Genomic DNA, 142,861 nt, shown 5'->3' with positions numbered 1-142,861 from the left:
TTTTTATGGGTGAGTGCCCAAATGCCTCCTACTTGTATATTTTATGAAATAATTCTTCATTGTAAATGCCTCTATAATCTAAAATTCAATATGAAGTGTGCATCCCTTCTGGCTATAGCTGAAACAAACCTCCACTGCAAAATAAATTCCCTGGATGTCTGTTTTTCTAAACTTATTTTTTCCAGCTCATGAAACAAGCTTCACTTTCGTTGTTCATTAGTAGGTAGGGCAATTGTTTTATAGTCTGTAGTGTTCAAATGCATTTATTTTCTTGTATAATATTTTAAAATGAGGTCACATATATTGTATTTTGCCTGTAAAACAAATGTTGCTTTGCAACATTTAAATGACCCATGCAGAATCGTACATAGCATCAGTAGTGTCAAACACCCTAGGCAAATTGCACTCCAGCAATGATTAATAAAGGCAATTATCTGACACCTCTATTTTGTGTAACATATTGAAAGACCCAGCAAAATCAACAGAAAGACACATTTTTACTTCAGCGATGCCGCGTTTCTCTATATGGGTCCCACTGTTGTGAGATCAAGTGCCTTGCAGTCTCCTTATACTTCTATCCCCAAGTACTTTTTTGAGTTGGGTGGTGCCGTTATCTTCATTTCACCGACAATACTTGGATGCATGGTGGGGTTAAGCTGGCTTGGAGCTGCTCTCTGCCAGCAAGGACTCAAACTCCAGCAGCTTCCAGAGAGGGAAAAGGAGCAACATTAGCCCCTCCTGCCAAAACTGCTCCACTTGGCAAGGAGTCATTAAAGATCATTTGGACCACAGGGAGAGAGTGAGCAAGAGCGCTCTCAACCTCGGAACCCAATCACTCACACAGAGGACATCAGGGGTCTCATTCTTGCTCCAACATCTATTTGTACAGTTCCTGAAATGACTATTTAACATACAACAATTAACTGGTCATCAGAACACCACTGTGATCCTCCTTCTCTGGCCAAACTCCTGCAGAGCACAACATCAGGCAGAGATAGAGCTGGCTCAACCTCCCCGGGCAGCGTAGCTGGAACAACACCCAGTTTAGGAGAGATGCTGAGCTGTTGTGGGCTGCCAAAATAGAGATGCTCCTCAACACAGGCAGATGCAGAGTTTCAGGCACCTCAGGGCAAGGCAGCAGCCAAACAGAGGGGTCACAATTTTGGACTTAGGCCAAGAGGTCCTTTCACAACATTAATGATGCTCTGAACATCTCAGCCCAAGGAAGTGACTTAGAGAGACAATGGTGCTCTCCTGGCATAGCTGAACACTACACCAGCCACTGGTGTGTGAGCACCTCTATATAGCAACACCAGCACTGCTGTCTTCTCCCAAGGCTCTGCCTGACCTTGGTTTCTCAAGTCAAGCTCAGTTCCTCAACCCCATGTCCCTCACCATTATCATGCCCTGTTTGAAGATTTTGCAGAGCAATGACATCTCTGGAGGAAGCCCCACCCTAAGCAAGGCCCTCTGGCCTCATGTCCTACCTCTCCCCACATCTGAAGGACCTCTATAAGCAGATTGTTGGTCACACTCTTACTGCCCGAGTCCATCGTGACAGCCAAGGAGGGTTCTCCCACCTCTTCCAGCACATGCTGAAGTTCAAGGGCCTCACTAGAAGAGGTCAGAGACTGTACGGGTGCCTCTGATAGCAATGGATGGACTTCCTACCCCCAGATGACAAATTTCACTGCATGCGGTCAGTACCACAGTGCTAGTGCTATGGAAATCAAGACAAAGCATGCCTGCTAGGGCTGCCTGGTCACTAGCACCAGAGTCGGTGACACATTGGTCTGAGGAGGCTGATACATGACATGATTCAAGCAAGAGTTAAACACTTTATTAAATCTTCTCTGTCAATATAATGACTCTTTAAGGGTGTTTGTGCCTCTGCAGAAAAGTAGGTCTGAAAAATAACCAGAGCTTAAATGCGTATTGTCTGCCAAATTTTGGCCAGTCCGTTCTGATAGGACCTTTCCAGCAGTGACAGCGGATGGACAGAGGGGTGACACCAGTGGCTTCCAGTGCCCCGGCCAGGCTAAAACCCATCTCTGTGCTCACCAGGGCTCACTTTGGCCAGGTACCACTCCCCAGCACACTGCTGTCCTCCTCTCCAGCCTCCCTTCTCCCTGCTGCCTCCTTCCCTTCACAATCAGCCCCTGCCTCTCTGTCCTGTCCTTGGGCAGCAGAGATTCAGCTGCTGAACAAGAGTCGGTGAAACCTCTATCCCAGGTCCCCTTACTGTCTTGTCACCCCTTGTTTGTTATCACCTTCAGCTCCTGCTGGCCTTTAAACATGGGGCTCTCAGGGCTGCTGTGATCCCAGCTTGGAGGAAATATATTTTTTCAGAGGATTTTTTGCTCAAGCATATATGGTGGCATTGCTGTTTTGGAAGACAGGATGCAGAAGAGTCCATGTTTGGCTGTGCGCTCTCTAGTCTGCTTTGTGAGCCTGAGAGAAGAAATATCTAAAGGGGACAGCAGAAACCAGGCATGAGAAGTAGAAGAAGACTCCAGTACACCAGCAGGACAACTGTGAGGAGTGCTGGAAGGATATGTAAGATGTAGATACCAAAAAGACAGGTTTTTTGGTGCAAGCAAGATGTCCCCCATCGTGGAATCACCAATGAATATGTACAAGTCGTTCAATGTGACACACACAACTCTGGGAGTATATTCACTCCTCTGTCTCCTCTGGAGACAAAACAGGCAGATACATAATACTCGAGAGTGGGCAACAATGTGACACCTCCTCCTTGGGATTTGGGCAGGGAGAACATGCTGTGGGTGCTGGGTGGTGGCATGCAGCAGGCTGGACTTCAAGGGCAGCCGGACGTGTCTGTGGCCCGGACTAGAGCAAGGAGTTGCTTCCTGCTGTTCAGGTTTTATTCTGGTAAGGAAGTCAATGGGTGCGTTCCTGCTGGCACGTTGTGGTTGCATTTTTGGCATATGCTAAGGGCCCTGCATAGCCCTGCTCTCTTTTCTACTTATGTTGGGTTTTCTCCTTCTTCTTCTTCTTCTTCTTCTTTTTGTTTGTTTTGTTTTGTTTTGTTTTGTTTTGTTTTGTTTTGTGTTGGGGAGGGTGTCAGGGGTTTTTTTTCCCCTTTCTTTGCTTTGCCCTTCTTTTCTGCCTTTCTCTTCTCTTCTCTTCTCTTCTCTTCTCTTCTCTTCTCTTCTCTTCTCTTCTCTTCTCTTCTCTTCTCTTCTCTTCTCTTCTCTTCTCTTCTCTTCTCTTCTCTTCTCTCCTCTCCTCTCCTCTCCTCTCCTCTCCTCTCCTCTCCTCTTCTCTTCTCTTCTCTTCTCTTCTCTTCTCTTCTCTTCTCTTCTCTTCTCTTCTCTTCTCTTCTCTTCTCTTCTCTTCTCTTCTCTTCTCTTCTCTTCTCTTCTCTTCTCTTCTCTTCTCTTCTCTTCTCCTCTTTTTCATGTTGCTAAGTACAGGAAAAAAATTTAATCTTTTAAAAGAGGCTTAAAACCATGACTGAGTAAAGGACTTTATACCTGGGTTACACCCGAGTTTCACACCAGGGTTACCTTCACAGCTGCAGAGGTTTATCTCAGGGCAGGGGGAAGCATGGTTTCCCCAGCGAGGAGATAGCAGCAGCGTGGCTGGGGGTGATTCCCCGGCAGCTGCGGTTGCAGCAGCGGCAGAGCTACATCTCCTGGTCCCCAGGGCGCAGCCCGTCCCCCAGCAGCACCTCGGGAAGACTGGTGAGGCCAAGAGGTGCCTTTCCCAGGAGCAGAAATACCAGACCCACCCCCCAGGAGAGTGGCAAAAGGGCAGAGGAGAAAGGCTTGTCCGTGACTAGGAAGAAACGGGTCACTTTTCCTTATGTTTCTGCTGCTGCAGGAGTATCTAGTGAAAAATACTGGGTTACTCTAAGCATTCACATTTTCTGTAATTAATAACCACAGAAAAAGCAAATTCTTGTGGTTTGCTTGTAAACCAAAGTGTGTTCCTTTACACTGTACATTTTTGACAAGTCAGGAAAATGTAGCTTTTATCTAATGAACACCCACTGCCCCCCTCGCCCCATGAGCCGTACATACTTTCTGAATCCCAGACAACTGGCAGATATCTGTACAAAGATGAAGGTAAAATAGTCATTACCTACATGGCTAGAGGGCATCTGATGTAAAGTGCATTCCCTGGCTTTTGGCTTATGGTTTGTAAAGGAGTGCAGAACACTTTCATCTCCCCTTTCAGCCCATCTGTGGCTTCAGCTGACAGGACAAAATGTAGCACAACAGAGCCAGACAATAAACTATTGTACAGTGGAACAGGAAGCAACAGGTAATGTTTAGAGGAATTAAATTATTTTTGGATCTGATACTGATAATCAGTTTAGGCAAGGGGTATCCAATGCAAATTTATCCAACATTTTTAAAAGACTGGGAGCACTCAAGAAGCAGATAAGTTAAAGTGCAGTATAAATGAACCATTCATGAACTCCAAGACTTCCTTGCCTGCATACAAAGCACATGAGAGCAGACCTTGTCGCCTGTCACTCTGGACTTTTTTTAATTAACAGTTGTGAGCCATTCTTGTGCAGTATGTCTGATACTCGGGAGAGAGCTTTATGCCTTTTGCAGAGGAACAGAGAACATATTAACATGAAATTTCCGGAAATACAGAAAAGTGTTGGATGTCATTCCATCTTCAAATAACTGAATTTCATCCAAATGATAATGTGAAACCTTCACATGATATTCATCTATTAAAAACTGAGGCACTAGAAGTCAGGCTGATGTACAGCTATTTAAAACAGCTGCTAGAGCAATGCTTATTTAATTAATCTAAGCTTTGTGACATCCTAGATGTCTGTGGACTGATTCCCATCCAAAGCCATGCCACTTTTCAAGAGTGGCCACTGTAGTGATTCAAACAAATATGGACCAGAGCCTCCATCACCTGTTCTAGGCAAAAAATGCTGGAACAACAGTGGTGTCAGTTGGTGTAGCTCTCTGCTCTCATGGCATATGTTTATTTAGGAAATACCTGGGTCTGCAGCCCTCTTTGCAGGTCTGCTTGGCTGGACCCCTGCTCTGCAAGGCCGTGCCGGGTGCTGTCACTGGCCAGGCAGCGGGAGGGGAAGCAGCATTGATGCTTCCTTTCCAAGAGGGCAGAGGAGAAGAAAGAAAGCAGGCTCCCCCGGTTATCTGGTAGAAGCAATAAAGTGCTTTCTACAGCTGTCAGGACAACCCAGGGAGATCTACCAGACGGCATCAGCTCGACCCTGTTTTCTGTCCCAAAGCCAAACAGTTGACACGTCAAAACCCTGCTGCCAATGCCTGCACCAGTTCAGGTCTCCTTAGGAGCTGATCCTGCAAGGTGCTGAGCACCCCTGAGCAAACACCTAGAAACCTTTTTGTCCTGACAGCAAAATGCATTAGAAAGTATTATTTGCAGTCAACAGGACACAAAATGAACTGTTATTTCCATCGTCCCTGTTTTCACTGTCACTCTGCAGTGTTTGCATGTCATGTATGTGCATTTTCTATGGGAGGAGCTTATCTGAGGTGCCCTGTCATCTGCTCACGGCAAAGCATTGACCTGGAACCATGTAACCAGACATTTGCTGAGCGAGGAGCAGCTCCAGCATCTATTCCTCAGATAGCTCCAAACAGCTATTGCAAATAAGGGGAATATTTGTTTGTGTGCGTTGTTTTCAGCTGGCCCGGCTCTAAGATAGTATCAACACACGTGTGTGGAGGAAGTTTGTTAGGACTGAGCTTGTGTTGTTGGGGAACCTGAGAAACGTGAGGGGAAATCATGGAAAATTCTTAACAGATGCAGCCTGAAAACAAAGAGCATTTTTTTAAAAGAATGCAGAGAAAAAAAAATCAATTATTTTCTCAGGATCTGTTGTGCCATATCTAGAGATGTCAAAGTGTAAAACAAAGATTTTTAATTCTGCTGCAAGTGAAAATCTTGACTCAAACTTTAACATGGAGCTGCCACCAACATCTTCATTTTATAACATGTAAAGCACACATGCAACCACAGAGCTATTAATTTCTATGCACAGAAACTTTTGAAGGCACAACACCAGCTGCTTAAATATGTCTATAATTATTCACGCATTAACACCTACTGAATTAGCAGCATTAGCACCTACTGAATCATCTTGTACGCATTTAAATAAATTAAGGCTGGGATTCAGTGGCGCTGGCCCAGGCGGCTCTTGTTGCTGGAGTTACGGATGCAGTGCTGCTTGACCTGTCAGGCCTGCAAAGTGGGTGAAAGATGTTACAAATGCCTTTTTAAAAAAGCTGGCCCTCTAATCAGTGGCAGTGGTGTAACCCCTCAGATGACAGCAGCTGGCACTGGAATTTGTTCCCTCCAATTCCTTGTTCTTGTTTCAACTGAGGAAGATTCTTGTTAGCTTTTTTTTTTCCCCTATCCTACACTCTTTTTACTAGGCCCCATTAGGAAACTCACATTTCTCCATCTGTCTCAGAGCTTATTTTATGTGGAAATATTTCAAAACTCACGCAGCTCTTGTTCAGCCCCATGCAATTGAAAGAAGTTCAAAGTTGGGCAGGGCACCAAGTCAGCAGACATTAATAACATTACCTTGCAACCATTCAAAACCTGTCATTTGTTAAGTCTGTCCCTCTCTCATTCCAGCAAGCATAAATCATGTGTATAAATGAGCTCCTACCCACAAAGGAGAGCTGATTTTAACATCTAAGGCTGCGCTGTCACCATCAGGAATTCTTTTTGTTTTCACTGCTTTTATTTTTGAGTCCCAAAGCAGAAGAGAGGCAACTCAATGCAAATACACCCCAGGAACATTTCAGGAAAGGGAGACAAGCAACTTCTGCATGAAAACCTCAGTCCTCCCCAGCTCTTTCTGCTCAAATCCCACATACACCTCCCACATGGCAGAAGCATCCTCCACATCCCACCGTCAGCACCTGCGTCAGCTGGGTGCGGAGAGGTGCTGCCCAAGGGAGGGCAGCGGGTGTCCCCACTGCCTGAGCAATGACGGGGACTCTGGAGGGACCGTTCTCCCCCATGACTTCTCCTGCTCTTGGCAACTGCTCTTCTAGCACTGGAATGTGTGTGTCCCGTGGTGTCCTTCTGCAAAAGCCTTGCTGAATCTGAAGAGAAAGTAAATCTGCACATCACCACACCAAATTGTCATGGGGTTGAGGGTTGTGTGTCACAGGAGAGGTTCCCATCTGCCAGGTAGCCCCTTGTCCCTTCTCTCACCCCTGCAGGCACCAACCTGCTTTTCCTATGAGATAGCCTCCCAGGCACTGTAGACCGAGCCCACAAATTGAAACACAAGAAATTCCGCTTAAAAGATAAAATAAAAAAAATTTTATGGTGAGGGTGGTCAAGCACTGGCACAGGCTGACCAGAGAGGTTGTGGGGTCTCCATCCTTGAAGATAGTCAAAGGCTGACTGGGCATGGGTCTGGGCAACCTGCTGCAGCTGACCCTGCCCGAGCAGGGGGTGGGACCAGACAATCCCCAGAGGTGCCTGCCAGCCTCAGTTAATTTGTCATACCATGACCACTGTGCCTTCCAGCTACCCTCAGACACCATATTCCTGCTGCCTGCCTCCCACTTCAAATGCAACATTTCATCTCCAGTCCAAACCATCCTGCTGTGGCCCGAAAAAGTCCTCTACTGTACTGTGAAGCAACAGCCCTGAGAGAGCATTCCCCATGGGCAGGGGTGCCTGCTGTCCTGCAGGTAACGGGAAGAGAGGAGGCATCCTTCCCTTTTTATACATTTGTGTATACACCAACTCCTTGATCACCTCTGGTGCCCACAATTAGAACCTGGAGATTGGCGCTGTTTAACATCTTTGTCAGCAACATGGACAGTGAGATTGAGTGCACCCTCAGCAAGTTTGCCAATGACACCAAGCTGTGTGGTGTAGTTGACACGCTGGAGGGAAGGGATGCCAACCAAAGGCACCTTGACAGGCTGGAGAGGTGGGCCCGTGCGAACTGCATGAAGTTCAACAAGGCCAAGTGCAAGGTCCTGCATGTGCCGATCCCAAGCACAACTACAGGCTGGGCGGAGAATGGATTGAGAGCAGCCCTGAGGAGAAGAACTTGGGGGTGTTGGTGGACAAGAAGCTCAACATGAGCCAACAGTGTGCACTTGCAGCCCAGAAAGCCAACCACGTCCTGGGCTGCATCAAAAGAGGTGTGACCAGCAGGTCGAGGGAGGTGATCCTGCCCCTCTACTCTGCTCTCGTGAGACCCCACCTGGAGTAGTGTATCCAGCTCTGGGGTCCCCAGTACAGGAGAGACATGGAGCTGTTGGAGCGAGTCCAGAGGAGGGTCACAAAGACGATCAGAGGGCTGGAGCACCTCTCCTATGAGGACAGGCTGAGAGAGTTGGGCTTGTTCAGCCTGGAGAAGAGAAGGCTCCGGGGAGACCTTACAGCAGCCTTCCAGTACCTGAAGGGGCCTACAGGAAAACTGGAGAGGGACTGTTTATGAGGGCATGGAGTGATAGGACAAGGGGCAATGGCTTTAAGCTGAAGGAGGGGAGATTTAGACTAGATATAAGGAAGAAATTCTTCACGATGAGGATGGTGAGACACTGGCACAGGTTGCCCATAGAAGCTGTGGATGCCCCCTCCCTGGAAGTGTTCAAGGCCAGGTTGGATGGGGCTCTGGGCAACCTGGTCTAGTGGAGGGTGTCCCTGCCCATGGCAGGGGGGTTGGAACTAGATGACCTTTAAGGTGCCTGCCAACTCAAACCATTCTGTGATTCTGTGATTCTATGACCAGGCACTGGAATGACCTGGTGCCCAGGGCAGTGCACAGCTACAACCCTACAACACTGCCATTTTCCCACACAACCTCTGAGCAGCACATATGGTTGCAGATGATCATGGCGAGTGCTGTCCTAACCGCAGGCTTCTTGACATGAGAAATTGTAGTGAATGGGAAATTGTAGCTTTCTGGGACAAACCATTACAAAGCAGCTCTTTAGAACCTACTCGAGTCTTTTAGACACTGGTAGGTCTGAATCACTCTGGCTGGCCACTTGAAAGCCACTTCAAACTGTCTTTTTTGTTCATACTCTCAACCATGAATTTGGGGATTTGAATCTGATCTAATCAGCAAAAACACCTAAGGATGATTTTTGCTTCAGCAAGCATTGCGAAATCTCCCTCCTTAGAGATACTCTTTTTTATATGACTGGGGCTAGGCAAGCCGACTCCTCGGGGCTCTAGGATGTAAGTTAAGAAAGTGCTAAAAAAAATCCTAGTTATCACAGTAAAATCCAGGTTCTATATGCCCACTGTCACTTCCAGTGTCCTTTTCAGAGCCATAATGCACCATCTGGAGTCCTCACTTCAGTCTGTTTCTACTGACAAGTTTCAAACCAGTTACAAGCTTCATTTAGTTACAAGTTGCTTGGGCTCCTTCCTTTTAGTGGGAAATCTCCTGTGGACTATGACAATCAGGTTATCAAGAACCTCTGCAAAGTCTTTGCAGACTAAAAATGATGCAAACTGGGTGACTTCCCAAAGGGAGGCAATGCTTTGGAGATGTTGCCTTCAGCAATTTCTTATCTAAGTCTTGTCCCTTTGACTTTTCGGGAAACTTCCAGAGACTGCTCTCATTTTTTTCTAAAGTCTCCAGCTCACTGCTCTCATTTTTTTGTAAAGTCTCCAGCTCATATTTTGTGCCCTCTTTTACTTCCTTCTCTGAAGTCTCCAACTGCTTCAAGTCTTAATTCCTACTGCAAAGTACACGTGTCTTGTTTTAAACCTTGTCTGTGATTTCTTCAGGTCTTTTCCTAAGTCCAGTCAAGCCATTTTGATACCTCCATCATTTGGTTCTTCTCAGTTCAATGAGACCATCAGCTCACAAGCCCTTTGCCAGGACTGCTTCCAGACCCATGCAGAACTCCTGCTCATTTCTGTTAAGAAAACTAGATGGCAGAATCAGGGATTTCACTGATGTGATCCCGCTCAGTTACAAAAATAAAAAGAGAAAACATGTTCTACAAACACCTTTGGACCCAAAGTAGCAAGATACGATTTCTTAGCTGCTTCTATCTCCCATTCCCAGGCAGCACTCTACTCCTGTCTCTCTCAGGATCACATTACAAATGCTTCCCTCTGGCTGTCTTTAGCTGAATGCTGCCCTTTTTGCCTGTTTTTCTTGTGATCTGGCTTTGTTTTTCATGTCATGGTTGTACCACAGGTAACACCCAGTCACTGGTTACCTGTCCCCAGTGAAACCTCTCTGCCCCCACCAGCCCTGTCTGCTGTCCACTGTTGCATCAGTGGATTTTCTTGTTTTGCTTGTCATATACCTACAATGAGCATCACCATTTCTTAGAAATAATCTATAGGATGATTCACGTTGTTTTGTGTTATGAGTCAGCCTAAGAAATGTCCCTGGGTGAGTAGCACCTTTGCCATCAAACAGCTGTACCCAACACACCCTCTTTCCTACCACAGCAAAAAGGGAGAACTGGGGGGTACTCTTACCCAAAGTGGTCTCATTGTATTTTCTCAGCCATCCTGGCAGAGTTTCTACTGCCGCTTCCATTCTGAAATTGTCAGGTCCCCAAAATGGAAATAATCTGTGGCCAGAAGTAACTGAGATGAGGGCTGGAGATACAGAGGAAAGGAGGTGTGAGGGTGAATTCACCAATCATTGTTTGTGGTGCCCATGTCAGCTTTCAAGGAAATCTTGCATCCCAGCCTTTGCGGTCACAGGCTGTGTTTGGACAGTCTGGGTCCAGCCAGTCCTGGAGCATGGCTCAGGGGGAGTGCAATGGGGATAACACTCACTTCTCAGGGGCAGGCTGTCAGGCAATGGGATAACAGGGGTACTTTCCACAGCAAGCCACTTCTTCTGGGTCACTCTGTGCCCACCACCCTCAAGGGCTGCTTAATGCTTCCCCTCCTTCCAACCTGCAGCACAGGCTGGGCTTGCTTGGGTCTGTCTTAGGCAGCAGCATCATCTTCCAGTTCTTCACCCAGGCTGTTTGCATGCACTCCTGGTGCCTCAAACCAGTCACCATCCTCACCATCCTCCTACTGCCTCCCACCAAGGTGGGACCCCAAAGCTATGTCCTACACTTGTCCCCTTCACCACCCCTAAAAGCTAGGAGCACATCTCCTCATGCCATCCTCACCTCTTAGCTCCTTACCACTATACTTCTTCTTGCTTTAGCTCCTGAAGTCAACATGTCCTTCTCCTCAGCCTGATATATTAATACCTGCAAAGGTCCAGGCAGCAGCACCACCTCTGGACTCTGCTGAGGCACTGCCTTTCACTGGACGTGAAAGACACCTGCCTCACAGCATCTGTAAGCGCCCGTATCAGAGCTAACGGCATCCATTGCCACTGGCTTTAGATATGCTGCTTTGAAGTGCTTTGAGGTCAGTTAGGGACCAGTTTGGGACCCTCTGCTTCCCAACAACCTATTTACAAGTCTTTCAAAGACAAATATATTCCCATAGCCCAATATTCACGGTTTTTACAATATCTGCCTTTTTGCTTTATGCTATGCCCCGTTCCTACTATCCCAAAAGATTAAAAAAGTTGACTGCTACTGTCCTGAGAAACCAGAAGCTGACTTCAGATCAGTTAGAACCCAATTTTTCTTTTCTTCTGAGCCATCACTAGCAAAGCACTGAGTTTTGCATGGCTACAAGAATACCAGAAAAACAGTATCAGATGCATACAGATCTTAAACACCCCTCTTCCACCCACACAGGCACACACACGCGCGCCCATGAGACCAGCAGGAACAATAAAAAGCTCTGTAGGAATATTTATTTTAAAATAGAAGCCATAGCTCAGCTCTGCACTTACAGGACAGTTGCCTGTGTTACTTCTCTGCAGGGGCCTGTGAAACGTTGCTTGTAGCGGCCGAGCAGGCTGATAAAACCCTGGCAGTTCCTGCAGGGTTGGAAGGACTCAGCACAGTGCTTCTCACAGCCAGCCAGCACCACCACTCCGTATTGACATTGGCAGCGCTGCATGGGTCCGTCAGAGGGACGGAGGGAAGCTGGTGACATCATGCAGCCTTCATCCTTCCACGGTGACCCACATCAAAGGCGATTTAATCGCTGCCCAGAGGAATGGACATTCTGTAACACACAATGAATCACGTTTTGAAGTCCTTGGAGGTCAGACACAGCTCCTGGCAAACCCAGAGGAGGAAGATGATGTGGATGACAAGCCTTTACAGTAGACCCCAGAGAGCCCGTAACTCTGATGATGAACTATCCCCCTCAAAGGGTTAGCCCTCGCACACTGTAATGACTGGCTAATGTGGGGTTATCAGTAGCTCTGCAGGGACACTGATACACATCGCATGGTTATTCCACGTGTTAACACAGCTCAAGAAAGAAAATCCTACTGTAATTATACTTGGTCAGAAATTATTAGGAGAGGTAATTCAGTTGAAGATCCAAGTTGTCTGATTTAGCTGAGCATGACTTGGTACCACAACAATACTCTAGGCTGCCTTTCCAGTCCTATAAACACAGGGCTGCTGGGTAAAAGCATGATCCTTTAGCCATGCTTTCCACAAAAAACAAGCTGCCCTTGCTCTTCTTGCTTCAGCAGTGTATCTGCACCAGCATGGGTGTGGTCATAGAATCATTTAGGTTGGAAAAGACCCTTAAGATCATCAAGTCCAACAATGATGGAGGACCATTACTTCCCCAGCCCCATCACACTGCACAGATGAGACCTTGGAGGTTGTATGCTGCAACCTACTGAGTATCTACACCATTATCAGCATCTTGTAGTGAGCCCACTTGGCAAGGTCAGAAGATTTCACCTAACAAACAGCTTTAGAAGGGGTAAGGAAACCAAAGACTATGGCCAGATACAGCCACAGAAGCTCATGACTTCTTCATGTTTTTTGTTAATATAGAACATGTGTCTGAAAGGTTATCTAGCACTGATCAAGTTAAAGGTTTCCCTACTCCTGTGCTAGAACTGTAAAATGTCTAATTGTATCTCAAGGCTAACTTGAAATTAGACATGACCATTTAAATATTATTTGCCGTTGACCACTTTTGCATATATCAATTTTTACTTAAATGCTTGCACTACCATACACATACACACTTGTATTTCTATATATATATATACAGAGAGAGATACACACACAAATAACGTATTCTTTATGGTTGGATAGCAAAAAAATATAAATTGTCATAAGACTCCCTTGTATTTCTAGACCTGTGAAATAACAATAAAAAAATTGCAAAATATCAAAAATATCCAGGGGAATGTAGTATCCCTAAAGTTCAATCTTATTAGTCACTGCTAGCTAGGCCTGTTCAGAACACCAGGACTCTATTTCATGGGAAACATGAAGGTTATCATATTTCATTTCTCTGTAGAATGAAATCAAAATACAACCTTCTCCATGAATTTTTTCATGAAAAAAACAGACTCAAAAGACACTTGGTGGCCCCAGAGCGTGACCTGGACTCTCTAGTTGGGCTGAGGGACTTGAATCTCAGTCTCTGATATCCTAGGCTCTCTCCAACAAAAGGTGAAATTCCTTCTGGATGTGAGAAACTTACTCAGCAGCTTCATCTAGGTACTGCTGTGTTTTAGCAAAATGTTCCACAATAATATTTTTTCATGAATCGTGATTCTGTGAAGCATTTCACATTACAAGCCTTGTTCAGCTAGACAGCAAATGCTTTATTCTGGTTAGTTCTGTAGATTGAAGACACACCTTTTCCATCCATGGGTACCACATCCACCTTCACTCTTCCCCTCTGGGAGGAAAGATCATAAACACAAGAGAGATGCAATGGGAATTTCTGGATGTCTGAAATCAATTGAATGTGTGTGGGAACCTGTTGGGATCGAAGTGGATTTGCCTGCCGGTGCAGCTCCCCCTCTCAAGTCCAAGTTCTGCAAGGCCAGAGAGATGGTTCCCAGGGACATGGTTCATTGGCCATGCACTGCCACCATGGGCTGTCAAGCCCCACCAGCTGAAGGAACTCTGGATTCTCAGCAGCTGACAAAATGTTAATTTGCAGGTACTTCAATATATTGAGCATGGTAAAGAGCAGGACATTTGTGAACAGCTGCTTGGGGGACAGAGGTGAGTGGAGACCTTTGCTTTTTTTTTACGAGTGTATTGCAGCTGCTGGCAGGTCTCTGTTCACAGTTGACAAAGAAGCAGAGGAAAACAGAGGTTGTTGCTTACAGAGGGGAGGAGGCCTGTGTCTGCATCTGCAAGGGATTGGGAATCCAGAAATTATTCACCACAGCTGCAAGCTTCATCATGGGCAACTTCATCAGGAAGAGTTTTCCTACTTGCCAAAAAGATCATCTCAGAGTGTTTAGTTGTCCCTAGCTGTACTGAGCAAAGCAGAAATGTCATGATTGCTTTGATCCGCAGTTCAAAGGAGTACTCGAAATGCTGAGGTTGTTTGCAGACTCATTTTCAGCTGAACCTAAAGAAGGTAAGGGCAGAGCTTGTTCAGAACTGATAGTTACCATGTGGTGATCTGCTTTCCTAAGAAGCTTCCAGACAGAAAAGTGAGTATTTTCTCTAAAAACCTGCAAAGTCACAGGTGCCCTAAATCAAGCAAAAGAGCTGCCATTTGCATAAACCTCTTTGGAAGTCCTTCTATGTGTGAAGAGGTGCTTTTTTCTGGTCTGAATCTGACCAAATCAGAGCATCGCAACTGCTCAGCAGACTCTCTCAAATTCCTCTGGCCATCTCAAAGGCAAAACTGTTGGTTTGAGAGGAGCTAGGGACACATTTCCCATTGACATCACTTTCCCGGCTGTGACAGGAAACTACGATGTCTTTATTGTTCAGGTGTTTAATGCAGTCAGAGCAGTCGGTAATAAAAAATAATGACTCCGTGTATGTACTGCAGACCAAAATCCAGTGATATGTAATTCTGTGCAGTCCTCAGGCTCCCTTCATGTGCTGCTGTCAAAGTCGCGCACCTCTGCTGTGCAATTCTAAAATACGTCTTTTTTTTCTATGAAATATAATTGCCCGTGGCTTTTCCTGAAGATGGTGAGAAGATTTCTCCTATTTACTGCAGGGTTCACCTCTATAAGGACCTCCACGGAAAGTGAACATTGCAAAACAAGAATCCAGGATTATACATCCTCCAGGGACTCCAAATCACACCCACCTGCTGCCTTCACTGAAACACCTTCTGAGCTCATGTCTTTTACTACCGCTTCTAGTGGAAATCCTCCAAACCTTTCTTTGCTGTGTTATTTAGTCAGCATTTTTTAGAAAAGCAGGTTTGCAAAAAGCTGTCCTTCTGAGGGCATGCCTGGTTAGAACTAGACCCAGTCCTAAGGCCTGCAGACAGTACTATCCATATTGCAAGACTGGGTCTGCTCTGGGACTGACCACACAGTACGTCTATCACTAATCCCCTGGGCCGTGCCCGAGGCAATGATCAGCAGTGCGCCAGGAAGCTCTCTGCAGTCCTGGAAAACCACCTTAGCTCCCTTTTGGAGAGATACTGAGTAGGATGTATGTTCACTTTTTGACACATTAAGTAGGATTTAATCGCCTCAGTATTGGTGTTGAGGGCTATTGGAGATGCATCAGCTAGTCTCACCTGGCCCCAAGGAGCTGGAGAGCACGGTCTCCCATAAACCCTCTCCCCATCAACCATCAGCAGATGTCTTGGTGTGTCAGGACCTCTCAAATGGCACTAGGCACCTATGGCTGGGAAACTGCACTAAGCTGGTTGGTGCCTTCACTAGGAAACTCCCAAGGAGGGGTTAGATCACACATCTAAATGCTTAAATAGAGACTCATGGTTTAAAGCTGAACTACCCATTTTCTAAAATGGTTTGGAAGCGATTTTGTTGTCTGACTTAATTTGTAAATACAGATAGTAGTGAGTGCATTGGCTTATGTATGTGAATGTATATTTTGTTCTCTGTATGTGTGTCTGTCCGTGAGTGTGTGCATACCAGTCCCAGCACAGAGATGACACTCAAAAAGCACCAAAAGCAGGTGGAGATAGTGCAGGTCTGGCCTGGCTCTAGATCTAGATTTTAATCTTAATTCCTTCAAAGTCAGGAGGTGTTGGGATCTGAGGTTTTGCAGCAGACAGAGCTCTGCAAACCTCAGCTTCACCTGCTCCCTCTTGCTGCCTCCCACCGTGGAGCAGTGGAGGAAAGCAGGGAAAGCTGACTTTGCCAACTGGGCACAACCATGCATGAGGGGAAAATTCCTCCCTGGTCCCTGCAGGGGAGTTCATGTGTACACTGGTGCAAGAGGTCTACTTACCTCAGTCTTTCCTTGCCCAGCTTCAAGTGTAATTAATTGACATAAAATTATCTAGCCATTTTTCAAATCCTGACTTATTGTTTGAATCGGTGACCTCCTGTAGTACCAAATTCCACAGGTTGACTACATACTGTGTGAAGTAATATTTCTATCCATTTACTAGCCATTAATTTCTGGCCTTTGGGAACTCTGAAATATGTATGATCATGTGAAGGATCTTGAGCCGTTCATAGTTGCATGTTGTGCAAAACACATTTGCTCGTTTAACTAACTCCCAAGCTCATCTGGCCCTGACGTGAGCACGAGGCAAGACAAATCAGCCCAGAAAGCAAGAGGAATAGCAAGAAGTAAGCTGCCAGCTGTTAGATGAGCAAATGGGGAGCTACGGAGATTCCCAGAGCCAAATTCTTATCTTATTTATGCTAGCATAAATCTAAAGTAACTGCATTGAATTATTCTGGATTTACCCTTCTGTAAAAGAGATCAGAATCTGACACTTGCTTTGGAAACTTCCTTCCTCCAATTTCCATTCTTCCTAGAAACAGAATGAGACGCCGTTGTGCCACAGCTTTTTCAAGTGTTTCTTTACTGAAAAGGATCAAATAACCAACAGTTCTGGGGAAAAGAAATCCCATGCAAAACCTTCAATAATCAAAAGAAATCTCAAGGTTTTAAAAATCCAGAGGTTGAAATGCCAGGAGAACTAGCCAGATTTAAAGTTTTAAGTGTCCTTTGTCTCTTTGTCTGGCCCATACAAGTATCTGCTGTAAAGTCCCGTTGTGAGTCTCAGCTGTGGAGCTGAATTTGATGAGCGGGAAATGCAGACACCAGGAATGGAGATGTGGCAGATGAAAGAGAACGAGGTGCAGGCAGGTTTGAGTGTGCACTAGAAATGCAAATGCTCATGCATTCTTTGCTTTTTTCCCATCTTGTCTTTGTCCCTTACGATTGTATCACAAGGCTGCCGCGAGAGAGAAGCAAAACGCGAATGTTGCAAAAGAAATATGGGGCAGGCTGTAATGCTGACTTATGTAATAACATGTTGTTACAAACCAGACTGTCCTGAAAAGAATATTACTGCTTCCCTAATTTCTAGTAAAGCTCCTAGCCTCATTTTACTAACACATACTATTTTATTGCCAGGGTGTTTTATGCAAGACATGCCTGATTTGCAAAAGTAGTTCTGAAAAGTTTCTTAAATGATTACCTTGCAAAACAATCATCTGGGACATTTAATTGAAACGGCATCACCCTGTTTTAAAACATTGTAGTGTTAAATAAACTTGACCTGTAGCACCAAAGCACTCATTTTTCTCCAGCTACGTCATACCCTTGAAATGCATATGTACGTATATAACACCCTGACTTCTCCAGCTGAAAGACAAATGCAAGCCCCCATTTCTAAATAATGACGCTCTCACCTTTCCTCTTGTCACGGAGACTAATGGAGGAAGAGGCTCTAAGAAAGAAGTGGCTTGATCTTAATTACCGATGGAAAATGAGATTGAATGAGACAGGTATTTTAAGCACACAGTCGTGCCGAGTCCAGCTCCCACCTGTACAGTTACAGAGCTCTGCCGCAGCCCCCCAGCCAGCAGTCAGCTCTGCCTGTGTGTGTGCACCGCGGAGAGGGGGGGCAGGAGCGGGGCAGGGGGGTCACACCGGGGACACGGGGGTCAGAGCATCCCCGTGTGACAGGGCTGGGGGTGGCGAAGGGAGAAAGCTCCCGGCAAGGCACGGGGCTCACCACGGCACAGCCCACATGTGTGTGGCCTCCACCTCACCTTGCCCCTAACCAGGGCTGCGGAGGTCTCGAGCTGCCTGCCCGGAGCCATCTTACAGCCCTCGCAAAGCTCGGTAGGGCAGAGTCCCCCGTCCCCTCCCCTACACCAGACCCTGCCGGCCATCCCTCCTTCAGTGTGCTTTTTTGGGTCAGAATTAACGAAGAGGGAGGCGCAGCTCCGCACAGTTACCCAAATCGCATAGCTGTGCCGTGAGGACCAATAAAACTATTAGCTGCTGGCATCGAGCCAAGAATCCATTAATGACAGACTGGTATCTCTCCAGGAATGTAAAATGTTTTACTAAATAAACATTAAAAGCAGGAAGCATTCAACTTCTGTCACTAGGTAAAACTCCAGTGTGATTCTACCCCAAGGAGGGATAGCCAGGAGGTGAGCAAGAAAACTTTGTTTCACTGATAAAAAAACTATTTAGTACCAGGAGGAGCCAGTGAGATGTGGTTTATAGTGCTTTACAAAGCCTGATGAATGAGGCTCAACGCTTTCGTGGGATCAAGTCGCTGACTATACAGAAGGGAAAAGAAGGCAGCAGTCTGTGCAGGCAGAAGGCTTCATCATGCAGGATGATACTCAGAAACCAGCTCACCATATTTTGTACCTTCTTCTGGCCATAGAAGCAGAACTGAGAACGAATGAAAGTAGAAAGTTTGCTAAAGCACTGCTAGACTTTTTTTTTTTTTTCATCTGGGGATCATTGCAGTGTGCTTGCACTGTTACACATGGGAAACATGATGGGAAAAATATACAAGTTAACTTTCCCTTCCCCCAGCACGTGAAATGTCCAATACCGGATGCCCCGTACCAGGGTCCTCCCAGTGTGAGATCTCCATTTAGGGGCAGAAATTACTGTTGTTTAAGCCAGCTGTCTGCTCTGGACCCCAAAGAAGGTCCATGCCAAAGGCAGAGCACTGTGGCATCACTGTGCTCTTAGCTGAGCTTTTCCAGTGAGAGAGACCTGAAAGTTGAAAGTAAGGACTTTCAAGTTCCTACCGTCCACAAGGAGGCAATACACATATCTGGGCTACCCCCACATAGCTGAGACATGGAAGGAATCCATCTCTCACGTTTCAGGAGGAAAAGAGGAAGCATGGTTGGATGGCTACAGGTTATGCCATTGGAAGGACTATGTTGTACAGCAGGTGGAATGCATGATAGGTATTAATAAGGCTAAGGGGAGACTTAAATGGTGGGCACCTAAAGAGAAAAACACACAGCAAGAAATTTTGAAGACTATCAGTGGCAAGACACTTGTAAAAAAACATGTGGCTCCTCCAAATTCATGCAGAGCCAAAGTCATCGCAGGGAAGTAAAAAAAATGTATATGCTGCCAGCTACAGCATAGGACAGAGATAAGAGAGCCCAAACTGTATTGTGATGGCCAGTGTAAGCTAATATCACCCTCCTTGGACAGAGGATGAGATTTCCCACAGAAACTGAAGTCTGGGGTGGTAATACTGGGTACAGTCTCAGTGCTGGCCAGGGGAGACCCAGCTCCAGGAATCCCACCAGGTGCTTTGTACCCTGTGGAGCTCTGTCTCCAAAGAGCCCACAGAGCAGAGTTTCTCTTGCCCTGCAGCCTGGGAGATAAGCTGTCCATTTGACAGCCGGTGCCCCAAATGCACGCAGTCTTTTCCATCCAGGTCTGCCCCACAGAAGTGACCTCTTTGGTGAGTTCAGAGCCTCAAACTCTTAGATTCTCAGCCCAGATCTGAAACTACTCCTGCAGCCTTGACAAATCTTCTCATTTCTCTTGTTCCCATTCTCTGTAGAAGAAAAGTCTTCTAAATCATTTTTTTACACCAGCTAGGGTCTTCCCATGCAAACCTGAAATTAGAAACTGCACAGAAACTGGTCTGAGGTTGAAGCAGGTGGATGTGGTCTTACCAGCAGTCTGTGTGTGAAAGCCACCTGAAGGACACTTCCATCCAGCCTCCAAGCCAGCACAAGAGTCTGAGGAGCATACTCAAGGCACAGGAAGGCAGAAGGAGCTGCTTTGCAGTGCTTTGGTGCACTTCGGGCTAGAGGCAGAGGTTAGCTGAACACTGACATTCACTGCTGAAAATTTTACTCCCCTGTTTGCTGTCTGTTGGCTTTTGCACAGGATGCTCATCTGCACAGACATGCACCAATGGGCTTGACTACGGCTACATCTACGCGGGAAGAAAAGAGTTTAGAGCCAGATCCTCAGCTGCAGTAAATCAAGCAGCTGTGGACTCAAGCCAACAGAGACCATGCGTGAGATCTCCCAGTTTCTCCTCTCAAACTGCTATATTAAACTAAACATAAGATTCAGTAGCTCCCTATCTTTGACTTGTTTTTGCACTCTGACATTTTGTCCGACTTCACGTGCCAGGGTAAATACAAGAAAGATGATCACATCAGAATTGCATCCAAATTGTCAATGACTCACCCGCTCAAACAACTACCTCTCTAAGGAAATATGGGGATAGTTTTCACCTCTTGCTGTTTTAGGAAAGCAGAAGCATAACCCATGTGGTCTTGCAGAGATATCACCCCTGGAAGAAGTTCTTTATAATTCTACACCCCAGCGTGAGGGATCTCAGAGCCAGCCCCGCAGGTACAAGGGAGTCTGGGCAGCCCTGCCCAGGGACCATCTGTCTTGAAGCTCAGCACTGAAGGGGTGGTATCACCCCACATGGCACTGCCCGCATGGCCTGATGCTGGGACAGGAAAACCAAGGCCCAGCACCCCTCTTCTTTCTGGGGCTTCTGCAGGACACCACCACTCTTGGTGTCACCTCAAGCCACCTGAAGGCTGCTGTCACTCGTTGGGTAATTTTTGCAGAGCTCGGTGAGCTCTGTGAGGCGTTGGCAGGAGGTGTGTTGCCGCTGCCCTTTCCATGAGCGCACCAGGGCAGAAGGGGCTGTTGTACAGCTTGTTCCAGCAACACAAAAGGATCCCCTGGCACCAGGAGCACCTTCCACAGGTGAGGCAAACCAAATAGCAAAGTGCTTTGCATAAGTAGGCACAAGCATAGAGCAGCCTTTACAGCATTGGAGGTCTCATACCTGGGAAACAGAGGAGCTGTGAGTGCTCCAGCACACCATGACCTTGGGCCAAACACAGCCACCCCGTGAGGGCACCTCCATTGCCTGCTGCACCCAGGAAGGCACCCTGCACCCCAGCCCATTCCTCTAGGACTGGTTAAATTGGGTTTTATGCCCTTTTGACAATTTCTCAGGTGCATTGCATGAAAAACACCACCTTTATATAAGGCTCGTAGCCAGCATCACGCCCCTTGACCCAGATTCCTTCTGGACCTCTCTTTCAGTGAGGAAGGGGTTGGAGATGAAAAAGAAAAATATCCTGGGATTTTTTCCCCCAACAGCTTACAAATGGTACGGAAGCATGTATTGGCCCAGACTTCCTAACTCCATAGAGATAATTCCTGCGTACAGCCCTTCTAACAAACAGATGAGCAATGGCTGTGGCATCCGAAGGTGACCGGTGGCTTGCTGCTCCACAGCACTCAGGGGAGGCTCTCTGGTTTTCACATCTGGGCCGAGCTGTTACATTCGTGTGACCTTTCAAAATCAGGGGAACTTTCTGTGAAATACACAGGCAGCCAAATATTTAGGTCTGCAGAGTTACTGTGGGCCATTATTTACTTATCACAAACACAAGACTCAGGAGAGACAGAGTTCTCCAAAGTTTGGCTTGAATGTCAACTCTTCACACTGATGTACTTTGTCTATCACTAAGGAGCAATACTATTTTCCTCCAAGAGCTTAGTCAAAGCCCATTTTTGGTAGGAATAGATATCCAGGTCCATCATCCTAAGGTATTGACCAGGGCTTCCCTATAGCATCTACGTGCCCTAATTCCAGACAGTCCTCCCCCTATAAAAGCGGCTCTTCTCCCTGTCACACCACCACTGAGCACTATTCCACCATATGGGTTAGGGAAATGAAAGCTCATGTTTCCTCACTGGGTCAATAACAGCACATTTTCTCCATGCACCACACTTACTTCCCTGCCCATGCAGGTGACCATGACCTACCCTGCAGTGGGGTCACAAGAAGACTTGCCACCAATTGAGCCTTGCACAGACCTTCAGACAAAATTTCCTGCTGGGTCTCACCACAACCATGTGTTTCACCTCCCAGGAACCCTCCTCCAGGTGAAAGGTTTCATGCTTGGTGCTACAAGGTTAAAATAGTTTAAGATGTCTTAACTTTATTAACACCAACGAACAAATCCAATGCCAGTTGTTGCTGGTTGATTTTTGGGACACCCTTTAAGGGAACATGACACACAAGATGTTTTGAGCATCAGAGCTGCTAAAAAAATCAAGGATTTTTTTGAAGTGTATTTTGGGCTGGGGACACAGAAGCAGAAGAACGTAATATCACTTTTGTGCATAGCATCAGTTGCTCAGGGGTGTGGATAGCTGCCAGCACTCAGAGTTAACCCTCTGCTGTGTCATGCCTTTGGACAGCTTCCAGCAGCCATTTTAACCCCATGGTCACTTCAGTGCCACACGAGGGTAGATGCACACACCACTCTTTTAAACCAGCATCGCTCTTCCTCATCAGTTGTTTTCCTCAGTTTCAAGCAGATACTGTTTGCAGAGCTGCTTGGACCTGCTTTGTTAGTCTGGCACACAAGCCATCATCCTCACACATCTGCCATCTCAGAGAAGTGACACGCTCGCATCCTTCCAGCTTCTCCTCATCCTGGATGAGCAGCAGAGATTTCCTCTGCAGGGTCAGAGGACCGGGGAGGGCCAGGAAAGGGACATGGCAACGAGCTCTTTGAACAACCTCCACCAGAGCAAGAGCTGCTCGCAGTGACTGGACACACTGGAAAGCCATGACTACCTCCACCAGCTACCCCAGGGCCCCTGCAGAGACCCCACAGGCATTGCTCAGGGGCACGTCTGAGCCAAAACCCAAACCAGAGTGTTCATTACACTTAAATGACAAATGCTGTGCCTTCTCTGCTCACTTAGCATTTATTAGCTGCTCAGTCCCTCACACACCTCTGAGCACTACCACTGTTTTTGCATTTTGACTTGATTTGATCGCAAATACCCAGAACTGGGGCTGTGCTGCTGAGCCACTGCTGGTGTCACGTAAGCGACATGATATCCTCGCTCCTTCCAGCACAAAAATACAAATCCAAAGCAGAACTCTGCAATTTCCTTTCTACCTGTTCTTTTTCATATTTTTTAATTTTTTTTATTGCTAATACAATTAACATTTAAAATCTAATGTTTTTGTTGCCTGTGGAACCCAAACTTTGCAATACTTGTGCATGAAGGAATGTAACTACATTGGATGTGTTGCAAATTGCAACGTGTAATGACAGAAAGAATGTTGTAATTTCCACACTCTCCACGCTGGACAATGTCTGTTTTTATGTTACTCATTTTCAGTCTTCATTGCAGCGTGAAAAACCTTTTAGAAATATTCAGTGTAATTATAGTATTTGCTGCATCAAGATACATTGGAGACTATCTGCAAGAGGGAAGTACTGAGCTGCTCCAGAAGTCTCCGGCACAGGAGCCACCTATGCCTGCCCTCAGGTCATGTACATATTTCTCTGCTTCCCTCCGCCTTCTAGGAGGAATCTCTTTGAATTTGTGAAAACAGGGGATGGGTTGCACCGTGCAAGTCGTGTCAGGTTAGGTCAAGCAGGAGCCATCAGCACGCTTGGGAGAAGCCAGCGTGGCCGAGCGTGGAGCCTGGGTTTATCGCTCAGCACTGCCAGGAAGGTGTGCTCAGCGCAGGAAGGTGCAGTCCCTGCTCCCAGGGCCACCATCGCTTCCCAGGGAGCCCACAGTGCACCAGGGACTGGCACATTTGCCTACATGTTGTTCCTGTAGCACTGAGACCACCGAGTCGTGGAACATCCCAGCTGACCCAGCAGCTTCTGCTGTGGAGGGGAACAGTTGCTGATTTTGGGGAAGAAAAAAAAAAAAAAAATCACACTAGGATGAGAAGGGTTGCTAAGTGGCTGAGTTTTTAATGAAATGAAAATGCTCACTTTGTTTATAAAAAATAACTTCAAGTCTTTAGGGCTTTGTCTTTTCTTATTTTGCTTGGCGCCTGGTATTGAAAAAATAGAGAAGGCAGAGATGAAAAGTCACAGAAAGTGGGATTTTACCTCCATCCTTGCAAAAGCTTCTTTAATACCAACAGTCAAAGTTTTTCAGTGACACTTTTTCCACATAAAAATCCCTTTTATTCTTCTTATAAGTCTTTTCCAGTGGGATGGAAGAGCTTTGCATCATAAAAATTGTAGCCATTTTTAGGTAAAAATGAGAAAGCAAAAAACTGCACTGGGAAAACAGGTTTTTTGCACACCAGAGGCAGCCTCCATCTTCACTATCAGCATTTTGCCAGGCCAGTGCTAGCGGTGTGTGAATTGAACTAGCAAGATTTCAAGGGTACAGTGCTCCTGAAGAAAATGTAGTTTTTGTAGCCATAAGAGTGATGAGAGCTTTAGATTCTGGGAGTAGGAAGGGGTGACTAACATAGAAAAAGCCACAAATGGGAGAGGGAGAGGCTGGAGGAACGAGCAGATGCCATCATCTCTGAGGGGGCTGAGGGACTGTTCCCCGAGAAACCAAAACATCCAGTCTGCTAAGGAGCTGCACAAGGTCTTGAAAGCAAAGCTAAGTGCAAAAGGAACAGAGTCTGCAAAAGAAAAAGCAGAAGGAAGGGTGTGAGAGGGGAGCGTTGTTAGCCTGAGCAGAGAGGGATGGTTATTTACTAGCTGTGCTTGGCTGGGATGGAGCGGAGCAATGTTAGAGCCTGGACGGGTGCAAGGGAGCAGAGCGGGTGATCTGCAGGCAGGGAACGGCAGCGTTGAAAAGGATGGATCACTCGAGGGCAACGGTTTATACTTGCTTCATTATTTAAAAGTAGGCTGAGGCAGGTAATTACTCATGAGTCTGACCACGAGGTATTTAGCAGTTGAACCACAGAAGAAACTGCACGCACAGCCTACCTCTGCCTGGCAGGAGGCATAAGTTGATGATTAATACAGCTTAAGTAAGTCACTTAGAGCTCACGTCTCCATGGGCCCATTTTCCTTGAGGAATAGGTCTGCCATGTACATCCTGCCAGCCTAGGGATGTGGCAAAATGATGCCCGCACCTCGCGAGGCCACAGGGGAGCCAGGCAGAACCGCAGCCCCTCCACCCAAGGACACTCATCGCTCCCGTCCGGCTGCTCACTGCAGCATCCCGGCGAGGCTGAGCAAGACATGGGCTGAGGGTGGGTGCTGCACCCTAGGGATCCCCGAAGCCCATGAGACAGGGGCTGGTGCCTGGAAGAAGTGCTGCGCCCTGAGGCAGCATGGGCTTTGCTTCCGTGGGGACAGGAAAGGAGAAGGCATGGCCACACCAGCCCAAAGCCACAGCCACGCAAAGCAGTGCAGCCTGTTCACACGCATTGGCTTCTCAACACGTACTTGGGGGTGCAGAGCTCAGCAATAACTTTTTTTTCAGTTGTACTTTGCCTGTTGTGACAACAGGAGGCTTAATTTTGAACAGCACTATGAAACCAGTGAGATAGATGTAAGTATTAGCTGATACTCAATACCAGGAATGACCTGTCTTTTATGTCCTCTCACTGTTCTGGTAGAAGCCTACCAGAATGCAGGACACATGTTTTCCAACTCAATAGCAGGTATCCAGCTGGAGAAATGTGTTTCCCTGAATTATGGCCATATGCTATATATCCCACTTCAACATATCATATCATGTTCCATCTGCACAGAATTTGACACTGTATAAAACAATCTGCTTTGAATTTGAATGCATATACTTCCTTGCACAAAACAAAACCCTCCTGCTAGTCTAAATGCCCTGGAGTTTCTTGTGAAGCTTGTGTCGCAAGCAGAAAAGTCCAGAACCAAAGCTGTAGGGAAGAGAAGGCACTACCACTGGGCTGTGCCATCTGAAACAAATTCCACGCTTGCACCGAGGAGCTTGTCCTGATGGTTGCTGAGAGCAGACAGTACCCAGTGCAAGAAATATTAGCAGACGTGCTAGGACTACCAAGCTGTTTACAGCATGATACATAGGACTGCATCGTTTGGGCTTTCTCTAAGCTGCTCTAGCCCTTTCACATCTGTAACAGTGCAAGACTTAAAAGGCAGCTAGAGAGTAGATGCCTCAGCAATTTCTAATATAGCACTCAGAAACACAGAAAAACTCAGAAAATTTTCATGCATGTTGAAGACAGCTTCTCCTCACACAAACTAACTGCTATGACAAGTCAATTGGGCAACACAGAGTGCTTTTTGTTGTTTTTCAAGAAAATGCGAATGCTTTCAAATTGTTTGCCACACTCCTAATGGCCCCAGGGTGATCCCATCTGCTTCACCCCCTCAGGCATTCAACCTCTCCTAAGGAGGCCCATTCCTCCTTAGGAAAAAATGTGAAGTCAGAAATACTTAAGAAGTCCTTAAATGATGACCACCTCTTCTTATATATTTCCTCTTTCTCTCCCAAAACCCTTCAGCCAGACTTGCTGTAGCTGCTCTATGTTTGACGGCTCTGCTGCCTGTTTTGTCAGTGATGAATTTGTTTGCATTGCCTCCCAGCAGACCAGCCTTTGGCAGAGGCACATCTCAGGTTAAATAGGTTTTTAGAGTCTAGTCTAAAAGAACAAAAAGAAACAGCAACTGAATGCTAGAGAAGGGTCAGCACAACTTCAGCACTGTTAATGAAAAGAGTCTGCTCACAGGGCTTGGTGTTAGGTATTGACAAAAAGGGACAGAAGTATGTTTTACAGAATTCCAGTTCTGGATGATGATAGTAATTTATTTCACTCTAAAATAACAGAACAAAGCAACTAACATTTGGGAGACTGTGGCATGCTGGATGCTGATCTTCTTCGCTAGTGAGAGACATATGTCAAGGGGCTGATGAGCAGGTACACTGTATTCAGTCCACAGCTGTGCCGAGGGCCTGCAGATACATCCAAGAACTGCTTCTTCTCAGGTCTGAAGGATTTCTGGTTCAAGAGGGCCAGAGCTTTCTGTCGCTTATACCTGGCTGATCACAGTAAGATCCAAAACTCCTCTCCAGAGATCTTCACCTGAACCAATATGAATAGTAAATGACAAACAGAATGGCAATGCCAAATTAAAACTCTTGAAGGCAGAAAGCCAAGTCTCTGAAAAGTATTTGGGAGCCAGCTGCAGGACACAACAGTACTGGGTGCAGAATATCTGCTGGAAAGTGGAGATAACTGGTTTTAGGCAGATTGAGGTTTGGGACTTTTTTGGACAGCAAAAGCATCAACAGCAGATCATGCCTGGTGAATCCACAGAAGCCCATCAAAACAGCACATTGTTGTCATGCCATGAGCCATTGTCTGGTTTATGATGGCAACAAGAGACTCTTGCCCAGCACAGGACTCCACTGGAGTGGGAGCGAACAAAGGGTCTCTCTCATTCTGAAGCATTCAGCTGGCTGTGTTAGACAGAATGCCTTATATAAAGTTATGGGAGACATTTATTCCACTCTGTTCAGTACTAATGACATCCCAGCAGGAGTACTGTCCAGTTTAGGTGCCACAATAGGCATCGCAATAAATCCCCTTTTTCCCATTTTAAGAGCAAAATTCGGGCCTGTAATTTCTCAAGGGAGTTAATTGCAGATGAGTGCATAACAGTGGTTTTAGGAGTACCATGGCATCCAATTCTCCTTTGTCTCAGGCAGTTTATGATGAAAAGACATTATGGTACTACAGAGAGTGCTCCATGCCCTGAGCCCCTGGGAGCTCCACTCCTTCCTCTTCCAATGGTGAGGATCAAGCAAGGCCCATCCTGATAGACATATTTTAAAATTTTTTTCAGAGCATATAAAGAAGGCAAAGAATGCCTGGTCTGTGCACCACAAGCTGCCCAGTCTTACATACGTATCTGTTGTGCCCAGATATATTTAGGTGTCAGGCCCTGTTATTCAGTCTGTGGTCAGCAGACCACCAATGGCCCAGAACACATAAAAAAATGATCTACCAGGGCACGATCCCTGAAACTGGACACAGAACTTTACCTGAACCCTCATCAGTCCAAAGCACTATGGAGCATTTCTCACATCTAACATCCCAGTTATTATATCCTGGAATATCCTGGGCAGCAGCATCATTTATTATCTCATATTCAGAATTCATTCCACTATAAAGTCCAGATTCTTTCTTGCAGAACCATTCTCTAGCCAGATTTTGCATCTTATGCTTGAGGTTATCCTTCCTTAAGTGTAATATTTTGCACTTGTTGCTATTACATTTCACTGTATTTATCTCAAGCCACTCCTTTAATGTAGCAAGATCATTTGGAAACCCATTTCTTAAGTGCTTGAGTTATATTTCACTTGTACTAAAGAAAAAAATTAGACTAGTTGGATATGATTTGTTCTGGATAAATTCATGTTGGATGTTTTCATCACATTATCATTCTGCAGTTGCTATTATATGAAGCACTTGAACTTTTTGCAGTATCATTCAAAGTATTTGAGATATCTGAGACAGGTTGGCTGATCTGTAATTTTTGGTACCTCTTAATTCTTCTGTGTATTCTTAAATACACTAGTTAATATTTCAGAAATGACTGTGGTTAGTTCTTTAATTATACCAGAGAAAACATCCGCAGGACTTCCTGTTCTGACTACATGCACTTTACTCAAATGTTCTTTCACTTCTTTTCTGCGGCCTGCGTTTCAATTCCCTTGCTAGCTCTAAGCGTCTTCAGCCTCTTGTATCAGGTGTCCCCTACTTGAAAAGAAGCTGTTTCACAGATCAGCCTGCTCTGTCATCTTTCCTTTGTTCACCATGCCATGAAGTGATAATCCTTTTCCTTCTTCTCATTTATTTTTCTGGTCCCTTTTGAATTATTTATACTTCAGCCCTTCTCTTTTTACTTTTCCTAGCACCGTGTCTTTGCTCACTTTTTGTATGATGGGTTTTTGTTGTCTGATAACCAAGCAGCTCCTGACCCAGCCCCCTTGATTTCTTCCAGTGCTGTCCTCCTTACCAGCAGGATAGCTTCTTATGGGATGTTTGAATAAGGACTTTTTCCAAACTGCCTGTTTCCTTAAGCTCCTTTCTCCCTTTGGCTCCTCCCTGCATAACCTTCCTTATCAATTCCCCAATGCGAGGAAACCTGCCTTACAGGAGTCATTTGGTCTTGCTCTCCTCCTCTCAATCCTCCTTTTCCACAGACACATAAGCTCCCATTGCCTTCTAGAGAGTTCTTTTTTATTAGTTGTATCTATCACAGCCTTATCTGGCCATGTCTCCCATAACTGTCTCCACTCTTTGACTCTTTCAAACAAAAAGTTGTCACAACACATTCCAAAAACTTGAGGAACTGTCTGTGCTGTGCTGTTGGGCTGGGGTGTTTTTGGGTTGTTTTTTTTTTCCCTTACAGCAGATATCTGGTTAGATAAAGTCCTTAATTACCACTACCTCATATCCTCAGGACACTGCCAGTAGTTGCTCAAAAAACAAGACATCGACCTCCTCCTCCTAAGTATGGTTAGTAGAGCTTTACAGTTCCCCTCTATTTTATCTCCAACAGCTCTGTCTCTCCCCTTTTCCCAGCCTTCTACACGTTCTTAATATACCAGACAATACTCTTCCCTTTTTTTCCTGCCTGTCCTTCCTACACAAATTATACTCTCTCTGCTAATATCGAAGTGCTGCAATTTATTCCACTGAGCCTGTGTGATGCTGTTTAAACTGTAGCCTTTGTTGTGTCCCAAGACTTCCAGTTCTTCCTGTTTATTCTCCATACTCTTAGCATTAGTGTAAAGACATCTCAGATGTTTGGCAGTTTGCCCTTACGTTATCCCTTTTGTTCTTCTACGGCCCTCCTGCAATTTCCCACTTCCACTGCAGAAATGAGTTGTCAAACAGACCTCCAGTTTTCTTATTCACCTGAGGTCTTTCCTGCCCACTCAGTTGAAAACTGATGTCCTAGGAGCCTTCTCACTCGTTCTTCTCTAGTAATAAAATTCCCACGTTCTGAAAAACAACGGGTTTTTTTCACTGATTAAACAATGCTCCATAGGATGGAAATTCTCCTAAGAGCCTCCCTGAAAAAGGAAAGTGGCCTTATGGGATAGAAGTCCCCAGCCCAATTCCAGACTTCTCAGTTCCAGAGAGAGGGTTGACGGTGTACATAGTTTAAATGAATGCTAGTTTTGTCAAAATGCTAGCACGTGGACAAATATAGGGTCCAATACTCTGCATCAGGCTGATGTCGTGCAAAATTAGCTCCAGCTACAACCTTGAGAGAACCCTTTCTAATTCCCAGCAGTACAATACACTAAACAGTAATGTGTATTAACTAAGACAGTGGTACTTTTCAAGGCTGCAGATGATGAGCATAGCAGGGATAGCATGTTGACTCCCCTCCCTCACAATTATGAACAGCCAGAACATTCTCAGTTTACAATGGGTCTGACACTGCAAAGAAAGAAGAACAAATATTTGGAAGTCTAATCGTACAATGTAGCTGAACGCTGACAAGAGGACCCCGCTCTAGGGGACTATACTCCTTTATAGCACATGGCCGCTCTTCAAAAGAACAAATTACATGCTATTGAAATCTGCTGTCCTGCTGCCCAGCCTCTGAATGATTGATAAGGGTGAAGTTCAGTCACTCAACTCCCTCAAAGCTTCAGATATGCTTCTGAAGCAAAGACTAAGAGGTTACGAAGGAAGATGTTTCATACAACGTGATCAACTCTGTCCCTCAGCTAATATTTGAGGATAAACATTGAGGTGTAAAGAATAAACATACTTATTTTATACATTTCAGTAAACAGACTGACCTCTCATCTACATGGAGATAATGAAGAGGAAGACTGGATCTCCTCTTTGGGGGGGGGGGGGTTCCAGCATTTTCCCACAAAAGTCATTTGCAAAAATACACCCCTCCCATAAATCAATGTAAGAGAGAGTCTGTGGTCCAAAACAGAGGAGCAGCCCCAAAGTAAGGGCTTAAGCCTGAGCTATTTTTTTCATTCAAATACTCAGAATGTAATTGTTCCAATGCATATCTATACTTCAAAGATGAGCCAGTGGTTTTCTTGTGTTTGAGCAACACAGCCAGTGCGATGGATGAATTGTGTAACATCTGCTGATACATATCACACCATCAGCCAGACTGACTTCAGCTGTCTTCTGTCCGCTGGTGTCTATTCCCACTACTTCATAGATTCTGCTCCCTCTTCTGGCCAGCAACATAATAAAAGAAATTATTTCCCCTTTTTAAACATGATTTTGAGCATGGGGAGTTGAGAAATGGAAAAGAAAATTCATACTACTTTGGCAGGACAAAGAGATCTGAGCTGCACATCCGCTGAATATCCATATTTGGATTTCTCTGTAACAAAGGCTTTCAGTATTTGTGGTAAAAGCTGAAAAAAATAATTACTGGTATTTTTTGTTCAGTTCACTGGTTAGTTCTTGGGAGGATGGGGGGGGTGGGAGAGAGGAAGGGATGTGCAAGGAAGGAAAGACCATCGATCAGCTTTCCTGTATCTTTTCACTTCTTCTCAGCACTGTACTGCTCCTTCGCAGTTTTGTGCAGAAGAATACTGCAGACCTAAAAAAGGAAATGAGCAGAGATCCCATCTTTAGGAATAGCAGACTTGCCAAAATGGGCTCAGATAATAGTATATTAGCTGTAGCATCCAGAGCACATGCTCAGAAAAGCCAGTGTTTCCTCTCTTTTAGTGAGTAAAATCCAAAAGGTTTGTCTCCAAAGCAGATACTGCAGATTCTGACTATTTCTGCCCTTTTTTCAGGTCCTCTTACTTCCCTTGGAGGTTAACAAGCACAGACCAGACATTTGAGACAATGGGTTTTCAAACCTTTTCTAGTCATTAAAGATGTCACCAAGAATTCAGCTAATGTAGGAGAAGGTACAAACTGCTCTACACTGTACATCCAAGACAGCAAAATCTTCTTTGTTGCTTCTTTGAGGACCTCCTTTAAGAAGAGATTTCTTAGGCCTCCCACAGTTGAACTTTATCTGATGAAGCTTCCCAAAGCCACGCCTGAGGAGGAGCAGAAAAGACAGCTCAGTGACAGTACAGCTTGCTACCAAGCGTGCGATGTACGGGCTTGCAACAGAAGCAATATTGGTTTGTGACACGGAAAGGAAATTGCATTGAAGATCTCAGTGTATGGTTTTAGCCAAAGCATTGTCTGTACGCACGACAATTCATTTGCTCACTGAACATCCAAATAAAGAGATGATTCACTCAGCCTTCGCTATCTGTGAATTTTGTAAAATTTCAGATTTTTACATTGTGTTCATTTCCAGTTGATGGCGTCTTATGTATCTTGATTAGCTTTCCTCAGAAAGCATATTCCAGCCTTTTCAGACATCATCTTTCCATTGCTTTCCTTCATAAAGAGAGCAGGAGCTTGATCCATAGCAGAAGACTGAACCGGTGCAGTCGGAGCAGCAATCGAAGTTCACACCAGTCAGAACACCACTAGCTGCAAACAGTGAACTCTGCTTTGAAATTAAAGCTCTTTTTAAGCTGCTATTTCCGATTCTAACATTAGTCATGAACTTGAAACAAGTACTAAAAAAGAAATATTCCTTTGGCAGTTGTACCAACTCCAAGACTGGACTCTTCTACGGGTCTCTCAGCTGCTGCTACTCAAACACTCGGGCCCAATTCTGCAATCCTTTGTTCAAGCACCAGTCCGAGGGGGTAAAAGTTGGCCAGAGAAAAACGTGTGAGATCAGATCTTGTGATACGGTAAAAAAATTCCACTTTCCATGAAAAGAACCTTGTTTTCAAACACATTCCACAAGGTGAGCAGCTCTTTCAGCCCTTCTGCATATAAGATGAGGCTTTTTTTTTTTTTTTCCCCGAGAGTAGGGCTCGTAGCCCCCACACTGCCTGCACCACCTTCTCTGCACGCATCGCTGCGAGAGAGGAGGGGACCCCTTCCCTTACTGAAACAGCTACTCATTGAATAGTTCTTCATTATCTAAGAGAGAACCAGGAAATATTTAATAAATACATTACCCATTGCATCAAAATAAATATCATTCACAAAACATTCATTGTCTTTTGCTCGTCATCATCATACAGTGTATATAAATGTGCCCAGTACAGATGAGATTTACAAATGTTTGCCTGAATTTTTCCCCTTAATGCATTCTCCCACTTAGAGTAATCATCACATAAAATGCATAAAAACATAATGCAGCTTCATGCCACCAGCATAAACCAAAGACAAAACTAAAGATCTTGCGAGAGTACAAACAGTCTTCGGACAGGAAGAATGGCTTTAGGTACGTCTTAAAGGGGCACTTGCTCCAACTCAACTCTGCAGCATTTTAGAACTGGAGCCAATGTTTACTTGAGAACTCAGAATTACTTAACCAAATAATAGAACATATAAAAGCAAGTTTACTTTTTGGAAAAAAAAAAGTTTAATAATACAGTAATAGTTGTAGTATCGTCCAGTAAAGGTGTATTGTAAAAATGTTCTGAATATTAATTTACCTCAGATAACTTTAGAGTTGTAAATACTTGCATTATAGTGAGGTAGACAGTAAAAAAAAAAAAAAAAAGTTCTTTTCTCCATTATTAGCACAGAATTTAAATCTTGTAATAATATCTTAAGGAAATGATAATGTTAAGTAAGGATGAAATATTTGATTAATGCTTAATTCTGTACAACTCAAATATAAACTTTTAAAAATATTAGAAATTATAACATTTCGAGTGCATATAATGTTTTGTACATTAAAAAAAGAAATGCATGTTGTTCATCTCCATTTTGCACTTTTCAGTCTGTTTAAATAAACAAATATTTACAACTTTTATATGAACAACAGTGCATCCAAAGCAAAATGTGCATTTTAAATTATTGCTCCTGGTCGAGTCTTTTTATTAGCATTTTATATTATTATTCTCTTCTCTCTTTTTTTTTCTTCCACCAGTTTGTAGATCTGCGAAACCAGATAAGCCAACAATTCTAGAAATCAGTGGGGAAAAGCCTGAAACTATAAACATAATAGTTACATTAAGAAAGGGCTAGGCATGCTTCGAAGTGCACTTTCCTCAGGTGAAGCCACAGCTGAGACCAAAGGTTGGAAAATAACAGAAATCTTACATAAAACACCTTTTCCAGCCCAACATTTGCGTATAATACTGCTGCAGGTTGCGAGGGCTGCCGAGCAAGAGCTACCTAGAGATCTGGCAATGGCATCCTTGCACCGTTCGTGAAATCCGAAGGAGTTTCCTTTCCAATCCACCCAGGTTGTGCTTTCTGTAACACTTCGCTCTTCACAGTTTTTAATTGCCGTCTTCAAAAAAAAATTAAAAAAAATCTATCTGGTAATTACAATCTTGAGCAATTCTTTCTTTTTTTTTTTCCTTTTCTCATTCTTTTTTTTTTTTTCCTTTGGGGGGGGTGGGGGGCCGTAGGCTATTTCTGGCTGGTAATCTTGCAGGAATGTGAAAGAGGGCAAAAATGAAACAGCCCTCTTCAGAGCAACTTCAGAGAGAGGGATCAGTCTGCTCCCTCTCCCTCCCCCGACTCTTTTTGTACTTGGTAAATTGCCTTCACCTTCGGAGGGAGGAGGACAGATCGCCAGATAAACCCCGGGGGAGGGAAGGGAAGCAGGGAAGGGACCCGGCGGGGGCCTCGCCGCCTGCCCTGCCCGCTCGCCCTTCCCCGCACGGCAGCCGCGGGCAGGCGCTGCCCGAGCCCCCGCTGCCGCCGCGGGCAGCTGCCGCGGAAAACAGGCGCCGGGGCCGCCGGCACAGGCCCCCTCCGCGCCGCCCGCCGGTCCCCTTCGCCCCGGCCACGCTCCGGGCGGGCGGGGGCCGTCCCCGCTCGCCGCCGCCGGCGCATCTCCGCCAAGACGCAGCCCCGGCTGCTGCCGAGGGGCGTCCCGCCCGCTACCTGCAGCCGCAGGACTCCACCACCATGTCCTCGTACTGCTTGTACACCACGTTGTTGCCCGCGTCGATGTAGAGGATGCTGATGGGAGTCAATTTGGTGGGGACGCAGCAGCTGGGCGGCGTGGAGCCGGGGTCCATGGAGTTCATGAGGGTCTGGATGATGGCGTGGTTCGTGGGCTCCAGGTGGGAGCGCAGCGGGAAGTCGCAGACCCCCTCGCAGTGGTGGGCCTCGTACTCCAGCGGGGCGATAATCCAGTCGTCCCAGCCCAGTTCCTTGAAGTTGACGTGCAGCGGCTTCTTGCTGCAGCGCAGGCGGGACTTCTTGCCGTGCCGCTTGCCGTGCCGGCTGGCGAAGGCGGTGCGCCGCTGGCGCCGGGGCGGCGGGCGGCGGGCAGCGGGCGGCGGCGGCGCGCCCACCTCGGCGCGCAGCTCCCCGAGGAGGCTCCGCCGCCGGGCGCGGGTGAAGACCACCAGCAGCGCCCGCTCCTGCGGCGGCCGCGTCCGGCGCCCGAAGCCCAGGCCCCGCAGGTCCAGCCAGCGCGGCGGCCCGCGGCCCGCCGAGGCCCGCAGCTCCAGGCACAGCCGCTTCCAGGGCCGCTGCTCCCGCAGGCCCTGCCGCACGTCGAAGACCTCCCAGCCGGCGGCCGGGGCCGCCCGCAGGTCCAGGGCGCGGGAGTCCAGCGGCCGCGGCGAGAGGCAGGGGAAGAGCTGCATGTGCAGCGGGGCGGCCGGCGGCGGGCGGCCGCGGGGGGCCCGGCGGAAGAGCCGCAGCTCGGCCCCCACCAGCTCCTCCGTCTCGGAGAGGGTCGATACATCAAACACATACTGCTGCCGCCTCAAGGGAGCGGGCGAGAGATCGTCTGCGAGATAAAAAATAATTACAGTCAGTTGCGCTCAAGGGGATCTGCCGAGAGGTCTCCGAGGAGGAGAAGGGCGGGCAGGGACGCCGGCTGCCCGGCCGGGGCCGCTCCTGCCCCCCTCACCCCCTGCCCTCAGCCGGGGCCGCCCGCGGACCGGGACCAGGCGCTGCACCGGGAGCCGGGCCCGAGCCGGGCCCGGGGGAAGGGCGGGAAGAGAAGGAGAAGGAGAAGGAGAAGGAAGAAGATATGGAAGGACCCGTACTAGACAGGAGATCGCTCTCCCGCACCAGAGGCGGCCCCTGCTCCACGCACACCCTCTGCCCATCAGCAGCGCCAGCGACGTGGGACTGGTAATATTCGTGTGTTCACGTACATTACGCGCACACACACACACACATATATATATGTCCTTCAAGAGAAAAACCTGGACTTCTTTTTTGACACATTGGTGCACGAAGTGCAGCGCAGAAAGCAAACCAGATTCCCCTGAGCTGCTTTCCAATAAAATGTTTACAACCCAGCAAATACAAAAATTCCCAAAGCCCCTGGGTTTCCCCAGAAGCTAGTAAAGCTTGTGTAGATTTCAATAGTAAAAGTGTCACTGGAGCCTCTGTTCAGCAGCCCCTCGCCGCTTTTCCAAGCTCAGCCCGTTCTAGAGCTAGAAACGGAGACTAAGGCAATATACAGCCCCCAGTTATTTATTGATATCAAAGGTCATTGCGAGTCCTAATCAGTGTATTTCACAACCTCGGCTCTACCTGACAGGTCTGGGAGAACCTCCTGGGGGGCAGGAGGGACAACGGGATGATTTATGCGAACCAAGACCTTCAGCCGCGCCACGGCAATGTAAAAATCAGTGCGGATTAACATGCAGTTAATCAGTGCCAATTAGCATACTCGAAAGTCGCCCTGCGCTGCCGCGAGTTCCCCCTGACGCCAACAGGGAGATGGAGCGTGGACAGGCAGTCCACTCCATGCCACGGGAGCCCACGGAGTAGCTTGCTTGCCGGCCGAGCGCATCCCTCCCGCTCCGCGGGGAAGCCGCCGTGGGAGGCCCCGCCGCCCGCCCGCGCCGCGCACCCACGCGGGATCCCCGGCCGCGGAGCCCGGTGCCAGCGGGGCACCGCACACCTGCCCTGCCCCTGCGGCGAGGAGGCCGGAGCGCGGCCGCGGCCCCCCGCCTCGCCCTCTGCGCAGCACGGCGGGTCGGTCGGGGAGAGGCAGTTCACGGGCCGGGGCCGCCGCCGCCGCCGCCGCCGCCGCCGCCCTGTCCGCGCTGCGCTCCGCGGGGGCTGCGCGCCGGGCGAAGCGGTGCGAAAATAGGTCAGGCCCTTCAGGCATCCCGGGGAATTTGGACCCAGGCCTGCCGCATCCCTGCCCCCACTTCCCGCTTCAGGCCCGGCGGTTTTCCCGCGGCGAGGCTGCTCCTGCCCCAGCGAGGAGCGCACAGCCGGGAGCAGGCAGCCCGGCCGGCCGCGCACCTCTCTCAGGAGGGACGTGGAGCGAATCTACAAAAAACACACACACAGCCCGAAAAATGTCGTCACAGCCCCAGGTGACGACAACAGCTGCTCTGTCGAGTTGCTGAAAAGTGAAATCCAGCGGGAGTTGCCTACAGGCGCTGGACGGTCTCGGCAGCGCTGCAAGGACTGAGCAGGATTTGGCCCATGGGTCGCTTGTGGATTTGGGGGTGTTTTTCCCCCCTTCACACGCTTGGGCCGGCGGGGCCGCGGGCCGAGGTGCACCTGGGTTGCGGGAGGAGGGTCCGGCAGCTCAGGAGAGCTCTCAGGCCATTGCTCCCTTCTTCAAGGGGGTCCCGGGCAGGACTGGGGGCTTCAGGCAGAAGGGAAGAACGGCAAGAACGCGCCGGTCCCCTTCCTCCTTCTCCTCCTCGCCTTTGGCTTTCCCTGCGCCCAGCATCTGTCAGATGCCCGGGCATCTGACACGGCGCTGACGGGTCTCCTGGCCCCGCCGAGCTGCCTCCCACCTTCCTCCAGCGGCTCCAGCGACCCCCGAGGAACTAGATCAGCTCCTGCCCCCGGCTTTAGGGTGTGGGCAGAGCCGGGCCTGGGCACAGCTCCGCTTTTAAGCCATCTCTCTGCTTGGGGTGGTGGTGGTGAGGGCGTCAGGCTTGGTTTCAAAGGGAGATGCTCTCCCTGTTTGGTACTCCCTTGTCGGGATGGGGTGGAGGCGGGGGGACCGCTGCCTCCAGCCCGCTGTCCCACCGGAGCAGACACCCCCTCTCTCTTCCCCGTCCCACTCCTGGACGGTGCCCCCTCCCTGAGAACCCCCGCATCCCTGCCGGGGTGCAAGAGCAAGGTAGCACTGCCCGGCCTCCCGGGCTTTCGGGGACGGAGAGGGCAGCCCTTTCCCGCGAGATGGAGGTCACAGAGGTGACAACGCTCTCCCCCCTTCCCTCACCCGGAGCCCCCACGCAGGCGGGCGGCTGCGGCGCGGGAAATCGGCCCCTTCGGGGGTGACATCCAGGCGTGCGGTTTAGATGGGAGGGAAGCGGGGAGAGGCTGAATTCCCCGCGAGTCTCCGCTGCTGAAAGCGGTTTATAAAGGGTCTGCAGGCCCCTGCCATGCGGAGGGGCGGGGGGAAGCCAGCTCCGGTCCTTGCGGGTTGCCAGAGGCTTGCTCGGGGGGTGCGCCTACAAGGCGCTCCCCAGCAGCATCCTTTGAAGCTCCAGCCTGGCGGAGGTTGAAGGCGCTGCACGGCCGCTCCGGCTGGCTCGCTGGCATGGTGCGCTGGGGACACGGCCGAATGGCAGAGAAACGTGCCCCCGGAGAAGCGGGTCTCCGAGCCGGGTTTAGGCAGCACCGGCTCAACGCTGGAAAACTCCCACTGGTTCACGCAGCTGCCGGCTCCCGCTCCTCTCCCCGAAAGGGGCAGGGCTGCCGGTTGTTTCAAGTAAGCAGCTTTGAATCCGATCAGATAAACGCTATTTATTCACTCTTGTAACCTAATAATTCCAGATGAATACATAATCCTAAACCAGTACTGGCTGGCTCCCAGCGCGGTCGAGAGGGTGGGAAAAGCAGCGGAGGGCGGGGAGGGAGAGCGGTACCTCCGGAGCCTCCACAAACCGGGGAGAGACGGGTCTAGTTTGGGGACCCTTTGTTCCAGCGAAGCTGCCGCCTTCCCAGCACACAAAGAGCGGCAGCAGCGACGGCGTGAGGACACCCTGGCTGTCCCTCTCCCTCCGTGTGAGGAGCACACACGTCTTGGGGCTTGTCCTCTTCAGTTTTCCTTCAAACCCAAGGAGCGGCTGGGGTGAAATCCAGGGTTTCTAACAGCCAGCTCGAGATCTGCCTTTTTCTCAGGCCAGTTGAGGCTGTCATTATCGTTATTCCCGTTACCGAAATATTTGGAGAGAGCAGCAAAGTCATCTCACATCCAGCCGGGCTGGGGAAAGCCACATTGCAGAAAATGCACCGGAGAGGTGTGTTTATATTTGTAACGTTAATTTAGATGAATGTTAGTTACGCAGTAAGTATTAGTTTTATCTCGACTCTCCGTTGTTTATTGTTTCGGGCGAAGATAAAATATTGGGGGGCCGGGGGTGGGGTGGGGGGCGGAAGAAAAGAAAGGAGTAGGTCTATCTGGAATTTAAGTATGTGTCAGCCGTGGGGGGACGAGAGCAGCCCTGCTCCGCTCTGCCCTTCCCAAAATGCCCGGGCAGCCGGCGTGCCCCTGTGCTCCCGTGGGGCGGGCAGGGGTCGCGCCGGGCCGGGGGGGCTGCGCCGGGCCCCCGCCCGCCTCCTCCCCTGCTTTCCTCCGCTTTGCGGTGGCGGCGGTTTTATCATCTCCAAGGTTAAATGAATGGCTGGGTTGGGACGTTTCCTTTAACTCGCTGTGTGAACCCTCTCCCGCTTCCCGGGTTCGCTTTCTCGCCGGCAGCCTGGGCTTTGAGGCGAGCCGGGGGTTAACGAAGGCTACACAAAGTTTCCCTTTTCATGGCAGATCAGGTACTGGGCTCCCAGCCAATTCATCAGGGCTCAGATCTTAACTTTACATCACTGCAAATTATACCCAAACCACATTCAAGAAGAATTTTCCCATTCCCAAATTCTCTTTCAAGCATATTTAACTCGCAAACCAAAAGCACATTTGCAGTTTAAAGACCCTTTGCAGGCGCTCGCTCAACAATAATCTGGAAATTAAAACATATATCCCCCGTAATTGCGAGGGGCTGCCCACACGTTGTCTGCAGAGTCGCAAGGCTGACAGGTATTTCTTTCGGAGCATTACCCGAGCTGTGGAAACAAGGGGCTGACTCTCCATGTGTGGTATTTCTCCGGGTTTCAATTCCGCATCTCCCAGCGCCTGCCTCTTCGTGGTTTTTTATTACACCGAATGATTAGATTTAAATGTTTCGTTCGCTTCGCTATCGAGTAACCGGGAAAGACCACACCTTCCTCGGACGAGTTCCCAATCCTGCCAAAACCCCAGCGAGCTGATGGACGGCTGTTTCCATTTTTTTAAATTTTTTTTTCCTCCCGTGGCGGGGAGGCACCTGCGATATACCTTTGATCACCGCTTTCCCATACCTGCGCCGGGAAGGCTGCCTGCCCTCGCCCCGCTCCCTGGCTCGCCGCTGCCTCCCGCCGCCTCCCCGGTTCCCACGAACAACGCTCGGTCCACGGGCGCGGAGGGACAGCCGTAACACCCGCGGGGCATCCCGCGGGGCCCCGGGCCCCTCGTCTGTCGGCATCACCCCGGGAGATGCGCTGAGGTGGAGAGGGGTTTCCTTGGGGGGTTTCTACCTGCTGTAACAGACACTAACCGAGTCCCCTTCCCTTTCCCCGTTTGCGGTCGTTTCGCTACCCGAAATACTTCGATCGAGGAGGAATCATTCCTCCAAAATTATTCTTGTTGAGAAGATCAGAATAAATATTCCCAGCGCTCGGAGCTAAGAAATGGAGCGAGGGGACGCTTTGGAGGGTATTTCTGAGTGATGTATGTGGAAGCGCCGGGATACAGCAACACAACATACAGATCTGGCCACAACTAGCAAGGACTAAAACGTCCCCTTTCGCTCAGAAACCAGACTTCAGGCACGCAAGGACGACCAACCTCAGTTCCAGCCTGCCCCGAAATCGCAAGGAAACGAGCATTTCTCCGATCGGCTGCCTTTTTTTTCTATAGGACTACGAAGCGAGGAGGAGCATGAGGAGGGCGAGGCGCACGGCTGCCGTGGCCAACGCCGGGCAGCCCGGCCGTGCTGCGGGCACCCGAGCCGGGCTGGCCCCGGGCTGCGCCGGGTTTTCTCCCCTCGGGCCGTTCGGCTCCCGGTTGTGACCAGCCCAGGCTACGGCACGGCATCGCCCCGCGGGTGGCGGTAACTAAACAGCCCCGAAGCGGAGAGCTCGGTCCTACCGTCCACAAAAACAAAACAAAACAAAACAAAACAAAACAAAACAAAACAAAACAAAACATTAAACGCGGCCTCTTAGCAAGCCCCGCAGGGGAGCGTCGGAATTTAAAAATTAAAAATAAAAAATCAGTATGGGGTCCGAAACGAGCGACCGGAACGGCTTGATAGGCTCTACTCCTTCTCGTTAGCAGAGCGGCTCCGCGGCCGCGCATCGCCCCGCCGAGGTACCTGTGCCGCGGAACGGCCGCGGGGCTGCGCCTCCCGGCGCTTGCGGGCTCTGCTTTCCCCAGACCGCCCTCCCCGTCCCGCTGCGCTTCTGTGCGCAAACCCCCGCGCCTTCGCAAAAGAAAACAAACAAACAAACAAAAAAACCCCTCCCTTTCGAACCCCCCGATTTTCAGGAGGGAGAGAGGAGCGGTGCGGCCGCTGCTTCCGAGGGGACGCGCCGCTGCCCGCTCCGCCCGCGCCCCAGCACCGCGCTCCGCTCCTTTCCGCAGCTCCCGCAGCGCGGGGGACAAAACCCCCAAACCCCTAAATATCCCCCAGGTGCAGGCAGCGCAGAGTCGCAGCCCGCTCCCCGCCTGCCCCCACGCTGCCGGCTCCGCGGGCGCGGAGGCCCCGCCGCCGGGCCGTGCCGGGCCGTGCCGGGCCGTGCCGGGCCGCTCGCTCCTTCCCCGGGTGCACGGCGGGGATGGGAAGCGGCTGCTCGCTGCCGCGCTCCGGCCGTCTGGTCTGCATTAGTGTTTTTATAAGGGGCTCAAACAAATCGAATACAAGGTCACCAAATAATTAACAGTTGTGAATTCCCTCCTTCCCCATTAAAATACTTCCCTGCTTATATTTCATTTTCCTTCTGCCAACGACAACACTGCCTGGGCAAAGGCGCTGCACAGATTACACTATATAGCAGCTTTCGGTCCACCCAGAAACCCGCTGTTTGGCATAAACATGTTGCACTAGATGAACTTCAAGTGGGATTTACGCTCTTTTCTTCTGCCACATGCACAGCCGGGCCATTTCCAGCTCCTGCACGCAGGTTCTCCCCTTCCTCCTGCCCCCTCTCCTCAACCCTCTCCCGACCCTAACGGTAAGACCAAAACAACGATGGTCGAACCCCTGCCCATTCCGTATAAGCTGCCTCTCAAGTGGAACACGAAACTGCACAAAGAAAACGGGGAGGGAAGAAGGAGACGATCCCAGCCCATTTCGGTTTCTCCTTCCCTTAGGCGCGGAACTCGGCATTTCGTACGCCAGAGCCCGGCCGCGGTACCGTGGCTGCGGGCAACTCTGCAGATACGAAAGGGAAAGGCGAGGTGCACCCACGGCAGCCAGCCCTTGTAGTACTCCCTTCCCACGGGACATCCCTTTGAAAATCGCGCTCCCTCGCACCCCGGCTATTTCTTTTTTGTTTTCGGTTTGTTCCGAGCCGTGCCACGTTTCTTGCTAGCTGTGGATTTGCTTGTTTATAGCTCCCTTCTCCAGCTCCCTCCCGCTTTTTTTTTTTTTTTTTTTTTTTTTTTTTTTTTTTTTTTTCCCCTGCCTGGTGGAGTCCTTGCAGCTCCTAATTGTCCTGCCTTACTGTGGAGCTCCAATGCTGGGGGTCCTGAGGCCAGCGAGAGCACCATCTGCGTTTTAATGAGTTACTTCATGTGCCAACAGTAATTTTCCTACATTCAGCTAGGTCCTGTCTGATCTTGCGACCGTAACAAGGGGGAGCGAGTGGGGGGCGGGAGGGGGTGGAGAAGTGGGAATCGCAAACCCTTTCCCCCCTTTCTGCGCTCTTTTTCTACCGCTGGGGGAATAATAATAATAATAATAATAATAATAATAATAATAATAATGGTGTATATATATAAGGCGGTAGTGTGGCTTTCCTTCCTCTCGAGCTAGCCTGAAAGCGATCTTATTAGCTTCAAGCGGAAAGGAAAGAAAGAAGAGGCGCAGGGGAGCGGTTGTTGGTGTCCGCACCGAAGCGCTCTGCCCCTCTCTCTCAGCGGCGGGGGGACGGGCTGGCTTCGGGGCTGGCTGCGGCCGGGAGCCGGCAACCGAGCTGCCTTTCCCGCGGGACCCTCCGCTCTCACGGATACCCAGGCACAGCAGCCCACGCCGTGTGGGAAGGGCATTTCTCGCAGGACTAAAAGCTGTTTCGCGTTCCTTTCTGGTCCCCGCAAAATCCTGCGATGAAGGATGCCGTGCGGGCAGGAGGGATGGCCACCGCCGTCTCCCCCGGAGCTGCCGCTTAGGTAAAGAGCAGCCCATCTAATTGGGTCAATTTGGACGGCTATATTGTCTGCAAATGAATTGTCAGAAACTCCCCCCCCCCCCCCCCCCCGCCTCCCTTCTTCCCCGCTTTCCCTAAGCAAAGACTGTTCATCATCAGCACAACTCCAGCTCGCCAATTAACTGGGCTAGGAGCCCACGGGGAGGTGGGCAGTAAAATAGCTACCACTTCAGAGGAACGGAAGCTCTCTTGAAGTTTTTTGGTGATGTGCCATTGGCTGGTCCGCTTCATTATGGGAGACTAGACAATATTTGATATGTTATGACATGAACACTCAATTAGATCACTGAGTTGAAATACTCCAATCAGTGGCTTGATGCTAAGCAACCCTCAGAAGGTCCAGCAGAAGGTCACAGCCTGTGACACATCAAATCAAAATCAATGGGGAAAAGTGAGGCTTTTCCTTAATCAAACCAGGACTTCTGTTAGCAAATCACTTCCCCCGGAGTAGAATCTCCCATGCAGCGAGATGAGCTAAATTTGTTAAATTAACTGTCTTTCTTCTGGTTATCAAGAATAAGATGATCTGGAGCGCGGCTCTATTTCCCCGCGGCTCGGAGAATTAGCACCCCGTTTCCTCTCCGGCGGGGAAAGCGGGCCAGCTCGGTTTTGACGGCTCAACTTTCGAAACCGCATTTCTAGAAAGCGAGTCCTCTTCCCCCCACCCCCTCTTTTAACAGCGACGAAGAAAACAACTCCCATAAGTCGAAGGCGGAAAGCAAAACCCCGGGTCCCCTCTCCTCTCGGAAACGGCTGGGCGCTTCCGACCGCGGGGGACACCCACCGTGGGCGCTTCCACGCACCCACCCGAGCCCAGAGGGGCGCGACGGGCACCGAGGCGGGATGGGAAGAGCCTCGCCGAGCTCTCTCCGCGGAGGAGTACCCCCAGAGACGGGGGTGGCGATGGGGAAAGGGGCTGAGCCGGGGGTGCCGTGGGGGAGGAGAGGCTGCCGGCTCGGGGAGGCGGCGGAGGGGGTCGGTTTGGGGTCGGTTTGGTTTGGGGAACGAGCGGTTCCTGTAGCCCCAGGGAGCCGTGCGACTTTTCCCGGCGCTGCGTTTTGCCCTAAACCGGCTGGGAAGCGGGGAGGTCGGCGTGCTTCCCCGGGTCCCGGCAGCTGCGGGACGCCCGCTGCCAGCCGCCGGCAGGTACACGGGCAGGGTCCCGCGGGGGGGGGGGGGGGGGGGGGGGCGGAAGGGAGGGTCTTCAAATAGGGGAGGGGGGGACGGACAAGGAAAGAATGCACAACCTTCATTAAGAACCTGTTAATTAGTTTGTCCTTAATGGCTCACAAACCAGGGTAACGAAGGAAAAAAAAAAAAAAAGAAAAAAAAAGAAAAAAGAAGGAAAAAAAAAGGGGGCGTTTTGAAGGAAGGGAATTTTTCCTCTGGATCGCCGAGAAACCTCCACCCGCTGCCCCTGGTACGAGCGATAAAACAACGAGAGAAAAGCAAAGCAGGGCCCCGGCCGGGGCTGCCGGTCGCAGAGGGGTCCCAGGAGCCCAGCGGCACCGGTGTTGCTCGGAGAGAGAGGGGGTAAGGCCTGGGGCCCGGCTGGCCCCGGGCTCCGCCGCCCGCCCCCTCCTCTCCTCTCCTCTGCGCTCCCGGCCGCGGGGCCAGCCGAGGCCCCGGGGGAGCGGCCCCCGCTGCCGGCCCGGGCATGGGTGAGGACCATCCCCGCACACACCAGGCTGAAAGGACGTAGGCCCCGAAGCAGACGGCGAGTCCGGGCCGCCCCTCGCTGAGCCCCGGGGCCGGGAGTTACCTGGGCTCCGGCTGCCTCCCCGCCAGCAGCGCCGGTTGCGTCCCAGCCCCAGCGCTTTCCAGCGGGGCTGGTGCTCCTCCAGGTAACCCCGATAAAGCCACCCTACGTGAGACCAGCTTGAGGCAGCAAATGTTTGCCCTCCTTCAGTTTGAACTTTCTATTTGCCTTACAGCCGCAGAGATAAGAGCGATCCTTTCTCCGGCAGACGGGAAGAAGCCAGAAGAGCTTTTGGGTTTTTTTCCCCCCTCCCAAGGTTGCGTTTACACCCAAAGTGCGCCTGCAAAGCTGGGGGGGGGGGGGGGATGTGTGTGTTTCCCACCATCCCGTGATGATTCGGAGGCGAAAACGCGTGTTTCTCGCCCGCAGCACGTACGGCTGCCGCGGTCCGGGTTTAGCGCCGCGGGGCAGTTTGCTTTAAAATAAAACAACGCGATCCACGATTTACCGAAAGATCCATTTTTCTGCAATACCCGGAGGAGGTGGGGGAAACACGAGTGAGCGATGAAGCCTGCTCCCCGCCTCCCATGCGCCGGGCTCGGCGGGACGGCAGCTTCGCACCGCGGAGCGCCACGGGAAGGGGCGCCCACAGCCCCGGGGGGACGGTGAGGGGGGGCAAAACTTACCTCGTCCCCTGTCTACAAAACTAGTGATGGTGTTGGCGGACTTGGACGACTGAAAAAAGCTGGCGTTGATGCCCAGTTTCTCCGCGATGGAGTAAGTCCTGAACAGAGAGAGCATGTACTCGTGGGGTTCCACCCGTGGGAGCGCCCGGCCCACGGCGTGTCCCCCTTGCCGCGGGCGGTTCTCCCGTGGGGACCGCGGCACCCTGCGGCCCCGTCCGCCCTTGGAGGAGGCGGCGAGCTCCGAGGCGGCGGGGAGGGAAGCCGGGAGGCAGCAAGGTAAATCCCAGAGGAGGCTGGCGAGCAAGGCGGCGGAGAGCAGCGCCCGGCGTGCATTCATAGCGAGAGGCGGCGGCGGTGGGGAGGAAGAGGAGGGCGGCCCGACGTGCGGCTCCGGCGGCCCACGGAGCGGCGCGGGGACTGCGCGGCGGCGTGGCGCGGAGCGGGGACTGCACCCGGGCGGGCTCGGCCCGGAGCAGGCCGCCCCGCCCCGTGGGTACCGCCCCGCCGCGGACCGCCCCGTGGGGGCACCCAGCCCGCCCCCGCGGGGCGGTCCGCGGCGGGGCGGGACACCCGCGGTCGGGTGCTTGGGGGTCCCTTTGCTCCCTCCTCGCTGTGGACTCCACGCGGGAAGCGGACACGAGGGCCGAGGAGAGATGCTGCGCGTCTCACTGCCACCCTCCGGGTACCGCTTCTCATCAACCGGCCAACGCTTTGGTGTGTTTAGGTGCTGCGGGTGCTGTGATTTCAGGTGTGAGCAGACTCCAGGGATGCTGATGATCTTGTTTAAGGCTCTCCGTATTCCCACGGCTGCGTGACTGCTGAGAGCTTGGCGCAAAGCAGGGGTCTCTCAAGAAGAAGAATTTGGCAGAAAGTGGGGGTCTTGCCATGGGATGTGCCAGGGCCCAGCTGGTGGGCAGCCTTGGGACGGGCCCTGCCACTCATCAGAAGGGAAAGCACAGGAGCAAAGAGCCAGAGACTGTTCTCCCAAAATCTGCAGAGCCGCCAAGAGGTGACCACTCTGAGAGGAGCATGGTGCCAGGTAGGGGCCTGGAAAAATGCAGCAATGGGCAGGCAGCACCAGCAACATAAATGGGGCAGCCGGGGCAGGCAGAAAAGCCTCCCCTAAGCGGGGCACGGATCCTCCTTGTGCTGGTCCTGCAGAAGACAGCAGTGGAGCTGTATTCTGCAAGAGGATTTGCCCAGCCCTTTTCATTTGCCTTTTCAGAGGTGCATCACCCAATGAAAGACTGGTGTCAGCTCTCTAAATGGTTTCATCCAACCACCCATCTAGGGTTCACAGCCATTGACAAAGTATGGCAACAAGTTTGCATCACCCTACCTATCCTGTTCCCTTCTTGCTTCTTTCTGACCTCATTCTTGTCTTCCTGCCTGAACCATGGCACTGCTGCTGCTGGCAGCCACAAGCCACCCTCCTCTGCTTCCTTTGCATGTTGCTTTCCTTTGCCCTGTGTTGAGCTTCCCCTGCTTTCCTCTCCTGATCTTCCTTTGCTGCCCCCCCATTCTCCACTTCTTCCTACCTCTCCTGTCTGCCCCAGCTCTGCCACTGGTGGATTTTCCTCATTCCAGCAAGACGTGCTGCAGTCTGAGGGTCGTGTGTGTTTAGCAGTGAAAGCTCAGTCAATAGCAAATAAAGGGAATCTGGCTTTCACCGCAGATTGAATCTCTGACCGCTCTCCTTCCTCAGCAGTTGTTCTTCATGGACCATGCAGTCATACACTGGACTTCCTTGTCTTTTTCTTCCCCCTTCTCATTTTCCACCAAGAGAGGGCAACTCATGCCTGGGCTTTTGCCACTGCTTCCAGTGCAACACGCAGTCAGTGGGATGAGGCAGATCCAGCCAGGGCATATAGACCAGGCATCTATCCTGGCAGGTCCCAGTTTGTCTGTGGCAAGCTCAGTCCCTCCGCACTCCCCAGCTCTTGGGGAGAGATGTTAGGGGAGATTGGGACCGTGAAGGAGACATTCAGATCAAAGGAGGGACTCAGGTTCCAAGTGACCCAGGCTGCATCTCCACTAGGGAAGAAGATAACTCCAAGGCAGGGGCTCACGCCCTGCAATCCTCCACACATGGCTTAGCAAGTTGCCTGGCATGGTTTTGACCCATGCCAGCTAGCACTTTCCCAGCCAGTGTGCAGGTCTGCTACAAGTTATGGCTTGTGCCAGGGGCTGTCCTCAGACGGCCATTGGGATGTGACCATGTGGATGTGGGACACATCATATAGCTTGGATTAGAGTACGGGGCCTGTCATTGCCTTGGCTTCTTTTTAGTAGGATAGATGTACTGCGAGGTGCTGGCAGATGAACTGTGAAGAAACAGGGCTACAAAAGAGTATCAGTGACAGTGCAGAAATGAGGCAAGTGTTCTGCAAAACCAGTTCCCACATCGCTCCGTCCCATTTTTTTCACCCCTTTTTATTTATTGTGCTTTCACTCCTGCTGCCTATCCCCTGGCTTCATGGCTGCCCTCCTGACCATTCCCCTCCCTTTTAATCAGCTGCTTTCTGCTCTGGGACCTTCCCCCCTCCTCCTGTCCCTTTGGCTTCACTTTTCCAATGCCTCACTTTTGTTCCTTCTGGACCCCTTTGCTGCTCCCATTCTTTCTGCTCTGTACTTAGCATTTCGACTATTTTTTTTGTATGCCATGACCCAGTTCCTTCTGGAGCCTTATCATCACTTTTTTGTTTCCTTCTGCCCCTTTCGTGCCCTCTTCGCTTATTCCACGCTCCTGCCTGCTATCTCCAATCAGCTGCCCGGCTCTGGTTTCTTCTCCGCCAACTTCTGCCCAACCCTAGTCCCTCAGGCTCTTTCCTTTCTCTCCTGCTGCATTGCATTGTCCTATTTTCATTTTCTGATATTGTTTCCACTTCCCACATCCCCTCCTTGCGGTCCCCAGTGCTGCTGCTGCACGGCTGCCCTTTCCCACTCCCACCCTGCTGGTTTCCAGGGTCCCCTCGCTGCTCCTGGAGTGTCTGTTCCCTTCCTGCCTTTGTCTCTCGGTCTGTCTCTCCTCTTCCCTCTTTGTTCTCAGATTTTTCCTCCCTTGGCCTCCTCCTATCCCGAGGGAAGGTGGTTTCATACTAATGCGAAGCTGCAAGGGTCGAGTGGTCTCAAGAGCAACTTCCATCAGCCCGATTTCATTTCTACCTGCTGCTTCTGCATGTTTTAACGTATTCTCTAAAATTGACTTGGTTGGCTGCTTTCCACCCTCGCTTCTTTATCGGGGGCCTGATTCGAGGCCCTGTGCAGCCAACGGGGGCCATTCCCCTGGCTCCGGGGACCTTTCTGGCAGCACAGAGCTTGGGAGAAGCTCACACCCTGTTATCAGCTCAAGACAGTGATGCTCACCAGATGAGAGCATACAGAGGTAGTAGTAACAGCCATAAAGTAGGCAGCGCTGCTCTCCTGCCTGTTTCTCACAGTGTTAGGCCCTGTTGCCCAGGGTGTCCCCTTGCCATTTCGGAAGACAATGCCATTGTTCAATACAGCTAATTGCCAGGACAGTCACTTGAGGGAATGACAGAGCGTAGGGAATCGAGAAGATGTAGCAATTGTGGTGCCTTTTGCAGCTACACAGTCAGATCGCTGTGAGGGACTTGAATATATCAAACCATCTTAAGAAGTTTTGAGTTTGATTGGCATTGAAAAAACCATGTGGAACCAGACCTGGGAACCGCAGGCAGCTTGTGGGACGGCGTGTGAATGCATCAGCACCTGTGAAACACTCGGGATCCTGGCTTTGGAGCTCGGCAAAGGGTGTAATAACGGCAGCAACAACAAGAAGAGTAAAATAAAGGCAGCTAGAAGAATAAAATTTTTTACAATGATTTCCTTTCTGTTTTTTCTCAACAATAAAAGTTGGTTGCATTTTACTTTATAATTGTATTATAAATATTTTGTAACTTTTTTTAATTTCAGATGTTTCTCCAAACTAAAGCAATTTGAGGAAGCTTTCTAAACTGCAGTCTTAGAAATGATTGCATGAATTTCCTTGCACTACAACACACAGATTTCACATCTTTCAAACTTATTTCTTTCTATGAATTTGCTATTCTGGGGGAAAAAAAATCACCAGAGGCAAAATTTGAAAGCCAGGAGAGAGCAAAAATCAAATGTAATTTTTTCCCCTGGAAGTTTAATGGAAATTTGTCTTGTTATAACCATAAAATGAGCAGCAATTTTGAGGACTAGTGTCATACATTAAAATTCATCCCTGCACAAGCTGTGAAGCGAAGGCCTAAGCAACCCTCGCTTGATGTCTAGTTTGTGGCCTTTCGAAGACTTACTGCGGTGTGTAAGTGGCATTAGTACAGAGCTGATCAGTCTGTAGACGGTCCCTCTTAATCTCTTTTATTTTTTTACAGCTAGATTGTGGCTTATTTTAACATGAATGATCCATTGTAGTGTTTTTATTTCTGTGAATCAAAATCACGCTCTATGAGGATGACTAGAAAATGTACCCACTCAAACTATGGGCTTCTTCCCCCTTCACCGCAAAAAGCTCCGAAAAAGCTGTGGTCACACCACATAATCAGGGGGTAGGGATTCCTACTGGCACAGCAGTTAGCACAACATTTTCTGAAATGCCTGTGTAGTCCACATGTGCTGGTTTTCAGCAAAATACCACCCTCCAGAAACCTCAGCTTTGAAAATGGGACTTGTGTTTCAAAGGTCCCAAATCTGAGGCATTAAACTCCCATTACTTTTAGCTTCAACTTTTTTAGCACCTTGCTGCAGTGCTCCATACTAACAGGAATATTTGTTTTCAGAACGTAGATTTTGACCCAGAAGTTGCTTCCCCTTCCCCAGATGGACCTTCCCTTGGGGGTAACGTGCTAAGTCCTCTCCCTGCTTCCCTCCCAGCTGGGCTGCCCTGCTCTCAGCTGAGAGCATCCTTGGGGAGGAGCACCAAGCTCCCTTCTCTGCTGCCTGCATCCTGGACCATCACATTAGTCAAATATATTTTTTTTTTTTGCTTAATACAGCAAACCAATTTTTTCTCAGCATATTTGTTTCAGCCTGCCCACTTTCCAAACTGTTAACATAAACCTCGAAGGTCTAAGAGGACCATGAATTTTAACTGTCAAAACTACGGCATGTGAACTAACAGGAGGTGAAGGAGCGTACCCAAATAAATAGGCTTGCTTTAGGAGAGTCTGAACCAGCTCCCGCATTGTGGTCCTCCAAGGAGAGTTCTGTTCCGCTTTCCAAGCATCCCGCAAGGGATCTGCGCCTCTCCCGGTGCCCCATGGCCCACGGGGCTCTTCCAGGCGAGTCCCCCCGCGCTCCGGCTCGGCGGAGGCTTGTGCAGCCCCACAGCGCAGGGATGGGCTTTCCCATTTCTCTGCCTTTTGCTCCTGCTTTTGGTAGTTAGTCTTTTCACAAGAAAAGTCGGGAGAAGTAGCCGGGCTAACCCTACGCGACACTGTTGCTTTTCACAGTGTTTTATTTTGCCACGAACCAGTGGCAACGTTGCTTCTCTGCAAGCTCTCTGCATTTTTGTCACTGTCTCAGATTAGAACCATATTGTCTCTCGCTCACAGTGAAAAAACTTAATATATGGGCACGAAGAGTGAAGCCACTCCTGCATTCTTGGTGCATCAAAACACATCCTGACGTCGGGGAAACAAACTGCAGCGTATAGAGCACGAAACAGGGAAGAGGTTTGCAAGAGCGGTTCTGCTTTTGTTCGCTCTGGCGTAGAAAATTAAAACGATGTAGGAAATTGTCTTTCCTGTTTAGGACAGATTTGGTTTTGAAAAATTACTGCTAACTTTGTAAACATTAAAATAGAAGCAATAAAGATGTGAAATTTCACACAGGGGATCTACAATGTTTGTATAATTATAAGCATATGGTTACTTTACATGAGGTCTCTGTTATACTTTTATTTACTAGTGCTTGGGGAAAACAGAGGTTCTCAAATTCAGTGTTTATTTACATGTACAGGGAATGTCGCAGTCCCCATTAACCTGTCACACTCTGTATTTCTGTCTTGGAGCTCCAGCTATATAAACCGAACCCCCAGTTTTACTATCATTTCTAATTTGTTCAGCTACGCTGCTAACTCAGACAATTTCTGTCATTTCTAAATAACGTATATCCTGCTGCTGGTGGCAGGATGGGAACCGCTTGCCGCCTCGGTGCCTGCTCATTTCAGCTCTTGGGAGGGCTAAAAGCGAAAGGCTGTTGCTTCGATGCAGTTTTGTCTCTTCTGAGGAGTTGGGTGGCACTTTAATTTATTGTTTTCTTTTTGGTCTGACTTTCCAATAGGCTGTGAACCCAGCCCCAGAGGATATTCGGCATTTCTTCTTCGGTGCTGAGTATCCACAATTCCTAAATTTGTGAGACACAAAAAGACCTCAGCCCCAGCAGGATCCAGCCCTCCATTTGTGGGCTGAATTATACTATTTGTTGTCTTTAATACTTAGTGGCCATACGTCTACGGCTGCTTTTTGCTTCAGGGCAACGAGTGCAGGAGCTCATATATGCACGGTAACTTCTGATCGTAGAAAAAGTGTGGAATAATTTCCAGACACTTCTTGCACTTTTACATTCTACATAGGGATACTTACAGTTTTGATAAGCTAGACTTAACTGCAGGTTCTGGGTTTTTTTGGGGAGTGAATACCCCAACTCAGGCTTCCAGCTTTGGCTTTGCTCAGGCTGGTGCTATGAAACGATGTTCTGTCGTGAATGATCACAACCACACGTTCTGTCTAGAGAGGGATGGGGAGATACAACAAATTCCTTTTTAAAAAAGATGAAGGAGTCTGTACAAAGCACTGCAGCATCACAGCTTGGCCAAACAGCACCAAGGAATTTAGTTGCATCATTTTATTTTACAATTCCTTACTTGCTCCTCTCATTTCCCTCGCTTCCTGAGACACCAAAGATGTGGGTACCAATCTCATCCGTATTCAGACTACCTCAGGAGTTTCACTCCATCTCTCCTTGCTGCTGTTTCTGCCTCATTCTTTGTTTCAGCTCCAAACTCTTTGTGACAGAGGCTGCTTCCCATCATACAACTGCTATTCAATTTTTTTCTTGATAGGGAAAATTGAATTTTTTCTTATATTTCTCCATTTCAAAGCAGTCCACCAATGCCAGCTCCACCAAGCCTGCTGGGTGTTGTTTATTGCTGTCCTGGGCAAGGACGTCCATGGTGCCCAGCAGCCATTTCCGCTGAAGAAACCACTTTAGGAGCAGCATAGGAGTCTCACCGCATACGGACCCAAACCAGGGGGTGCCAAGTGGCAAAGGAAACCCAGTCCTGGGAAGTGCAAAATTCATGTTGACCCTTGTTAGTGCTTTGGTGTTGGAAGGAGCAGTGCTGCAGCAGTCCCCAGGCTGGGGATGTCTCCTGAGCTGCGGAGGTTATGCCCAAAGACAGTCACAGAGGAAGCGAAGGAACAGACTGAACTGTGTGAAGGTGACAGCCGTCATGTTAATTCCACTTTTCCTCCCTATTCTATTTTTTTAAATCAGTTTTACTGAGTGAACTGCAGAGGGGAAGAAGAGCAGATCAAGGAAGGAGAGGAAAAGACAGGCTGGCAGGGGTTTTATACGAAAAGGTTAGCTGTTGGCTGGATCTTCCCTGCTGCTGAGAAGATTGGTAAATCGAGGGGCACCCTCAGTGCAAATTCCCCTCGATCTCAGAAAACATCCCCACATGCTGCAAGTGTTCCTTTCCCTTTACACTTCCAATTTTGCTTTCGAAAATCTCTGTAATTTTAAAAATCCACTTTTCCTGTCCCTGGTACAGCGTGAGAGATGGGCACAGCGAGGGGAAACAGTTAAACTCTTTCTCCAAGGGGGCAGTGCTACGGCACACAGCCCCACGCTGAATGGGTGTCCACATCCTTTCTTGGTCCCAAATTAACTCAGCTATTTTGCTGAGTAAAAGATGATTAAACAAGCAGTGAGATGTTATCATTAGAGGCTTCCTATTAAACTATGTCTATAAATACTGGCACAGGGAGGATAAAGCTTCCTCAAGCTAAGCATGTTAGCAGCTAATGTTTCCTTAAACATTGTCCACAAAATGCATTGGCTGACCAAAATGTTTATCAGCACTACCTCTTAGGAAACCAAAATGGTTTATTTTCAGTTCCTCTGACTGCTTTATATTTAGTGCAGTAATGTGGTTACCTTTTACATAAAACTGCATCATTAAATAGATTCCCCAAACGATTTTCAACACCACAAAGACAAAAGACTAATATAAAAGAATGCCGAGGCTGAAAAAGAAGCGCTCACCAGCCAGAGCACAGCAAAAACCTCTCGCCCATAACATATTTCGATTCTTTTGCAACTTAATCATAACTCTAGATTCCCTTATTTGAAATGCTTGTTCTGGGATTAATTAAATCAGCTGCTCCAATTCTTGAGCTACTGACTGATATGTATGCTCAGCCTTTATTCTTTCTTAATTTTTTTTCCCCCCTATATATAGGAGCAGGGGCAGCGAGCCAGTGAAACACCAGCGTGCCATAGTGAACAAAGAGCTCTAAAGCCGAAGTGGACGTTGCAGCGGGCACTCCTCCCTGCCGATGCCATCGCTGCCCTGGCACAGGGAGTCATGGTCCTGCCCCTCCTACCACCACGCGTGCACGGCTGCTGGCGTGGGAAAACACCAACAAGGCGGGAGGGAACGGGGAGTGATGGCAGGCTAAAAATATTAGTGCATTTAAAAGCAGAAAATGTGGGCATTGCTTTCATCCTGGGTATTTTATCCATGCCAGTCCTGCAGTGAAAAAGTCCTTTAGGAAAGCCAAGCTGGAGCTGTGCAAACAGCGCAGAAAACAACCCCCATGCTCGCTGCAGATGAAACAGAGAATAAATGTGCAATACTTGGAGAGGTGCTGATTTGCCTCTGAATTTCCAAAGTCCAGAGAGATATATTCATTCTGGGCCTGAGGCCAAAGCCATCCGCAAGCAAGGGGAGTCTTTGCTGGGGCAGAGGGGCGACCTTTTTATGGCAGGGCTGGTCTACGGTGGTCGGAAGAGAGCTGCTTCCGTTCAGCCCGTGTCTCCTTCGCACGGGGAAACGCGCAAATGTTGCTCTCGCTGATGTTAATGGGAATTATGGTTGCAGTTTAACTTCCTCACGTGCCAAAGTTTCCCATAGGTAACGGCCCGGGTGTGGGTATATGCATTAGTTCTTAAAGCTGCATGCGTTTCTCCTCTTTATAAAAAGAAGACCAGGCACTCTATAACAGCTAAGAACAGGCTGTCTGAAAGGTGTTTTATTAACTAAAGTTGGGGAAGAAAATGAAACTGAAAAGAATACGACTGCATATTAAACTACATGAAGTGGTCATGACAACTGGGGATCTCGGTATCATAAAATTTTAACAGCTGGATGCAATCAATGGGGATTTTCCATAAGAAAAAAAAAGAGAAAGGGGAAAAAAAAAAGCTTCATTTTACTTGAGCAAGCTCTTTTTCCAGCTCAGCTTTCTTTGCTTAATATCAGAAGTTGTCTTTACTTCTCTATAAATCTCAGCACTGCCTGCACTCGGCCGATGCCGTCCCCATCTCGAGGCAGGGATTCCACAGCAGGAGGTGTTCAATATCCCTGACAGCAGCAGGACAAGGAATGAAAACCAGAGAAATGCGCATTACAGGGAGACTTTCCCACTGTGAATACAATTTTTAGATCTTACTGAATAATTAATCAACAACAATTTTTGCCCAAAATTCATCAAGTGTCATTTGTGCCTGAAATCCCACGGTATTTCTTCAGCAAAAGGACTAAGTTCCAGGGCAAGTCAATAAAAACACTTCACTGTCTGGCATCTTCTTTTTCATCACACGAAATCACAACCCAGGCTTTCCCATATACACGTTTCTTTTGCTCTAGCATTGCTTCCTTCTTGGTGATGTCAACACTTGCTTTGAGGTAGCTGAAGAAATATTTTAGACTGAGCTTTATCAGAGCTATAGAAAAGGAGAGCATTGGCAAAAAAATAATGTAATGGGCTTCTTACCAAAAAAATTAATCCATATGTTTAAAAAACAAGGACAGATTCACATATAACTTACCGGAATCGTGTTCTGTGATAGCTCCATCGAGGACTGCCTTATTCTTTCAGAGAGTAACAGGATATTATTCAGCATAAGTAAGTCTGATGGCTCTCAGTCTGACTCGTATGGCTTTGCCCCAGCAGCCTTACAAACAAGCATGTTTCCTCAGTTTGTTGTAATTTCCACGTCTGTGAAAATGCAAACCAACTCCAAACTTCTGACTTCACCCTCTGATGGTTACATGTGAATGTTTGTTTATTAAAATAACTTCATTTTTCGTTTACCAATGCCTCATGAAGCCTACAACAGCATCCACACATCTGAAGAAAATCTGCTGCTCTCACTGCATTTTCAGCCCATCCAAACCGCACTTGTCTCCGAAGTCACAGGTTTTCCAGAGCAGAAGCTAGCATCTGGATAAACTCCTAAGCCCCAGTTTTGAGAACTGTGGATGCCCCTTGCCTCTCCCGAGGGACTCGGCGCTGTGTGCTCGTATCTGGGCTTAGAGAGAGGCAGACAGAGCACCGATGCTCTGCTACAGTACCCATCAGGGTAATCTGCAAAAAGAGCAGATATCACCCTGGGGAGTTTTCACCTTTGGTCTCCTGAGTCCTTTGAAGAGTTGCCCTAAATCTTGTTTTCCATGTTTCTCCCACAAAAGTCATTTGGAAACACCTGTAGGAGGGCCAAAATAAACATCAGCAGATGGTGATTGGAAAATGTCATGGGCTGCCCTTTGCCCAGGTGCCTGGGAAGGGAGTGGAGCACATCACAAGGACACCTGGCAGTGCCCGTACCAGTGAGCTGTGGAGAAAATGACTGGTGGGTGGTGAAATGCTGGCTGGACTCGGTGACTGCTGAGAGCTGGGGTGGGGATCTGGTCTCTGAATTTGGGGGAATGTGTATGAACTGTGATGGATTTCTGAATTGTGTGTGGCAATACCAAGTGTCACCGAATGAGAAGTGAGCCGTTGCTGCATGATATTGTGAAGCTGCTGCAAGCGTCTTGGGCAGAGATGGGAGCTCAGAGCCACCAGCACAGAATAAAATGATCAGGGGGAAGAGACATGCTTGTCTATAGAAGACCAGTTCATACTAGGACCAAACCACAGTGGTTGAACCATGTGATGTAGTTTAGAGGCTAGTGTGAGGCACTGGGCAGTGAGAAGCCCTTTTCTTCTATTCCAAGAGAAATTGCTACCTCAGAGGGTCCTTGGGAAAATCACCGAGCCTTTCCATGCATCACTGAAAACAAACTTACAGAACCCAAGTGAAAAACCCGGGCAGCCTGTGAACAAACCCTCCTGGGGGATATGTTCCATTGAACGTAAGGATCATACTCGCACCTGACGTAAATCACCAGAGCCTCCCAGACACCAGTGGGGTGACGCCGAATGCGCTATGCAGGAACCGGCCCTTAAGGCCAAGACCGCCCCTTGCACCGAGGGGTGCGCAGGCTGGGGCCGGGGGGGGGGGCACGGTATAACAGCTCTCCCCTCGTCTTTCCTGACCTCCTCCTCGCACCTCCCTCTTACAGACGGCCCGGAGAGCCCGGTGTGCCCCGTCCCCGGCCGGGAAAGCGGCCAGAGGAAGGCAGGGGCCGCCCCTTCCCCTTCCCCGTCCCCGGCCGCTCCGGGCGCCGCGTCCGCCCGTCCCCGCTCCCCCGGCCGGGCCGTGCCCGGGGCGACAGCGCCACCTGGCGGCCAGAGCCAGCCGCGGCCGGAGCCGGCCCCCGGGGCGGCGGGGGGGGGGGGGGGGAGACGGGATCCCGGAGGAGCCCCCGCCCCGCCGTGTGTTCGTCTGTTGTCAGTCCAGTTCTGACGTACAGCACACGCACGCCCCACTCCGAGGGTCTCCGGAATGCCTCTGTGACGGTCACACAGCTCGCTTCGAGGACGGTTCACTGATTTTGTTTATATTTCCTAGGGTGGGGCTGTACTGCTCAAGTGCCCCGACTTGATGAAAAATCTCTGACCTCATTTCTGTGTTCATTTGTTCTGTATGCTCATTTCTGTGCTCAAAGCAGCAGCCCACAGACTGATTTTTCCATATGATGCTTGCCTTGCGCACTCGAGGCTCGAACCGGAATGACAGCAGAGACGTGAAGCAGTTACAGAGGGCATCCGAGGTGAGGAAACAAGAAGGTAAAGCTTGAAACAGCAGGCATCCAACCTGGAAATCACACAAGCCATTCACAGTGCAGGGGAATGATGAGATAAGGGCTTTTCTCACAATAATGAAGAGGAGAAATGCAGGGCTATGAAAATATGAAAGTTATTTTCCTACACTTAGCATAAGTCCTGAAATCATGAAAATTTGGGGAAAAGTAGCTCAGTACATGCTGGTCCATGGGCATTGTCAACCTGATGGGTGCAACAGCTACCCAAGGGACTCCTGGGCCTTTGCTGCAGGTGCTTTTGCAGAAAATACAAACTTTCTCGGGCTTCACGCTTTTTTGTATGTCCTCAAAGGACAGCTTACACACCCTGTGAGAGCTCTGCCTGAGACTGCAGCCTCACGGAGGTACACTGCAAAATGATAAAGACAGTGCGAGCTTCGGGAGCAGTTCTGTAATGCATACAGATCTGAAACCCACGAGCACATATTCTCATGAGGCTGTGCCAGAGCCCAAACCCTGCCCTGTCACTCATCAGTGTCGCAAACACCACACGCGTTTCCAGATTACTCTTTGTTAATGGTGTAAAGTGCTAAACTCTAAATCGTGGCAGATAAAGCCATCTTATATTCAGTTTTGCCACCCCCGCTAGGTAGCAATGACTTCCAGTAACTGCCAAGAGGCTGACACCTCAAACAGGCTCTGTGGTGTCTAACGGAGCCTGTCCTGGTCTGTGGGGTGACATATATGGCTGTGCACCTCCACTCACGCAGCCAGGACTCAGGTGCAGAAGTGAAGTTCCTCCATGGCACCTGAGCCCTGCAGGTCCCCGTTTTCTACTCCTTGGAAAGATTTATTTTTTGATGCAGAGTGGCCTTGTAAAGGAATGTTTTCTAACATTCATGTATATTTTGTCCTTTCAACTTACTGATAAATGCAGCAGCCTGCTTTCCATTTTCACAATGTGTTTTGCTCATGAACTTAATCTTCTCATCAGATGTTGAGAGCTGCAGAGGCACTTGGAAAGCTCTCGGCTCACATGTGCTGCCCCAGACCACACCTTCTCCTTGAGGAATTCCCAGGCTTTCAACTCGAGACTGTGATCTTGGTAAACCCTTGTCTGTGATGTTTGAATATTTGTAATGCTTCTCATTGCTCAGGATTTAGCGCCATCCAAGTGCACAGTGTGGCTTGCCATTCACCAGCAGAAAGGTGCCGGGCTTCCTCCAGCAAATCTTCCTCTCCTGCGCACACCGTCGGGCTGTCAAGGAGGGCTGGGGGCAGAAAATCATGGCCCCTTTAGCAGTCAATACAAAGCTATTCGCTGGCTTTTGCTGAGCCCACGCCATGCCTTCCACACAGACATCTCACCCTGCTGCACCCAGCAGCGCTTGAGCAGCGTCCCAGCTCAGCCCCCGATGAGGACTTCGGCTTCTCCCTGTTGTAAGCTGCATCCCCGCGTGGCGGCCGCTGCCGTGGCCAGGCGGCGAGCGTGAACCTCGCTCAGTGCAGGTGTCCAGCTGTGTCAGCCACCAGCCACCTCTGTTAGATCCAAGGACCTGCGTGGCTGTGGACCCCAAAGGAGTTTGTGGGTGGGAGCAGAAAGGCATCACTCTTAAACATACTCGCTCTGGGCATGAGAAAGATTGAGTCTTCAAATTGTGCCTGGACTAGTCGGTGCTTCATAAGCTTTGGCGCAAGAAAAGGGAGAGCCTGGGAGTTCCAGTGAAAGAAAAAAGCCCACGCTACATAAATAAGATTTAAGACTAATGGAGCTGTAAGAACAATAATTGCAGAACTACATGCTGGTAAATTTTTATCACACAATAATACATATGGCACCAGCAAAGAGATTCTCTGATTTCTTTGCTTAAGCATATAAAGTACCACACATTTATAAAAGCAACCATTCCTATTCCATTATGCTGTTCGGAATGTGTTTGAAAAGCACATTAAAGTGTGGGGAAGTGTCCAAAAAAGTTGGATCGGTCTGGTTTATGACTGACAGGAAAGGCCAAGCAATTATCTGAACTCCTGATGGGACAATTTTGTTCAGATGTATTTTGGGGTCAGGAGGCAAGGATTTCATCAGAGAGAGTTCTTCAGCTTATGAAACATACAATGTGTCCAAAACAAGGTCTGAAGTTGATTAGACATAAGTATTCAAAAGGAAATGATTTACATGACAGCCCTGGATGTATCGTCCTCTCAGTAAGATCTGACCCAACAAGGCTGAGATAACTCACTTATGAAATAGTACTTGTGGACCCAGCTAGGCGAGTCTTTTTTTTTTTTTTTTTTTTTTTTCCCATTCTAATGCTTTGCAGGGAATTAGTATATAAATCTTCATGAACCAGGTGAAAATACAGGAACAGTACCTCAGCTGGTGTAAATCAGCATAACTTCACCAACTGTGCTGGCTTACATCAGCACAAAACCGGGGCCGTGGTTTCTAGATGGGCTGAAAGGTTTTGCTGCGTTTGGATGCTATTTTGTCAGGTGCTTTGAAAGAGGCATTTTTGGGCATTTTTACTCCATTTTTAAGTAACCACCATGGACAAATGATAGGTTCATGGATTTTAGTGGAGCTCCTGTAAAATGATGCCAGTGTGATTGGGTTCAGCATCCCGATTGCCTGAGCTGGCCGGGCAGTCCCGGGGTCTTTCCCTCCGATGCAGCACATGCCGCACACGTGCGCAGCTTTGTCACGGCCACTGGGCCCACGGTGTGAGCTCAGGAACACGTGCCAAAGCCAGAAGAGATGGGTCCCTTGGCACATGGGGCTTTGCCACGATGGGCACACTGGGGACACTTGGAGTTTGCACGGCAGCAGGCAGCACGAGGACGGGGTTTGTTCCCTGTGAGGCATTTCCCGCTTCTTTATCACCTGGAAGACACATAGTCTGAGTGCCTTCATTGGGAAAGATTGCATAGAAGGTATTAAAAAATAAATTAGTTTTCCTGCATTTTCTCTTCTTTCTTTTTCCTGTTTCTTTTTTTTTTGATGTTGAAGTAGACGAAGCAGCCTATTTGCAAGTGTTTTATCCTTGGTGTGTTTAAACATTGTTGTTTATTTCTCTGCCTTTTCCGTTTTTGTCTTCAAATTCTGGCATGCACGCAGAGTTCACTGTGAAAGATGGAGAATGGATATTTTAAAATTTGAACAGGTTCACTATTGCAAGCTTTCTTCTTACAGGTGAGATCCCTTTCTCACACCTTCTTAGAGGGCTTTGCAAAGTTCCCTGATGCTTTTAGCAAGACAGGCTTGATTTCTCTGGAAGATTTATTATGAGTCACAACTTAATCAAGGAACCAAGAATGATTCATTTTTCATGGAACTTGTACAGCATCATCACCTGAGAGACTCGGCCCTAGTAAATCTTGCTGGCATACTGTGAAGGGTGATCCCAAATTTTCAGACTCCCCAAATGCAAACTGAAGGGATACACTGCTTTATGTCTCCTTCCAAGCCGAAAAGAAATATGTTTGGGAAGTAAGCCCTTTAGATGGTAATTTAATTTGGGGCAGATGTGCCCAACAGCTATGACATCATCCTAAAGCAGGTCTTTTCTCCTTCTCCACTCCCTCCCTCCCTCCCCAGCTTTACAGGAAAGATACGGAACGTAAAGGGATTTATCAGGTGTCTTATCATAAATGTGCTTTATATCCTGAAGTGCCTCTGTGAGCTGGTTCTCATAGGTAAAACCAGCTGTTAGCTCTGAATCAGGACAAATAAACATAAAAGAAAAAAAGATCTTGCACAGGAAAGAAAGAATTTCCAGCAATTGTGTATGTTGTGGGAAAGAGGCCTAAAATCAAATATACATCTCATTTGTCTTGAAGCATGTGATTTCTTTTGCTGTCAGAACCATAGGTGAATTTGCTTTCATCTGAAAGTGAATTCAGCTCTGGATTTAGCAGCAAGCAGTGCTGCTCACAGTGAACTTGGAGACACGGTCCTTGGCTGATAAATCAGCCTCCATCCGTTTAATCGTCGGCAGCTCTGCTGAGGCAGCCAACGCAGATGTAAAGTAATGCCTCCTGTAGAGGTGGTTTTGGCTTTCTGAATACCCCTCCTCAAGACCTCCACCCACCACCAAATTAATTTAATATCAATTAACAATTACCATCATGCCTGAGGGACACGTGGATGGCGGAAGTTAGGTGCCAGGGACCTGGGAAGTGCCCAATGAATGTAGATGCCTCCTGGGAGGAGACAACTCAGAGACTAAATCACAGCCTAGGATCTAGGTGGATTTTCAAGTCTGAAGTCCCAATTTAGTTGAGTTTTAGGTGGCCTAGATCTTGCCCCTATTTCATACCAGAAGAAAGATATTAGAAGGAAGAAACATAGGGCTTCAAGATGCAGCACACAAAGGGCTTTTGTAGCATGCTTTTGTAGGTGTAGCATGCAAAGCATTTTGTCTTCATTTTCCATAGGTGTATTGGGAAGCATGGAAATCCCATAGTCTTTTCTCAAAGGTTTTTTTACATTATGCTTTGGTTTTGGGTGAAGTTCTTTAGGTTTTCACAGAGAGGTAATGTCCAACCTTTCAACAAAAATGCAGAGACCCCTTGGCATGGGGCAGCTTGTAAGGGGGAACATGTAAGATACCCCATCACTTCAGCTGGTACTTGTGCCCCACCACGCTGAACGTGCTCCCATCACATGATGGAAAACCCCCGTGCTTTCACCACCCAAAATCCATGTGTTTTGATGGGTAAGGGGGTAAAGTGCCTACCCCGAGGAGAAAGGCTGCTGGGACAAGGAGTAGTGCGCATCACTGTGCAGCGCTTGCTGGGAGAACAAGATGGCCCATGCTGGTGCTAAGAGAGCCGGGGGAAGCTCTTCATGTCCATAAAAGCATAAATATCTGCTTAAATGAACAAAGAGGAGGGAAAAATGCTAAATGAAAAAAAAAAAAAAAAAAGGCTAACTGCAGTACTCATTTTTTTTGCTCTTTAAATATCTGCAGCCAGCAATGCTCAGAGCGAGTGCCAGGAATATGAAAAGGTTGATGAAGGGCGAGTGCCAGCAGTCTCAGCCTTTTCACACTTGTTGCTGCTGAATCATACATAACTCCACATAACTCCACGCAGCCCTCTTCGGGGGTGTGCCAGTCGTTGCCAAGATAGTGACATCTTTGGGCCAGCCCAGACTTTCGGAGTGTGGAGAGCTGCGTTGATTGTGCTAAGGGAACTGGGGGGAGCGAGCAGGATTTATTCAAACATGACAGAAATATGTGTATTTGGGGGGGGGGGGGGAAGAAAAGAGATCAGGATAAAATTAATTTTTACTGCAGCCATTTAGGTCTTGGCTTTGTGAAAACTGTTTCAAGCCATTGCCTTTCCTTAGGCGGGTCAGGGGGCCAAATCCAATGATAAATACAAAACTCTGAGATCATTATTCCCTTCTTGGATTTTAACTGATGAAAAGCTCCATTCTGTTTGGTTGGGCTGTGATCCAAACCCAGTGACCACCCTGCTGCAGCAAAATGCTGAATTAGGGTATTCTTGAAAACCTAAAACATCACTTATGCTTTTCCTCATAGGAAACAGATAAAAGTCCGCTGTGTCTCTTTAATCATTCATGTCCTCGCAATCATCTTTCTCTGGGTTTGAAAATAACCCTCCTGCAGTTGAAGGGTGTAGCAGTTGGTGCGCTTGGTGCCAGCATATATTTTTGCGCTGGGATTTCACTCCTGGAAGGCACAGGAAGGCTGGCTGCCCACCAGGCAGCACGTGGGCAAGGCTGCCCAAAAGCCCCGCAGCGAGCTGGGGTTGTGCCACTGGCTGAGCAGTGGCTAGGACATCCGTCTCTGTGCTTTTTGAAGGCGTCTACCAAGTCGAGGGCATCGTGTTCGCTGGTGTTAGCGACACTGACTGGATCTAGGTTAAAGTAATGTTTTGCTTCCGCAGGTTTTATTCTGGGGCGTGAGTTCAGTGCATTTTCTAAGCAGTCTCAAGCACTGATTTCCAGTGGTCCTGTATGTTCAAGCTGGAATATTTTAATGTTAAACCCCACCTTACTTCTGATTTTAAGTGGGGATGAGCATTTCAGTACAAAAAAAAAACCCAAGCCCTTTAAACCTATCCACCTCCACTGCAGTAGGTGAAACTTGCTTTCCACAAGAATTCCCAAGCATATTATGGCAAATTTCCCCAACCTTTCTGCAGCTGCACTGGCAGGGGGCCAGCAGGCTAAAGGCAGTATCAAATTGAATGTAAAGGTGCAATATACATAGCCCAGAGCTACCAGCACTAAAGGCTCTGTCCCGGATCCTGCGGCTGCAGAGGCCGCTGTGGCACCCAGTGCACACCCGGCCCTGGGCAGCCAAACGGGTATTAAAAATTATTTGTCTCTTCACTTATGATGAATAACAAAGTCCTGTCATTCCTGGAGCATCTCCTTCAAGCTCGTGCCTGAGGAGCACAGCCAGTCTTCCACGATCTCCCAGGACATTTCTGCTCCCTTTGGGGGGTCCTTCACCCAAGGAGGTTTCCCCAAGCTTTCCTTCCCTGCAGCAGTTGCCTTTCTTGGTCTGGGTAAAAAGATGTCTCTCCATTTTGTGAACTCCCTGCAAGATCTGCATGGAAATGTCAATCCTGTCTTGAATCAAGGAGAACAATTTTTACCTTGAAATGGCAACAGTTTGGCATCCCTCAGCCTTTCTGGGGCTGTGGGTGCTGCTGCTCTCACTGCTGGCTACCAGCGGTGCTGGGTTTTGGTTTGGAGGGGGCTGTGGTTGAACCCAGGTGTGGATGCAGAACAAGGGAATGAGCCTTGGGAGGGATACTGCCTGGGAGGGATGCTGCCTGGGAGAGATGCTGCCTTGCTCTCCTCCTTCCCTTCTTAGCTGCTTCCTTGGGTGCTCGGTGGTAGCATTGCAGACTCCTGATCGTTGCAGACTTCAGCATTTATCAGCAGTAAGAAACGCTGTATTTAGCAATGCAGTTTTTTACAGTTTTAAAACAGCAGTTGCCAAAAACTTTCCTGACCCCAACTGATGCCTTGCAACTGGTTGGGCAGGAGCCAGCCTGGCATGGCACGGCCACGGCAAATCTGATTCGGAAGAACAAAGATATTTCCTCTCTCTTGGCAACAGGCAGGGAGCAGCAATATGTACCTTGACTAGAGCGGGGCATTTGACTGCGTCCCCTGTGACGTTCTTATAAGGCCAGCTAAGGAAATACAGGCCAGATGAAATCATTAGTCAGTGGGTGCACAAGTGGTTGAAAAACATGCTGAACTTATCACAGTTTGCCATCAAACTGAAAATTCATTTTTAATGGGGTCACACAGGGTCTGTCCAGGGCCTGTTTCTGTTTGATATTTTCATTAGTAACTCGGATAACGGAGTAAAGTATGCTTATAAAATCGGCCCATCATACTAAGCCAGGAGGATTGCGAGCATATTGGGGCCCAGGATTAAAATTCAAAATAGCGATGAAAAATCAGAGAGGTTTTCCAGAATCAACAAATGGAACCAGAGACACGTGCAAAATGCAAGGAGGTCAAAAGGACTTGTATTGAAAGGGGGGGTGGCTGACCAGATGGCAGAAGAGACCTGGAAGCTACTGTGGGGTAAGCACAGACCGGGTGACCACAGTGACACCCACGAGTGTACCCACAGGGACGGGAAAGTCAAGGGCTGAGTGGTAACTTCATGGTACTGGAAACTTCTCAGCTCAAGTGCTGCATCCAGCACTGGGCATCACCTTTTAAGAAAGACGTAAATGAAATAGAAAGCCCGAAGAGACCAACAAGGGCGTTAAGAGGTTTATAAAACCTGACCTGATAGGAAAGGTTGAAAGAACATGGGGTTGTTTAGTCTAGCAAAGAGAAGATGGATGGGACTGGAGGGAGCAGGATAACAACCTTCAACGATTACTGTAAAGAGGATGAAAATCAGTTGCCTTGATATCCACTGAGAGTGGGACAAGGAGTAATAGGTTTAACTGGAAGCAAGGGAGATTTAGATTAGATATTAGGACAAACTTCGCAACTATAATCAAAGATAAGCTCAGGAGCAGGCTGCCTTTGTGGGCTGGGGGAGCGCAGTCATTAGGGGTTTTCAAGAACAGATTAGATGAAGATCTGTCAGAGATGGCCTGTTACAGCTCGTCTCACCTCAGCACCAGGGAATAAGCCACACAGCCCTACCTTGCTGACATTGCTTTATCTTCCCCTGCAGTAATTTGCTGGAGTTTTGCAGGAGCTGAGGGAGCTGTGTTGATAGCTCTTGGTCTGCTGCTCGGGAAGCAGAGCAGCTCTGGCAGGAGGAAAACCCAAACATCTACCTGGGACATGAGTAACACGAGCTCATGGTGGCTGGTACTTTCACAGGCGTTAGCCACAGCTGCGTGTCTTTGCTTACAGAGCAGGCAGAGCTTCGTTTAACTTCAAGCTGTACTTGAGCTTCCTCACTCAATGGGATCCTTCCTTAAAATATCTGTAGCACTTGAAGGCAGCGATGAAGTTCTCTCAAGCCTCCTTCCTGATGTTTACGGAGGTTTGGTACTCAGAGGTGGCTCTCACATGAACCATCTAACACCACAGTACTGAGGTTATAAATTGGGTCAATCTCCACGACGTAGTTCCTAATTAAAAAGTGCTAAAAAGTAAAACATCAAAGCTGCAAACGGCCAAGGCAACCATACTGCTTTGTACACCAAACCAACTGTACACCTGTAATTCATTGTCTTCCTATTTCCCTACATTTTGTCAGTGTGATACAGCCTGTGATAAAACGTGCTTTAAAAAGCAGATGGTTAAATGAGATGTTCAATCTGCTTATTATTATAGCTTCTGCCCTGAGCTGTGAATCAGTGCCTCTTCACTGCAACAGTCTGGGATTATTTGAGCATATAGGTTTGTGTTCTAGGAAACAGTAAAAATTGTCTAGTCAATGATAAATAATTGCTGCTTCTTTAGAAGCACTTGTTATCACCTCCTCATACTGAATATTTTTAGTGCTAGCAAAGTATCTTCTTTTCAGCTCCCTTGAGACATCTGCTCTCCATATGGTGGACTTGCCTCTGCTTCCACAGCCTGTTTCTGGGAAGGAGACTCCCGATATGACAAATTGGAGTTACTTCCAGGTCTTCAAACACTTCACTAGTTCCTCACTCACTCATGTAATTGAGCCTAACAAATTCTGCACAATTGTACATGTTTTAATCCCTCCTGCCTACCTAATTTTTGTCATATTGCTTCCGCTGTCAGCAAGCTGCCCTTAAAACATCGATGCAAAGTTGTTGGTAGCAGAGAGCCACTGAGAAGCCAGTGCCGGTGCTGAGCCCAGCTAGGGTAAATCGACCCACCGAGCCATCCTGCTCCTCTGCTCCTCGAAGGAAACCCGCTGGAAGCAGTGCAGTCACCCCATCCTGGCCGTGACAGTGGGGCTGCTGGCACAGGAGCACAGCCCCTTTGAGCATCCATGCCGGCTCCTTAGCACTGCGACTCCTGCAAGAAAAATGGGGCCATGCCATCACTATGGGCCACACTGTTTGCTTTCTGTGGTTTCTAAAGCTCGTTCCATGGAGTGAAGGCTCCTTCTGCAATCACACGGAAAGGGGACAGCATTCTTTTTTCCTTTGGTGTGTCAGCGAATGCCAGAGGATGGATCAAGAGCTAAAAAATAACCCCTCATGTTTGTGTGTTGTGCACATATCTATAGTTACCCTCTTATTCCCCATTGTAGCCTGTGATGTATGTGTACTCTCTGACCTCGCACTATAAAACACATGCACTATTCAAATATATTTCCTCATGCCTTACTATAGGAACTGTCAGTTTGAATTTTTCTAGAAGCTGTTACAGTACAAAGAGACACAAACCTCTGTCAAGTAATTTATTCCAAGCACTACAACACGATATTGCAAGTAACAGCAGAGGAAAACCACACAGCTGATATTTTAAGGGCAAGACCTTTGTAGAGAATCAGTGGACAGCACTGAATCTGAATATTGATACCTCTGACTCGTATTTTTTCCAAGATCTATCACTAAAACTCCAAGGATATAATATGTGGCCATGAGAAATGCATCTAGCCATACTATCTTTTCTACTGTACATATTAAATCCTTCTTAATTAGAAATAAGAGAAGCCAATTGTTTTGGCAGCCAAGTGCCACATAAGAAGTACCCAGAGAAAAGAAAAGTACTCCAGATCCTACTGAAAATACTGAGGACAAAGTAAAAGCAGAGTAACCCAGGTGAAAAATAAAACCTGAGAAAAACCCCCGATGTTTTTCTTAAATTTTTGGTTAGTGAGAAAGTAACCTACCTGTCTTTTTATCCTTTAAGTAAGATATATGGAACAAAGATTTTGTTTCTTGCAAATTAAAAAATTATGTGGACTTGCTCTTTTGAGATAGCTCAGAAATCTGTGTTTTATGGAGGTGCAAATAAACTTTGCACATCAAGCAGCAGATAAGGCACATTCAGCAAACATTATCACTTAGCTTCTGCATATAAGACAGTTTCTGCAGCTAAATAATATTAAATGTTTTAGTAATTCATTGCATCATTAAGGACCTAAAGGGCAAAGACGTGTCAAACTGAGTACACTGCTTTGTCTCAACTTTACCTACATCCAAGGTTACAGCAGGACAGTTCAGTGGCATGTTCCCAAACACTGAGCCACTGCCAACATTTTCTTAATGGGATTAAATTGTGCCTTGTTACTGTACAAAGACATATTTTAAGTATGCTTGGCCATTTATTTGATATATGATTCTCTTTGGCTGAATTATTATCCTGGAATTGCGAATAGTAAAGTCTTTATTTCATTACTTGCTGTAATTCTTCTCCTAAAATTTATCCAATTAGTGATAGAGATATTAATAGAAACGGAGAAGAAAGATGGGTCATTTAGAAGTTTTTCCCTTCTGTTAGCAGTACTAACCACAGCTAAAGCAAGGCATGGGCTGGTCAGGGATGATGCTCGGAGGCAGGGATGAGGATGGGGATGGGGATGGGGATGGAGAGGGCACTTCTGCCAAATCTGGACTCTGGCATCTCTCTGCCATAGGCAATAGAGCAGCAGGGATCATCACTCCAAACAAAGTCATCCTTGGGCCATGATACAGGCGGTAGCCACAGCCACAGCAGACTAAATATGCTGAAAATATTTCTGGTTATTGCAAATTCTAAATTAAATTGTAACTAAAAGGCAGTTTTCCCTCCCTTGAAGCTGGCCAGAAAAATGTCTACAGCACACTCAGGTTTACCAGGCTCCTTTCATCCCAGCTCACCTCTCTGCCATGAAAGCTGCAGCTCAGCCTCCCAGCCTAGCGCAGGCTGGTTTCTCTTGCACTGCTGAGCAGCGCGGGCACCAGAGCCCTGCGCCTTGTACGAGGACAGCAGAAACACATACTCTGCTGCAAACACTGTTTTCAAGGTCTCATACGAAGCAGTTTGTTGACTGCTGCTTTTGAGCCCCCGTAACAACAGTTTGCAAACGGAGGGGAGCGTTCCCTGCTACACTACTCCATTGCAGTAGCTCTGCAGTGGTACCTCGTCCTCGAGTCAGGACCGGCACCTGGCCTGGGCAGGAACCCCCAGCCTGACCGGGAGGGAGCGAGTCAGTGGGGACTTCAATCAGGGGACATCTGCGGGGGCACTGGGAACTTCAGTCAGGCTAAGAAAATCCTGCGAGTGCTGCCTGTTGCAGAGGTGGGGAGGAAATTAGAAAGCTGTCATTAGATATATTATACGTAGATGTCATCTCCAGGCAGGTGACAGCCACGCAGGACCCCAGCCAGCAGCGCTGCAGACCTCTGCGTGCCCACAGTGGGTGGCTTGCTAGATAGCAGCAGCATGCTACAGCCTTACAATTGCTGCAACCTATATTAATGCGGACACAAGCTCTTACTGCAGAGTTGTTAACCATCATAAAATGTGTTCTACAATAATTTTTCAGAACTCAGCACCCACTGCGAACATATCACGACCAGGACTCTACACCGCTTGGTTCCTGCAATTGTTCAGCAGTTGAAGTCCTTCAATTGCTTAAACATTGATTTATTAAAGACTTGATTCTGATCTTATTTCGCAGCTATATAATTCCACTTCTATAGCCTTATCCCAAATGACTTTAAAATACAATGCATACAATACACAATAAATGTGGAAAAATTAGGATTGCCAAAAGGCGCATGGGCAGAACACTCATATATTTGATTTTGATGCTGAAGCCCATAAGTCTGATTCTCCCCTCCTGAAGACTGGTAGAAACCAGGATGAGTATCTTGCAGTTATGCTGGTAAATACGAGAGTATGATTACGACAATGACTTACATCACAGATCAATGTTTTCTGTCTTTCGCTGTATTCTAAAACCTTTCAACTTCTGTTTATAATAACCAAGGGTGAGCACTGGTGACTAGCTATGCTTTATAATGAAGCAGAGTTGCTCAGGTCCTTCCCGCAAAGGATCTGAGACAACTCTACCAAGGTCTGCACTGCTAACAAGGACTGCACCACTTCCAGCACAAAAGCCACCATTGGTAGAATTAAAACAAATTTATGGTAAAAATTAAAACATTTATATTTTAACATCTCCAGACTTTATTAGGTGTTCTTTATACAGTCATCTGGTATGTTTAAAGAGTGAGCAATCATATAAAAGGAAATATGGTCATAACTGATTGAAGTAATAAAACCCTGAAACTAAATAACATCTCATAACTCATTACACAGCATATATTAGATTTCATTACATCAGTATATGACTTAGTAGTAAATTCTCCTGTTGGTCATAAACCTCTAAAGTGTTGTCATGCTGAAAAATGAAATTAAAAAAGAGAAGAAGACAATGCCAGGACGCTGCTACAGCACAGCCCCACCTTGTGTTGGGGTGAGCTGGCCTTGATGGGCGACGCTGGGGATGGGCAACGTGTCTCTCCGCGCCGCTGCCATCATGTCCAGGATGAAACCATCCCTTGACATGGGGGACTAGCAGTGCCAGGGGTTCGTTTTTGCGTAGCCGACCTGCTGTTGAGCTCGTCACCTTTGTGCGCTGATGAAGCCACATCCATCTCCAGCACTGGGCAGCTCCTGCGAGGCTGATGGGCGAGCGCACCCTCCGGTGCACGCCCTGCTCCGGTGTCGCTCCGCGCCAGGGACCAGGAACCCCGCGGGTCTGGTGCCGGTGAAGCAGCATTAGCTGCTGCCGCTCACCGCCTCAGCAGGGCACACGCAGGGGCCACTGCCCAGCCGTCCTCCTCGCCCTCTGCCAGAGGCCACGTCACCGCAGCGGCACATCACCACTTTCAGTTTTCACCCTCCACTGTTCACAGCCTGACGGACTGCTGCGGGCTGGCGAATGCAAGCTGGTAGCTCTGCCACATGCCCCGGGCTGAGGGGAGCTGGATGGGCACCCCAGCTACTCACCACTTGGGGAAGGGGTAAACGGGTCAGAGGGACGGCCTGGCTGGGCCCCAGCGGGACTGCGAGCTGGGGCTGTTGGAAGGGACCTTGGGAGGCAGCTCACCAACACATGTTACCCCATGGAAGCACCGGCACAGGGGCTTTTCAAAATCCCTTCTCTTCGTGAGGCTGAAGCATTTCCCAGCACTTGGGCTGATGAGTCCCAAAGGCTCTTCAGGGAGCTGGTGCCTTCCAGCATCCTTCTAAGGGCTGAGCAGAGGGTCACCAGTGCCCTGCTCGTGGGTGTGAGGGGGTAGCACCCACCCTTGGGGAGCTGGGGCTCATTCCTGACACAAGCTCACCAGGCCTCTTGCTTCCTGTACCCACAGCTCCTCTGGGCTACAAACAGCAAACGCTTCACAGAAACTGCACAAAAACACACCTTTGACCTGGGGACAGACTCTGGGAAGTGTTTGAGCCACCGAGCTACAGCATCTGGGACCTGCTCCCCATCTTCTTGCAGCCCCCAAAGTCTTGAGCTCTTGTTGTGCTGCAGCTCAGCACTGACACCTCATCCGGGGCTCCCTCTTCCAGCTGCACAGCCCAGGTCCAAGCAGGGGATGTGCACTGGGGCCAGGTAAGTTGTTTCCCTCCAGGGCCAGCAAGGCTGCAGATTTTCCCCCTTCCTGTTTGAGTGTCAGGGCTGCCATCTCCTGCCCCAGGACCAAATGGGCTTCTGCTAGTGAGGTGGGCAGCAAGTTCCTCACCCCAGGCTGGGAGATGCTGCCAACATGATTTCGGCCCTAGGATCACCCTGCAGCGAGCTCCTTGCTGGGGGACTCATCCCCTCCACGCAGCACACCAGAGCTCAGGCATAAGGTAGGTTCTGAGACAATGTCCATGACACTGTCCTGGCAAAGCCAGGCATAAGCAGGAGTTATCATGGCTCTGGGTGTCAGCTATGAACAGTGGATCTTCTCTTCAATTCCCCAAAAATGTTTTAAATTTTTTTTCTTTGAGAACCAACCTTCCCTCCTCCATTTGACAGTTTATAATTACCCAGAGCAACCGATCGGCAACTGCACTGTTTGCAACATCTGGGAGACCTTAAGGCAGATCCCAGTTCAAGCTGCACTGATGTAATTGTTTTGCTGGGTGAAGGATGATAACTCTCCCCACGTGTGTTTATACTCCTTCAAAATAATCCTATGGTTTTTTTGAAGCTCACTTATGTCAACACGTGCTTTATTGTGTCTTATGTGTTTTTAAACTGCCGGGTAGAAGCAGCTGGAGGAGAAGTCCCCTTTCAAAGCATACCTTCTCATGTTCTTTTTGAAGTAGCTTGTTCAATCACTATAAAGTATGAAGCTTTTAATGGCTGTTTTGGAGACGTCCAGCCACACCACTGGGTTTGATATAAGCATGAAAAGCTAAGTATTAAAAGTCATGAAAGAGATCTCCCAAAGCTCCAGGGGTGGAGATGGCTACACCCCTCCTTTCCATGAGAAACAGCAAGAGCCTGTGATCAGATAAGAACAAGGCTGTGTGAAGCCAGGCACTCTGTACCCCAAGAACCAGCGCTGGGGAATGGCTGCAAACTGAAGAGTTGTCCAGCAGAAGATGCTGCTCCCAGCAGGAGTTGTCCTCAAGACCTGAGCAACAGATGGAGTGGATAACGATGCTCTTTGGGATAAGCCAGGTGAACATGGGCTACCATGTGCAAACATTAAACTACAGATCTAAATGTCTAATCTGTCATAATTACATCACCAGTCTTATAATGGGAATAGCAGCCTCTCCATAAGACAGCTGTACTTCTGAAAGGAAATATGCTTTGTTAGTTTTTCCCTAGAATTTCCCCCCCCCCCCCCCCAGAAAGATAAAGCATCTCTGGTTGCTGCCAGTGCAGCCCAGGTCCTGACTTTGCCCTGCTACAGCCTAAGTACTCCTAGGCAGGGATGGCTGCCTCCATAAAGCTCCGAAATGCTGATCTCACCCCTCCTCTGGTACCTCGGCTTTTGCAACGCGCAGAGCGGAGCTGAGCCAAACCTCACCTGGCAGCAGAATACATTTTGCTTTTTATCAGAGCCACCTCCACACTGCCGTGACAGCCTCGTGAGCTCCAGCAAGGCAGGCTGGGTGCCGAGCATCGCTGGAGGCCTGCTTATACACCCATGGAAAATTAAAGGGGTTTTCTTCCATCTTCTTCAGGGTGAGAGACTGCAGCTGAGAAACATTTAGGATTTGGAGAATTTTTAGTTAATTGAAGTAAACCAAACATATCTAGCTGCTTTTATGACTATTTCATAATAGTATCTTTTTAAGCTAATACTCCACCGGGGAACACAACTTGCAGACAAAAAAAACCCCTCTGAAGTGCCTTGAAGAGATCTGAGCTTTGGACTGTGAACTTTGCTGCTTATAAACAATTATTTCAATCTGCTGGGCCGCAGCGGGAGTATGAGGCTTCATAAAAGGGCTTAGGTGTTGTAATACTGAGCGCAGCAGCGTTTAACTCCACGTCTCGCTATCCAGCCTCCCCATGCAATCCAGAAGATTTAGACACAAAGAACCAGATCCGCACAGGCCAGGGGGGAACCACTTTAGGAACCACTGCGGAGAGTCAGCCCAGCTGTGCTGAGGTACCTCTTTCTGATCAGGTTTCAAGCCCCAGATCCCTTCCCAGCGCAGGAACTGAAGCAGCACACTCTCATAAAACAGCAACAGCAATTCCAGCACTTGCTTAGGGTTTAGAAGAGAAAGATCCAGTGCTCCCCTTTTGCTGCAGAGATGCGAGCACCCCAAACCCAAGCCTGCCCTGTAGCTGTCGGGGCGTGCTCTTGAAGCTGTTCTGGTTTTCAGGGAAACAAACAGGTGAGGATGGGCCGGAGGAGATGGGCACTTAGGTTGGTCCAGGCAGGACAAGGACAGCTGGAGGTCTGCTCATGATCCGGTTCAATGGATGATACTTAAATATTCTTTAGCGAAAACTTAAGCCTTAGCAAATGCCATGTACTTGGGGTTCCCAAAGTTAGGACACACAGGTGTCACTCTCTGCAGTGGCCTGCAAAGCACGCTGCTCTTTGCCAAACCACCACATACTTTTTTCTCCTCACCATCGTGCTCAGTGGTCCCATTTCCCAAAATGTGTTCAACTGCATGTTTCTCTTTCTCCCGCTTCCCAGTGGCCATCTTTGGTCTGTGCATAAATGCCCAAACCTCATCTCATCCTCACTGCTCACCCCCAAAGCAGGCAAAGAGGATTGAGGTCAACTTATTTTCCCTACACTGTTTCCAAATCCCTGCACATGGTTTCCTAACGTTGGGTCTATCCCAATCCCTCATTCATCCCATGTTCCTCGCTCAAGCCCTTGGCTTAACTCCTTGGTCCAGGTGCCAGGACTGGCTCAGGGTTTGGGTATCACGGGAGAGAGCTGAGCAGGGCAGAAGCCGTGACTGAAGACAATTAGCTGGTGGGCAGTAATTGCCCAAGCAGGCAAGTGCCTCTAGGCAGGTGGAGTCAGGCATTGCCCGTATTTTGAAGCAGTTTAGGAAACAGCTTTAACCAATCTACTCAAGTCAGGGTCTCTCCTTGGTGCAGTTAATTACACCTTTCAAAGCAAGCAGAACAGAGTCAGCCAAAGGGACTAACAGCCCCACTTGCACTCCAGAAAACGTGTTAATTACAGAACTACAGCACTCACAGAGAAGGGAACTGTGAATCCACACCTTTTTCGTGAAGAGAAAGGGACTGAGCCATGGCCTGCCAGCATAAGCTAGCATTAAATCACCAGCGCGCCGAAGGCGTTGAGGGCTCCTTCTCCAGACACACCATGAGAACACCCATCTTGCCAGGGAAGCAGAAGTGCACTCAATTTCTGGCACCCCAGGGTGTCAGAACTGCCTGTCACCTAGTCCCAGCACTGAGGTGCTGGGCAAGCCAAGAACTACTTGACACTGAAGGATTTACAAAACCGCACCAAAGGAAGTTTACAGCTCCACATGGCCTGCAGAGGAGTTTGGGGAAACTGAGTTTTGGGATCAGGCCCGGTTCTTCAAGGGTACTTAGATACTAACCCAAATTTTTTACAATGGAGATATTTGCCTACAGATTTATCAAGATCTTAGCCCTTTGGGCCTTAGGCCGGCTAAAAGAGGCTAAGAGCAGTGAAGTCACTCAGGGCGGGACGCCGAGCTCCAGCCCCGGTCTCACCTGGGAGCAGCGGTGGCTCAGGTTGCCTCTGCCCTCTCCGCACTACAAGGGCAGCCTGTACCCTGGCCAGCATTTCAGTCCATGAAAACTGACCGCAAAGGTGCAAGAGCCCTGTAGGGAAACCCTTAAGATAATCTTTGACCTTTGCTATCTAGAGAGAAAACACTTCAAGTAGGAATGTGTTTACCATATTAATGCTAAAACAGTTCCATTATAATGACAACCATGATGTTTCATCAAAATTCTTATGAGATTTATATCTGCTGTAGCTCTCCTTTGGATGTAAGTTGGATGCAAAACAAGTATATGTTTCTTATTACAGAGCTGCAAAAAAATCCATTGTTTCTGGGTTGACCAATTCAAAATTTAAAGAAATTATTCTGCCATAACAAACATGATCTTCAGTAATCAAAATGTATTCTTATATTTCACTATGTATTTATTAAAATAACTTCAACTGAAGCACAGGTTCACTTAAAAGTGACAAAAAATAATTCAAGCTAAAACTGTCATCAAACTGCAGGATTAGCAATACCAACTCAGATTCTCTCTGAATTAGATGTGCCAAAGATGTTGTGAACTCAAACAACAAAAAAGACCTCAGTAATCTATGGAACCTGTATAGAATTTATATCCAAAAAACTACATTAATGAAGATGAAAGTTTCAAAGTCAAGTTAGGAAATGCAAGATGCGCCGTTGCCTTGTGCATTATATGATCTTAAATTGCAGGTTCGCGTTTTTTCCCAGTAGGACCCCTCTCTCATTCAGGAATTCTTTTCAATCCTCTTCAGTGCATGGCTCAAGCTTGCTTTCTGCACTCTGTCCAGGCCACAAATGTATCAGCTTCTTTATTTCTGCACTTACCATCAGAGGAATAAGGATTGTAAGGTGTTTTTCAAGTCTGTGTGAGATTTGCTCCTGGTACCACCACATGTAGCATCCATTGTATGTACGGATAAATACCAACACTTCCACCTAATATTTTCAGAACAGATCTACTGAACCTAGACATAGATGTGATTACTGTGCACTTCTGCAGACATAACCCCAAGCACCATATATTAAGCATTTAGCAAAATACTTTGTGAGTTTCTGTGAACCTCAGCATTACAAAAGAACCTTGTGACAGCAGCAGAAAGAAAACCCAGTTCTCCAAACCAGAATGCCCTTTTCTTCATTATCAGACTACCTTTTCACCTCTGGCAATTTGACCCTCTTTACTGTTATCAAGCATTTCCTTAAAATGAGGCAATTTTGCAGATAGCAAGCTCATGGCTGCAACAGTCCTGGGTCATTCACAGAGGAGCACACACAAGGAATATGGCAGGATCCCACAGAGATACACACAGGTGGGATGGAAGCATTACAAGGAAATTACAGATCTGAAAATCCCTAATTCTTGCAAGTCCCTATCTTCCCATCCCAGATATTTTTAAGGATAAACACAAGGATTCAAAAATGGGAATCACATTGACCCTCCAACTTGTCACCAGCAGGACTCAGATCTTTCACACAAGAAAACTCCCATTTCTTCTAGCTACAGATTAATGCCAGCAGCTCTGTGTGCACAGAGGGGAACACCACAGGCTGAAATATGAAGTATCTTCCATCTATTAGCCCGTAGCACAAGCATCCAAATCTCACACCACTTATTCTAGATAAGAGATTACAGCCTCTAACACAAAGCTGCTACAGCTTCTGGTTCCCAGGCAACAGATATCCCCTTCTCTCACCCACCCCCTTCCTCCTTATTTCTCACTATTTTTAGATTCTCCTAAACATCTCAAAGAATACACCCCCACCTCTGCCGAAAAATGACAAATACATTTCCCTTACTAATATCATTCTCACATACAACTAAAAAGTATTCACTGAACTTTTTCAAAATACTTCAACAGGACACTACTGCACATGATGGGAACTTAAAAATGATCAATTCAAGCATCTGAAAAGGTGTCTAAATGAAAGCTGTCAAACAAGCTCAGCCTCAATGAGCAGGCTCTGGCTTCCTTTTCTCTCCTCCCCTTGAACTGCTATAAAGATCACTTGAAAATATTGACTTGTACAACTCACCTCTGACTCTTAAATAAATCTGAGTGTAAAGAGGTCAGTGATTGCAGGTGTGTTAGGCAGATTGGAGCACAGCTGCTTCGCACTCCGCTCAAAGGTCAGCCTATTTTTAAGTGCCTGATGCCAACTAAACCTTCTTCTGTAAACCAAGTAATTTTTGAACCACATTAATCTTAATCCAAATCTATGGTCAAATAAGCAGATGCTGTCTTTCTACAAAATCCTAGCTTTTGCAGAAGTTTCACCAGCTATGCCTATCAAGCGCTACTCCCATTAGATAATTAAGTCTTCAAATATTATTCTAACAGACAATGAAATAGTTCTAATTCCATTAGAAAAACTAAGTATTCTATTAATTCCACAAGTAGAAGTGTGAAACTTCAAGCCGTATTTGTCTCTTGGAAGAAAATTAGAAATTTCTCAAAAATACATCAAATTATGTATCAATCATAAGATTTTACTACAGGAGATGAAAAAAACCTCTCATTCTTAATATCTCCCCACAGACTTTTAAGGAATATGGGTGATGCAGATATTTTTGCAGCATTTTGTTTTAGCACATCAGGTTATGAAGTTCTGAAATAAATATTTCACTCAGCGATCACTGTATCCATCCTACAGATGGAAGCAACTGAAGCAAGCAGATGGTTAGTAACAGAGTGATGAGCAAAGCTAAAAGACAGTTTCCATTCTAACTTCTAATCCAGTATTGTATTTATCTAGTCATACCAATTCAAAACGACAGATGTGGTATGCTCCAGATTTATGTAATTTTGTTTTTTTCCTAAACTGCTTTAGCTTTTGGTCAATGGATTCCTGCATTTGACAGACAAATGTGCATAACAAAAAAACCCCAAACCTTGGGACTATCATACAAGATAGCATACTTCACACAGGTGGCTATGAGATAGGCTTTGACCTTCACATGTACTACCAAAATCTGTCTCAAATTAACAGTACTATTAAACTATGGAAGACCAAACTCAAGGTCTTCAGCCAGCAAGGGCCAGTGTTTTCTGGCTATAACTGAATTTCTTATGTTTTTAAGCAGAGCCTGAATTCCATGTGCATCTCTAATGTCATTAAGCCTGATAGCTTAAAATACTTGATACCAATCACCGCAAACAACAGCATGCTTTAGGCCATGAAAAAAATGTATGGGAAGTTAATTATGCTGTTGAAAGCACATCAGCATACCACTTTTAGCCTTTAAAAGAATAGTCTCAAGAAGCTGAAGTGAGACAGTCATTATGGTTTATATGAAAACAGTCTTTTAAGGATTGTGGTGGGTAGACCCTGGCTGAGGGCCAGGTGCCCACCAGAGCCGCTCTATCACTCCCCTCCTTCTCTAGACAGGGGAGAAAAGGTACAACACAAAGCTTATGGGTCGAGATAAGGACAGGGAGAGATCACTCACTAATTATCATCACAAGCAAAACAGACTGAACTTAGAGAGGGAATTCATCTTACTTATTACTAGGCAAAACAGAGTAGAGGAATGAGAAATAAAACCAAATCTTAAAACACCTCCCCCCACCCCTCCCATCTTCCTGGGCTCAACTTCACTCCCGGCTTCAACCTCCGCCCCCCCGCCGCAGTGGCACAGGGGGACGGGGAGTGGGGGTTACGGTCAGTTCATCACACGGTGTTTCTACCACTTCTTCCTCCTCGGGGAAGGACTCCTCTCATCATTCCCCTGCTCCAGCGTGGGGTCCCTCTCACAGCAGACAGTCCTTCACAAACTTCTCCAACACGAGTCTCTCCCATGGGCTACAGTCCTTCACGAACTGCTCCAGTGTGGGTCTCTCCCACGGGGTGCAGACCTTCAGGAGCAAACTGCTCCAGCCTGGGCTTCCCATGGGGTCACAGCCTCCTTCAGGTGTCTCCACCTGCTCTGGTGTGGGGTCCTCCACAGGCTGCAGGTGGAATCTCTACACCCCCTCATCCTTCCTCCATGGGCTGCAGGGGGACAGCCTGCTTCACCATGGTCTTCACCATGGGCTGCAGGGGAAGCTCTGCTCCAGTGCCTGGAGCACCTCCTGCCCCTCCTTCTGCACTGACCTTGGTTTCTGCAGAGTTCCTTACATCTTCTCACTCCTCTCTCTGGCTGCAAAAGCGCTCTCTCTAGCTGTTTTTTTCCCCCGCTTCTTAAATATGTTATCACAGAGGCGCTGATGGTCTCGGCTTTGGCCCACGGTGGGTCCGTCTTGGAGCCGGCTGGCATTGGCTCTGTCAGACACAGGGGAAGCTTCTAGCAGCTTCTCACAGAAGCCACCCCTGTAGCCCTCGCCGCTACCAAAACCTTGCCACCCAAACCCAACACAGGATTAACAGTATTTATGGTATAAAAAGCTAGTTCCTGATTTTGTGATTAAGCAAACATACAATAATGGAAAATATGTAATATGTATGTGCTTAGATGCACAGAATATCACATTCTGCTGTCTCATGATGCCATTGTAACATCAAGCACTGGCCCAGTATTGTCTCTGTGGAGAAGTGAAGGAAAAAAACAACCCATTTTTAATTTAACAGAGCAACTAGCACCAACAGCCTTCTATGTTTCCTACCTAGCCCTACAACTGCAGAAAACAGCTGTACTATGAAAAGAGTAAGAATCAAAAAGCTGGAATGAAGACTGCATACCACTAAGCTAATATGTAATGTATATGCTCATAGGAAAGATCTGAACATTAGCTTGTTAACATTTACAAAGAACTCTTCCAAGTAGATTTCATACTTTGACATGTTTATTTTAGTTGGATGAACAGTTTCAATGAACAAGCTGAAACAGTATTCCTCAGCCTCACATTTGCCTCCCTGTAGACTTCTATAACCAAATGTTTAAAAACATCAGAAACATGTGGATATTTGCATGAAGTAGTTCAACAGTTATTTCTTGTTCCATGCTTCTCTTTCAAGTCTTTCACGGATTACTTCTTTTAGGTACGGTTCAAGATAATGCTTATCCTGAAAAAGAAGAGAATATATTTAAACTTACAGGGAGGTCCAGAAACATCTCAAGCCATTCCTACAGATTACTTGTCTCTTATTCTCCTTAGATTTGACTAAACCCCAACCTAACAAGAAAAAAAAAAGAAGAAATCAAGCATTACTTACTCTGAAAAGGTAAACTTTGTATCTGCCAAATCTGCAATGACAAGTTCTTTACTGCAGCAACCACTAATTCCTAATGCCTTGCCAACATTAACAAGCAAAGTGATGCCTCCAGCTATACCTTTAGAAACAATGTTTTTCTGGCAGATACCCAAATGTACAAAATCCGCTTTAAACTAATTAAAGTCCAACTATAATACTCTGGAGAAACTCATTCTGAACTTAACTTCTAAACAGCACTGTAAACTTGGATTTGGGGGTCTTGGTTGATGAGAAGCTCAACATGAGCCAGCAGCGTGCACTTGCAGCCCAGAAAGCCAACCACGTCCTGGGCTGCCTCAAAAGAGGTGTGATGAGCAGGTTGAGGGAGGTGATCCTGCCCCTCTAACCCCCTCTGGTGAGACCCCACCTGGAGTACTGCGTCCAGGTCTGGGGGCCCCAGTACAGGAGAGACATGGAGCTGTTGGAGCGAGTCCAGAGGAGGGCCACAAAGATGATCAGAGGGCTGGAGCACCTCTCCTATGAGGACAGGCTGAGGGAGTTGGGGTTGTTCAGCCTGGAGAAGAAAAGGCTCTTGGGAGACCTTAGAACAGCCTTCCAGTACCTGAAGGGGCCTACAGGAAAGATGAAGAGGCACTGTTTATCAGAGTGTAGTGATAGGACAAGGGGGAATGGGTTTAAACTAAAAGAGGGTAGATTTAAATTAGCTTTAAGGAAAAAATGTTCTTCACTGTGAGGGTGGTGAGGCACTGGCACAGGTTGCCCAGAGAAGCTGTGGATGCCCCCTCCCTGGAAGTGTTCAAGGCCAGGTTGGACGGGGCTTTGGACAACCTGGTCTAGTGGAGGGTGTCCCTGCCCATGGCAGCGGGGGTGGAACTAGATGGTCTTTGAGGTCCCTTCCAACCCTAACCATTCTATGATTCAATGGAACACCCTGACTATGTTTAACACTTTAAACTGCTGCTTAAAGAACTAAGCAACCAGTTACTCAATGCAGCAGTTACCTAAACAGAACCAGTAACACCACAAGAAACAGCCTCTGCTTATATAGACAAAGATAATACCCTTATACTATCCTATAGTCAAAAGTTTAGTGGTAAGATTCCTTTCTGCCTGATAAACTGGAGAAAGCTGAGATGGACAGTAATGTGAAGTCTGTGAATCAAAACCCCAAATTTTAGTTACATGTGAAAAGGAAGGTATAGTTTGTTTTTAAACTAAGTGTCATCTTGTTATTTGAATGTGAGATTTCCCTTTAAATTATTCTTCCTCAGCATCTTCACATATAAATGCTTTGGCTCAAGATTTTTCTATAAAGTTAAGAAATTCATCAGCAAAGCAAGGAACCTTTTTATAAGAACTTCCAAGCTAGTTAGAGTGTATTTCTTTATCTGAGAGCTTAGAAGAAATATTTTGTTGAATAAAAAAGTGCTATGGCTTTGAACTGTAGTTTAAGCCATCATCATCTTGAGCAAAATGTTCTAATTTCCACTGAAAAATAGAGATTTTTGAACAGTGATCAAAAGCTGTGTTTCCCAAAGGCATCCTATGTGATACACACTCATTTACTCATTATAAAAACCGTGTAAGCATGTGTTTCTTCAGAGACTGAAAATCTCAAAGACCAGTCATAGCATTGCCATTCAAGAAACACTGTACACGTACCTCTTCATACTTCACCCACTGGTCTTTTGGAAGGATCTGATGTTTCAGGCTTAAGTCGAGTGCTCGCTTTATGCGAAATATTCTTTCATTGTAAAGATGTTCTGGAAGTCTCTTCAGTGCTTCTTTTACATCATCATCTTCATACAATGTATCATCTCGCATTAATCCTATACCAAGAAGATTTTACAATATTACTGAATAAATGGTCTTAATTAAGATTTAGGATTGATACAGGTGTTTCTACATAACATGGGCAAAACATTTCCAATGCAAAGTTATAAAGAAAAACCAAACCAATCCAGAAGAGAAGCACTAATTGGTCACAGCAAACACTCTAAATGCTGGCTTACCCATACTCCATTTACTTGTTTTTACTCCTGTTCTTAAGGAGCAATGGGGAAAACAGGTATTTGATTCAATGTGTTTTGTAAGAATGTATATATACACACACACACACACACAGAACAACAACTATTCTGGGTCTGACAGGGGGACTTATGCTTACCTAATTTTTTATTTGTATTTAAGATGACTGTCTAGGTAAAGGGTTTAAGAGCTCTGAATCCATTAGAGTCAGTCAACCATAGATGTAACTACTTCATACTGAAGAATCTCTAAATTCTCTAAACTCAGTATGTCTAGATCTCCATTGACTATCTTAAGCTATGGAAACCTGAAGCTAGATGTTTGTGCATAAGTTGGCTCCCTCTAATGCTGCCCCAAATCAGAAGTTAAACTGGGAGAAGAATCTAGTCTTCTCAAAGCCAAGAACACCCCCACACTGTTTGTGGGACAAAGGATTCCTGAAATTCAACCAATGTATTAACAACATAGGACAAAATGTTACCTCTGCAACTTTCCAAGACTGGTGCAGATTACAAGAGAATACCTACTGACTTGTTGTTAAAGATTTTGATCTCATGCAACTAAATTAGCAGTTGTCTCCCAAAACCCCAGAAATTTCTTTTGAGCCACATATTCTTGAATTCAGTTTTATAATCAGAAGTTTATAATCAAAGCCATAGGGAGCATAGCTGCTAGTTTAATCACTAGATTAAATTTGGTGTTTCTCCTCAGTTTTTAGCTGCATTCCCAGAAAAGCGGCAAAAAGTATTAGTGCCTTTAAGAATTTCAGCAGACAGATATAAAAAGAGGGGCTAAGCACTGCATCTCTGGAGGAAAGACCTAAGCTTACTCCTCTACAGTTGTCTTGCAATTTTTTTTTCTAACTTCCCCAGGGCAGATACATTAACTTCCTTTAAATTATTTGCTCATGCTGTGGTCAGCGGTAAGTTACGGCCTCTGAATATTTAGATGTTCTTGTCACTCAAGAACAGTTCTGCCATCTAAATAGTTGAAACAAACTTGGTAACAACTGAACAAATTGAAGACAATACCATCAAGGCAACCTCCTCTACTTAAAGAAACACTTATTTTTTACACCTACTTCACCATTGTGCAGGCCAGAGAGACACCAAGTGAAGTTACGGTGATACAAAGGGCAGAACTAACTAAATTCTTCTCTGCACTTTGGATACTTCACATAAGCAACGCAGACAGACTGACTGCTATCAGTGAGAACTGCTCCAGCTTCAAGGGCAACCTTTGAGTTAGAAGATACTGGCCAGTGAAAATGACTTGGTAGGAAAAGATAAATAAAACTTTCAGGACTGCTCTGTGAAAGTTTTTTCAACTGCTCCTGCTTAACCTTAGCTGTTATACAAGCTTGTTATAAAACAAGAGCAAACCCAGAAATAACTGACAAGTTACTGATTCATTACTAGGTAGCAATCATGATGACTGAAGCTACTCCTAGCTTTTTCCTCACAATAGTAGCAAATAATTTTGATCAAAAAGACTTATGCCAAACTGTACGTACATAGACTAGTTGTGAAACATAACTAGATTGAGTGTACACTTGCAGACTTTTAAAAACTCAACAAAATACTTACCTAATTTGTTGAATCCAGCTGCATTATAATACCATTTGCGAATCCTGTCTAACAGGCGACCACCTCCTGCAACTGAATGTAACCATCATCAGTTGCAGAGCAAGACAAAATTCAACATTTACACACTACAACAGTACACAAATATCTGCTGACCTCCTTCACATGCGATAATGTAACACTACATCAAGTCTGAATTTGAACATACATGATTTGGCCTCTCTGCTTTTCAGTATCCCTTACCTGACACTGAACAGGTAAAGTGAGTGCTTGTTACGTACAATAATTTGACATCTGTTTCCCTGAATGCAAATATTAGACTGCTTTAAGACTTGGAACAATGCTAACAGTTCATTGTCAAAGACAGCACCAACATTTTTATGCTCCATAGGTCTTACTTGAGGTAAAACCATGATGTTCTACATCAAGTAAAGCCATCATGCTTTGCAAGTAATTTACCCAAGTTCCACAGCTCTCGCTATGGGTTAATGCAATTACAAGACAGTATGTTACTACGTTGGTAACCTTCTGCTTTCCTCTCCAGTTACTTAAATACTATTCCAAAGCTTCCTTTTTCAAAGGGCTGCCGAAGTCAGCTGGGAGGTCAACTGAATATTCAAAACAAATCACTGACTTTAAAAAGAAAAAAAAAAAAACAACCAAAACACATCACACATAGAATGTTCAGCTTTTCTTAACTGTGATTTTGGATAGCAAAGGTGTTTTTACCTGTAATCAATTAGAACGCAGTACCAAATACCAGTAAAGTAACTCAACAAGAGGTTTAGAAATCCAAAACCAGCACAACATGGCAATGCAGCCAGGGCAAGCTATCTTTCATGACTTTAAGTCCGGTGTCTTACAAAGTCACCCCATAAAACCAGTGCTACATGCGATACCAGTGCACCACTGACACGCCGGCTCATCACTAACACGGGCCTTATTCCTTCGTGCTTTAGGACCCGAAAAGGAATTGCACTAAACCAGCTACGCCCGGGCAGTGTGCGGGCAGGACAGGGACCCCCGCGGCCCCTCCGGAGCCGCCCAAGGGCTCCTCCAGCGCTCCCGAGCACCCTTTGCCCCACCGCTCCCAGAAAACCTCGGTACCGGAGCCAGGCTCCCTCCGCTGAGGCCCAGACCGAGGAGCCGCTGCTGAGGGAGAACACCGAGGAAGCCCGCCCGCCCGCCAGGGCCGTGCCAGCGGTACACTAGCTGCGGGCGTTGTCCTCATCAAGGACACGCGGCACGCTCCGTCCACCGGCCCCTCCATCTCCCCCTCACGGCCCGCCTACACCTCCCGGTACGGGGCAAGACGTGCCCAGCGCCGCAAACGCGAGTGACGCGGCACAGCCCCGCACGAACACCCCGGCCCCGGCCCCACCACCACCGCCGCCTCACCGGGTGCCCTCGCCGCCATCTTGACCTCGAAGCAGCGCGCGGCCTTCTGGGTAGTCCGCAGCGCCCCCGAGGCGGGGGCGGGCCCGCCAATGCCGCCTCACGGCTGGGCGCATGCGCCCAGCGACCACGGGAGCTTCCACACACACCCCCCGCTCGCCCCGGTGGCTTTATCCAGGCGGGTGGCGAACGTCCCCAGGGACGGAGAGTGCTCGTCAGTTTCCGCCGCGGGAGCTGCGTCGTAACCGCCGCGAGGCGCCGGGCTGCGCTGAGGCACCTGCCCGCGGGCGGAGAGAGCGACAAGAGGCCAAGGCGGGCAGGAGACCCGCGGGTCTTGCGATGGTTTTAAATAACGCTCACGGTGCTGGAGAATCGGCTGTTAGGCCACGGTTAATTAATGCTTGTTCAGAACAACATAACGCAGCCGCCCCGCGGTGTGTGTGCGCTACTGCGCCTCTCCAAACTGGCAGTGACTCAAAAATCTTTATTTTGCCACTGTAGTCCCAGCCGCGGCTGGGTAGCGGTGCCCGCGTCAGAAGGGGCAGAGCGTGTGTGAACGGGTAGACCAGTAACATCAAACTTGAGGGGTGAAGGTGAGCAGTTGGTTAAAATGTGCTGGTTTGTAAAGCACAGTAAGAAGCAGAAACCTGCCTCTGCTCCGCTATCACAGCTTCCCGGCGAATGGCTGTTTTCTGAGGCATGGATCGCTGCCTCTCCCCAGCACTTCCTTCAGACAGACCGCTGCGTTCTTAAAGAAATAAAATAAATATGTGGAATTATTTGAGAAATATTGCTACAGTAAGCAATTTCAGTCAGAAAAGCATGCAGCTGAATGTGATACGCAGCTGAGTGCGTGGCAGCAGACCACGAAGTGTCTTGGGCATACTGTACCCAGCAAGCCTCAATTAACATGCTCAGTCAAAGGCTGCTAGCACTTATCAAGAACAGCAGACTACAGTAGGTTTGGTAATTCTAGGCCAAACACATCTTCTAAAGATTTTTTTCATCTTAAAGCCAAAAAGTATTTGGCACGATCCTCAAAAAGTTCTTCGATCCTCTCCTCTTTCCTTTTAGCACTCCCATAAAATCTTTTGCTTCCTTTCCTCATGGTATTTCTGGGAAGCTATTTTGGCATAAGCTCACGCATTTAACATTTCAAAGAAACTGGTTTAGCTCTGGCAGCAATCATTTTTACATCTAAAAATATTAAAGGAATTAAAAGCTCAAAGTTTAAGATATTCAAAATCTCATACACATTCTATAATATAATTTATATTATAATGGTTTGTCACATGGTGACGTAGATCAGGATAAGAACAACAGCGTAAATCTGCAAAAGCAAACTCTACTTTGGCATTATGAACCCACATACTTTCTATTAACATTTTTTACTAGAAACATTAATTTTTACTAGATTGTTTGAAGATTATAGTTTGCTGTTAGCATTTAATACAGTCAAAAATCAAGTAAGCATATTAAATTAGACTTAGATATTTTTATTTGAAAGGCAGGAGTGGGGGAAAGTGTTTAGCCATCACATTTCAGCCACCACTTTAGATGAAATGTTACACATCTCCACCAACAGTCTACTTAACAGAGGGTTTCAAGTGATCTTGCCAGGCCAACACAGTGGGAAACAGGAGAACAAAAGAGAGCATCTCGGATATATATTGCAGACAACGAATGTGGCTTTTTACTTTTGTTTAAAGTGAAGACGCCGCAGGAAATCATTTTGCACCCTGCTTGTTCTGACAACACTCCTTTTCTTGGGTGTTGTAATTCAAATTCCAAGTTTTTATTTTAGGTAAAAGACCCAAGCCAGAGATCACTACTATTATCATTCTTTAAATGTCTCTTTAACGTTACTGTATTCCCTACCTATTAGGGGAATTTAACCTTTTTATTCTGCTGTCTGCATACAAAATTTTCAGGCTCTTACACTTCTGTGACTCAAATTGGTATTTTAAGCTCCAACACAAAACTTTTAAAACACTGAGACTTTTTCATTAAATAAGCTTACATCCAAATGAAAACATCTGGATTTCACTTTCCTGAACTGTTTTAAATGAAAGAATGGAAACTTCTAAACAATGAACTATCAGGCAGTTTGCATTTGGGTTTTGTCAGTTTCTTCACTTTGCCCAAATACACTGTGAAGCATTTGATAATTCCCTATTGATGCGATTTGTTTACTGATTGGATTAAGTACTTTTAATACTCCTGTGATTCCTAATGTTAGCATTTACTTCAGTTGTTATAACCGAGCAAGATAACTCTGTAAAGTAAGTATATACTACAGCCTCTTTTCATATGGTTACTTGTATACTAAAGCTGTACGGATTTCATTGGGGCGGGGAAAAACTTGATTCCCCACCTCAACAAGGGGAAGAGAAAAGTGACTTAAAATAAAACTATACATGTCCCTGAAATCCAGAAGGAGCTTATTTTCATTTTGTAATTTGCCTAGGTTGTTTCCTGATTTTCTTGGATATGTCAAACCAAGTTTCACTGCAGAGTTTTTAGGATATTAACTGCAGCAGCCAGCTTCACAAAGAAACACCTTTGTAACCTGTTTAAAAATGCCTTTTTGTATGAGGGGCTTCACATATGCAGCAGTGTACCAGTTTCTACCGAACAAGGGAAAGAATAACGTTATTAGCTGTTAAGATAAAAGCAGGTAAACATGTCACTTCTTCGCTACTGCATTAGCTTGTTATTGTTATCTTTTGGGAGGGAGAGTGACAGGAAGAGACAGAAGGTGAGACAGGGAATAAGTCACTACCCAGTTTTTCCATCTCCCAAAACTCTGAAGTTATTAAAAAAAAATCAAAACACCAAAAAGAAGAATCCACTTTAATTTACTTTTCTGTTAGTATGCAGCATCATTCACTCTGAATTTAGTTAGCAATTAATTACAAGGTTTGCATCAGTAGCAAACAACACGTTCACTTAATCCTTCTGAAATATATTTTCAAGTCACCATAAAGAACATTACTGTGAGCCTTTAAATCCTACAAATGTTTCATAAGCAACTTCTTAAACCTGTAATTAAGAAGTTAAAGAGACCATAAAGGGGAATAATTTTCTAAAATATATTTATTTCATAATTTTATTATATTCCTTTTTACATGTGTTACTAATTAAAGTGTTTTTAAGAATTTTTCAAAGTCCTGCATAGAAGCTTTGGCAATCTCTGTACAAAACACCTCATCGGGCAAGGACACTAGCTGGTCCAGAGAGATGTAGCTGGGTTGTGCTGGGTCATACTGGGCTCTTCCCAAGAACATAAGAAACATATGTCTCTCTTTGATTCGTAATAGCTTTGAGTTGAAAACCTAAGAAAGAAAGGGAAGAAGCTTTTAGGTTGTCTAAATTTCAGACTCTGATGAATCTAAAATAAGAGCACTTTTTAGACAAACTGAAGATCTAAGCAGAAAACTAATAATTTGCATCTTCTCATTTATGTCAAACACCAGGTAGGTTATATTTGTATATATAAATGCTTCAATACAATATGCTGAGGTACACACACAGGGGAAATCAGGGAGTGATTCAACTTTCATACGTTAGGTTTTTTGTTTATATATGATAACTATATTACTTTTGTGTAATCACAGCCAAGAAAGTAGAGGAGACATTCAGAAACAGGGAGCAAGAATACCTAAGCATTTTTCCTACATTATCAGAAGCATTTACATACAGAGTCATATTCAGATAAGCATCGTTATAAGGAAGAAATGAACAGGTGACCACATTGCACGATACAAAGGAGTGAATTGCAGTGGCAACGGGAAAGACGAGTAGCTGCACCTCCTCTCATAACACAGCCAAAAGGCACAGTGTAGTGGTTCAAAACAACCACTTGTATTCTGCTGCACAGCAAAGCTTACCTTTGAACATATTTGTCACAAAGAGAATTGTAGACAGTCAAAGGCGAGAACAACGGTAAGGGAAACATGAAAGAAATCAGTGGAACATCTAAAAAGAGAGAGAGGCTGGGAAAGCAAGAGATGCACAGTTAAGAAGGCTTAAAAGCAGAGATCTAACTGCATTTCTGAGCAGTACAACTGAAGAGACACATGCTGCTTTACAGAATAGTAAAAAGAAGAATGCTAGAGCAATGAAAGCAAGCAGAGTTTTTAGTAAAAAGGAGAGACTACACTACTGAAGGAAAGATTTCATGAGGATGCAAACTAATTTGAACTAAGGCAGAAAGCAAAATTACTGTTCCTCCTCTGCCTTCTTTGAATTTTAAGAGGGAGTCAGAAGACAGAAAAAAACCCTTCACCACCACTTACAGAGTTAGCTGACAGGAAGGACAGTTACAACAGCAGCTGTAACATCAGAGAAAAAAAAATCCTGTACGCCTCTCATTTTCAGCATTGCTGTCATTCAGGATAGAAGCAAGAACAGATGGAGACAAGTATGCATTTGTGAATGCACAAGTTAATGGCCAGACCATATACAAACTGAGTTGCACTAGCCATATCCTGGAACTGAGAGCTTTTGAGGATGAAAGGGAAGAACAGGGAAGAGAGAGGGTGACTGCACCAAGAACAAGGAGTAGAGGAAACTCTCCACTTACTCCTTCCAAACAAGGGGAAGAGAAATAATGAGGTGAACCATGAGGAAGCCAACCACAACAAAACTGAGAAAGAAGTGAGCAAGACTTGTGGTCACTTACAGGTCAAGGAAGGCAAAAGTGACACACAAATCGGAGTTACAGCAGGCATCCTTGTTAAGTAAAGATATTAAATAGCAAGATAAGTAATCAAAATCCTGGGGAGTAGTTTTATTTCCCCATATAATTTTGGCTTTTATCTAGTTAGATTCCCTGCTAGCCTTGCTTTAGGAAGAAAGTTATTGCAGTTCAGAAGTTGTAATTTGTGCTTTTTTTCCTTGTAAGAAGCTAGTGTGACTGCATGTTAGCATTGGATGAAGTGAATAATGTTTTCAACTTTTAATTTGTGAGGAAATAACAGTAACAATAAGAGAGAGGAAAAAAAACCATCAAGAGACTAATCTATTTTCACTCCTGTGATTTTTTAGCTATTGCTACAGCAATAGGAAGGTCAATAAGAATCTGATTGCCTAATGACAAGACTCCTCTTACCTTAAAATTGTATTTTCAGATCCTATAAAATTTATTTTTTAACTAGGCAAATCTGAAATAAATGTTTTTTATATATATGTTATCCAATGAACAGGTCTTAGGCATGATCTGTCTTCCCTTGTGTCTCTTAGCTACATTAAGATTTCAGGACAAGGAATCCCTAAGCAGGCAGTACTCTCTTGCACAAACCCAGAAGAGATGAGCATGACTACTGTTGAAAACTTAAAAATTAGTAAGACTGGAGGTGGAGGGGGTAGTGGCGTCACATGTGCCAGGGGGAGAAGAGCAGCACTTCCACACTAGAATCCTCAATGGTTGCTGAATTGCTAATAAAGGTTGTCCCAATTAGAGTAAAAGCCACAGACAAGTTGAAGAATTCACATGTGTCCTGCATACAGTGAGGTTCCACCTCCAACACCAAACTAGTGAAGCAGCTGTGCTAAGAGCACCTACAATTTATTCTCAGATTAACAGCTCACCTGAGGAAAGCGAGTAAGCATGTGGTGGGGAATGCCCATTATGTTGTGCAAGTAGTCAAATGTCTGTTTGAGTTTCTTTTTACTTGCAGTTAAAATCTTGGGGGTTCTATACACAATCTGTTGAATTTCATTAGGTTGAAAACCAAGTTCAATCTGACAAACCTGAAAGAGAAAACAATTTTATCTTCAAAAGTCAGCTACAGCAAACTTAACATGCCACTGAAATAAACTAATGCAAAATTATTCTACCGTTTGTCACAGAGCAACAAGAATGCAACCCACAGTAATATCTGCCATTCCAGTTCTTCTCAAGTCAGTGCAAATTATTTATCATTCTGGATTAAAGTGTAATTTGTTTATAGATTATCCCTGAAGTAAAGATGACTTCTGTGAATGCTATGTATTTTTCAGCTTGTCTGAGATACGAACAAAAAAAGCTGTGTCTCAGTATGCACGGCAGTTACAAGCATAAAAATTCTCCCCTAAGAGTCTTTTATCAGTTTCAATACCAAGTTGTGAAAAGAGACTAACTTTCTAGATGTGGAGCTATTGAGTTCTGTAAAACAGAGCAATCAAATAGCTAGTGACTACTTTTGTTAATGTGTTCTTTCTTTTGCTAATGTATCCAAGTTATATTTTTATATTAGGGAGTATAATTTCAGTCCTGTAGTCTTCAACTGAAGTCTGTGGAACCTGAAAGAGATGTGTAGAATATGCAGTGTGTTCAATTTATTTACAGTTGGTTAATATCTAAAGAAATGTGTCTTTTTCAGAGGCTGCTTTGACTTCAATTATGGTTTCCCAAAAGGAAAACAAAACACATTTTTTCAATAAAATCATGAGCACTCCTCCCAAAGTGCAGAATGGCAAGCAGTTTATTGAGTTGTTGAGAAAGGAATTCAGCATACAAGAGTGTCTGGTAACTCAGACATTTCTTCTATCCTCCCGTGACATTTGCAGGCAGCTTGTTTTCAGTCATGAGGTGGGTGTGTTTGCCAGTCAACATAACCAGAATTTCAAATCCAACTCAGGTACTTCTTCAGTTGGCAAAAAGGTGGTGCTTCTTGTTTTTCCAGTTTGCTGTGCCAAGTCTGCAGCTCTTTTCCAAAACTGCCTGGCGTATACAAACGAAGGGCTTAGAATCTGGGTTTTGAAGCTACCTTAGGACATCTCGATTCTTACAGGGAATTGTTTCTAGAGATGACTATAATCAGGTTTTTCAACTTCTGGTTCTTCCTTGTCTGCTTTATAAATATTTGCGTATCACAAGAAATACTAACCAACTCAGACAGCATTCAAGTATGAAGAGATGTGTTTGTGCTTTAATAGTGTCTTCCATGGATCTGAGCTGGCAGGGGTAACTTAATGCAGTAAGATACACAACTGAGAGTAAGACCTGCTGTTAAATCAGTGGACGTGTATAGCTGGCCACACTGTAGAGGTACTTGCTGCAAGAATCCTGAGCTTTTTTTTTCTCTCTACTCTGTAAAATGGAACAGCTTGCACTTGACATGAACAGTGAGCTCAAGTGTAAGTTGCTTTGGCTGTACTGTTTGACAGCAAACATATTTAATATTCAGTAACTCTATATGCTAATATCCTTTCTGTGTAAGCCCCAGCAATATTCAACATACTCTGTACGATTCCCACAACAGGCAGTAGTAATGCATGCTTTCCTGTTTTACCCTAGCAGTGAACCTCTAATTGTGCTTGATGAAACCTTCAGAGGACAGAATAAGCCATCCTTCAGCTCATTTAGTCTATGATTGGTATCTTTTGGCAACCAATATCAGCTGCAGCAGTTGTTTCTAAATAACAGCCCACTCAGAATGAGGCATACCACTGGGTCACTTCTGAACTGCTGCTACATGGTTTCACTTTGAGTACTGCCTACCCATCACCAGCTTAGGACATACAGGTCTGAACCCAAATTCTGAATCTGAGATATCCAACTTCCTGAAAGGCTAGAGCTTCCAAGTATCAGTAGATTCTAAAAGTGAGGTCCTAAAAATCCTTCCTCTCTCTCTAGAACGTGTTAAAAATAAGGATGCTATACTATACACTTTTTTGGTAAATAGACAAGATAGTCTCATAGAACTCAGGATCCTAAAAACACATTCATTACAATATACTGAATCCCTAGCCTGTGGAAACAATGTTCATTAAAAAGAAAGCACTATTAATTGGAACAGTCTGCTACTTTCCAGTCTCCTCCCTTACCACACACATTTCAGATTGCAAGATTCCCAGTGTTTAATAGTTTCAGAGCAGTGAGTCTGTCTGAAAATTATATATTTTAATTCATAGTTATGCATTATAGGATAATGGGATTTCTCAAATTGTTAGACTACATCATGCTGTTTGGCCTAGATGGCTTTACAGCACAATAATTAAACCAATACATAGTTACATTTTCAAAGGGGAAAGGAGTCCCTGTGGGTTTGAAGTTATTTACCCAACAGTTGTTAATAACGACCATCTGCTATCAGACAATAGGTGTCAAATGCACATTTTTGGCAGACTAGCTACCTGCCAAGAGGAAAATAATCAACTGCACATTTCTTGCTCCTAAATCCTCATGGACAATCCAAGTTAGCAAAAACCCATAATAATTAAGGAAAAAAAAACAACAAGGGAGCAGGCCCTATTTTTCACTCGTTGTAAAGAAACGGTAACAATTTGTGTCACCAGAAAGCAAGCTTTGGCAGGAAGGGACCCAGATGAAGTTTCTAACCTACATCAGACTAGAAGACAGAGTAAGATACTGCTCCACGTATGCTGCAAGCTATAGAGGAAAAAAAATTGTTTAACAAAATCCTCAGTTATTTTATATCTTCACTACAATTATTTAATTGAATTCTTGCTGTGCAAGATTCTCCTCCAGCAATTTTATCTTTTGTCAACTCTTAAACTATGTGGATACACAGTACACTTTTAATATCTACTAATAAGCTCACCTGAAGATTTTCTTTTACAGGCTCTAATTTGCCAGTCAGTAGCCTCGGAAGACGAATTACCAGATCCTTTGTCTACAATTAGAGAAAACACACAAAGGAAAAATTATTACTGAAAGCTTGTTTGTGAATCCATCTGTGAAAGAAAGATAAGAGTTCTCACATAAACAACTTTTTTCCAGTTGGAAGAGGGATGCACTTTCACTTGCATTTCATTTTATCTGTACCCCAAAGATGAGTTTGCATGAAGCAGCAATATATTAAGATGTAAAAAGTTTCTCAAATATGTTTGTTTGGAAAATAAAAAAAATAACATAGCTGTTGTAAAACAGACAGGAAAAGAGAGTAAAAGCATGCCACAAAAGTAGAAAGCATGCTGAAGCGCCTAATCTCTCTCAGTGCTCATTTCTTCCCACCTTTTTGAAAAAAGTAAACAAAACACTACCTGATAGAGGCTATAAAAGGATTTTTCAGCTGCAGTGGAATTTGTCTACCTCAGGATCTGGTCAGACCATAGTATTATGGCAATACAAGAAATTACTCCACATCCGCTAAGCCATGTGATTACTTGTAATGTGCCCTGCGCACAAGGCAGTGACTGAACCCTTTTCCAGGGAGATCTTCTACCTCAAACGTGGGAAGGTCAGGAACAGGCACTGTGACAGCTATGACTGTTCAGCAACCAGAAAGCCAATAGAACACCACCAGATTCCACTTGGAACTTCATATTTATTGCAATCCCCAGCTACTACAGGAAACAACTTACTGGGGATTACAATTTTTCCAGTGCCCACTTACTGCAGGAAACTCCAGCTCTTGGCTCCTCTGAAGATCCCAAAGCATGGTGCTAAATACCTGCTAAGCATGTAATGTGGTAAAGCGCTGACCAGCGAACCCAGGGGTTACTCTTGGTGAGCTGAGCCTAAGATTTGGCATTTAGTTTGATATGGTATTTGCAGATTAGGCTATTTTTCACTGATGAGTTAAGTATGTTACAGTATCTTGAAGAGATTAAGAGAGTCAATTAATTTTCTAGAAGTTAAAAAAAGCTGTTTGCTGTTTCAGCAATGGATTCAGTCCTCTGACCCATCTCGGATAATAAAGCTGGACACACACATGCTTGTTTGACAATAACCTGTAGCAGATCATCTTCAAGAACTGTACTTCAGGACCTTTCAATGTCAGATGTCTGTATTACTTCTACGGACAGTTAAAAATCACATTATCCTCCTGTAACCCTCTGTGTTACCATCAGAAATGTCACTAATGTTTGTGGATAACCTCCAAACACTTGAAGTATTCATGTTCCAAGACCTTACAGTTGTCACTAACAAAGTACCTAAAGAATTCAGCGTGTAGTCTTTACCTTTTTCACGCTGAGGCCAAGCTCGTTTTTGAAGAAACCCAGTCTGTTATCCAGTCTTTCCACTGAAAACAACAGCAAATATGGAGCTCTTGAGACCATCTGAGCAATTTCTGCCTTACCAAATTTTTTTGATTTTAGGTAAGCCACTCTAGAAAGAGAACAAAAACAAAATAAAATCCAGTTATGAAAATTTTATTGCCTCCATTTATTCAGTACTTGCTTAAATTCCTCAGTGATATCTTATAAATGGACAGATGTTCTAGCATTAACATGCAACCCTGCCAAAAATAATTAGAGGGAAATCTGCAGTTATCATAAAAGCAAAATACCGTCCCTTCCAATTAATTAGAAGTAAAATAAACCTCAGAGCAGAATGTCAATACTGAAGACAGATTTTTAATTCCTTCCAGCTGTACTTAAGCAGATAACTATGTTAACCTACATTTAACTACCAGCGTGTCTCCTAGATTGCAAACACATTAATAGATCATCATAGGGTACAGACAAGAAGATATATACAGCCTTTTGCTATTTTAATGAATTCCATTTCTACTGCTGAAGGAACAGAGTATTATACCTCATACATCCCTGTTTTGCCAATAGCACTGGAGTAGAAATATCATGGAACAATGCTATCTGTAGAGACATTGTCCAAAAAGACATTTCTAAATCAGCTGAAGTTACTTTTGTTACAATAGGTCCCTACTTTCAGTCACTGGTCCAAGGATTTAGTTACAAAACATCTGGTTGTCAGAAAGAAGAGGCTGACTAAAGTTTTTATGTTTAACAGAGCTTGCTTGCTTTCTTTCCAACTCAAAATTTTTTCCAAACTTGAATTCAGTGAAAGTGAAATCTTATTTCAAGCACTACTTGCAGTGGATTATTACTATAGCTCCCAGGAAAAGGAATGGGGGGGAAATACAGCACATAAAATGAGAGAGAGACATGATTAACCCATGTGCCACCATTTACAAAAAAAACCTGAACTACAATTTGAAGATGTTCCCTTTGGTAATAGATAAGCACATACAGAAGTATCTGCTGTCAGATGAACTCAGAGCCTACAAGAACTGAATTTATCTGGCAGTAATTAAGATGCTAAATAGATGGCAGAATATTCTGCCAAAGCAGATCTTCAGCAAAAGATAGGCTGTGTGTTATATCATGTCTTGTGGAGAGGAAAAAAAAAAAACAAACCACCACCTTCCAGTCACTACAACCTCCCTCTCTTTCTACAAACCCTCAAAAAAATGAAGTCACCACAAGCCAAACACCTCTGAACAGAAGATTTAAGAACAAGCTCTACAGGACCAATCCCTAACTGAGCAGGCATCCCAACACAGCAGGTAGCAGCCTAGGCTCCAGAAAATGCTGATGGAACTGGCTGCAGAAGCCTCAGAGACAAGGAGTGGTCTGGAGGGGGGAAAAAATGCAGAACACAACAATAAACAATTGGCCCTTCAAAAATCATCCCATTATGTTTTGAATGCTGCAGCTTGGCTACACTATACTTCCATTCATTTTTTCAAGCGCACAACTGCCAAGCATTCTATGAACATAGCTAAATGAGCAGATTACAAATAGAACCTTTTGGTTGGCCTGACTCCCCTCCACCTGTTTTCTGTTAATAAGTCATTAAGATTCACACCCGAAGCATTTCTTTGCATCCTGGAAAGGCAAGAAGCTTAAAAGAGGGATGGCAAGATTGTAATAACCTGACTCTAGAAACTGGTATATTAAAGAAGCACAATTGTCCAACCAAAGTTTGAGATAAATTTGTGAGTGTTGGCACCAAGGTTAGCCCTCATTCTACTACAGGGTTCAGCAGTTCTATGTAGCATGTTAACAGTTTTAAGTCATCATTAACAATACCGTAAAACAAAGCATCTGGTGCAGCTGCAGTACAGACACTGATTTGCAACTGTCAGAAGTGTTATGAATTATGGAATGTTTTGACTTTTACAGTGTTTATCTGAAGTCAAATGCCAAATCTATTGAAATTTGTGTTTTGTTTCCTGGCAACGTGGAATCCATAGCAATGAAACATTCCAGAGTGATGTAACCAATACCACGTCCATCTGCACCGAAGTGTTTATGCAAAGGTGATACTCCTATCTGAGACACATTCACTTCACAGCCTGCCATACACCCTCCACAGCACACTTACTTTAAAGTTTGCAGGAAAGCATTCACCAGTGCCAGAGATAAACTTAGTGAAAAATCAAGCTGCAGAAAATGAAGACGAAGTTGGATTGTCCTGTTGAGCTCTTACTTCTCTAACCAGGCAGTGCCACAGAACAGTCACTGAAAAGCAAATCTGACTTCCCAGGAGAGTTAGAATGTTTATCATAGCAAAAGATACTCTTTTCAGAAGAGTATAAGCAACTCTGACAACTAGACTCAAAACTGCTGCCGAAAAAAGACACAGGTTCTTTTTGGATACTGCTTCTGAAAGGCCACTTACTGAACAGGAGGATGGAAGAACAGAGGAGAAAGCAGAAAAGTCAGGTCTATGTTAGACATGAATCTACTAATGTGCCTGTTTCCAAAAAGCTGTATTTTCAGATTTTTGCCTTGGACAGCTACTACATGCAAAAGCCAAGCAGAAACACCTTCTTTTCTGGAATTTTTAAAGACCAAGACATTTTCAGTTCATTACAAAGTGCACACACGAGTTGTTCTGTAAAAGAACTGTTGAATTAATACCAGGTTGTCTGGAATGATTTTAAGACTAAAAGTCTGTTTTCCTGCAATTTTTTCTATAATCAACATATCTAATGGCAATATGAATCAGAAGAATAAAATAATTCCATTTCAGAATCAAACAACTTCTAGGTACACATCAAACAAATAGAGCTGAGTAAAAAAGCTAGGATCTCTGTGACTGCAAGACACAGATCAGTTAAAAAAAAAAAAACCAAACCAAACAACCTCATAATCTGGTTCTGGTACTTTAAGTCTCTCATATCTTAATGAGATCCCACCTGCAAAAATCTGGAAGGAAGTACTCAAGCTAAGGAATACAGAGAAGCTGTTTGTATCCATAAAACAACAAGGAGGAAGAGTGGAATGCAGTTACAAGCCACTGCACCATCCCTAGGGCAAAGCAGCTTTGCAAAAAGTGACTGGATTCATGAAAATGCAGGCTCAAAACCTGGATTCAGTTATCTCAGATAAATGAAGAATTAAGAATAACTTTTTTTAAAAAAACAGATTATTTATATTATTACTATACATTTTTTTCAAAGATCTTGAATATTTTAATTTCAGTTATTTAACTTTAGGAAGATATTTCTTTACCAGTGAAAGGCTTTCTGCCATGAATACCAACCTCATCTTTAAAGCTCTAGAACTAGTCCTCCAAAGTTAACAATGCAAACCCACTCAGGACAGGCTTCTGTGAGTAGATACTAGCAGTTACAGCCATAAAACCTCAACTTGACCAGCATCAGCACAGGTGTCTCAGTCACTGCAGGATGAAGTACAGCATCCTATCTTAAGCCCACTGAAGGAACAGTTGAAATCCGCGCTCATGCGGCCAAGACGCACATACATGTGACAAAACAGTACAACAACGGTTGATATCCAACACAGGGAGAATGGACAGCTGCTATCAGTAACATCTTAGACCATGCCGGGTAGGTCTACCACAGCTCCTCAATTATCTTGTTTTGACCACCTTTATCCCTTTAACTCAGCTGCAGGTTTTTAAAGCTACTGTAAATATCAGTATTATCCCATTATATCTCTAGTGCTGACCAAAGATTTGTTAATGAAATAACAACTGTCATTAAAGAGGAAGTCCCACTGTTGGCACGGAACACACAGTTTGATCCAGACAACACTCGAATTACTAAAATCAGCAGACTTTATTCAACTTCTGACACAAATTCCACCATTTTCCAAGTCATGCTGCTGGAGAAAGAGGAATGTATGTATATATTTATCCTATTTCTTCAGTGCTCTACTTTTATTCAAGTTGCCTTTATATTCAGAATGTAGCATTTTCTGAAGTTAGTGTTCTCTAATAAGCCAGACCACATCCAGTACACAACATCTAAATTTAGGACATTAAAAAAGCAGAGAGGAGTAGGAGAAGGTGATACAGAAAACAGAAGATTGACAGTAAATGAAAAACCCAGCTTGTTTCCCCTCCAGTGTCAAGAAAGATCCATAAACACAGTGACTTTAAAAAAAAAAAAAAAATCCACCTTTGGTGGTTTTGGTACACACACAAATAAGCTTCAAAAAAACCCACCAAAACAAACTCCACAGGGCAGCTAACTAAATGAGCTTTGGTCTAAGATATGAAATCTTCTAAAGAGACTGGTATTTACCCTTATGTACAGACAAGTTGGGTGACACCGAGGAACAGTCTAGGGCCATACAAGTGTAAACACACACAAAAATTAGTTCACTGTAGTCTTGTGCTCAGTTTGAGATGGACAACACACACACACACACAAAAAGTTCACCAAAACCTTCTGCTGCTATTAGAAGTAAACACAGAACAGATCGGGTCTGCTTCTTTTACTGCACAATTCACAAGGTATGGGTAGACACATCACCTAGAAGAGCAGTTTCAAAGCATGACTGAATAGGTTAATATTGTTCTACAAATTTAGGTAAAGCCTCAGGAACCAACATTTTGGAATCTAAGCTGACACTGGTAAAGCAAGTGGCCTAGGATGGCAAGCTGCTTCCTCTGTGTCAGAGAGAAAGGGATGAGCAGTAAAATTTGTTAATAGTCAACACTCTGATCCACCTGAAAACTGACTCGCCTTATGATACCACCACCTGCTAATGCTGACTGATGGGAAGGCACAGAAATGTGGAGCCAGAGATCGAGTGAGAAAGGAAGCGGCAGCAACAGGCTCAGAGAAGATTACGTCAATTGGGAAACTAGATCTTCAAGTCAAGGGGCTTAACACCCTGCTGCTATTTGAAAGGCTTACCTGGTTTCTAAAGCTTCCAGATCTTCAGCAAGGATGTATGGATTTTTGGTCAAGAATGATCCCAGTTGATTGTCTTCTACGCCCACATCCTTAAGAAACAGAAGTATTTTTCTTATATCTTTTTCAAAGTCCAAGGTCAGTAAGAGTTGACCTGCCTTTTGACGTTTCTCCACTTGGGATAAGTCAACTCCTACAGCAAACAAAATTAGATATTGTTTTAATTAAACACAGACTCTACTTCCTGTAAGTTTCAGGAAGGTATGTTGAAATTTGTAGGACTACTCCTTTTTTGCACTGATTTAGCATACTTCAGTTGCTCAACACAGCAAGGTCACAACACCTTGTATGTTGTAGAAAGATTCCAGGTAAAACAAGCAATCATTTTAGATGCTTTTGCCGAGTTTATTTTTTGAAGGAAGACATTTGCAGTAAATCCTGCACACAAGGAATCAAGTACGCTAGCATGTGCCCCATGTAGAGACCTACTCTTGCTGCACAGAAGTATGTGTGCAAGGAATTCCCAACTCCATTATACAAGGGAAGGGACAATTTTGCAGTGAAGTGCCTTTGGATTCTGGCTCACACATAGCCATTTGTTACTGCATGAGGCCAGATCTCCCCCTCTCAAATATTTCTCCAACCTCTTTCTAGTGTTCCTTGCACTTCTGGCAAACGAGGTGGCCAGCAACCTGGAAGTCAGCTATCCTTGCACAGTCCAAATGCTTTTTGATGCAAACTAAGGTTCTCTTCCATCCCTTTCTCCTTACCTCTCCAGTTTACTGTGCCCTGCTTCTAAGGTTCTGCACAACAACCCCTCTCGTTCCTTCCAAGGAGGGAGAGCTGCAATCTCTTTTGCAGCAAATTAAAGCATCCTTAAGCAGCCCAAAAGGAGAGACCAATCAAGTTACACAAAGTGCTCCCCACCTCCAGAAGCTGTGGGAGATGCCGCCTCCTAGCAGCCACAGCACTAAGGGATTAAAGCTAGCCAGCTGCATCTTCAACTAACATGGCACTGCTAGGGAGTCATACAGTCCCCTCTCTTTTCCCATTTGCCCTGGATAATGTTCTGTTGCCCTTAGCCATGGGTTACTGTTCCGGTTTACAAGGCAACCAGTAAGATCAAAACACAAATTATAGAATCTCCACAGCTCCAGATATAGGCAAACCACAAACAAAATCACACATACCTAGATGGACAAGTTTTGCCAGGGTTTCTGAGTGATCAACGTAATCTCGGAGTGTGGAGGACTGAAGGGGAAGAAGTGGTTCTGCAATGATCTGTACAGCTTCTTCCTCAGAAATCTCCTCCAAAGCAGATGAAGGTGGGATGTCATCCCAGTCTAAGAAACAAATATAGAAGACCAAAATGCATTTTGTAAGACAAAGCTGCTCCCACCAAACGCTATACAGATCTCTTAAAATGCATTTTGAAATGCAAGAACGCTGTGCATGAGATGAACAGCCAATCTATTATTATTTAAAAAGACATAAAAACATAGACTTTACTCCCAGTTTTTGTCTCTGTTCCGTCTCCTTGTCACTACCCATCAGCTCTTGCTCATGTGGCCAAATCTGAGCGTAGTACCCAGCAAGCCTGCCTTCAGTCTGCTGCCTTGATCACTGCAGACAACAGATGATATCACCTTCTTGAAAAAGAATCTTCTTTCGTGTCTTCACAAATGCATTCTTGCCTGATCATAGCCAGATCAAAGGCTACTGCAAAGACTATTTTTCATAACCTGACAAGCCCACTACTTTGTGCCTCTTCTGAATCTGAGGCCTGAAGTACGGTTGTTTTAACATTCGAGGTATTTCATAGCCAACTCCAACCAAGCTATCATGTCTTGTCCATTACAGAATGGCTGCTGACTGCCACCACCCCTAACAGCTAAAGAAATCAAGCTTCATTTCCTACCCATTAAGGTTTTCAAATGAACATCATTATGCTTGTTTTCCCTTAAGTGTTCCAAGTCACAGAGCTCAGTGTCTTTTTAAAAATTATTTCTCTAAACTGATTTATTTTTTCCATTGACAGGAGCTGACAACAGCTAGATCAAGATTACTGTTTTGCACGCTGACTGCTAGCATCCACCTCAGTTATCAAACTGATTACTGATCAACAGCCCTAACTATAAAGTCTTCAGGATGGGGATTTTCTGTGTCCCGTACCTTTGCACGGGACTTCCTAGAGACTGGGGTAACACTCTTTCAAGTCAAAAAACCAAAGCCACACCAGAACTACTAAGACAGGTTCCAAAATAAGCAGGAAGATCCTATTGTTCTAGGAAGAGTTGCACAACTAGCTCAATAGCTGTTGAAGATCTTGCCACTTATTTCTTTCAAAGCCTCAGAAACAAAAGCACAGTAAATTGTTTTTAGCAACATTTACAACTTAAACAACAACAATAAGAACTCTCTAGGAATCTATATGGATATCAAACATTTCCTTTCAACCTGTTGAGGACCAAACTAATATACACCAAGATACATTCTGGAAGCATAGATGCTCTTTTTTTGCCACTCAAGTTATTTAAGCTTCCTATCAGGAAACATACCTCAAGCTACAAAGAACAACAAAAAAGTTAGAGATTATATTTATTCTGTTATATACACTGCCAACTGGGCAAAATGCTCCACATACACAACAATAAGTCTGCTGGCAAATAAAAATCTGGCATATAGATAAACCACACTGCAGGTGTGGACACATACAAGCTGGCTGACCTGTCTGTTCTGGTGCAGGCCTATGTCAAGAACCAGCTGCACAAACACGCAGATCTCAGTTGCAGCTCTGAGCCACCCTAAAAATAAGCTCTGTAGGATCCAAATTGGCTGGGCTTAAAGCTGAATCTGAACATACAAGATTGCTTAGTAATCCAGAGCAAGTTTCCTCAGCATGCTAGAATTCTTTTCAGAGGGTCGTATTTTTTTTTTATCCTCAGACATAAAACTAGAGAAAAGTGAGGCAATTTCCTCAGGGCAATACCACCAAGGCGACCTTATACCTATCTCCTTTCCTCGGGGGCAGTTTGACAAGCATTTCTGATCAGGGCAGTGCTTCAGCAGGCTTCACACTCTGCTGCCTCCTGTTGTTCATCCCTGATAGTTCAAATGGCTGTGTTGGGCGAGCTGCTTCAGGGTGCCATCCCCCACCCCTGCTCAACCCAACCCCCCCCCCCCCCCCCCCAAAAAACCCACCCAACAAACAAAACCCTTTATTTTGTACCAGCACAACCACGACGGAAAGGCAAATGCTCAGCTGCTGTAGGTAGAGTTATGAAAAGAAAAGCTCTTCAAACAGCAGCTCTAGACTGACATTTTTACTTAATGCTGTATCTTTATCTCGGCTTAAAGGTATTCTCTATATGCTGGAGTGACCACAAGAATTCTGTGTTAACTATGGGGCTAAAAACATTTGAAAGTCAGGAACATCAGATAAATATTTTAGATAAACCGGGCAAAAATCAGGAATGCTAAAGGCATGATTTGGAAGAAATAGTAACCCTAAGGCCTCTTACCTTCATACAGTATTTCTGCATTCAGATCAGGTAATGTTTCTGCTTTTGCTTGTTCCTGTTTTACTGGTGAAGGCAAGTTACTTTCAGAAGAAAAGGATCCATCCTTGGCACTGTGAGGAGGAGAACAGCTTCCTACAGACACATGCCTGCATCCCTGCCATCTCCACAGAAGAACGTCATTTCTAGAGGGCAGCAGAGCCAGAGAGGCGAACCCACGACACGCCTGTGCGGTGCTGCTGCGGTCCCTCAGGCTCCCAGGAAATTCAGCAGCACGGGCCGCTTTCAGCAGGCCACACCAGCGGGAGCCCTGCCGAGCCCACAAAGGCATCTTCCACCTCAGCGCAGCATCCTGCTGGGAGAAACAGGGCTGAGGAGTAACAACACAGGCGCTGCCTCACCTCGCCCGCAGGGCTGGCAGCGTGAGCGTTAATTCCCCAAGCGTTAAAGCAGAAATTACTCGCTACAAAGCACCAAGTAGCTGCTTTGAGGCTTTAAACGCGTGACAAACGGAGGCACAACTGAGGAGAGGAGCCGGCTCTGGACGCCACCGACCGCCGTTCCCCTGGGAGCACGGGGATCGCCCAGCCGGGACTGAAACCTTCCCCAAGGGAGGGCGGCCTCCGCGCAGAGCCGTCACCTCGCACCCCACCACGGGACTGGGGGAAGCCGGGCCGGGCCGGGCCAGGCCAGGCCGCGCTCGCCGCCCCAGCCCAGCAGCTTCTGCGTACAACCCGCGTGAGGCGAGGCCGTGGGCCGTGGGAGGGCGAGAGCGGCCGCCCCACCACCCGCGCAGCTCCGACCCACGCCACACAGCCCAGGCAGCCGCCGAGACCCGCCAACGCCTCACCTGCCCCTCGCGCCAATTCCGCGCGCGAGGCCAAGCCCACGTGCGTGCCCCCCCGTCCCAACTACGGAGAAACCATTCGGGAGCAGGGAGAGGGGGAGCAAGCAAAAAAAGGACCTTCCCACTCCTTGCTCGAAGGGGGCGGTGTGGCTCCGCCTTCTTCCCTCCCCCCTCCCCCCGGTCTGTTTCTCCCTCCCTCACCGCGTGGGCGCCGCGGGAGCAGCAGGGTGAGCTCCACCCCTCGGCGAGGCGGGCGCGGCGCGGCGCTTCTCTCCTCTCCTCAGCGGCGGCGTCGCAGCGGGAGGCGGCGCGGGCGGCTGGCCGGGCTGGTTGGGGCCGCGCCGCGCCGCCTCGGGAGAACCAGAGCTGCGCTGAGGCGAGGGGAAGGGGGCGAGATGGCGTCGTGCGTGGGAAGCCGGACCCTGAGCAAGGACGATGTGAACTACCGTCTTCACTTCCGCATGATCAACGAGCAGCAGGTGGAGGACATCACACTGGAGTTCTTCTACCGGCCGCACACCATCACCCTCCTCAGCTTCACCATCCTCAGCCTCATGGCCTTCGCCTTCACCAGGTGCGTGGCCCCCGGTGCTGCCGCGGGGATCCCCTGCCCCGCCCCGCCCCTGAGTGCCGGCAGCGCGTACCCGGCCCCGGGGCGAAGGGGGTTCCGGGAGAGGGGGCCGGGGCCGGTCCCCTGGGGCGAGGAGAGGCAGTGCGGCTCCGGCGGGCGGTGGTTCCTGCTGGGGGCGCGTTAACGGGAGCCTTGGTATCGGGCCGTGACTCGCTGTGTGCTGTGCAGGCAGGAGTGTTGCATTGCTAGTTAGCTGGAGAGCGCCCTGCTCCGGAGGCCCTCCTTTCAGATAGCGGTTATTCCCCTCTGGTATATTTCCTGGGAACTTGTTGATCATTTTGTAGCTCTCTGTTAAAGTCTTTATCAAAATGAGCATATGTTTTAAGCAGTTGTCAAAAATGGCTTTTATTAGACTATCAAGAAGTCCAGCAATGACATCACTCAAGTAGATAATTTACCAAGCGTTCAGCGGACAGGAGTGACTATTTTGTGTCATCATTTTTACACAACATACTTTGAGGCTGGTCACACGTTGGCTTAGGCCCTGGTACCGATAGGCTTCGCCACACCCTTTCCCCACCACAGGAACAGCTCTGTGGACTTCACTACTGCAGTCATTCATGCAAATAAAGCTAAGAATGGAGACAGTTATTTTCAGGAACCTTATTTGTAAACAAAAGGTATAGCAGTGCAGTCTGAAGGGCGTCTTGCAGTATTTTCCTAAGTTGTGCATACTTTTTATTGCCTCCTACTGAATGGGGCTGTGAAGATGATAACATAATCCTCCTTTCAGCTAAATCGTGCAGTCTTTGGGCAAACAGTGGTTCCTGAGAGATTTTGGCCAAGTTGTGCATCATGTTTTGGGCTTGTTTACATTTTTGTGACATTGTAGGTGCACAATCACAGGTTTCAACGGTGTTATTGATTAAACTCTGCATTGGACAGAACATCAGTATTTATCCCTAGGCCTCATGTACAATTCAACGTGTAATCCTTTATCATCTTCTAAGAATCCAAACGTATAGTTTTTATCAGCTATGAAAATAATGGTCAAGCCTGGGTTGAGCTGAGAAAGGAGCATAAGGAAACATGAAATAGTATAGCTGCAAATGGTCTGAGGCATGCCTTTTCTTGTTTCAAGTTGTGTATGGCCCAAAGGAAGATATTTTTTGTGAACGCATCCCTTGATCTGCTTGGGTAACAAGATCTAACTAAGCTAAGGTAGAATGTCCCAGGGATCCCTTCTAAACTCTGACATCAGAGACATGTTTCTGTGCTTTCATACATTGCTTAATTAGAAGACTTTGTTACAAGTGCTCCTCTTGTCCTGTCTCTCACGATCTGATCGCTTTTCTCACTATTGTGGGCTAATTTGGGTCAAACTTGTGAGTTACTAAGGGATTCTCATCCAAACACCATTCTGAAGGATTAATGGAATTGATTGGTCATCTTTGGGGGAGGAAAGGAATTTTGCCATTAAGTCTTTTGAGCAGGGGATGAGCCAAGCAGCAGTTTCAGAACTATGGAGTCTTCTAGGCCCAGAGAATATTCCTTCACTTCTGGGATGTTTGTATGCATTTTTCCAAGAGGATTGCTAGCTTTTCTTTCCATTTGTCTTGCTAGCTTTTTAACTCTGACTTCAATTTAGTTTTCTTTTCCCTGTCTGTCTCTGCTCTGCCTCACTTCCTGTGTTTAAATACCCATTGACTTCTATTTAACTCTCCTCTGTTTCTCCTCTTCTCAGGTTGTGGAAGCTACTCTGATTTTTATTTTTTATTTTTTCCCCTCCCCTTCTGCTATTGCCAAGTATCACAGGAGATTCCTCTATCTCCTGGGTGATACCAGAATGCTGCTTCTTGCTTTATTTGTGACACTACCCAAACCATCTGTACTCTTTGAGAAACTGGGGCGGGGAAGGAGATGGTTCCCCACATGCTTGCAGGATGTGCTTCCACGTCTGGTCTTTCTATTCCCATCAGCTTATTGCATTGGATCTGGTATTTCTACCTCCCAGGTACAAGGTGCTGTAGACTTCCCAGTAAGGTGTGACAGGTGATTCTTTGCTTCCTCTGTGCTGTCAACTGTTCTGTAGCTTTCCTGGTCAATTTATTAAGCAGGGGATTTTCCATGATACATTCATACTGATGTTGTTAAGTAAAAGTTATTTTTTCAGGAACTTCAGCATAGGCAGAGGAAATTCTGCTTCTCTTAAAGTCTTTCTTGTCTCTCCTATAATTGCTTTATGTCAGAAATATGTGATGGTTCAGATGAACTTAGAAAATGCTTTTCCCTTGGATGTACCAAGCCATAACGTGGGGTCTCCCTTGGGATCACTGAAAGCAGTTGATACCGTCTTTGAACTGACATATAAAGGTGAAGCTGAACTTCAGATAGCAGTAATCTTCAGGTAGCAATAATAATAATTCAGAAAAAGAAATGTGTTTAACTTCTCCATGTTAAAGTGAGGAGTAGAGAGTATTCTGGTTTTTAAAGCACATCCTTCTAGTGCTTCTGACAATGGCTGCAGCTGCCTTGGTTATTTCCTGCCAGAGACAGGCTCTTCTGCTTCCAGGCTGTGGCCTGGAGTGGAGGCGTGGGGTGGCTCTAGCTTTCCCTGTCCTCTTCCTCCCTAGAGAGAGGGATATGGCCTTCTCTGAGCCTGGAGGCAACCAGCAGGAGAGCAGGTGGGTGCTCCAGGGGATATTTTGTGGAGGCATCAACAGGACTGAGGAAAGTGATGCATTGGTAGCTTCTGGTGTGAAGTTGCAGGGGTTTATGGAAGCAGGAGTAAGACCTATGAGGATGTAGGGCTGTTGTCGTTCACATCCTTTGATTTGTGGAGTTGATTAAACTAGATTATTTTGCATTTAGTTTGAGTTGGGGAGTTTATGGAAGATTCTTTTTTTTCCAAACACACTCTAAATATAGTGTCCTAGCTATTTTTTCCAAAGTTGAGTATCCTCATTTTTTTTTTATTCATGATGTAATAACTTAGTAGTTTACATTTTTGAAATGTGCCAGTGTAATGTAGTGCTCTGGAGCAGGGAGAAGAGCAGGAGAGAGGAAAAGGTTATGCAATTATTATATGCTTTGGGTTTTTTATTATTTCTTCTTCAAAAAGCTACAGAATTGAAAAATGCGCTGGTAAAGTGGGTTTAAATTGAAAGAATTTTCATCTGTCCTCCCACGCGAGTATTAGAAACCTTGTTTTTTGCTGCATGAATGTTTATATTTCAAAGTCAGCATCAAAGTTCTTAAGGCTGAGGAGATGATTTAGCACATTTTCCTGATTGTTGTGATTGTGTCTTTCCTCCAACAGTTATTTTGCCTCCCTGTTTCTTTTGGCGTTCCCCAAAATAGTTATTCCAGGCAAACACTATAATTCTTATCCTAACTAGTGCACAGTAGCGAGTTTCTTGCTCCCACCTGTTTTTACCTGCTGCTGGCAAGAAGTTGGATGCCTATCCCTTTTGAAAGATATCTACAAGTCAGAATGAAATGCGGTTTTAACACTGCATACAACATCTTGTTGATTTTTGGGGGAAGTGGTGCCAACATGACTAGGACAGCTTTCCTGGAGCTGAGTAGTAACCAGAATCCTGATATGCAAAGGTGAGGACCCTTCAGCCCAGTTGGTGCCACAATTAAGTGATGTGATCACAGTGTCTTTCACTTCTTTCTTGGTCATGTTGAATTGTACACTGATGTGACTCTAGTAATCTGTTCCCTCTTAAAAAAAAAAAAAAAAAAAATTAAAAAAAATTCCCCCACTTGATGGCACCAGTGACAGCATGTGCGTGTGTGTTATTTGCATATGTTAAAACAGGAATATGGTTTTGCTTGTCTGAGCCATTGGAGCCCAAGGCTGTGGAACGCACTGGATGGCATGAGGGTCTTGAGATTGCCAAGGGTGCCAGAGTTAAGTTCTGAAATTTGGGGTTCATAGCTAGTGTTAAGTGTCAGCCTTTGCAGCATGGCTACTGGAAAATGACTGGTAAATCTGTACTGAGCTGGTTTAAAAAAATGCTGTGGAGAGCCCCTAAGGCCTGCAGAGAAACCATTCATGTTTAATGTACTTTTTCCTGCCATACAGTTTAACTAAGACAGTCCTTAAATGCCTCACAATGATGAAAGTCTACTGTGGAGCTGTTAAGGCTCAATTTTGAGGGAAGGGGAAATAATTTGGCAAAGTGATAACTATTTTACAAGTGCAGCAAGTATCTAATGTGGAGCGCACTTATACTGTCACAGATTCTTTACTGAACCATCCAGAAATGTGACAGATACTCTGCCAGGAAGAACTTTAGAGGGATGAAGTTTGCTGGGACTTTTTTGGTATCGTGGGTTGGGAATACATAAAGGAATATATTTAAAGGGATAAACTGATCCTAAGTATCTGAAAATTACCCAAATAGTAAAACTTTAGTTTGAGTTGTAGTGAGTGATACAGTATAAAATATTAGCTGTGCATATTATGATAGTCTGAAGTTTGTTTCTATTTGTATTACTGAAGTATCCTAGAAGCTGGCGGCTCATTAGAAGACTTGGGTGGGCTTTTTTTTGTTGCTGCTGTATGCTATACTCTACCTGCCTGAAAAGAAAGAGCAACTCAGTCCGGTTTGCCTTGGCATTCCAAACTGAATTCTGAGGTGTCTCTTCTGGCCATAATATGACAGTAGCACAAATAATACCTAGTATTTTACTCAGAGCTTTGGGTTAATAGATCTAAAAGCAAGTTGGTATTTTCCCCTGGTTCTTTTAAGTTTTGCTGTTTCTCCGCTATAGACAGTTCTAAGCTATGTAATTGTTATTTCCAAAGGTTGATTTTAATCATTATTTCTCCCCTCTCTGCACTCACCTCAGGCATTTGGCATTGGGAACAGGCCAAGAGAGGTGAAGGGGATTGCGAGCAGCACCAAAACAGCAGAGGGAAACCTAGGAATTGCATCCAGACTTCCTGAGTTTTTGGTCTAGGTCTCTACTTGATGTGTAAAAGTACTTTTGATGATACTTCTGTGAACATTAAAGCAGGAAGATTTTTTTTCACCTTGTGCTGAATTTAGTCATTGCTTCTGCATTGACTTCTAACAATGCTTAGGGCTTGCATGTATTGATTATATGTTTAACTTTCTTGTGAGAAAGGGATACCCAGAAATGCAGAGTGAAAATCATTCAGTGCAGTTACTATCTTGACTTGTTATATAACCAGCATACTTATTTCTTACATTTATTTCCGTGTAGTCTTTATTTAACTAATATGGTATCTTCAGAACCTTTTGACTTCATCTTTATAACGTACTTTAACACTTTGATGTTGTCTGTCTCTTCAGGGATGATTCTGTCCCAGAGGATAATATTTGGAGGGGTATCCTGTCTGTGATTTTCTTCTTTCTAATCATCAGTGTTCTAGCTTTTCCTAATGGTGAGTAAGATTTATACTTTGTACTTCACTTTTTATAACATGTGAATTTCTCTTTATTGCCTCTATATTTATTTTGATTTTTATTAAAGTACTACTTTTAAATGTATTTTTTCTCTTTTGAATTCCTTTATGTTAAGGAACAGTCTAAAAATGGGTTGCAATCATACTGAGCAGAGATAAAGGTAAAATGCAAGTTATTTATAGCTTCTCTGTATCCAAGAAGGAAGTCTGGTTTTCCAAATCAGTGTCTCTATTTGCAGGTGCTCAGTTGCAGCTCAGATTGCTAGGTAATGATGCTGCCAAATCCTTAAATTATGTTTAAAAGGAGTCTGCCTCAGTGTGTTTTAACAGAAGTGTCATTTTACAAATTCTCAGAGATATCTCACCTTAACACAAGCTAGTGATAGTTAGAAATGGTCAAAATCACATTACAATGTAAAACTACAGTTGCTCAGTAGAAATTTAAGCTGGACAAAAGTTTTGGTAGTTGTGTGAGAAGCAGAAAGTGCAAGAAGATAAAAACACTTGTGTGACACTTAATTCTGTGGAGGAAATGCTGTGTTCCTGGTGTGTGTGTTTGGTTTTTTAAAATTTATTTATTTATTTTTAATTTTTACTTATTACTCTTGTCAGCAAGAGCATAACTCTTGGGTTGAGTGTAAACTGTCTCAGGATTGGCAGTGCTCAGGAAAAAAACAACAGTGATTGTGCTCAGGGCAGCTTTGTAGTTCAGAGTTGGGATGTATTTTTCTCATATTTTTAAAATCATTAATCCATACTTTTCACAAAGCACTCACTGAAAAAACTGAGTGCCAGAGAAAAATGAGCTTTATGCATACGGTGGTGAAAGCCATCCACAGTGTGTGCTGAAAATACTTGTTCAGCCACTTCTTGCTACCTAAATGTATGATTCATGTTTAAATGTTTTCCAGTTTCACCAGACTTACCTTCTCTGCTCCTCACATTAAGTGAGGGGTTTTTAATCTAGTAAAGTCAGTTTAATCACTGGTTCTAAGGTAATAATATCGACACTGCTAAAGAGCATAGGTATCTTACTTCTTGTCAGATATATGATACTCAGTTTGGAAGTTTTAGGAGGCCTGTTTGCTAACATTTCTTGGTCATCTGAAGGCTAAGCACCATGTTTCTTTGCTAACACACAGAAATTTGTATATGATGACTTTACTGGGAGCAAGCCATGTGTGAGCTGTCTGGTCTAGAAACGAGATCAAGAGATCCTCGCCTGAGATACGGTGTCTGCTGGGTGAACAGCATATTACTGTTCTGCAAACAACCCCATAAAAATAATTGAAAGTTTTGTTTACACCCTTCTAATTAGCAGTCTCCTTTTCCTCTCTGAAATCTGCTGTTACCATTGTGGTTTTTTTAACATAGAGCACCAACTTTTGGGTATATTACATAGTTTGATGGAGAACTGATCTGTGCTCGTGCCAAATCCAAATTTTTGAGATGTACTCAAAAATAGATTATATGTTTCTTATTGATGTGTCTCCTAATAGGTTTTTTGTTTACTGTCGACAGGACCCTTTACACGTCCCCACCCTGCAATATGGAGAATGGTTTTTGGTAAGTTGTGTTTCTGACTTTCTCAGTGCTTCTTCAGGACTGACCATTTTAACTTTCAGATGAATGGAATTGTCATGAAACAATTGTGCATCAAACTTGCATAAATGTCACTTCCCTCTGACTTCTGAGCAGTTGCTTTTAATCTGTTCTTTATTATGTTTGGGAATGTCATTGTAGTTACTATGTGTCAGGATGCTGTAAATTAAATCACCAGAAAGGGATCCATTCATTCTGATGCTCTGTATTAATCATGTTTTGTGTTTGTGATTCCTAATCTACTTCACCCGCACCCTTCTTACTGCTGTCTCTTCCCACCCGAAAAAGGTTTGAGTTGTTTATACCTAGTGTATGTAGTATCCGACTTCTAACTAAACCCAGTTTAGTAGAGTACTTCTCATTATTGGCAAAATATGCTACTGCTTCATATGTGTATTAAATTGAGTCATTGTATAGTTTAACATTTATTAATATTCATAATGTGTACATTCATATTCTTAACTTATAATTTCAGCAAAAACACCTGTAAATATTAGTTGCGTTCATAGTTTGGAAAATAATTGTATTAACTACAGAACTTAATGACTGAAATCTTGTTCCTTAAACATCTGAATTACATAGCAAAAACATAAGGAGTTCTATTTCAAAATAATGCAGGGTTCACAGAGCATATCCTAGACTTTAAGCACATTTGCAGAGAATTAGACACATTTGATTTAAAAGCTGAACTGTTCCTTTTTACGGGGACTGAATGTTTCTCTCTTCCTGCCACCTTATATAGCTAAAAATAAGTAGCCTCCCAAAGTAGCTGATTACTCATCTGTTGACATTGAGAGGATACTGCTGATTAGATAGTATTAGATAGTACTTGTTAAAGAATCCGTCTCCTTGTGAAGTTTGGGAAACAAAGATACTACTGCTCATTTCATGTTTCTGAAATGTAAATTAAAAGGTCATTCTCAACATTGATACTGTGAGAACTTGGCCCCCTGTACTTTTGGGAGAAGGCTGCATGCAAAATCAAGAGCAACTTTTTTCCCCGTGTAATGCCAGCACACCTTATTTAGCTGTGCTTGAGGTCTCAGACCTGTTCAATAGATGAAAGGCAGGAGGAGCATGTCCTCAACATTTAAGGATGCACCCTCACTTGCAGGCTGTACTACTTGTAGTAGTTTGGCATCTTCTTACCTGATGTGTTTTTAGGAGGCACTGCAGAGGACAGTATATACGCTTTCTGTTCATGTGTGCGTACTTGAATGGAAGTTGTTCTCTAGCAGACACTGGGGATTAATAACACATGAGTTTTGGTTATAGTTTAAAATACCTTCTTAGAATTCCTATAGTTTATTTTGGATGGTAGATCCTAAATTTATTCACATTAATCTTTCTGCCTTCCATGCAATTGCTGCAGGATGCAAGTAAGTTTGAGTGCTAGACTATGGAAATGGTGTTAGTGTTTGTATGTCTCTTCCAAATGAGGTCTTAGATATCTGTGAACTTGTGAATAATGTAAAGATATGCTCCCAACAGCAGCTTCATCTATATGCAGATCTACACTTAGGACTCTTCTTACAAGTTTTTCTTTTTTAAAATAATCCATATTCAGACATTGGAAGGAGAGAGGCGGTAGTCCCAAATGCAGTAGTGTTTCATAATTTATAATGGTGTGAAAACAAATAGTAATTGTCTTTAAAAGCTTGTAACAGCAAATTTTCCTGCTCACAAGTAATTCAAACGTGCATTAGTTTTTAACTACTCTCTATTGCCAGCATAGCTCAGAATTGCCAGGTGGAATTATTAAATTGATCTTTATGTTGAAATCTGCATATAGGCTTAGGAACCTGCATTAGTGAGACCAAGAATACTTAAAGCAAAGGGACAGAGTTAATCCAATCCTGGGGTCCTAATGTATCTCTTACTAAAGAGCTTCCTGATCACAGCCTTGTACTACTCCTGTCTAAACTGATTAGACTGATTTTGTTTTGATTGGGTTCACGCAGTCGAGCATATATCACTTGAAACAGGAGGTGGTATGAAGGGCTGATGCTCAGAGATCTGACTTGAGTCTTTTAAGCTTTTTTGCATGTAGCCGCTGTATGTAGAAAACTGATTTGTGCAAACTAGGCATGTATAGAGCAACAGTTTGAAAGCAGCTTTTTTGACTCTCTGTGTACCAAGGAGTTTTGTGAGTGAACGTGATTTTAAAGCTGAGTCTTTTTGCAGGTCTCAGTGTGCTCTATTTCCTGTTCCTGGTATTCGTGCTCTTCCTTAACTTTGAGCAGGTAAAAGCAGTGATGTACTGGCTGGATCCTAATCTTCGATATGCCACAAGGGAAGCAGATATTATGGTATGTATCCATGACACTTTATTGAACATTTTGGCTACTTTAGCCATGTTTTACATGAGCGGGAAGGGATAAATCTGAATTTCCTGGCATGAGCAGTGGAAATTTGTGCCTATACTTGACAGAGTCAACGAGCCTTTTTTATCAGCTATTTCTTTACGCTGAAATCAATTGGTGTGAGAAACAGTCTTCTCTGTATTTTTTTTCTAATGCAGATATTCAGATGAGTATGCAGTCTGGAGTGTGAGATGTGTTTGCACTGGAGTGGCTTTGGATTCCTTTAAATAATAGATATGAGCCTGGATACTGAAAATAGAGTTAGCAAGGTAGTATCTACATGAGGCCTGCATGATATGTGTCCCCCAGATCAGTTTTTTTGGTGCTGCAATGCTGCATTCAAAGAACTTTGGTCTTGCCTTACTGCCATGAGCTTAGTACATGACTGGCATGCTACTGAGTATGTGGAAATCCAGGTACAGCAACTGCAGGGCTCTGCTGCCTTCCAGCTAAGCACTGGTGGTGTTACCATTGGGAAATGACTTCCATAGACCATGATTTGGAATGGCATGGAAAGCCAGGCTTGTTCTTCTACAGCTTGCAAAGACTTTTCAATACAGAGAAGGTTCCCCTTCAGGTGGGGACACTAGCACGGGGAGTTGAAGTGTAGTAAAAGGAGACCTGGGAGAAGTATGTGAGGTATGTTGGGAGGCAGGCCGGAAGAGGGTGTGAGCAGTTGAGCACCGAGCAGAAGAGGGTTACTGCATGGAAAGGCAAGACTTGCTGGTCTAGTCCCCTTCACTGTTGCATCAAATTACTGCCCACCACCTGACCAGCATGCCTTCCTTGCCGTTGGGTTTGCGCACCTGCGCAGTGTGGGCACCATAGTAGGTGCTGTTATCAGACTCATGCCTCAAAACTAAGGAAGTACGCTAATTATCTTAGCCAAATAGCAATTTCCTGCATATGTGAACTACTGCACAGCACTAATCGGCAGTGGCTGCAAACTCCTGCCCTGTAGCTCTCACAAGGGAATGGAAATCTTTACAGTGCAGTAAGCTTATGTTAGCTGATGGATAGTGAGGGCTGCATACAGCCTCCTTACTTGGAAAACTCTAGATGCTTCAGGCCTTGCACCTCAGCTGATCAAGCAGTATGTGCTGTGCAGCCCCAGCACCCAGAGCTGGGCTGTGGATTTCTGTTCCACAGGAGACATGCGGTGGTGGCGAGGCGCGGGCAGCCTGCTGTTGAGGTGGTGGGAGGACACATTGCTAAGTGGAGCATGAGAGTTAGTGATGTTGCTGAGCAACAAAAGGGAGCTGACATGAGGAGTCTGTTGGTAAGTCAGATTCACCTGGCACTCCTGTCATTTAAGTCAGAAATAAATAGATTCAAGTCAGCAGAGGACTAGTATTACTACTGGCACAGAACTGCAGTACGGCAGGTTTCGTGACTGTAGCACTCAGCAGAAACTTAGTCTGTACTACTTTGCAGTCTTGATACTGTCACTTAAAGTTGGAGTAAATTTTTGAAGTGCAACTATAATGAAGACTGCAGCTTGGTGTCTTGTGCAGGGCTGGCAAAGTTGCTTGAGTATAAAAGAAAGTTCAACACATTTCACTGTATGACTGGCAGAGCTGCAGCTGGAAAGGTGAGATAAGAGGGGAAGATGGCCTAGTAAAAATAAAAACCAAAACAGTAAGAGACCTGAAAAAAGTTTACTTTTGGACTAACCTCATTGTGCTCACTCATGATAGAATTTCAGATATCATGGCGTAGCTAGGGAGTTGCACATTCCATTGCGTATTTAGTACTTCTCATGCTTTTGTTAGGAAATGAAACACAATGGCTATAAGACTTTGTGGGTGTGTAGATCAAGGTGCGAAAGTGAAGATTCAACTCCGAGTTTTGAGATTTGAACCTGGATGTTTTTCTGCATATATGTATGAGGAGAAGGAAGCAGAAATATGGAAGGAAGCTCTAGTGTGTGTGGATTTGTCCACCATTCTGCCAAGGTGTTCCCAGTTGTACTGGGAATACAGCAAATGAGCCAGTTTCAGATCTCTTTGGGTATGTGCACTGATGGTGCAGCTTTGCCATCCTTAGGACAGGTGGTGCATCTTTCTCTGACTGACCAGCAGCCCTGGCCTGTGTGAGAAGCAGTACCACGCTTTCACTTCAGGGAGCGCCAGCAGTAAGGGCTACTTAGATTTTCATAGTGGGACTTAGCTGCCTCCTGATAGGGAGAATGAGAGATAGGAGAAGTATTTGTGTGAAATTGTGCATTCTTTTCTTTATGGAGACCAGGATTTAAATCTTTCTTTGCCATCCCCTTTTCAACTTGATCATGGTTCATTTGTGCAGGATTAGCAATAGCTCTGGCCTGAAGGAGAATCCTTTCTTAATTCAGCAGCACTGAGCACTGCTGTGTTGTCACCTGCAGGTGGCAATGTGTATTTTAGGAGGGATTTTTTTAAAAATGTGCATACTCAGTGAGGAGACAGAACCCCACAGATGCAGTCTCGTGACAGCACACAGATTTGTCTTTTTTTTTAATTGGGCAATGATTTCTAGCACTTGCTGTACAACATTATGAACACATTTCCTTTGTTATTGATGACTAGAATATTAATTAATATTCTTAAGGATTCTGCCACTCATCTGTGACAGAACAGTTGCAAGTTCCCTTTGATATTTTTGTTTTCCCTTCAGCCCTGTGACTGAACTTTCTCAATATGAATGTTTTATGGGAAATTGCTTTGATGAGGAAAATAAGACACTCAAATGAACATTGATAAGATACTCAAATGAACTTTGAAATGAGTAACATAACATCACAAACTGGTGAGGATTAGCCAGTGATGAGCCACATCTGAACACCAGACAGCATGAAAATTGGGAAAGGTGGTTATTTCAAATCAAGACCCCAAAGAAAAGCAAATAACTATTTTCTGGAGTATGGTTTGCTGGTTTTATTATTATTGATTTTATTGCTCCTGCTGTTCCTCTGTCACATAAGAAATACACACTCCTTCAAGAACCAAGGTCTGTTCTATTTCTCTTTAAATTACAGCTGTACTTTGATGACACTGAGTCTTAATACTGAAAGTTTGCCTTCAGAGTTTAGAAGGATAAAAAGTGGAATAATGGATATTTTAATATCCTTGTAATTTCACGCTTGTTACATTGGATAGAAAGAAGTTTCTTCATTCTAGTGTTTCTGAAGTTGCCTGTTCATTGAGGGTTTTTGTTGGGTTTATTTCTTTTCATTAACAGGAGTATGCTGTGAACTGTCATGTTATCACCTGGGAGAGAATCCTCAGCCACTTTGATATATTTGCTTTTGGGCATTTCTGGGGCTGGGCTATGAAGGCTTTGCTGATCCGCAGCTACGGGCTGTGCTGGACTATTAGCATCACCTGGGAACTCACTGAGGTAGGCCACACATTTATCTTAATTAAGCAAATGTATGAGACTTGAATTGTTCTTGGGGGGAAGTATGAATGTTATTAGAAGGATGACTCACTAGTTCTCAGTATAGATTTACATGTTAAGCCTTATAAACCAGATGCTGAGCAATTGGTGCAGTTGCATTAGTGGATAACAGCAAACTAGGGTTTAGGTAAGTGACTTACTACTACTTGAATAGGAGGGGAGTCTAGGCCAGCCTACTGATGCCATCCATGTTTTTCTGCTGTTATGGCAGTCCACACTCGTGCTACTTCAGATGTTGACTAATATTCCCTGTACAGAGCAATTCTTCTTTTTCACCTTGCAGTATCTGTAATCTATTGTTATGATTCCCGTACCCCAAATACAACAGTATTAGGCATTGTGTATAGTCATGCATACTGTACAGTGAAATGGAGTTGAGGGATCCCTGAGGAAGGTGTGAGGACCCATGAGGAGACGTCCATATGGAATGGCAAGACACCATTCGGTGTGTTTTCTGTCGTGAGGCCTGAGTGCATAGCCCTTCTTTTGTTAAATTGTACCCCACAAGCCTAGTTTGTTCACATTCGCTGACGTAAAAATGTGATTGTTACTAGACCTGGATCGAAGCTAGTTCACATGCAGTGCAGTCCCCTGCACCATGGTTTGGAGGACCACTGACTTATTTTTGTTATCGAGCTTTACCGCAGTTCTCCCAAGCACGTGCTTATGTCATTTGACCGTTGGCACTTTTAAATCCTGTTCTGGAAGAATAAACACAGATGCTTGATACTCGACTTGATTCAGTCAGTTGACTGTTGCTTGAACTGCTGGTCCTTATTGTTAGATCTGGTTTAAGAATTCAAGCTGATTAATTGCTACTTTAAATATTTATTCATTTGCATGTAACCTAGCGCTTGATTAGTAGAATATATATCACCTAAAATCCAAAGATATATTTCTATAAAAATGAGTTTAATTTCATTATATTTTTTGATTGGACAATTCGGAGAGGAAAAAAAATTCCAATGTTTATCAGTTTCTGGGACAGCGTAGTCTAACCTGTCACACTTAAAATACTAAGTGTAGATGTAAGCACCTGAATTTAGTCTTTTAAATCATAGTTTTATGTAGAGCTTGCTTTCTTGAGAATGCTTGGTTCATCTGACAAGGCATTTATAATTCTGAAACATAGATGAGGATTTAGTTGTCTAAAATTAAACTTCTGGGTTTGAAAATACTAGTGCCATGAGTTCCTTTTCAAAACCTGATTTTGTTCTGTGGCATCGAAGGATACGCTGTTTTCTAAGGTATTTTGACACTGCTTAAGGTTGGGATTTCACAAGTATCCATCCACAAAAAACCAACTTTGCTCATTACTGTACTCATTTTTTCCCTCTGGAAAAGAATAAATTTGGATTTGTTTCACATGCACTCTTATCGTTCAGTTGATCATCATCTTCAATTTGATACTGCATGAGGTGTCTAGTGTTCCCTGATGTTGAAAGGCAGATTATTGGAACAGACAATATGTTGGGTAAGGCTCATCATATAGAGAGGTTATCACCACTTAAATGGACTTTTAATGAATTAGTTAATTCAGGAAAGTCATTAGAAACCTACAGAAGTTATCAGGGCAGTTACACAGGGATTTAGCTGTGCATCTCCTATTAGCTTTAATGGATTTCAGCTGGCTCCCTGTTCTGAAATGGGACACTTGGCTTGTGCTTCTTACACTTGGATTAAAGCTGGGATGCGGGCAGACCTTGGTCTCTAGTTCTGAGAAAACAGCTGGCACCTTAGAGGTGGCCTGGCTAACACCTGTGCTCTGTTTTTTGCTGCCTTACTGGCTCCTTTGACTGGATTATTGCAGATTGAGATTCATAACCTAGTGTGCCTTTCAGGTTAAATTAATTAAAAACATGAAAGAGGAAATGTAGCAGGATAACGAGCAACACTGTATAGCTTGGGTCCTGAAGAGAAATTCAAATTTTCTTTTCTACAAGTTGAAATTCTCATAGCCTTGTCAGAGAAAACCAAGTTGCTTTGATATACTTTTGCAAGAGTTTTCAATGGAACTGTCATTGTCAATATCAGTCACTGTAATTTATTATAAATGGATCAGTATTCATTCTTGCTGTATACAGAAAAACTTCTTGTTCCTTTTCCCACATCTGTTTTTTTGGATGTTATTTATACATCTGTTAACAAAAGATACTTTATTACAAAATCATGCAAATAATCTTCCACAGACACAGTATATGTACATTAACTAACAAAAACTGTACTGTTTTTGTGGAAGTAAGAATATTCTTTAGTTTGCAATGTGTTTTGTTAAGCATGTCCTTGAATATTCCAAAGGGAATGCTTAACACATGGCTGTCTTGATTTCCAGTCCACAGCCAACTTTTTCAGTTTATTTTTTGGGTTGCTGTGATTTTTCTTGTAGAAATAAGAACACAATTATTTTCTCTTAAAGGAGAATGAGAGGCGCTGAATCCATTTCTAGCTCTCAGTAAATTATGTTTATACTTGCTGTAACTCTGGCTAGTTGTCCTCCTTCACTCTGCCAAAAATGTTAAGTCACCAAATGTATCTGTAAATACATTTAATTGCCTTACTGATGCCTCATAGTGATCTTCAGTTGAGTATTCAGAAAGGAGCAGATTGCTTCAGAGGTAACTGATTTGTGCACTTTCCAGGGGAAATCTTTAAGGGACTGCATATGTTTTGATATATCCAGATGGTGTCAGCTTTTCAGCCTGATGTTGGTTTGTTTCTGGCCTGTTTTCCAATTCTCTTTTTTGTAAAAGTACGTTCATCCTTAATGCCTACAAGTAGGAAGGGAGAGTGGAATATCCTTTTAGCTTCTTGAGCCATTCTGGGTCAAGTATAGCAGCAAAGTTTGTAGTGTCTGAAATATTGGTGAACTCCTTAAATATTTTTACAGTCATTAAATTTCCTAAAAGTAGCAAATGAAAGAAAGAGTTTTGAAATAGAACAAGTCTTAAGTCCTGAACTCCCAACACTCTTCAGTACTGACAGTTCTTAGAAGTGCATCCATTCTGCTTACTGCATCTTGTTGCTGGTTTAGAAAACATACTTCTTAGAACTATTTAGCAAAAACAAAACAAAGATTCTCTTCAATTTATTTTCTTTAAAGCACAAAACATCATCTTTTCTCCACGAAATGCAGTAGTTTTGCTTGTTTCATGCATTTCTGTGAATATTCTGTGTATCATTTTTGAGAGGCCAAGAGCTGCGTGATATCTTTATATACAGCATAGCCCCAACCAGGAATCATGAGAAGGAAACCTCTGATGTCTTGTGTGGTTCTGTCCAAGGTCTCCTGCAATTACTAGAAGGATGCCCATCAAATTTCAGTGGTTGTGGCTCATGTCCTTGAAATATGACATGTACTGAAAAGCTGAATTTTGAATGTGTACTTAAAAAGTTAATTTATATGAATTCTGTGCTGTTGCTCACCCAGAATCTTTTTGCTGTATTCTGTAGCTCTTCTTCATGCACCTTCTGCCTAATTTTGCTGAATGCTGGTGGGATCAAGTCATTTTGGACATCCTGCTTTGTAACGGGGGTGGCATCTGGTTGGGCATGGTAGTTTGTCGTTTCTTGGAGATGAGGACCTATCACTGGGCAAGCTTCAAGTAGGTCTAAATTAAAGATTGATAAACATTGTTTGATGTTCTAATATTAAATTCATTTCCTTGGGAAACAGACTTTCTTCTTTGCATATGTAAAATGCATGTGGTATAGAAATAGCATGCAATCTGCATGTGCTAACAATGCTATAAATTTATTTTAAATGTTAAAAATCTATCTCATAGTAATGCTACTGTACAGCATATATTTGTAAATAGGACTATGTATATGTAATTTTCCTTTGCAATCTAAGTTGCGAGCATTGATGCCAAATGAAAATAGAAAGTAGTAAAGCTATTTGCATTTTTCAGCTTATTTTCGACAAGTTAAACTTTGAAGAAGGCAGTGAACAAAACAAATTGTAATTGTTTTCTCATTATACAGTGTTTTTGAACGGGATTTGGGCTCACCTTGATGAGGCATTAGTGTGGCAATCTGTCAGTGCTAGTTGTAATTGCAGAAGAGGAACCAGACTGATTGTACCTGTGCTGTTAATTGCCTTACCCTGTTGCTGAGCCTCTAAAATACATGGAGTAGTTGCAAAATAAAGTAGCATTTGTTGTGTAAAAGGGCAACAGCTTATGTCCTAGTAAGTGTCCGATCCTAGCTGTCCAGGTATGCTTTCTTCCATAGTTTTTTGCCCCTCTCCTGCCTTCTTCCCTGCCAGTTGGTGGCAAGCATGGTTATCTGCACGTTACCAATGGTATGGATGAAACAGGATCAAATACAATGAATTGCCAAAGGATTTGGCTTCCAAATTTATACCCTGCATGAAGTTCTGTACTGCTTTCTTTTCTTACTCACAAATTTGTTAATTGCTCTGAGAACCATCCAGCCTTTAGTCTCAATTCAATTTTCTTGCATTTCAGTTCAGGAAAAATAATGAGCATTATAGAGTTCATGGTCCCTCTCTTTATAGAGTTCACTGAAAGTTAAAACAGCAGAGTATCTATGGCAGGACTAGTCTTTACTGTCTTTGTGGAATATTTTTTCCTCATATTCTTTTAAATGGATGGGTACATTTTTTTTGACCCTTAGTATGAAGAGCTGCTGCATAGAATAAGCAGCTTTGGCTTGTGCCCTTTTGTTTTCTTTTTCTTTTTTTGTTGAATAAGCACACATCTTAAAGATTAGAAGGTTCCCCCTAACCTAAGATCCCACTAGCCTAAAAGAACACAAGTATTAAATATAAAATCTGAATTTTTTTTTTTTTTTTTTTTTTGTCCAGAAGGGCCAGGGAAGCAATAGGGTAAAAATTGACTTCTAGCCCTTCAGAAAAGGAAACTCTGAGTTTTTCTTAGATTCCCTGTCCTTTGGATGCTGTTGCTCATCTGAATTGATGTTATGAAAAGCAAGAACCAGTAACGCATCTGTCAGATTCACATCCCCTTTCACAAGGGAATTTAAAAGCCTTCTAGCCTTTAATGGCGCTATCACATCTCTCCAGAAGATTCACATGCATCTAATAGCAGAACAGCAGGGGTTGTGTGTGCTGCAAGTGCCGTATTTTCAAACCTGTGGAGCCAGCCCCTCATACAATTAGTGAATAATTAATCTGACAGATTCTTGAAGGATTGGTGATAGTGAGCTCTGGAACATGGAGTCTTTGGGATAAGAGGAGTGGCAGCATAGACTAGGAAGAAATATCCTCTAGATTTTCCAAGGGGGTTGCAGAATTGCAATCCTTGTTTCTCTCCTTCATGGAAAGAATGGTAGATATGTTTTGTAGTTAGTTACTGACTGAGGATAGAGGAGGGTGGGCTTTCATAACAGAATGGACCCTGACTGAAATGTTTAATAGATTATGTTTCTTAATTCACCCTTTCCTGGTACACGGTTGTGTCTGTGAAGACCTTTGCTCATCAGCATAAAAGTGTGACTGTTCTGAAGCATCAGTGACATGGCTATTGCTTGAGTTTTTTCCCCCTTGTATATTCCTTGTATTTACTCCAGCCATTCTCTTTTTCTAGAGACATTCACACGACCACAGGGAAAATCAAAAGAGCTGTATTACAGTTCACCCCAGCCAGCTGGACCTATGTCCGCTGGTTTGACCCTAAGTCTTCATTTCAAAGAGTGGCTGGAATCTACCTTTTCATGATCATTTGGCAGGTAAGAAATAAATTCTGTGAAATCAAAGCTGCCATCAGCTCAGTTACTTATTGGCTGTGTTTAGCTAGAAGATATTCTAATGCAATGTATGTCTGTCATTGAAATACACAGTTAAATGAATTCATAATACAGGATTGGTCAGGGCATTGTTCATGGGAGTTACATAATAGTTCAGGAGTGTAATTACAGAATCTGTGGAAAAACCCAAATGTTACAGATTGCTGTACTGGCTATCAGATTGCTCTTTGCAATTGATACAGTTTTAAAAACTGCTAGACAGTGAGGGTTTGGGGGTTTTGTTGGTTTGGTTTTGCTGTGGGGTTTGTAGTTTTTGTTTGTTTTTTTCTTTCCCATTGACTGTTGGATGGATCACTGATACTCAGAATTCTGGCCTAGATCCAGCAAGACTCCATAATATCTCTCAACTGCTTTGATACTTAATCTTGCAAATGCTAGCAGACTTCACCAAAACCTCTATTTTTTAATGTTTTTAATTTGCTGAATTTGACATAAACATAAACATTATTTTTTTTATATGATCTATTCTACTCTACCAAATTTGCCTCAGTCAGTCATACTTGATTTAAGATATGAAAATTATCGGAAGACCTCTGCAGTGTGAATTAGTGTCTGATCCCTTAATGGGTTTCTAGAAAGAGAGCAAATGCTTTCATAGAGGTGTTTAGGGGAGAATTCTTTGCTTCACTAGTATATTCCTTGCCCTAGAGTGGGAATCTTAGACTCTACATCCTCAATCTAACCAGTAGGGCTATACTAGAGCATGAATAGTTTTTCTTCTGTGTTTTAGTTCCCATATTAATCTTTGCACACTTTCTGTAGTAACTCATTACAAGTCACGTAAGTTGAAGACTTTTAACTAACTTTTTTTTTTTTTTTAAGCTGACTGAGTTGAACACATTCTTTTTGAAACATATCTTTGTGTTCCAAGCAAGTCACCCTTTAAGCTGGGGGAGAATTCTCTTCATAGGAATCATTACAGCACCCACTGTAAGGTAATTTTGTTGCCATGTTTTTTTCTTAAGTTTAAAGTAGCTTGACTTCTAGGCACCCAAGAACTGCATTTAGTTTGTGTATAAGTACAGCACATTTCAAGAAATTTATGCTTTTGCCACCATGGAAAGCAAAACAATCATAACTTTCAATAAAATTTATTTTCTGCCAAGTAAACTAATAAGGTAAAATGTATGTAAACATCTGTGTTTCCACAGGGATGCAGAACCAGTCTGTTCCATCTTCTGTTTGTATAGTATCTGCCTGTGTTTGAGTTAACAGCATACATTAACCTTGAGGACTGCGTGTGAAAGTATCCAAGTTGATGAGTCAGGTGCTCACAAAAGTGTAGATGAGGAAAAACAGACCTGGTGGATTTTCTGAGCTTCTTATTCTGTTTGTCTGCAGGAAATATTAGCATGTTAAAAGATGGAACATTACCATATTCTGAGTAACAGAACAGTATATATGCGGTGTTAACCGTTGTGTAGAAACAACCTGCTTTTAGTCATGCACACTGCTTCACATTGTTAGCAGAGTCCCCTTAATTTTTTTTTTCCTGTAACATAGCTGGAGTTAGACAGAAAGCACACAGTTTTGAAGTTGGAGGCAGGGAACTTCCCATTCATGAGTAAAGTGATGTAATCTTGGACAGTTAAATGGAAGTCATGCATTGGTTTATTCCTAAAATGCAGCTGTTAGTGTCTGAAGTTATGTGCAGTGATTTCACACTGTTGATTAAATCACCTTAAACATCCTACAAGCTCCTGTACAAGTGAGCTTTTAAGTATTTTTATGGCACTTGCCAACCTGTAGAAGTCTTTATTCTTAAACAAACCTTGTACTTTTGGATTAATAACACTTGTCTACCCCATCTGTCAGTGCAAATCAGAGGTAGAGAATGAGAAAAGGAACTTTGGTCCCACTTCTTTGGAATTCCCCTCTCTAAACTCCTGAAATTTAGGAGCATAAATAACAGAGCAGAGTGGACTCCAGGCTGTTTTCAAAATAGTGAGAAATTCTACTCTGTGCTTGAGAGGAAAACATGTCAATGGTTAGAGCACTCATCCAGGATGTGGAATAACCAGATCCAGTTTCTTTCAAGATTGAAACCTACATCTCTCAAGAAAATGCAGTTGTTAATACATTAAATACGAACTGTTGACAAAGTCGTCTATTCTCTAATTCTTTTTGAAACTGTTGTGCTTTGTCTAAAAGAGTTGGGGATTCAGTGGAGAGACAGGAGACAAATATGTTGCTTTGTGAGTCTACTAGTTTGGGTACTTTCCTGGTCCTTGCTCTCAGGATTGTTTTCTGTGTTGTTTCAAGCTATTCGATCCATGTGATAATCTGTCCTCCTAGAATTGAAGCCATCTGGTAGACATCCAGCATGATTGCATGTGTTTCAACCATCAGCACTTCATTTTCAGTATAGATACACTGGTAACATAAACTCATTTTTTTAATGTAAATATTCTGAGGACTTTCAGCTTCACTGAAGAATTCCTTTGTTTCCCTTCTCAGGCAATACTATGCATACCTTACAGATACGCAGTGCAAGAGGGTGGGAACTCAGTGCTGGGTGTTCGGGTAAGTGTTGTTGCTGCATTCTTGAAACACTTCGACAAGTGTTAAGTATGAGTCCGGCGCAGAAACAGTCTTTGCATGAAGCCAGTCCTTGTTTTGTGTTGTTTTTAGTATAAAGAAAAGTATGGAGAGATTTTCTTCTTTTTGCAAGTTCAGAGGAAAGGAAAATTCTGGATTTGGAGGTATAACATGGGAAGTGATGGAATGAGTAAGGAGAACAACAGAAGGAAGAACTAGAAACTGCTGGATAAAGCTAGGCTCCTTCAAAGTAGCATTGGCCTTGCTGCCCATAATCTCAGTCAGACAAGAAGGATAAAGCTTTTGCCTCTACTGCTTGCCTGTCATCAGAGTAATGTTTACCTGGCCTTCAAGGTGGGCATTGCTGCTGTTGGCGAAATAACAACAGAAGACTGTGAAACAAACTACAATTATCAACTATTTCTATTCTGTTTTCAAAGAAGGAAAAGAATAATGCTGTGAATGTTGTTTACCTTAGCTACACTCTCTTTCAGTGTGTCTCTTGGGGGACACCTTTAAATGAAGAGTTGCACGGCTGCTTCTGGTGAGAACTTCCTTCTCTAGATGGCTTAGACTGAAATGTACTGTTCTGGAAACCAGAAGGATATGCTATTGTGGCATGGTAAAAGTTTCTTGTAAATAAGCAGCATGGTAGTGTCCCTTTTGATTTATGACTTGGAAGCTTACAAATGGGAAAGCATAAAAGATCTGAAATCATGTCTTAAAGAAAAAAAAATTATATATTTTAAGAAACTATTCAAGAAGCTAACTTCTGATGGCAATGATTTTAAATTAAAAGAGCTATTTCATTCTCTGTGTCAGGATTAGTATATGTCTTATTTCCAGGATTGTCTGAACCAGTTTTGTGTTCAATAGAAAAATCTATTACTGTTTCAAATTGGAATAAGATTTCAATGAGCCATAAAATACTTAGATCTAATTTAGAGACAGTGCTCTAGCAAACTTATCTCACTTTACTGTTAGTCTCAGAGATGTTAGAGTTTTAGGAACAGTGCTGGCCTGAAAGGCATGTTTTCAGGTGAGCTGCACCAGCGTAAAGAATACCCCTTTGAGATGAGAGCAGAGTGTGCTGCCATGTAAATGAAGGGATTTCTACTCTTCTTTTAAATGTACCCTGGAGAACATGACACATGTCTCCTTGGGTTTGACTGGGCTTAAATATTCAACTCCTTCACTAACTTACACCTTCCTGAATGGATCTGTTACTGTCTACGAGTCCTGACTGTAGCATCCAATGGACACACAAAAGGTAGTAGCTCTGTTTTTGTTTAGTTTCACTGGTTCTGAGTAGGAGTTGACAATATTTTCTGTAAGCCTAAACCTCCTGACTTAGGATCCCAGTCCTCAAAACATGCATTATGATTCCTAAAGAAAGGCTGTAACATACACAGTCCTTAAGGGCATTGGATTTTTTAATGATCATGGCAGAGTAACCTGTCTTCCTGGGTTTGGTATGGATGGTGCTTTAGTACTGAAGATAACTAATTAATCACATAGTTAATATAACTACTTAATTTAAAATTAGGATCAAATAATCTTGCTCTGTTTGTGCATAAACATCTTAGTAGTTACAGATCAACTGTGTGGATATTTTGGAGATGAGCATTTGAATACAGACATGTTAGTAAAATCTGTATTTAAGTGATTTGGGAATTGAGATGTTTATATAAAAAAGGAAAATTTCTGAACGATAGATGGTAATTTTAGAGTCTAAAAGAAGACATATTTTAAACAATTTTATAATTTTGGGGGAAGAATATTCAAGTTCTGCATTATCAAGAAAGATGAACTTCTCTCTTTCATCTAAAAGAGAATGTAAACACAGTCTTTTGCAAGCTGAAGGGAAATAGGGTATTGAATGTTTGCCTTTTGGCTCTGAAAAATTGTTAAGGATTACAGCAACTATCAACCTTGGTTCAAAGCTCTCATTGAACACATTAGTGTAATACATGTCAATAAATAGATGCTCAAATATCTCTTTATGATGGCATAATAAGAACTGAAATAAAATATTCATCTACAGTCTGATCTAATCGTGGAATATGTGCATGGAGTAAGTATTTGTATTCACCTTGATACTGCTTGCTTCTGTAATCTGCTAGAATAAACAGAGCAACACTAGGAGTTCCTGTTTGTTGGGAAAGCAACGCTCTTCCAGTAATTTAACTATGCAGAATATAATTTCTGAAATAATTAAAAGCAAATATATAGAATATTCATATCTGTGGTGATCAAGAAACACTTCTGAAAGCACAGATTGAATTTGTAACAGCATAACCATGGGAACAATTAAAACCAGTGCTTTGCATTAACATCAAACTGTGCTCTCTGCAACTTGACGTACACTGTAGCATCACTCTCAACAGGTAGACAGTAAGTGATATAAGGCATGAACAAGGTCAGGGCAACAGGTTTCCTGGAAATTGCACCATTTTAATTAAGATGAAACCTTTCAAAAAGGAGTATCTGTTAGGATGTTACAAGACCATTTTGATTGAATGAAAACTTACAGTGTCTTTTAGTTCCGTTGAGTATTCTTACCACGCTTCAGTAAGATATTTGTTAGCATTCTTCTATCTTTTGATTTACCACTACTTTAATAGCTGTCCTCTTGTACAATGTGCTTAACCCAAGTATTCTTGACAAGAATAATGGAAATATCGTATAAATGCAGTACAAGCAGCTGTATCATTTTTTGAGTCCTTGTTGAAAATAGCCTATTGTTTTGTTTATACCTTCAAATATATCATACCCTCATATGTTTGTTTCCTGATGGTGGTCTTTCTGTTCCCACTGCTGTAGTTCAGTTTAACTATTTTTTTTTAGTCTGCAACGGGATCAGTAAGAATAATATAAAACCAAGAAAGAAAAATAGTTGGTGACCCAACAGAGTGACACTGCTTTCAAGTTTTTACCAATATGCACCTCATTAATTTGCAGTATTGGTCAATTAGGCATTACTTCCACAATTCTAAGTTTTAGCCCCACTCATCATCCTGCAAGTCACATCAGATGCTACAGAGAAAGCTGTAATTTATTATTTGCACCAGGACCATCTCTGCAATGCCAATGGTTAAGTTATGTGTGCATCTTTCCCCCTTCTTTCATGGAGGGAGCTGGCTGTCAGCCAAGCAGTAGAGCTGGTTTTGGCAGCTCCCTGGTTGTGGAGAGTGCTGGTTGGGAACATCCTGCAGCATCAAGCTTGGGAGACTGGAACACTTGACCAGATGTTAAGTGTGCCTGCACATGTTTGAGGAGGAGTGTCCATGGGTGTGCTCATGTACAGCCTCAAAGTCACTATTGAACAAGTTAATACTTAAACTTTTATAAATTTAATAGTTTTTAAAATCTTTGTGATTTGCTTGAGCTTGAGAAGAGTCAATTTTCTACACTCTTGCTGCACCAGTCACATTTCTACACTTGTATTTGTAAGAAAAAATGTTGTTTTGTGTCCAGGACATACACAAACTAGATATATTTCCATGGCAAATGATGGAAGCTTTGGATTCATAACCCCTTGCTCCCCACCAAGTGGTGAACAAGCCTTCATAGCTTTGAGCCTGAAAAGATGTAAACATCTGGTAACAGGGAGAGAGCTGGAGATACTTGTTTTGATTCTTATAATGCCGGAGAGGAAAGTAAATACTGCAATTCTTCCTCTCACATTTCTTCCCAAATCCTCCGATACTGTAGCATGGACCTGGGTTTACACATAAACCAGAACAAATGTGTGGATTCTCAAAGAATTTGAAACACTGTTTCATGTTAACTTTGTCATTAAAATCCGTCTGAAGCAATCAAAGTAGCCTATTAAGAATTGTAGTAAATCTACATCTAGTAGAGAAATACCCAAAGCACAGTTCTAGTTCACCCAACAGGGAGGTTATTGGTTTTTTAGCATGGAAAAGAACTGTATCTGATGAGGGCTGAAGCACAGTGGTAGATATAAAGAGGAATTCTCTGTAGTTGGCACACGCTCCTGTTTGTTCCCTGGACAAGCGGAGGTTTGCGGAATTGTGAACTGCCAGTCGATCACTTTTTGTATACTGTTTATGCTGAAGAAAAGTATAGAAAGAAAAATGAATTTCCCAAAGAACTGCAGTTAATAGTGGTGTTGAGGAGGTGTGTGCTCACCAGAGAGTAGTCCTTGTTTACAACTGCTGATCTGGGGTCTGGGTTGTGAGTGTGTGAGTTAAATCCTTAGTGTTTGTAACCACTTTCCCGTCCCCTTTCATTTACCCACAGGGTTATTGCTTTCCTTGAAGCCATAGTGTGCATAAAGTTTGGACAGGATCTTTTTTCCAAAACGCAAATACTGTATGTTGTGTTCTGGCTTCTCTGTGTGGTAAGTGAGATTTCTCACATGAAACATAAAGCATGGCAAAAATATTGAAAGCATCTAAATAGCTTCCTCTCTGGAACATTGGCAGCAGGGGATCATTGTGGGGGAATGCTGGTAAAGAGCTTTGTGCATGTCCTAGGAAAAGCAAATGCTAGTTCATTTAGAGCACACTTTGAAAGGACTAGAATAACTTTTTTCTTATTTCTTGACATAGCAGAATATAGCCACTGTACCAGTGCTTAACAATGAAACAAACACTAGTTATAGGGTGCTTTATGAGAGAAAACATCAGTTCAATTGAAGCTAACTTTGGTGCTTGCTAAAGTGCCCGCTGGAAAGGAACAGGAGTTAATGAATAGTTTTAATAAGTAATGCATGTTGTTTCACACTGAAGTCTTGCAACTACATAAACAACCCTGCTTTATCAGGCAAATCATTCTCACTCAGCCTGCAACTTTCTGTACTTAAGTGTGATTACTGCAAATGCAGCATGAAATGCCCATTTTATAACAGTAAATGGATGTTTGTCTTGCCAGACTTGTAACTCTGATGCCAAACACATTTTAAATGGTCAGTGAAAAATAAGGCATTTATAATGGGCTGACAGATAAATACTTCTCCCTTCTAGTTGGGAACACAGTTTGAACAGGTGATAGGGAGTCAGAATTTATTGTTCTCTTATTTAGCATGACGATTTTATTCATAAAACTTCAGAGGAGAAAAGTATTGAACTGCTCCCTGGATCAGAGCACAACAAAACCAAACATGTAACCCAGCCTGAAGTATGGGGCAGGGAGAAGAGAATTTGTTTTTCTGGTTCCTGATAATATACCTACAAAGGCAGTTGGTAGGCACTTGTATGACAACTGTACAGTGTGACAACAAAAACTGCTCTGATGGAGTATCCTGCATGTATGTGGGTGATCGGTATGTGTTTTCATGCTCCCATTGAGAATTGTTCTGCATACTCCATGGTGACAGAATGTGTACCTTGAAGTTGAAGCATGAGTCTTACTCATCTTGACAAAAGATGCAGAAACAGAGCATGAAAGTCTCTGAATGCAGAATCTCAGGGGACTTTGAGATCTTGAAACAGCAAGGAATTTGAAAAAGGTTTACAGATTATTATTTTTTCTTTTTCTTCTTCTTCCTTGTTTAGGCCTTTACAACTTTCCTGTGTTTATATGGTATGGTTTGGTACGCAGAATACTATGGCCACCGAGAAAAGGTATTTTATTAGGAAGCCTGTTTTTGTTTTATACCAGAGTTAAAAGTGCAAAGCTCCTAGACATTAGAATTCTTTACCCGAGCTAGTATAAATGGGGATGAGGGGGGATGGTCCAGAGACTAACTGAAGTCAATAGAAAGAACTCTGAATTCAGCAGGCCTTGGACAGATCCCAAATTACACTGTGGTTTCTAAAGAATGCGGTCTTCTTAGTTACTCAAAATGAGACTGTAATTTTAGCAAAGCATTCAGGGATGAATGGTTAGCTAATGTTCCCATTGTACAGGTGGAATGCTAGGGGAATATTAAGAATACTTGGTTACACAACAGATCACATGGCAAGTGGTGAGTTCTTATTGTATCATCTATGTTGTACCTTCTAACTAGGAAGGGAAAGGAAAAGTCTTAAGTACTGGCAGAATGTTTTATGAGGACTTCTGCCACAGTTTAGATTTACAAGTCTAATTGCAAACAGAAGTGATGATGACAAGAACCACCAGCATCCCAATGACATGTGTCCTTCTTGTTTTTGCAGACCTTATCAGAAAGTGAAGACAGCCCATACAGTCCAGATGCTTCCTGGCTTCATTCTAAATTCAGTAGAGGTATTGGCGTTTTTGCACCTATGTTCTCAAAGTGGTATCATTAAGACTCAGCAGTAGGAAATGAGGCTTGAGAAACTTGCATTTGAGACAACTGGACTTGTTTAAACATCCCTGCAGGAGCTATACAGATGAATCATCTGCAAAGCTATTTCACTTTACTTCCTTTTCTCTTCTCTTCTAACTCTTGGACATGTATTTATTTTTTAATGAAGCAACTGAATTTTTCTGCCATTATTCCAGGCCATTCTTGCAGGTTTAGAGCATTATACATTTCATAACCGTTGTGGACAGGTTTTCTCTCTGAACATTGCATGTTTGATTTGAAACCTATGAATGTGAATTGTGTTTTTATTCCTGCCTGTTAAGAAACAGTCAAGAATGTGCCCTGGAGCTTGTGTTCTTACTGACACTTGCCTAGTTGATGCAGTGCTGCTGGTCATAAACAGGTCTCTCTGTTCTAAGCAAAGGCAGCCTTATCTGACTTCTTTTCCCTACACTAGAGGTCAGTTAATTTACCTGCTTCTTCCATTAACTCTTTCATGTGGTCTTGCTTCTGGAACAAATACCAAGATTCACACCTGGAAGTTATATCTGTGAGAGTTTATGCTCCAGATGTTTGTATCATTAAAAATATTTCTTACTTGGTATGTGCTTGAAAAGCACCTGTGGCAGAGCTTCTTTATATTTCATAGATTATTTTTCTGGATGCCTGTCCTGGTTTCAGCTGAGAGGATTGATTTTCTTTATAGTAGCTAGTGTGGGGATATGTTTTGGATTTGTGCTGGAGACAGCATTGATAATACAGAGATGTTTTTGTTCTATGGAGTTATTGTTGAGCAGTGTTTACACGGGGCCAAGGCCTGTTCTGCTTCTTGCACTGCCCTGCCAGCGGGATGGCTGGGGGTGCACAAGAAGTTGGGAGGAGACACAGACAGGACAGGTGACCCAAACTGACCAAAGGGATATTCCATACTATATGACGTCATGCCCAGCTTATAAGGAGCTTGGGGGAAGGGGGGGGCGGCAGCATTCGGAGCGATGGCTTTTGTCTTCCCAAGTAACCATTACGTGTGACAGAGCCCTGCTTTCCTGGCGATGGCTGAACACCTGCCTGCCCACGGGAAGTGGTGAATGAATTCCTTGCTTTGCTTGGCTTGTGCGCGCAGCTTTTGCTTTACCTATTCAACTGTTTTTATCTCAACCCACGAGTTTTCTCACTTTAACTTTTCCAATTCTCTCCCTCATCCCGATGCGGGGGGAGTGAACGAGCAGCTGCGTGGTGCTCAGCTGCCGGCTGGGGTAAAACCACGACAATGCCAATATTAATTTATTCTCAGTTTAGTAAATTTATGGATTTTATATTTTGGAGAAAAATTGCTTGCACTCAAAATGTTTTTCCCATTTATACATGCTGGAGAAATCTAGCCAAGCAAATCTTTCTCTAACTTTCTGTTACTTCATTAATTATAAACTTCATCCTCTTTCATGTTTTGCTCTTGAATTCTTGTTTCAGTTCCCATTGTCTTCCTCTGCTTTCTCAGTGTCAAACATGGTCTGTCATAAGAAAGACTGAAAACAAGAAATGTGCTTTTACAAGGATCTGTGACCTCGCTTCCATAGTTCTTAATTTCTTATAGTAGTACATACCAGTAATAAAAATGTGGAAGTTTAATTATTGATGTCATTTAAAAAGGACGATGTTTCACCACTATATTCTGCTATAGCAAACTTCTGAATTTTTGGAGGAGGAAGAATTTTACAGAAGTCTTAAGAACTCCACTTTTTAAAAAAAAGCAAATAGGCCACTAGATGGAGTACGAGTATTGACCAGTTTGTATTAGCCTGAAATAATCCATACTGTAAACATTGTAGCTCTAGAAAGCCTTACTGTCTTTTAGACAAGAGCTTGACAATGTCAAATACATATATAAAATAAAAAAATATTTGTTTCTCAGCAGGTGCTGACAGTAGTCCACCAAAACATTCAGTCAATAGTGAAAGCCATTCATCTAGGAGGAGGAATCGACACTCCAAATCGAAAGTAACGAATGGAATCGGCAAGAAATAAGAGTGGTCTCTGCAGATATCCTACAGTGTGACCAGAGGTGACAAAGAAAATCAGACCTGGCTCTGAATTTCCAAATGGAAGATTGATTTTTAAATTTAAAAGTTAAAAAAGGAGGTGTTGAATGAAAGGATGATCAAGATGGAGCCACCAGTGTAGTGCAAATCCATTGCCTGCTGACACTTGTCATTCACTGATTTAAATCTAGGTTCTTCAGCATGTGGCACCAAAAGCTAATGAAGAGTATGCTGGAAAGAAAAAAATTGTCCTAGCAGGTACACCCTGGTTTGTGTTCAGGTGCTGGAAGTGCATTTTTAATATCTTAGTTGAGGACTTAAACACAAAAGTTAGTAAACTGATAATCAGTTGGCATGCTGGTTGAATTTTTTTGTTTTGGTTTGGTTTACTGTGTTTTTGTTGTTTTCTGAAAGTATGCAATCCTTTGACTAAAAGCAACTCTGCCCTTCTTAGTCTCACAACTAAACTTTTCTATACAACAGTTAGTAAATATTTAATTTAACTCGTATCCAGCTGTTTGCTTTTATGTAAAGGCTCTTTAGACCTGGTGACAGGGTTTTACCAGCAAAGAAATGGGTCCAGGTTTCTTGTAAAGGGTGTGAAATTGACCTTTAAACATGGTTTTCTTGTTCTGCATTCTCCTGCTTGATTGATTGTTACCCATTCAATTTCTTGTAAGTTTTTAAAATACTTCTATAAAAACCTGTTGCAAAGTAGAGGGCTGTGCCTTCTGCCCTTGGAAACAGATGTCATGTTGTTTAGTTGGTTTTTTGCCTTTACTGCAGTGTGTTTTGCATCTTCAAGTGCAAACATGTAATTTTTTCAGCTGTGTCACGTGCACAATGTTTCTTCCCGTTCCCCTCTAATTTGCCTCTGCCTCAGCTGGAACCAGAAATCCCGGTGCCTTCAGACTGATATTAGAAACTGCTTTGAAGGCTCTGATGCCCTATGAAGCCTGGTGATAAGGCAGTTTTTTGCTGAAGTTGAGTTGCTTACTACTTCCAGAAACATAATTATTTGTGAAGACTTGCTGTAGTCTTTGGTGTCTGAGAGGTAGCATGATATTACTGTGATATACCCCGTTGCTTTGGTATTTCCTGTCATGCAGTCAGATACACAACAGCAAAGTCACTCTTTCTTGGAGGTTTGGTGGTTTTTTTGTGTGTTGTTAGGGGTTTTTTGTATTAATTCTGACATCTAGCAAAGTGGATCATTCTCCAGCAGTGAACATAATGATTAAGTCAAGAGGTAAACAATCAAGAGCAATCAGTTCCTGTATTAAGTTATCAAAATGTTTTTATGCCAATTAGATTTTGGGATTCGTGAGGTTCAGAGAGGTAGGTAGCTCAAGCAAGTATAAATAATACCCGTTAGTCACTTAGTCTTCAGAAGAAAACGGGATTTCCTTTTTCTATGGATAACGTTACTGTGATTTGCCACAGACTAAGTACTAAAAAAAATGCAGCAGAGACTTTATACAAGTGTATGATACTGTAAATAGAAAAAAAGTATCCTGTGTAAGCCATTAATTCCTATGTGCCACAGATTATCAGTGTTTTCAATGCACTTAAGTGTTGCTGCTGAACTCCTCAGAGGGCCTTCATTTCCCACCTCTCTTTTCAATCAAACATAAGACCTACAACTTGGGAAGTAACATAGTAGAAGCTGCTATATCATCATTGCTACAGTGACATTAAATGTTACATGAGAAAAAATGTTAAGACGACTTTCAGGCTTTCCTACAACTACTTGGTTTTCATTCATACTATAGCAATTTCATGTATTGTCTCCTTATTCGTAACGTACTACATGTTGATGAATGTATTTGTAGATTTCTTTGGATACTCGGACTTGTTACTTTTTTATTTTCTTGGTTAATAACTCAGTCTGTGTAAGACTGAAGAATGGCATTGTAAATTTTCTATCGATTCAATACCAAAGCAAGAGGTTGGAAGTCTAATGGCTTAGATATTTTAAATACTGTGATTTTCAAAGGTAAGGGCCTGTTTTGTACTTGCAAGGTGTATACACACCAACTATGTATACAAAGCTTACATGTGTAAGCGGATGCTGAAGTACAATATCTACTTGCCTGTGGGGACAAGCACACATTTTGTAAATGCAGACCTGGTGCTCACACTGCTGAATTGCACCCTAAAAATATTGGAAAGGCAATGTTGGAAGCTGACTTCTGTATGCTATTACAGCAGCCTAGCCTGGGCCTTGAAGAAATGTTGTTTGACAACACCTTTAAAAATATTTCCTATGAAGTCTTTTTACTTCATTTTTTGTGTTTGTTTGGGTTGTTTTGGTTTTGATTTTTTTTTTTTTTTTTTTTTTTTTTACTGCTTTAAAAGAGGGATGACTAGGGAGAGGGGAAACTTAAGAGAACTATTCAAGTGCTGGTTGGAAAATGGCACTTTGTGTCCTCTGTCAGCAGTTCTGGCTGGAATTCACATGCGTTCTCACAAGTCCTCTGCTGATTTGACAACTGTATTTTCAGCCCCATCGTCTTTGGGCGTGAGCTTTGCACTGTCAGGCATTGGAAGGTGCTTTTGATCACTGCTGTAAAATTAGTGATCCCAATTTTATCATTTACTGCGCTATTGCTGAATTCTGTGTGTGTGTAACACCTACAGTGACAAATCACTGAGCTGTTTAGCAACAAGCATCCATGTATGAATCCTGCTGCTTGAAGAGTATTTTGTAACAGTCATGGATGCGCTGTCCTGTCTTTAACTACTTGTTCTGTCACAGCCTCTCATTCTACTTTCCTGCTTCTGATGTTCTTTCCTTTCTCTGTCCTCTAGTGGTCTCCCCTGCTGCTATGGAGAGACCTGAATTGGCCCTCCAGAGGCTGTCCATCAATGGTGCCAGTCATTGAAGGGAGGCTAATTTGGGGCAGCATGGTGTTAGCAGAGGGTAGTGGCAAGAACTTTTAGTAGTGGATTAAATAAAATTGGAAAGTTTTAAAATGCAGGTTTTCAGTGAACCAGAGCTAGCCTTGAGTACCGGATTCCAGTATTGAAGTTGCTGCATAGATATACGCTGCATTGAATTAAATATTTGGAGTGTGATTTCAACCAGTGCTTTTGTTACTCTTCTGTGAAGATCATCACTTGATGTTCCAGCTGTTAAAACTTTAATATTTTTTACTTTGTTACCACAAGAGGACACAGATGTTACCATGTATTTAATAGTTTTTGAATAGACTTGCTCTGTATTGATTGCAAATAATTGTATTTTGCAATAACTCAGTAAATCAACCCATGTCACCAGTATGTGTGTTTGTCTGTACCTGCAAGGCATAGGAAATGATTACATACTGCCCTCAGAAGCTATTTTATTCTGTGTAATTGCATGCTGATAAACACAGTCGTTCCTGAGTAGCCTACAGTACACACTAAGATTTGCTGTAATTTATTATTTTGGAGCAACAGATCTGATAATATTCTGAAGTTTCTCTAGTATACAGGATAAGTCTTGTCTTTAATTATTGTTTGGATTTGTTTTACTATTGGATGGAAGAGCTGAGTGTGGTGGGTTGACCCTGTCTGGAGGCCAGCTGCCCACCAAAGCCAGTCTGTCACTATCCACCCTCAGCTGGATGGGGGAGAGAAAATGTAACATGGGTTGAGATAAGGACAGGGAGGGATGACTCACCAGTTACCATCATGGGCAAAACAGACTCAACTTGGGAAAAATAATTTAATTTATTTGATTGGTAATAAGAGTAGAGCAATGAGAAATAAAATCAAATCTTAAACAACCTTCCCCCACCCCTCCCTTCTTCCTGGGCTCAACTTCACTCCCACATTCTCTCCCTCCTCCCCCCCCAGTGGCACAGGGGGACGGGGAACGGGGGTTGTGGTCAGTTCATCACACGTTGTCTCTGCCGCTCCTTCCTCCTCAGAGGGAGGGCTCCTCACACTCTGCCTCTGCTCCAGCGTGGGGTCCCTCCCATGGGAGACAGTCCTCCATGAACTTCTCCAGTGCGAGTCCTTCCCACGGGCTACACTCCTTCACGAACTGCTCCAGCATGGGTCCCCCATGGGGTCACAAGTCCTGCCAGCAAACCTGCTCCAGCGTGGGCTCCTCTCTCCATGGGTCCACAGGTCCTGCCAGGAGCTTGCTCCAGCGTGGGCTTCCCACGGGGCCACAGCCTCCTTTGGGTGCATCCACCTGCTCCTGTGTGAGGCCCTCCATGGGCTGCAGGTGGATATCTGCTCCACCATGGACCTCCATGGGCTGCAGGGGGACAGCCTGCTTCACCATGGTCTTCTCCAGCAGCTGCGTGGGAATCTCTGCTCCAGTGCCTGGAGCACCTCCTGCCCCTCCTTCTGCACTGACCTGGGTGTCTGCAGAGTTGTTCCTCTCACATCTCACTCCTCTCTCCAGCTGCAATTGTTCCTGGTGGTTTTGTTTTTTCCTTTTGTTAAATACATTATCCCAGAGGTGCTGCCACTGTCAGTGATAGGCTCAGCCTTGGCCAGCGGCAGATCCATCCTGTAGCCGGCTGGCATTGGCTCTATCAGACACGGGAAGCTTCTAGCAGCTTCTCACAGAAGCCACCCGTATAGTCCCCTCACTACCACAACCTTGCCACGCAAACCCAATACACTGAGTTGCAAGATGGTCTCATGACAGACCTTAAAAGAAGAAATGAGACTTCCTGTAGAAGAGCTGTAAACAGGTTATTAGGAAGTGAACTTCTGCCGGTATAAAGGTGTCACTGAGTACCAGAAACACTTTCCTTTGGCTTCCACTGCTGCCATAGTTTCCACAACAGCAGTTTCCACTTGTTTTTATACTGAAAACTGGTTGTGAGCTGTTGATGGCTCCTCTGCTGCTGTGGGCACTGGCCTGATGTCTAGTGTGCAAAGAAGCATGGCTTTCCCTCTTTTCCTCAGTTCCTTCTCTCTGCAGGCAGTGAATACTGGGACTTTCTGCCTGGCTGGGAAAGGTTTTTCTTCACCATGACCTACCTTTTTGAATACTAACTTAGAAGGAGCCCATAAATTCTGAGGTTGTAATTGACAATACTGGAAAAATACTGCAGTGTTGGAAGAAACTTCCTTTAAGAAGCAAAACTTGAAAAATGTGCTCCTTTGTAAGCATGCGGCTCTGCTATTTTGAAGGATTGCTCCTTATTTTGTGTCTTGGTAGTTGCTGTTGTGGGTGGAGCTGTAATTGGTGGTGTCAGGGAAGGGTCAAGTGATCCAGACGGGTACATTTCTGCTCAGTCATCCTGTGGCACACATTGCACACTGTTTTGATAATATGATTTGGCGCAGACTGGAAGCTAGAGCCAAAAGCTGGCATGGTACTGATTGAAATAGATATTTGTGTCCATGCCTACTTTGATATCTACAGTTCATTCAGGTTTGGTCACTGGCATGGAAATTTACCCTGGAAGCACTAAACCAGTTCTCCCCTGTGTGGCTTGCTTGGGGAACTGCTGCTTCGGCTTGCTTTTTCCCTTGGAAAGGAAAAGGAGCACAGTGCTCTGGTTTTTTTTGTTTTGTTTTTTTTTTTTTTCTTTCCAGATGTCCGAGCACTTGCATTCCACTCCACCCTGGTAACATGCCCACAGGCCCGGGCACTACTCCCCTCTGCCACTGTTTTCCCACTGGTATTTCTCCATCTGACCATGCTGGAGCACTAAGGACTACAGGAACATGGGCTGGGGTTTAACTGGAGGTTTCTGTGCTGATTTTAAGCCTCATATGCTCAAAATACCTCCTGCAATATTCTGTCTCCCTATCCTCCAGGTGTGCTCTGACACCTTCTCTACCTGTTGCCTCCACATACTTTTGTTCTCTGGAGGCCTGGCAGGGACTGGTCTTACCTTAGCAAATCAAGGTAGTTCCCTAAAGATGCAGTTTCAAAACTGGGTGGAAATGTGTTTTGGACAAATATATCCCCCACATTACTTTGCATTTGCTTTTTGCGTGGCTGGTCAGGAATCGAGAACGTATGTTGTTATTCAAAGAAAATGGGACTAGAAAGCCACAAGCTCTTCATACGCTGGGCTGAAAGCACAAGGACAACCAGACTGCTGGCTTCTGCCCAACGAGATGCATGTTATCGGTATGCCTGCGCACTCATCTATCAACGCCGCAGCTGCAGGTGTGCCTCGCGAAGGAGCAACCTACTGCCCTCAACAGTCTAAATTATATTAAGGTAAGACCAAGTGAGTTTTAACTTCAATTCAGAGGAAAAAAAAAAAAAGAAAAAAGAAAGTCTGGGAAAGAATGTAAATTGTAAACATTGAATTCCTATAATCAGCAACGCTGTAAGTGCCAGACTATACGAAGCATACACATGGGTTTAATTTTCATAGTTTTCATGGATCTCAGTTTGCAGATGATCATGAAATAACTGGATGGCTTATTTAATGTTTTTCGGAGTAGGGGAATTTACAGCAGCAGCATTCCTATGGACATGATCCAAAGAATGTTCTACAACTTCTGTGCCCTCCAGTTCAGTATTTCAGTGGTTCTTGCTTTAAAAAATGCATAAAATATTTGTGTGTATATATATATACACATACATACATATCTAGCAGATGAACTTTCTCATCCAAATGTCAGGGCCTGGTTGAGCGTAGTCTCTGTGACGATGACTGCTGTGCACCTGGACATTTGGAAGCATCCAAGTCTGTATATGTCCCTCTGTAACATCCAGGACGATTAGGCATTAATCTCTTGCAGCCCCTAGGTGATGCTGTAACACAAACACAGAGAACGTGACCTGGATTTTCAAATGTTGCTTCTAATTTTGGGCTACTGGCTTTAGCCACCCTGGCTCCGTTTTAAAGACTTTCTAACTCCTGTTGACTTTAATTACATGTGCCAAACACACAGGCCTAAAAAGTGCCCGTGTTGTTAAACTTGCTGCAGAACAACCAAAGCAAAATAAAATCAAATGAGTAGCTTTGAGGAGGCTTTTAATTAAAATGTTAAATGATAGCTCTAGCTTTTGGAGAGCAAGAGCGAAAGACTTCTATTTCAGTTTCTACCAAACACACAGACTACCAATTTGTTGTCTGAGTACCTTCCCCGTTTGAAGGGAGCACTGCTCTCTCCAGAGGATCTTTGGGATGAAGCTCTGGGCAGGGTTCCTCTGGCTTCCCTCCTCTTCCCACTGCCCTTTGTGTAGGGCATTGGGGGGGGACAGGGTGACCGCTGTTTGAAAAGGTTGTTTGGTTTTTGCTCGCAGGGGCCCAGCTGGAGCGGGTCACAGTTCTGCCGTGCTGCACGCTCGCCTGAGTTCCCGGCCGTGGCAATGAAGCTGTGAGTTCACCTGCTTGCTCAGATGAGCCCGTGCCTCCTCCCTGCCGTCCTGTTTGGGAAAGGGAAGCCACTGCCTGTGGGTGATTAATGCTTCATGTCTTTATGTGGCTCAGAGTTTAGGATGGTTCAGTATGTTTCAGTCAGTGTTCAGAACTCCACACCATCTGCAAAGAATTCCCATTTTTCCAATAAGCGCCACTGAGCATTTTTTTTTAAGATTCAGAAAATCCTGTTAGTCACAAACTGCAACATAGCACCCGACCTGTACCGATTACTGTGACTTCTATCTGTTAACACTGAGATGTTCCTATTGGCTTAGGGAAAAAAACCTCCAGGTCATTTAACTTGTCTGTGGCCAGCTGAGAGAAGAAATTGCAGCCCTGGTTCCTTGCAGGAGGAAACACGGTGTCCTTGCTCTCCTCAGTCCAGTTCTGTACAGGGTCACCGCCAGCAGAAACCTGTATTGGTTTTGTTGTAGCCTGA

General features: G+C 44.9%; 4 protein-coding genes across 7 annotated transcripts; 1 reads left to right on the top strand and 3 right to left on the bottom strand.

Annotated features, from left to right (window-relative positions):
• Positions 1-26,340: 26,340 nt before the first annotated feature.
• GDF6 (growth differentiation factor 6) lies at positions 26,341-46,356 on the bottom strand. Its single transcript, XM_075743670.1, has 2 exons — positions 45,889-46,356; positions 26,341-35,842 (listed from the first exon to the last, which is right to left on the bottom strand). Exons 1-2 carry the CDS (start codon positions 46,223-46,225, stop codon positions 34,980-34,982), a joined length of 1,200 nt encoding a protein of 399 aa, XP_075599785.1. The 5' UTR covers positions 46,226-46,356; the 3' UTR covers positions 26,341-34,979.
• A 34,083-nt stretch (positions 46,357-80,439) lies between these two features.
• On the bottom strand, positions 80,440-85,979 carry UQCRB (ubiquinol-cytochrome c reductase binding protein). The gene is made up of 4 exons (XM_075743668.1): positions 85,841-85,979; positions 84,446-84,517; positions 82,494-82,660; positions 80,440-80,681 (listed from the first exon to the last, which is right to left on the bottom strand). Exons 1-4 carry the CDS (start codon positions 85,857-85,859, stop codon positions 80,604-80,606), a joined length of 336 nt encoding a protein of 111 aa, XP_075599783.1. The 5' UTR covers positions 85,860-85,979; the 3' UTR covers positions 80,440-80,603.
• Positions 85,980-88,915: 2,936 nt separating this feature from the next.
• Positions 88,916-105,195, bottom strand: MTERF3 (mitochondrial transcription termination factor 3). Of its 3 annotated transcripts, none has more exons than XM_075743665.1 (8): positions 105,070-105,195; positions 104,223-104,571; positions 101,892-102,044; positions 100,705-100,894; positions 95,750-95,897; positions 94,387-94,458; positions 91,430-91,591; positions 88,916-89,172 (listed from the first exon to the last, which is right to left on the bottom strand). In XM_075743665.1, exons 2-8 carry the CDS (start codon positions 104,548-104,550, stop codon positions 88,978-88,980), a joined length of 1,248 nt encoding a protein of 415 aa, XP_075599780.1. In that variant the 5' UTR covers positions 104,551-104,571; positions 105,070-105,195; the 3' UTR covers positions 88,916-88,977. The 3 variants fall into 3 exon arrangements, with proteins under 3 accessions (XP_075599780.1, XP_075599781.1, XP_075599782.1); XM_075743666.1 differs by having other exon boundaries at positions 104,223-104,574; positions 105,070-105,173; XM_075743667.1 differs by lacking the exons at positions 88,916-89,172; positions 91,430-91,591 and adding an exon at positions 91,644-92,539.
• A 143-nt stretch (positions 105,196-105,338) lies between these two features.
• Positions 105,339-138,364, top strand: PTDSS1 (phosphatidylserine synthase 1). Of its 2 annotated transcripts, none has more exons than XM_075743659.1 (13): positions 105,339-105,640; positions 110,968-111,059; positions 112,602-112,646; positions 114,867-114,991; positions 118,262-118,420; positions 121,931-122,082; positions 124,048-124,189; positions 125,090-125,202; positions 126,725-126,790; positions 131,072-131,171; positions 132,328-132,396; positions 132,931-133,000; positions 134,959-138,364. In XM_075743659.1, exons 1-13 carry the CDS (start codon positions 105,462-105,464, stop codon positions 135,066-135,068), a joined length of 1,422 nt encoding a protein of 473 aa, XP_075599774.1. In that variant the 5' UTR covers positions 105,339-105,461; the 3' UTR covers positions 135,069-138,364. The 2 variants fall into 2 exon arrangements, with proteins under 2 accessions (XP_075599774.1, XP_075599773.1); XM_075743658.1 differs by having other exon boundaries at positions 134,956-138,364.
• The last annotated feature ends 4,497 nt before the right edge of the window (positions 138,365-142,861 follow it).

Source organism: Balearica regulorum, chromosome 2 (genome assembly GCF_011004875.1).
Source record: "Balearica regulorum gibbericeps isolate bBalReg1 chromosome 2, bBalReg1.pri, whole genome shotgun sequence".
In the NCBI taxonomy this organism is placed as follows: Eukaryota; Metazoa; Chordata; class Aves; order Gruiformes; family Gruidae; genus Balearica; species Balearica regulorum.
The sequence above is the reverse complement of the archived record's forward strand: the minus strand, read 5'-3'. Positions and strand labels throughout refer to the sequence as shown.

What these genes read in the sequence shown, in the direction of transcription:
- GDF6 (XM_075743670.1), bottom strand. Translation starts at nt 46,225, where the DNA reads ATGAATGCACGCCGGGCGCTGCTCTCCGCCGCCTTGCTCGCCAGCCTC. An exon ending in TTTTGTAGACAGGGGACGAG is followed by an intron (nt 35,843 to 45,888) that starts GTAAGTTTTGCC and finishes TTTATCTCGCAG; the next exon opens with ACGATCTCTCGCCCGCTCCC.
- UQCRB (XM_075743668.1), bottom strand. An exon ending in AGCTGGATTCAACAAATTAG is followed by an intron (nt 82,661 to 84,445) that starts GTAAGTATTTTG and finishes TTCTTGGTATAG; the next exon opens with GATTAATGCGAGATGATACA. An exon ending in AGTGGGTGAAGTATGAAGAG is followed by an intron (nt 80,682 to 82,493) that starts GTACGTGTACAG and finishes CTTCTTTTTCAG; the next exon opens with GATAAGCATTATCTTGAACC.
- MTERF3 (XM_075743665.1), bottom strand. Translation starts at nt 104,550, where the DNA reads ATGCCTTTGTGGGCTCGGCAGGGCTCCCGCTGGTGTGGCCTGCTGAAA. An exon ending in TTGGCCTCAGCGTGAAAAAG is followed by an intron (nt 94,459 to 95,749) that starts GTAAAGACTACA and finishes CTCTAATTGTAG; the next exon opens with ACAAAGGATCTGGTAATTCG. An exon ending in TGCTTACTCGCTTTCCTCAG is followed by an intron (nt 89,173 to 91,429) that starts GTGAGCTGTTAA and finishes TTTCTTTCTTAG; the next exon opens with GTTTTCAACTCAAAGCTATT.
- PTDSS1 (XM_075743658.1), top strand. Translation starts at nt 105,462, where the DNA reads ATGGCGTCGTGCGTGGGAAGCCGGACCCTGAGCAAGGACGATGTGAAC. An exon ending in TCACCTGGGAACTCACTGAG is followed by an intron (nt 118,421 to 121,930) that starts GTAGGCCACACA and finishes TGTATTCTGTAG; the next exon opens with CTCTTCTTCATGCACCTTCT. An exon ending in ACTATGGCCACCGAGAAAAG is followed by an intron (nt 132,397 to 132,930) that starts GTATTTTATTAG and finishes TTGTTTTTGCAG; the next exon opens with ACCTTATCAGAAAGTGAAGA.